Genomic DNA, 110,274 nt, shown 5'->3' with positions numbered 1-110,274 from the left:
CCTTCACTGATTCCCTAAAATCATCCTTGGCAGACTGGAATGGGGAAGACAAGAAGGAGATACCAAGTTGTAATTCATGTCTTTATACTGCTAGATTAGAACAGAGCCTAGTTGATTTGGCAAAAGGAAAGAAGCTAAGAATGACTCATCTTTTGGGGAAATTAAAATATGACAAAAAGTACCTTTTCCAGAGTTTTCTTTTTATTTAAAAACACGTTTATTAGAATGCTTTTTAAATGATGGTTCTCAATGAATTAAACCGTTGCACTGATCAGACCATTAATGGCCAATACATGGCAAGTGATTGAAGAGAAATCTTCCCATCTCTAAAGCAGTGTTGTCCAAAATAAAATCCTGGTATCAACCAAAGTATCAGTTCAAAGAATTCCCTATTTCATGCATTCTGTGCCTCACTCATGTATCCTTTGACAGGTCCTATTCCATGGATCTGAATTGTGTAAATAGTTCATTTTGCAGATTCTCTCCTCAAATACATAGCACAAAACACTATGCAGTAGCTGCCAGCACAGTATTCAAAATAAGCTATGTATTTCCCCACAAACATCTGCCAAATACAGGCTTACCTTCAGGAGATCTTGCAACAACCATAGGTCATAACTGAAGAGGCTTTGTACCTAACAGCCATCAGAGCAACAACCAACTTGTGGAAAACTGAGAAAGTCAAATTAAATCCTGTATTTATCCTGTAAAACTTAAATTTTCAAAGATAACGAATATCTTCTGGGGTTTATTTGTAGAATGGTTTTGTGTTTTTTACTGTATCTTAAATCAAAAGCTTTGGGAGGATTTTCACACAAAGCATTTGAACTGTACACCCTGATTCTCTACAAGAGACTGAAAGCTTTAAAACAGGAAAAGCCAGTATTCATTCTGTGCCTGAGCAGTTGCCATAGAGTGAATCCAAGACTGTGCCTTTGCCAAGGAGGAAGACATAGAAGTTTTCTGTATGATCATACTTACAAGTCTTTCATCATCATTCAGCTTCATGCCCTGCAAGAGAGGCAGACTAGGAAAGCAGATGAAGATGTTCAGAATAGTTAGATGCTACTATGTTTGCAAGGGCTCAAAGGGATACAGAATGCATATTTCCTTTTTAGTGAGCAACTGCTGCTTCAGGTTTGTATTGACACCTATCTTTACACTAGAATGCGAGATGATGTTCCAATTTCCAGAATGTACACTTCCACCAAAAGCTGTTAATTCCTAAAAATACTCCTGTTAGTTATTTTTTCAAGTTTAAACTCCCACCATCTTCTATTTGGGGCAAGTCAAGGAACCCTTTTCAAAATGATAATTGTATAGATTTTGCAGAAAACTCTACGCTTGGTATACATAACAGTAGTAAAAGTCACTATCTAGTGAGCTACCTTTTACATGCTGTCTTTTTTTCAGTTATCTAAGCCCAGCCCATCATTTTCTCAGCAGACCCTCATCTCTGAGCACAAAGGACAAGTAGTACTTTGTAGGACGCTTGTTTTAGACACTAAATCCTATGTCCTTGGTGGATGCTGCAACCTCCTAAGAAAGGTGGTTAGGTATTTCTATATACAGTTCAGGAGAGAAGATTGGCAGGAACAGCTATAAGGCTCTTTATTCTGGCCCAGAATTTCTCATGACATGGTCCTGAATAAGCAGGTCTAATCAGTCTGGAGATAAATTGGATTGGGACCCTTCATGCTGGCCAGGCTCATCCAGAAAGTTAAGGTACTTCAGTGAGGGCTTCAAATCTGTAAGATCAGAAGAGATGCACTGCTGGGGAAGAGGGTGCGGGTAGAAAAAAGCAGCAGCTCCTTAAAATCAAGTATTTGCATTAGAAAAGTAGTACAGACATTAAAATATTCTACTTAAATTTATGTAATACTTACTATGATCTGGATTATTCTAGAGCTCTGCAGAGGCTAGAACTACTAGCAGTAGAAATTGAACTTATCAGACCTTTGGAATCACTTTCCAACACTCAATATGCACAAGTTATCCTTTCACGAATATTTTATTTGCTTGCTTAATTCAAAACACATTGGAAAATTTGCTGTTATTCTAAGAAAGCCTCCAAGTATGTTATTTAATTTTTTTGGGGCTGCTTGTCCTTGCTACAGACCCCTGCATTTACCCACTCATTTAGCATTGACGCATTTGTCTCCATTATTCTCTCCAGACTACTCCATGATACAGTGTTTTCCTCTTCCTGTTAAGGCCAATGTAGAAAAAAATGAGTCCCCTTGTATTTTCAGCCCTCCTTCAGAGCCAAGATGAGGTATTGTCCTAACATATTCACAACTACACAGACATCCCACCCAGGAAACCACATTTGAAGCCACTCCAAATAGTAGTCAGTCTAGTTTATGTCTAAAGTCACTATTGCCCAACCATGACCTCTTAAAAGTGAATGAGTGAAATTGCAGCAAGAGCTGTTTTATAGAATTGGTTGGTGTGCATTTCAGGTTTAAATCAGTACTTTACTGACATTCAAGAATTTCAGTCCCCATACAGACTGAGATGAACAGCACTTTTATTTATTTCAGTTACAAGAAGAAAGACAAGTAAACCTTACAACCAGAAAGGCAGTGAAGGCCTCATGAGTTTAGTGAAAACCATTTCATAATCTAGGCAATGTTATGATTTCTTGAGATCACAAAGAAAGCATACCCCACCCCCTCTTAAACAACTCTTCCTTATTTCTGTAAGGAAGTTTCCTGTAATAACAGCACACTGATGTTAACAGAATCAAGAGGGACCAGCGATGTACAAAGCCTACATTCACCCTCCCACTCCCCACAAAAGGCTTAAGTGTAGATTTTATTCCAAAAAAGATAACATGCAGTCATGATCACACCTAGAGAAGAGGGGAAAATAAAGCCTGTTTTGAAATGAAGTCAAATCATTACTCATTAATGAAGTTAAACGAAGATACTTTTCCACATGGCAGTGTACTTCACAGGTAAAGAAAACTCCCTTTATTTTAAGCCAATGCTTATCTGACTTTTGTAGTAAAGAGAAAATAGCTTACATAAAAACTGATCCCCCCCCACCAAGCGCTCTAGTTAAGAACTATGATGTAAGAAAAGTGCTAGAAACATGTGGGAGAAATTACTATACAAAGTGTCAAGTGCAAACCCCCACCCTCAACCCCCTTGCCTAGAATTCAGTGTATTTACTGAAGTACAATAGAAAAGATGGAATTCAGGAGTGGTTGACAGTGGGATACAGTGCCACAGGTTGAACAATATCCACTAAAGGACAACCCCAAGCATGCATGTACCCCACCACAAAGGAAAGATGTGCTTGAGTTTCCCAACCTGCTCATTTCTTCAGTTAGCTGTAGTATTATTTCCTTCCTCATTAACAACTTAATTCATGCAGTCCTTTGAATAGACCACTTTAAAAATTGTCCATAATTCTGGATTACTTGACAAAAAACATTTGTTTGCTATTCTAAAGAATACAGAGCTGGAAAACAAAAATCTTACAACTCATGTCTTCTGTTGCTCTTTTAAGTGGTATTGGACCTAGAAAACATGAGCAAGTGCCAGACTAAGTACTGTTTCACCATCCTTCGCTGTCTGAAAAATACAGCAGAGGCAGACCATAACTTCTTTAATCTCTAGTCGATCAGTTCTGGTGCATTTCACCTGTGCTTTATGCCAGTTCTCAGACTCCCTCACTTAAGCAGTCAGAGATACATTCATTACATGGTACTCACAGTAAGTCTCACAATTTCAGGCAGATCTATGAATTCCCCAGAAGTAGCCTTTTGACTCAGTGAAGACTTTTGAGTACCTTAACTTACATTCATTCTGGAGGCAGCCACCATGATTCCATTTACCCAAAGAGCTATTTGGACTGGGGCTGTTACCATCTTGAAATTGCAGTTTAAAGGTAAGCAGTAACACAGAAGAGTACTTTCTGTATTTCCAGTCAAGGAGCTGAGAAAAAAAAATCTGTAAGAAACCATTGCTGCAATTTTATTTTAACAAAAGGGCAGATTTATTCATGTTTACAAACAAGTTTCAAAAACAAAAAGGAGAACATGTATGCTACCCACTAACAACCTTTCAAAATGCCAACAGCCCTCATGCTGCATGAAGGATTCTATAGATTAGAAAAAAAATCACAGTTCCACTCACAGTTCACCAAGACAGCACTAAACTAACATGATTAGACAAAAACAAAGGACTAAGATTCTGATGTATTTTGATTTAATCCATTTTGCCCGAGATAACAGAAATATTTCAAGCAAGTTCCATCACGTATTGATGTCCTGCATTAAACAATCCTACTAAGTTCTGAACAAAAGTTATTCATTAAGTTTCTCAAAATTTTTAAAAATTAAACAGTTGTTTCAAAACCATTAAGTAGTAAATGTATTTAAGAAACTAATTAGGACAGAGGCCATAACTTCATTAGAACACCACTGCTCATGTTTTTACAAAGCATTAGTGTTATCTATTTGGCTATTAGTAGTAGCAATTTATCTACAATATTTAACAAGGTAAATTGCAGGCAAAATTTAGTACAGTTTCAATAGAAACACCCTTTTCCTGAAAATACAGCAGTATTTGAAGGACTAGTTTTTTTGGTTTTTTTTTTTGTTTTGTTTTGTTTTGTTTTTTTGTCTTCTCTGCATCATTTATAAGGAAGCTTCCCATCTATGAACAGGAACAAAAAAGTATCTACAAACCTTGTAAACAGATCTGTATCATTTATAAACATAAATAATCCAAATTATTAACAGCCAACAGCAGAAATTAAAGTATCAATTCAATGATCCAGGGCCTCCTTGCCCTTCCCAGCTTTCCCCTCAGAAAAGGATCATGATAAACTAAAGCTCTGCTAACACACTCTTCAGGACCATTCTTAGTACAACAGATGATCCACAGGTCACTTATGCTGAGTTACTGTTTATCTGTCAGAGTTCATTATTACTCCCACCCCCAGAAAAGCACCCTCCAGTCTGGCAGAAAGCTTTTTTTAAAAAAATAAATCTACATTCGTACAAGTGTTTCTTCTGTTGAAGTCCAAGACAAGAATATCATCTTGTCCATCATAATGTGTGAAGAGACCCAGTTTCAATTTCTTTACAATGCAGCTAGTGTGTTAACATTCAGCTTACAATCAGAGTGATGTTTCCAAACTATGTAGTGGGCTCCCTGGGGATGAAGAGGTAGCAGACTTGTTCTTGTCTGTTGTAAGGTGAATTCCACTGTCAACCGCATTGTTATTTCTATTAGGAGAGGGAGGGGGACTAGAGTTGCGTTTTGTTGGAGCATCATCTTCAGCATCAGTATCATCAATAAGGGGAATATGAGGCTCGGAGTCTTCTATTCTAAACTCAGGATGCGTCATAAAATTGTGAATTGAACTTCGTGTCTCAGGTTTCTCTAGCCCCTCGTACAAGGAGCTACGAAATGCATTCACCACTCGGATCTGTAAACAAAGAAAAAATATTGTTAAAATACTGCAGGTTTATTGATAATGGCATGGTTCTTATGAGCTTGAATCCACAAACAGCTAGACATGAGTGAATCAAACTTGTATGATGCAGTGGAACTTGCAATAAACTGTAAAAAATGAAGAGCGTTTCAGTAGAGCACTGCCAGTCTACACAGTAGGAATAAAACTTGTGAAAGTAGTGCAAAAAGCTGAAGGGCCCTAAAATTCAGACATGGCACTAGAATTGTTTAATTACTTAACATGGGCTAAGCGTTTTTCAGAAGTGAAGCCAACAAATATTTACTTATTCAAAAAATTAAATAAATATCAATGAGTGTTTTCTTGAATATTTGGGTGAGATTGGAGGGAGGGAAGGAGGGGAGAGGCTGAAAATAAGTTAGGGGATAAAAGGGTCACTAATTCTCATGCTAGGAATTAGGATGTCAACTGACTATGAGAAAAAGCCAAGCAAGTGTAAGCCAATGTCACAATGAATGAACATTTACAAAGTCATGCAAAAAAGGATACCGCTGTAACAGCTGTAAATATTCGAGTATATAGCCATTTACCACGCTAAAGCTCCTTAGTGAACAGTGCTTTGGAAACTTAAGACCAGAACTAGGAAATTGGATACTGTATCGTACAGTTTAGTAGCCAGGACAGGTTGTAACTTTGAAGAGGCTACTTAAGTAGCATCAGGTATGAGAAAAAGCAGGATGATCAGCATTTGCGCGAGTCTTCAATTTACATTGAATTCATGGACACAATTTCCAGGCTGAGGACTGTTTTATGTCTTTTTGTTGTTTAATATTTTTTGACCCAGAAAGCTAAGCTAACAGAATTCATAAACTTTTCATAGTAAAATTAGATACAAAAGAAAGTACAGCTTTGTTTTGCAAACTGTGCATGTCCAAGCTGACTTGAATTTAAGCTTTCCGAACTATTTGAATGATGAAACCAGCTGCCCACACCCCCCTTCTCCCATGCCCCACGTTTCCCCGACCAACTAGAGAAAATCAGGATTCATTCTTGAACTGATAAAACAAGTAAGGTGAGGCAGAAGTTATTGACTCATTTATCCAACGCTTTTCCCTGAGATAGTTTCCCCTGGTGTTGACTCGATTCTGAACATCTCTACCCTGAGCAAGTCTCCAGCAAAGCAGTGTGAAATAGTGTTTAATAGTAAGCCGCAGAGCAACTCTACAGTAAATAAGAACTTGCTGTTACAAACAGCAAGTTAAATTTAAAGCTTTTTAAAGCGCATCCAAGATGACTTGTTTCAAGCTGAGAAATACATCATGACTAGTGCTTCCAGAGTTCTTCAGCAGGAAAAAATAAAGTGACTTCCAGGTGAAGGAATGAAGCTGGAAGGTCAAGCAGTACAAGAGCAGAGACTTCAAAACAGCTAAGATATACCAGGGAAGTTCACTGTAAACAGAGAAGAGCTCCCCAAAATGCAATGTGTTAAATCAAATTGGTTAGATAGAACCATTGCACATGAGAAAGTCTTATGTCTCAACTGTGTTCTTAGTATTGTTTCCCCACCTCTGCTCCCTTAGAGCATTTGCACAAAGAATTTTACTCCAAAGCGATCATGTCTCCATTTTTATACTACAGGTACATGCTGAGCCCAATTAACCATGGAGGCAAGGGAAGAGGGCACAGGGAATAAGGGGATAAGAGACAGGGATGGGGCACACAGTCAAGGGGGAGGATATAACTACCAGTAAGGGGAGGACAGAAAAGAGAGTGAATGTGCTAGAGCAAAGATTACAACCGGAGCTAGTACTTTACTGTTCATTGCTTGGAAAAAATTGTGGACGCTGTCAGGGAGTTGGCGTGTTATACAAGGTTTAAACAAGTCCAGCCAGCTGCCCCAACTGTCTTGGCACTTACCAAGAAAATTAGCAGTGACAATGCCAGACTGGAAGTTTGCAATGACTTTATTTGTCATGATGCATCCCACTGTGCCATTTATGTGGCAAAATAAAATATGAATGTCTCATGGGACTGTTTTTCATTACTTACAGATGAGAATTTAGAACATCAGCAGCAATGAAAAACAATTCTGGTTTAAGAGGACAGCTGCAATTATCACAGATTATATGCATACCCACAATAAAGGCTTGGTTCCCACGCAGAATGCATACGACACAACTGGACTAGACACTACAGCAAGCCCAGGACCCTTAGAATCCAGCCACAAAGACAGGAATCAAACTTTCAGCACTTTAAAAGGGAAAATCTAGTGTTTTGAAGGCTCTATTTTCAACCACTTAATTAAACTAGAGGGATAACTATAAATAAATCATGTAAGTGAGGTGCAAACAAGACAATTTGTTAAGTGTAATTCATACTGTCATCAGGCCTTCCTCGTATTAGTACCAGAATAGCAAGGAATGCAGTTGGCACTCCAAATCTTCCTAACCAGATGGCTGCTTAAGGGTTGCAACCTTGCTTCATAGGAATTATTTTTCAACAGGCTGCTCCAAAAAAGAGACAATAGCACATGTGCTTCCTATTAATCTACATTAGTTCTCAAAAGTTTTTCTTCTAGAGGGTGTAGCAGGAGGCTGTAATAGTTAGGATAAAGAACTAGCTCTCTGCAATGGTAGCTCTGTATCTGCATTGGTCATTTGATGCAATGAGATGCTGCAGTGCCCAGTAGATTCTGCTCAAATAGCAGCATGGAATGACATTGCTCTCTAGAGAATTCTGAATGTCTAATTAATGTTCTGGAGTGTAGTTAGGGATACAGGTTACTAATTAGCATTTTAACTAGGAGATGCAATCCTGTGCATCTTTAAGTGTTAAATCTACTTTTCATTTTGTGTTCTTGAGGCATGCAAATTTCTGCGCTGAGCTTCTCAGTACAACTGCAAGGTAGAGAAATACTTGTCTCGCCACTGGAGAACAAATACAGGGGTCAATACTTGTTCAAGCTCACACACGAATTCTGGCCAAGTCCAAAAATAAAAAATAATTTAATTAAAAAAAAAAATTCTGAAGAGACCATTTCACTTAAGACAGCTCCTGAAATTAAGGGTCTTCATCCATCTGGTAATCTGAAAGTTTAAGCAGGGAAGGGAAGGGGGAGAAGAAGCCCTCTCAGAGTTATTTAAAAAAAACAATTATTGAACCCGTCTCTAGGAAGTTAAAGAAAGTTAAACATGTTTTAAGATGTAAAACTCTGAACAAAAATATTTGCTATCACTATTTGACTACAACTACTATGCATCTTCTGGTGCCAGAGCTTAGGCCTAAATCCAAGAGTAAATACATCTCCAGCCTCTACAGAGAAGAAGGCTGAAACTGAAATGCCACTTAAGAGCATAATATAGAGAGGGTAGAATTGAGGTGAGACAAACTTCACTTTCACTGATGGCTTATTAACTGCTCACCGAAGAACCTAGAGAGGAAAAAAGAACCCTTCGGATTTGAATGAAAGATTTGCCATTTAATGCTTAAAACTTTTTTCCTTTTTATATTAGCTAATTCATATTCTTCTCACTTGTATGCATTTTAGAAGCCTTGTTTCGCCACCTGAATCCTGATGTTGAAAAAATTGTTATTCAGTAAATAACATCCAATGAAAGCGGAGATTCATAAAGTTCCTTACAGGCTACAAAGAAAATGTATTTAGTGCTCCATGTTCTAACTACATTCATATCTCCAACATACCGTTTGCTTCCAAATCAGTTTGCATACTTAAATACTGTTTGTGCTGAAGTGCAAGAGATCTGTTTTTGTTGTCCTGGGTCCATGATTATACAGTTAATTCACTTATTCAATGCAAGTCACCCTAAGAGGCATATACTCGAAAATTTACAACAGTTTTCCCTTTTTATCTTAAAATTCCTCTGTACACGAATGGATGAAGGCACAGGATGTGCAGGCTCACAGCTTTCGCAATAAAGTCTTTTGTTGAAACTGTTCCACCTGTTCTCAGCCCTCTAAGAAAAAAAAGTCTTGAGGACTCCACTTTGTGGAAGAGCTCTATAAAAGCCTGAACGATGATTTTTAAGTACTAAGGAGAAAATGAGAAACGTTAGGTACGTGAATTAGGAAATGTTAATTTCATGCACTTTAGGAACACACACTCACACCCCACAGTAGTAGAAGCAGTAGTAGAGGAAAACACTACATGTGTAGGGGTAGAAATATTTGTTACATCATGGTGCTGGCTGGCGATGGAGGGTTGCCGCCTTAGAGCCCCCTGAATGGTACTTCCACTCTGGAAAGCATTCACTACATCCATCTGCAAGGAATCAGAGATTGTGACAGCTTGCTCAGCAAGAGAGAGAGAGAACAAGAGAAAGGACCATCCCATCTACAACACACAAAAAGTAAAGAAAAAAAGGCACTTTTTAAAAACAGAGCAGATACACAGGCAAGAGTTGCATTTAAAGCTGAAGAAAATAAGAGGACCCTGAAGGATTACACATCCATCCATCCATACCCCCTTTTGATAGTCTCAGTCATACCAGTTAGAACAGCCACCTTAGTCAAAAATGGAGAGATTTCCCTCATAACACCCACTGCATCCTACCTTTTTCAAGACCATACCTGAGTTTGTATCCTGTTTAGGCCCCTAAACCACAAGATCTGACCACGACGCAATTCTCTCTCAGCATGATCAATTTCCTCTACATCTTCTGCTAGTTCTTCTTCGGGAATCTCTTCCTTTTGTGTTCCATGACCAGCTTCTTTGAGGAATTTCAGTCGGCTGGTTGGAATTGTTGAAATCAACTAACAGTGGATGAAATATATAAATCAGGATTATTCTTTTTTAAACAACAAAAATAGAGTAATAGCAGTCTTACGGTTTAACAGATATCCTGCATACAATTAGCAAAGCTGAAAAAACTAAATTACACAGACTGGATGAGCGCATTAATGCAAAACAATCACTCCAGCTGAATAGCTGCAAAGCTGTGAGTATACTTACTACCTCAACCAAGGTGCGAAAATAAACTTGGACTACAAAACAGCCTTGCCAGGGACAAAGAATTCCACATTAACATTACTTGACAATGCCAGGAAGAAGCAGTACTGAAGCTACAAAAGCCATTAATCCTGTAGATTGTACTTGTATCTAGATCTTTTAGAGTTTCATCAGTTTGATGAGCATGATGTGTCACCTCAAGTGGGATCTCCATCACCTAAAGTAACCAGAATTAATTCAGAAATACAGAAGACACATTCATTCATTTGTGACCTGGGAGATACCGATCCATTTGCAAGGTCAGTGACGTTTCTGAAATTGTATGTATCTCAAACTGTTACTTTGCTATTTGGTGTATAGCAGTTTATATATCTTAAATTAAACAAAAGCAACATGTGGTTAATGGGAGTCATCTTTTAGTACATTATATCTAGCAGATCCAGATCAATTCCAAGATTGCTTTCCTTGACCATCATAAACCTAGAAGACCATTTCTGCAGCTGCAGAGGAAAAAAGTCTGCTCCAAAAGCAAGATAAACAGCTCTTTATGCTGAAACTGCTACTATGAATGCTCCCAGCTCACACTTCAGTTTCTATTATTCTCAGAAAATTAAAGCTCTTTGACTTTAATGAGATGCTAGAACAGCATGAACTGCAGCAGGAAAGCTTTGCCCTTGCAAGACACATTGGGTCAAAGGTATTTCAACCCATCTCAATTCTCTTCTAGGATACTTTTAAACCTCAGAGTGACTCTATTTGATTTTTTTTTAAATAATTAATTTTCCAGAGAACCTTGTTAAAAAGCTTAGTCACTACCAGAATATATGTCTATGTATGTATTTGCAACTAAAATTCATCCTACCAATTTTATGGTGAAACATGAAGTGTCTTTTACTCTAATGGAAGGAAAGAAACTGTAATGGAAAACTCTTCATGTGGTATGAAAAGTTTAGACAACTATGTCATTAAATAATAGAAAACTCTGTAGCTCTAAAGTTTCACGTAAATAAGCTTGCTGCTTACAAGCACTGTTGTGCATGCAATAGTAATGACACTCTGGGGGGAGGGGAAAGGAAATAAAAGTCCAAATGTAATGGTTAAATAGGTAGGAAGACTTTTCAATTATGTCACAATTCTGCAAATGAAGATTAAAGAGAAAATTGGTTTGAGTTTTGCTGCATTTCTTGCTATTCCAGGAAGTTTTTAAAACAAGAAAATACTGTCAAGTTTAGCAATTCTGATTTTTCAAGAAAACTATTAAGCACCAAGTTAAATATATTTTAACATTAGCAGGTTCATTGCATCTTGTATTCTTACCAAATTTTCTGGTGCTCATATCTGGCTGAAGATATAATTTCATATTTAAAAGGTAACTACAGCTGCTTCTAGCTAAAAATTGCTAAAGAAATCAGCCACAGCATCTAGTTATGAAATGTAAATAATTGACCCACTCTGAGGAAGGAATATTCAACTAAGAACTTTCTAGCTACTGAACAAATAAATTTTAATTAATATTTATTTTTAGTCTCTATATATTCATATAGTCCACTTGAAAGATCTGAATGCTAAAGACAGTGGGTTCTTTTTTTTTTTTCCATTTAAAGTACACTGTTGCAAGTAGATATTTGGCATTTTGAAAATTCCTAGTTTACCTGGCCCCAAAGTAGTGTGCCCATGCCCAGGAAAATGGACCACAGCCACTGTTCAACTGAGAGTTCTGAGCAACTGAAAGGCTTTCCACCAAACTGCACAATAATTATCTGTGAAGGAAAACATAATTAAACATGTATCGGTGACCTGTTACTAGAAAATCCCTAATGCTTTAAGATCACAACAGACAGCTCTGCAAGAGAACATGGGATGTCCCATCTTATTAAGCATATTCTTTCACGGTCTCAGCAGTTTGAGCAAGTTTCCAAACTTAAGCCATATTCTTCTGCTTTTCAGTATTTCAAGAACTACCCATTTATTCTTCAAATGTCACACTCATAAAAACTTGTTGACTCCTCAAATTTGCTTGTAGTTTTTTTCCCCTAATTTCATGATTACAGCATGTATTTGATGCTACAAATGTACAGTGATTACTTTTGCTATGAACACACAACTTGGAACCAAGTCCAAGATTCATAAACTTGTATTAATAGAATTCATAGATCCGTAAGACATGAAATAATTCTACAGGCTATTACTATGTATCACATCAGTGTTAAATATCAGACAAATCACATGTAGTAAATCTTGGGGGAAGGGGGCAGAGATCTCAAAAGCTAAAGTAAATGAGCTCCTACTGCCTTAGCTGTTACAACAAGCTGTATGGGCCCTAATGAGCAAAGTATCTCTGCATAGGAATTATATACTTTAAAGTCTGCCCTGGACAATCAACAATTCAAAGTAGCAGGGCAGGCATGAAAAGGTGACAGTATTGACCATTAAGTAGGACTCCTGACAGCTGAAAAAGAAAAGTGTATCTTCTGTTATTAACTCAGAGTAAAATACTGAGATGACAAACCAGGAGTTGAGACGTCATTCAGTCTGCCAAATTTATAAAGGGAACAGCAGCAGTCAGGAGTAATTTTTAAATGTTTGGCTTTGTTGCACAACCGTCAACCTGCTGCATGTAACCCTAAAAATAAGAGCAGCTTTCTGAAAAAGTGTCATCTATAAAAATCTAAACCTAAGAAAGTAAGGTCCCTGACTTAACGTGAAGCAGAGGTGCATAAATTTCCAATGCTTGAACTGGTATGACTGCCATCAACTTCATGAATTATCAAGCCTAAGGAGAAGCTTAATATATAGGTTATATATCCCAAATAACCTGATCCAAAATGAAAATGGGTTCTGTAATTAAGTATTATACTGATTTGTTATTTCTTCTGACTAATTAAAGTGAAGGCTATTCAGAGGGTGAAAATATTTCTTGTAAATTCTTTTCTGTAGATTCAATTTTAAATTGGTTTTTCTCAACACCAGCATGTGAACCCAATCAACTGAAAATCATTTTATTTCCTTTGGTAGCATGTACTGAGTTAAATAATTAGCTTTTATGAATTCCCCTCTGTGCCCCAACAGAAGGCCCCTAAACATCAGTGTTTTTTCACTTAAAACAGCACCTCTACAATATATACCAGTAGGTTTATGTACGGATTCCTGCACTAGTAAGGTAAAAACTGATATTTAAATTTCTAAAGTTCATTCATGTCCTAATCTCATTAAGAAAATAAAAGAAGTTGTACCTTTTCTATAACTGTTTAAATGGACTCTGATTCAGATACACAGGCGGATATTATAAGATTTAGGGGCAAGGGGTGAATGGATAGATGACAGGTATAACTTCTTCATATTTTGCCAAGAGACTAGAACACTAAGATAAAACTGAAGAACTAGAAAATTCAAAAGGTAACTACAAATACACCATCCCAGCATTACCAATTTCAAAGAGGTCTTACCTGAAAACTCCATCACGCTGAACTAACAATTTACTATGTGCTTGACCCTGAAGGTTTTCCACATTACAGAAATTAGATTTGTAGCAGTAGTTGATTGGCATTTCCAAGGTAAGCAAGTACATCAGTGCACTAAATGCATTTCCCCATTCACCCTCCAAAAACCTACTTACCTGAACAACAAATGTCCCCAGCACAATAGAACAGAAGATAGCGTTGTTAAAGATTCCTTCAAAAACATTTCTTTCACCATGAATCTTTCGGGCATTAATTTCATTAAAAAGCTGCATCATCACAAATGTATTAAATACTATAGTGTAATGCTCTGAAGGAGGAGCATGCAGGGGTGCATTTCTTCCACTATCGATATCAAAAATTTTCTCACCTGTATATAAAAGGCATTTATGAACAGCTTAATTAGTGTCTTTACACACACACTACAGCAAAAAAAGTAGCTTTAAAAACACACATCTACACAACATTCAGAATAACTTTGTAAAGCCTCAGTATTCTTACCAGCAAACAGGAGAGTGAAGACCACTACAAGCTGGTAGAATGCATGACCCAAAATGTTCTTCATCATTGTACGAGAAATCAAAGGTTTGTTTCTACCATAAGGCTTCCGCAACAGAAGAGCTTCAGTGGGTGGTTCTGTTGCCAGGGCAAGAGAAGCTAATGTGTCCATTATGAGATTTACCCACAGCATCTGCACGGCTTTAAGTGGAGAATCCTATAAAGATAGATACATAAAGCCTCCAATTGAAGTGCAGAAATTACAGCTATTAAAGACATTTATCATATCAATATTGGCATGTTCTGAAGAGCATTATGTTCTTTGGACTACTATTTAAGTGAAAGTTTGAACTCAAGAATTGATCAATCATGACTTTTTCAATCTTTATTAGCTGAAACAATCCCCCACTGGTACCTACTTGTGTTATGCATGCTCCTGTAAAAGCAACAATTACTGCTACTACATTGACAGTAAGCTGGAACTGAAGAAATTTGGAGATGCTGTCATAGACATTTCGTCCCCACATAACTGCTTTAACAATACTGGTGAAGTTGTCGTCTGTAAGGATAATATCAGAAGCTTCTTTAGCTACGTCTGTTCCAGCAATACCCTGATAGAAAAAGAAAAACATTATTAAATATAACAGCATGCACTGACTTTTTATGACAAAAGCTATTATGTCTTTGGTCAGCATTCACTTGGATGCACTGTGTCTGAAGGACTCCTTTAATGTAAGCATCAAACGGCCTATTGGAACAAGTTCTACTTGAAAGTTCTGCTCAAGCTTGGGAAAATGAAAACCAAGTAATGCTCTCTTTAAAATAAAGACCTTAATATAAATTTGAGAGCTGACAGTAAAGACACGTTACATTCTCCAAAGAAATGTTACTGAACCCTGTTCAAGCCGAAGGCCACCAGATGGTGCACTGCTACAGTTCAAGCTCTGTTCTAGTTATTTTGTTGTATGGATTCCAGCAGCAAACAACACATGTGCTTGCGACACAGTAGGATGATAAACATTACCAAAAACCTTTTGCAGAAGGGCATTAGCATTGAACAGTAGAATATGCAATGTCATTGCATATGCATTGCAAAGCAACATGACATTCTTAAATTTTAAGCACCTCTAGTCTCCTACAGTACCCAAACAGCTGCATTTTGTGTAATGATGCCTGAGGACACCTACTGCAAAAACCTGTCTTTTTCTTTTGGCATTCCAAACCCATTAACTCAATAGCAAATTTAATGATCCTTATTCTTGATTTATTATTTTGTCAAGGAAATGAGTCACCTGCACAGCTATGTGTACACCTTACAAGGTACCTTCAGATATCATAGGATATATTTTAAGCACTATTTAGGAAGGCAGTTAGAAAAGAGAGATCCTTACACAGATGAACAGAGGAAGCAACTGCAGGAAATATTCAAAACAGATAAACAAATCTGCCCCTGACAGTGGCAACTACAGCAGCTGTACCATAGGAGAACAAAGATACTTGTTATGACAAGACTGTTACAGTCTAGAAAACATTTTAAACATAGCTGTCAAATTTTTAAGTTACATTTTTGAAAAAAGCTATTATGTGAAATCTCTCATTTTTTCTCTCAGGAGTAGAATCTCAGTGTTTCTTCTTCTGCATGTGATATAGGAAGAGTGTGGTCTTCATTTTTTTTCTTTCTCTTCAATAGTTTTAAGACCATAGTGATCTCCCATGATCAAAGCATACCTCTCACAATAAAGATTGAGGAGGAATTCTGTGGCAAAAGGAAGCTTGAGGACTCCGTCTTACTCTGTGTCTTGAAAGAAAGCTGAAACCCACATACTTAAGGTATGAGTCTATGCAGTATAAGCACTTAAAAGCCAAGACATTGTTTGGCAGGCACACAAAAGGGTAGCTGAGAAAGCCACGTAATCTAACAAATCATCCAGACAAGCGCAGATCCTACACTATCATAAAATGCTCTTGCTTCAGTTGTACTTCAGATGCACAAGATAAGGCCTCCAAATCCATTTTGCTCATCATCTGGCAGTCTCTTCCATTATAGTCTCCCAGTTACTATGTATCCGTGAATGGGAAACAGATGATTAACCTTGTTCCATATCACATATAAGCTTTACTCAAAATCAACAAATATTATGCTATTTACAGCTTAAAGTCACTTTATGTTGAAACGTTTCAGAAATCTTCAGTATTCTGTTCCAGTACTGTGCAACAAGCTTTGTGTAAAAGATTTTTAATTTGCAAGTAATTGGCAATTTGCATTTTTAAAGTTTTATTCAATGGTGAATGCCACAAGGACATTTTACATCAAATTAAAAAAGAAAACAAAACAAAAAAACCTACAGTTACGTTGGAATGTGAACTTCACTAACATAGTTGTACACTAGGCTCATAAAAGGAAGTTCTTTAATCTTAAGTGATTTGATAAGATATTGATAAAATACTGAAGAATTAAAAAAAATAAATCCTACCATAGCAAATCCAACATCTGCCTTCTTCAAAGCTGGACCATCGTTGGTACCATCACCAGTTACAGCTACAACTTGCCTCTGGTCAAAGACAGTGCTGTCAATTATACCTAAAATAAAATTACATACAAGTGTTACAGTTCTAAATTAACAAAACAGCAGAGACTTCACCTGAAAGAGAAACCCAGTTTTTGTCTTTATCAGTCATAAAACAAAAAAAAGAACAAACAAACAAAAAAGAGTCACCAAAAAAAGTTCTCATTGGCTCCATTTCTCAAGCAGAAAGGAAAAAAATCAGTTGGAAACAACTTCATAGATATTTCTCATTGGTCAGTCCTATTTTTTTTTCCTAGAAGCATGGGGGAAAAAAACGTCTAGCTTTACTTAGAAACTCAGAGAATTTTTACCTACCTTTTACTAGAGTGTGTTTGTCAGTAGGAGAAGATCTTGCGAGAACACGAAGCTTTGGCCAAATTTTATCTATTCGCTCTTGCTCTATCTGCAGAAAGAGCATTGGTTACATTTTACACACAGAGGAGACTTACAGTATCTGTTGATCTGCTTGATGAGCCAGTCAGTATACTTACCTCTCCTTTTTCATTGCGTATCCTCCTGTTAAAGTCTTTGCCCTCTAAACAGAGGAAGTCTTCACCGGGATTCAGAATACCACATTTCAATGCAATAGCACGAGCAGTGTTAATGTTATCACCAGTGACCATACGTACAGTTATGCCTGCACGTTGACACTTTTTTATTGCATCAGGTACCTGTAAGCCAGAAAAAAAACCCCACAGGCTCAGAGACTGTACATTAGTTAAATAAATCTAGACATGTGAATGAAAGGAATGTTTATGGCTCAGTATAAGATAACTGTTATTTTAAAATGAAGTCTATAGTCATGAAACATTAAAAAAATTAAGTAGGGTAACACAATTCTTTTTCTAAAAACCAAACAAATTGCAATTCTGGCAGGAGGCTTTGTGCCACTGCTATGTCTGTTCTCCCTCCTGCAATTTTTCAAATACTGCAGTATTCAAAAATACCACAAAAAATCTTGTGACATATTAGGCTGTACTGAGTACTAGCATTGTATTTATGATTATGGTAAATAAACTACAGCTCATACTCCACTACTTCAGCCATAACTTTTACGATGAAGTGACAATAGTGCACATCAGCTCAAATTTCCACATGCATGTGGCATAAAAGTTTTCACAATTGAAAAACCTTACAACCCAACCACAAGCCAGACTCCCTGCCTTCAGTTCTCAGGTGACAAGCTCACCTCTCTCCTTCATTCCCCATCAGAAGCTGGTAACAAGCGCAACAAATCTTACCCAAATCAAAAGTCCCAATACTCCAAGTGGTAAAAAAATAACAAGTTGTTCATTTGCTGAGATTCTGCACAGTAAGTACCTTAAGTTATTAGTTTGTGCAGAGCTTCAGTAGAGCACAGCGTAAGTGACATTAAGTAGTTTTAATCTGCTTTTATAGCTCCATTAACTTTCCCTTCAAGAAATTAGATTTTCATTTATTAACTATGCTTAAGGCATACAATAGCAGTTCAGTTTCTTGTACTCTGCATGATGAAAACCATGAATCCCGTGTAACAGAACCACTGCCGCTTAGCTGATAACCCTACCTCAGGTCTCACAGGATCTTCAATCCCAACAACAGCAATGCATGTCAGACCAGTAACGATATCATTTTCATTGTCCCATTCTGGCTCAGGCTCCCCTGCTGGGAAGTCTCTGAATGCCAGGCAGATGGTTCTGAGACCTTCAGAAGCCATTGGCTCAATCACAGTTTTCACAATATCATCGCGGTCCCTAGGTCTAAACACCTTTGGTTCTCCATTAGCACTCAGTATTTTGAAGCACCTGGAAAGAAAGGTTTAAATTTTAACCAGAAGTTCAATCCACTCTTTGGCTTATTAGTCAACTGCAATAAATTGTAATAGAGAAGTAAGCTCTGTTCTCGCTAGACTCACACACACCAGCAGAAAAAGCCAGTAGTTCTATCTCTAAGGTAATCTTCTCCCAATGCACTTTATTCCTTTGTTGCTAAACATATTTTCTGTAGAAAGTTAACTGAGCCAGTCATCCTAGGATGAAAGTACTGCCCGATGAATTTCCCATACAAACATCAGCTACCTCCCAGCAGTATCCATTTCTCCATTGTATGTAAACAGATTGGTATCTGCACTGGTTGAGTCAGCCAATCCAGTTTCAAGCTCAACAAAATAATCTCACCTTGTTAACAGCCATACAGTCTCAGAACTAAGTACACTTTCAGAACACGCATGTGCTGCTTGAAGAGCTGCAAGCACAAAACTTACAGCACTATGAGCAAATTCAAGTACTGCTACCCTTAAATACAAAGTTTGCAGCCCTTCCCCCCTAATCTAAATGTAAATGCAGAGAATTCAGAGAGTATCTGGTATGTAGGGCAATGTGAAACATTAAATTAAAAACAAATATTGAAACTGATTAAAATGTTTGTATAGGAGACTAGATTCACCACTATGCAGTCTAGCATTTCAATACATGCTCTCTTAGTTATATTTCTTCATGCCAAAGATACCACTACTTTCACAGACAGCATATAATTTACCAATACTGACGCCATGAACATAACATTACCAATGATTTTGAACAAGGAATTTAATCTTGCTCATTTGTTCAACACAAAGTTTTGCCATAAAGTAACACCATTATGCATTATTTTTACAAATTAGTATCAATACACCACCAGAAAAAATAAAGGAATTGACTACTTTGATTTAATATTAAGTTCAGACCTTGTAGACCTGCAAAGATGACAAGTGTTACAGTTAAGTGTATAGTCCAAGGCTTTAGGGAATTCCCTAAAAGTTTCCACTTCATACAGAAAATTAAAATGAAGCAGTCCCTTAGATCTTCAGAATTCGTATCATAATGAATTTGAAATTTGAAGTCTATGTGAATTTTCTGATTTTACTTATCTGTTCAAATGTCAGCAATCATTAAGGGTATCTAGTGTTAGCTGTAATCATAAGGCTGGTGACAAATTCAAACATTCTAAAATGACTAAATACACATAAGTTCTATGCAAACTGAAACTCACTTCAAATATTTGATTTAATGATAAGAAAAAAGTGCTCCACTTGCAAAAGTTTCTGCATTTCTACACTTACTAGTGACTCACTTGTGTCTTATAAATGTTCATGTTTAAGTTTCAGTATTCAAGTGCAGTTACATATGTTATAATATAGAAGGAGCAGCACAAGTGACAAACCAGATTACAAGTGCTGCATAGGAAGGAGTTTATGATGGCTAAATCTTTGTCCTATTCAGTGCATACTCTGAAGCAGTTTCCTTTTTGCACATTATTCCTATAATATCCAAATCAGTCTAAGTTTTCTTGGTCTTTGCCAAATGCCCTTATTATTTGTTTTCTTATTTCTGTTACTAAGCCAAGTGGACCACATGAATCTGGGACGACTGAGTTCTAGCGACTTCTACAGGTCAGTTGTGCAATATTATAAGCTACAAAATACTTCAGAAGACAGAAGTAATGTGAATATAGGCACATCTATCCATTGATAAGGTTTGGCTTTAAAATCTACGCAAAAAAAAGTGCCGATTTTAAGTTCCATATCAGGAGCAACAAGAGTCCTCCAAAGATTGACATTTTGTTCTCAGCACAAAAGTTGAGGAGAAGGAAGAGTTCATATTGGGGAATTATTAACAAGCAAAAAAAGTAAAATTAACTGATGAATATAATCTGTGTGCTATTCAGACTAGAAACAGTGTGACATTCGAACCAAAACTGGCCTGGCTACCAAGGGCTGTTCCTAGAGAACATGATGCATACATGTTTGACGTCTCTCCTCACCTAGTTAGGAGTTACCACAGCTGACTTCACACCTCTAAAGGTTTGTACCAGGGCTGCCTAATCACTCACTAAGTCTAATCTCATTCTAATAAATCCTTTATAGGTGGGCAGATGGAGAGGGAAACAACTGCTTTGTCACATTAAAACCCCTCAAGTTGCTCAAACATTCAAATTCAACCTCCTGCTAAAATGATCAGCTTGAACAGAAAGTTGCACAGTCTAAGCAGTAATATGCTGCTAAAAGAAATCACTTTTCAAAGGTACAAGCCCTTCCTGGAATTTAGGCATACCAATTGATGGGATTTTATTAGAAGGCAGGTGAGTATTTTGATCAACCACACCTAAAAGTAAAATAGTTTGCTAAATAACTAAAGCATGACAACCATCTCTTTCTTTTGATTTCTTGTTTTGAGGGGTAGGGCTGAGGTGCTTGATGCAAAGTAACCAAAGTGCTAATGGCCCGTCTTGCTGTGGAAAGTCAAACAAGTGAAGGAGACAAGCTGTGAAGCTGCAGTCACAAGGGTATAGGACTGTGATTAGAAAGACAAGTATTTCACAGACAATGTCACAATGTTGCTAGCATTTCAGTCTCCCCACCTATCACAACATTTAGCTAAACTTAAGTGCTGAATCGCAATAGTAGTTGCTCTTACTTTTTAAGAACTATCTCAGAGGCACCTTTACTGAATATCCGGAAACTGCCATCAGAATTTTTTAACACAGTACTCATCGATTTTCTAACAGAGTTGAAGGTGTACACTTTGTACAAATCCTCTTCTGGTATCTCATTTCTTACGTCCTGATAATCACGTTTTAAATCCAAGAGCAATCCCAGCAAGGCACATTCAGTTTTATTTCCAACATGGCGTGGTAGGCCACCTTCTTTTTCAGGAGGCTGCAAGAAGAACAAGGATCATCACTGATTAGGTTAACTTATAAACCACCGAAGCACAGCACTTAGAAGACAAGGAAGGACAAACTTAGTTCTCGGATGGGGAGGTTTCCTTTTTTCAGTAATTACTTTATAAATTCCTATTAGTCATGATCCAAAGACATACTGCTGCTTTTTTAAAGTAACTTCTGTACCTATTGAGGATCTTTTAATCCTTCAGAAATCACTCATTAAGTTTGTATCAATCCCAACATGACCTTTCTAAAAGACATTTTCCATTACTTGAAATATTTATCTGATCAACTGACTGTAGACCCTGAACAATTATTTTGGATTTTAAAAGTACAGATAAGTTCACATGTACTCACTTTAGCAAGCTAAATGGCATTATTTCTGCTAAATTCAAGTATCCTCCTCTGTAATAATTCTTCAATGACTTAGATGATGACCACATCACCTGTTAGCCTTCTTTTGAACAAACTAAGTCTTTAAGCTTCTTAAGTCTCACTACAAGTTCTTTTTTCCAGGCCGTGGCCTATTTAACTGAAAAGAGTTCAGAAACAAGTTTCCAATCCTTTAATACCAGAAAAAGTCTTATCTCAATAATGTGGGATATGCACATATTAGTCCCAAAAGTAAAGAAGTATTTCTCTTAAATATTTGAGCTTATATACCTATAACACTGCAATGTTTTTTGCAGCAAAACAGGGAGAAGCACGTACTCAATCTGACTGTCTCAGGTGGCTAGAGCTGAACTACATTAATCATAAGTTACTGGTCCATTTTCATTGTTCAGAGTTGCAAGATTTTGAATTTGACTGTACTGAATACTTGCACTTTCAAAACGTTCATTTGAATGTGCAGTTTAAGACATTGAGTTCTGGGTGCCCCAGTATGAGAGATACCAATATCCAGGAGTAAGTGCATCCATGGCACACACAGATAATACAGAGACTCAAGCACCTGACAGATGAGGATGAGCTGAAGGGGCTGGGACTGTTCAGTCAGAAGACGATGTTATAAATGAAATAGTTTGACTGATTATTAAAAATAAAATTTATTTCACGTAACAGCGATTTTGGAAAAGCTATAATAAATAGGACACCTCCGATCCTGGGATCGGAGCTGGGTGAACCTCAGACTGGCTTCTATCGCACCAGACCCGCCTTGTTTACAAATTTTGCCACTGAAGGTGCACTTTGTATATCGTTTATTTTCTCTAAGGTAGGGTTTCTTTGTATCCTTTTGTTTAGATGGCACATTCACGCATTTTATTTTGGGATTTTGTTTTTTTGAGATGGCTTTTTGGGCAGGGGCAAGGGATTGATTAGATGTTCAAGATGCTGGTATTGGGATGCACACTTTTGATGACTCTGGGCATTGTGTTTTAGATGTATATTTGGTAATAATCATTTAGGTGTAATTTGGCTCACTACGGCTGATGGCTTATTATTGTTGGCTGCAGCTTTTTTGTTGTTGTAAATTCGTAGCTCTTTTTTGGAGACGCCCATCCTCTTATAGTGGCAAATTAGATTTTTTTGCTAGTTGCTTGTGAGTTCTTAATTTTTTATTTTTTTAATTTCTAAGCATGAATTATTTTATATAGACATAACACATAATAGTCTCTCCCCTTCTATCTGAACATATTATTTCGTGCTTTGATTGATTAGTCTTTTGTGTCTTTTTTGAGCAAGATGTTCTTAGTGGATTATTGTAGATAGCTACTTTTACTCTGTAGTTGTTTTAGTTTTTTTCTTACACTCAGAGTGCTCCTCACACTTTTTAGTGACAAATTATTATTAAAATAGAACAACAAAAACAATTTAAAAAAAGAAAACATTTTTAGGAATTTTAAATTTTTTTATTAGTTTAAATTATTTTATTTTTTGGGGGGATATCTTATAGTACATTCAATAGGTTATGTTTTTGGGTGGTTTTTTTGTTTTGTTTTGTTTTACTGTTAATATTTTTGATGTTTTAGAGTTTTGGCCACCTCTTTTTATTGCAAGTTTTGGATTTGTGGGCAAGGTTGTTATTTGCATGCCTTGTACTACAGAATGTATTAATCGAATGAAGCAGGGTATTGGATAGTGTAAAAACATAACTCTAGCGATGGAGTACAGGATGAAGAATGGTACTTTTTTTTACTAAGCTCTTTTTCTAAATAATTGATTTTACTAGGAGGCTTGGAGGATAGAGTTTCACTTTTGCATTGGTATATATGGGCTACTTTTATTTTAGCTGCCAGACCTCTGATGGTTTCTCTATAATTATTAATTTTATGCAACACTTAGACTTGTTGAATTTTTTACATACACTTCTTTTTTTAGCTAATAGATAGTCTAAAGCTATGTGGTTTTGTTACACATAGGCTCACATTTGGGAATGTTGTTTGGCTAATAATTTAAGGGCATTTGGTGTGTGATTTGACACAATTTTTACTATAGTTTGAAGTTTAATTATAGATGGGAGTTTTGTATTTTTAACTTTCGTCATGGGCTCAAGTTCTTGGACTATAATTTATTTTTTTTTTTAAATTTTTTTTGGCTATTTTTTTCTCCCCCCCTTTGACTCTTTTTTCCTATGGGAAGAGTTTGTTTTGCTTTTTTTTTAATTTAATGTTTTATAAAGGGGTGCTTTTAATAAATTACTTTTTACTTGGGTAAGGTGAAGAAGAAAGGTTGGATTATTCCTAGAGTATAGGATCTTTTTTATCTTTGGGGTAACTTACTATAAGCTTTTTTACCACAGATTTAATATATTTTATTAGGAGTCTTTTATTTCATATTAATATTCTTGGGATTTTTTCAGTAATTTCTTAAGTTTTCCAAAGAGTTGGCTTTAGAACTTTTATGCTATTTTTGGTGTGTATTAAATGCCAGAATATGCAGGTGCTTGGAACAAGGGTAAGGACTCTTTAGCCAGACTTCCTAGTGGCACCCAGTGAGAGGACAACAGGCAATGCATACAAACTGAAGCTTTTGAAACTCCATTTTAAGATAAGGAAACATCTTTTACTCTAAGGGTGATCAAATACTTGATCAGGCTGCCCAAAGGTTGCAAAGTCTTCATCCTCTGCTCAGAGCACCCACTTAGGGTTTAAGGATCTCAATGTGCTCTGGCTGACCCTGCTTTGATCAGGAGTGGATCAGAGGTTCTCACAAGGCGTCTCCTTCAGCCCTCTCTGATTCTGTAAAGCAGACTAACTCTACTGCAGTGGATGTAATTCAGTTAAAACTGTAGTAATAAGGGACTTGGTCGGTTTACATACAGCTACTTTTTTCTTGATATAAAAAGAGATTTAGAAAACAGACTGTGAAAGTCCTTGCCTGCTGTAACTCATTATGGTATTTCCACCTTGCTTCAGAGAAATCAGTGCTGTCAAACTTTATGTGATGTCTCAAGTGAAATTTTGTAGACATACCATTTTTATTGGCTGATAAGTAGCTTTTGAACTGAGTTTTCACTGCGGTTTGTGTACAAAGCAGAAGCTTCTACAAAGTCTTGAAATGCTAATTCATTTACTAAATCCTACTCCTAAAGAATGGAAGTCATACAACATGTTGGAATACTTAAAGCAAGGAAGCTATATTTTAAGTTTTAGAAAATAATGTGCACAAAATCCTAAATAATCCACCATTTAAAATGTGTAACAGTCCATTAGTCTTTCGTTTTAAACAAGATTTTGGCAAATATGTTACAATTCTAAAGCTTACAAACTTATACAGCAGTATCTGGAATAAAAATCCATTAAATTCCTTACCTGTAGTAGTTAAATTTTTTCATTGTATTTTATTTAATGTACTACTCTTAAATATTAATTGTTTAATGTTTATTTTTAAGTAGTGCTAAAATCCAGCCAAGACACTCTTCAAGAGGGGTAAACAGCCCCACTTATAAAAGCAGAACAATTGTGAACTTGAAAGGAAAATATCTTGAGATTTTATCTCTGAATTATCAGTTCTAATTGAAATAAGCTAATTTTTTTCCCAGAGAGTTTCAAATGAATGATTGAGCAATTTACAGGAGGTGCAAAATACCTTACCCTGCACTGTGCCACACATTTACACTGGAACTGCCTTTGGCCATCAGACAATTTGCATGTTTTGAGGAAGTTATTAAGTTATCTTGATTGGAATGAAGAAATCCACTTACCAGTATTTTGGAAGTATAAGCACAATTAACAGAAATTCCTGTCACAAGATAAGCCATAGTTTTCTCTGGAATAGCTTCTGGTTCTGGAATTTTTTTATAATGTTTTTCATTGATGTAGGCTTGGACCACTGTCATTCTGTTCATAGTCAATGTTCCCGTCTTATCTGAGCAAATAGCTGTCGCATTGCCCATTGTTTCACATGCATCCAGATGTCTCACCAAATTATTATCTTTCATCATTTTCTAAGGAAATAAAAGCAGTTAACAGCAATCCACGACCATTACTTCACTACAGAAACATTTATGGGGTCCAGTCTTACACAGCACTTTCAGAAAACATTAAGTCATATTTCAGAGGAAGAACTTGCAGCTGCCACTTTCTGTACAGATTGCCCTAAGTCTATGATGTTACAGTAAACTTCATTTTGAACAAGGTACATAAATACAGTCTTAATTTCTTGTACCTGCTTGTCAGGGTTACTATTGATACTATTCAAACTGTTAGGAGCAAACAGTTCATGATGATATTTAGAAATAGAGAAGAGATAAGGTTTGAGCTTTACCAGATAAAATGTTTAAAAAGTGTTTCTGCTCACAAGAAAAGTCTAATACAGCTCATTTAATCTGTCTGAAAATCAGATAATACAGCCTTCAAAGATCCTAGATTCAGACTTATAATCAAATACAAAGTGAGAGTCTAATGTTTCAACTAAAACAGTGAGGGTTACATGAGTTCCATAGATTAAATATCACTTTAAATTCTTTCTTTAACAATATACTACACTTGTATAGTATTTTCACCTTTAAAAGGAAGATGGATCTCAAATGATACAATAAGGCCACAACTAGTAAGTGCTGTAAGTTATGAATTTAGAACACAGCCTAACCACTCATTGTCTTTACAATTAGATTTTAGATAAATAATCAGCATGATTATTTACTGTATCAGCTGATACAGTAAGAAAATTAAGAACAAAAAGAGTTCAAGTTAAAAAACCATACTGTATAATAAGCACAAAACAAAATGCTTTACACTATTCAGTCTTAAAAAAAAAATCAGTCTGGAAGTTTTCATAGCATTGTTTAACATATCAGCTAGGAAGAAGTTCAGATTTACAGAAAAGTTTGTTATTTACAAACTCTAGAACATCTGTTTATTGTAAGCAAATGCTACAACACTACATACTGAACCCATTTATCTTTAGCTGGTGACAACAGGCTGAGAATTCTCACTGTTCTTGTCAGTGTGTTCAAAGGTGAAGAAAAATACTGCAGAAGAATTCTTTTGCAGTTCAGAAAACAAGGAAAGATTCTTCCCAGTCTGATATATGTGTATGTATATATGTGATGCAGCATAACTCAGTTTACATTTAACAGCTGATGAATACACCCACCTATCTTAAAAAAATTTATTTGCTTTCTACTCACTTACCTTAACAGAGTAAGCCAGAGATATAGTGACTGCAAGTGGAAGACCTTCTGGCACTGCCACCACTAAGACTGTAACTCCAATAATGAAGAACTTCACAAAATACTGAATATAAATTGGGGTACATTCAGCAAGCCAAGGTCTCTTCTGAACCCAGAAGGTATCAATTACAAAATATAACACGAGGATAATGACTGTGATTGCAGACATCAACAAACCTTGTTAAAAAGAGAATAAACAGTTTTAAGAAATTATCTCAAATATTTGGCAATACAGACTGTGGATACATGCAAATACTTCTGCCTTTATACAAGCTAGTTTAGAAGTAAGGTTTCAAACAGGCAAGTCAAAACAGTGAGGTAGGTATCAGAGGCGTTCCAGCTTCCAATGCAAGTATTTCCTCATGCATTTCAGCTAGAAATCCCTAGAAATCTTTTTTTCTCCAATTTAATTTTGAAAAACATGGAGCTAATTAGTAACAGGACAGACCAATATGCAAAGTCAATTGACTAAGCAGAATAAGAAGGGAAAAAAATCAGGAGCCTTCACCAATTTGATGCCGACTGATTCAGCAGAGTGCTTCAGTGTGGACTCAGAGCAGGAGGACAGGAAAATCCATGCATGAAGCAGATGAGTATTAAGGGTGTGTGGGGAAGTACAATGGATCAAAAGGTACATAAAGGAAAACAAAATCTCCTGGATGACACAAAAAATTCCTCTGATGAGGATAGAAGTTTACAGTAAACATATAATGGAATTTGTTAATCTCATTGAAAAATTATTATTGCCATACACAACTGCAGAGTGTTACAGCTAAAAGTTTCATTTCAGACTGCAACTGTCTAATGACACAAATCAACTCTTCTTGAGCTGCGGGCTAGGCTACAAATCTTCTTGAAATTCCTTCCAGCCTGAACCTTCAACAATTCTACGTGGACCAAAATAAATCCTGAAATATTTGAATTAAACCACTACACACTAGATAATGCAGCCTAAATTTTATACTGAACTTCACTGATGTTTTAGTCTACTTCCAAGCAGCAATGATCTACCAAATATTTTGACAAGGCAGCTGAATATTAGCTGGTAGAAAAGTAGGAAGTCAAAAATTTTATGTATCAGCAAGGCACATGTTAAGTGGAAAATTCTAAACCTCTAAAAGTACTAGAGATAACCTTGTTGACTGTACCACATCAGACTTCACTCAACTTACAGTTCTCTTGGTACATCACTAGATGCTATAGCTAACCTAAAAAGACTTTTCGTAACAGCTGTCCAATGTTATGAAGCTGGAATTTTCCCTCCTAGAAGCTGGCACTTGAAAGCCTGATTCTATTTACATTAAAGAAAAATAAAAGCCATCCACATGCCATAGCCTGAGAGGCCATCAGCATACTCAGGCACAACAGCATACTTCCATGTATTAGAATTTTGCACTTAAGTAGCCAGCCTTGAGTGGTTTATCTCTTCGAAAACTATGCATGTTCCAACTTTTTTTAACATGACATCAACATAAGGAGAGTACTGAGACACTGTACCTGCTTTGCCAATCTGAACTGCGAGCTTTGTGAGTTTGCCTTGGAGAACTGACTTTTCTTTCTTTGGCAAGTTTGCTTTCTTCTTGTCTTTCTCATCTCCATCTCCACCGTCCTCGCTCTTCAAGGGTTGCATTTCCATGGCAGCACCATCCTGAGCTTTAGCTAGAAGATCAAAAAAAAAAAAAAAAAAGTTTAGACATTGGTGAGTCTCCCAAATCAAGGATATCTAAAAAGCTTAATACCCAGCTTCACTAAATACAATAGCACTGAGTATTATCTTGTATCCAGAGAGGCCATACTGGACATGAATGTTTAAAGAAGTGTATTGTGTATAGGTGATAGAATACCAGGTTCAGTGCAGCATTTGTTTTGGGCAGATTCACTTAAGCCATCTTTACCATAAGCACTTTGAATCTAAGGAAAGATTTTTCATTTTTATAGGAAAGTCTGTATTCATCATCTACACTTCTAGAAAACTGAGCCTTCCAAGAAAGAATCAGAGAACTTGCATTTACCTTTGTTACGGTTTTCAACAGCTCCATCTTGCTTTTTACCTGTCAGAGAGGGAAACAAGTTGTGTTTTAAGATAGCTTTGCAGAATTCATTTTTTCATTTATATTTTTATATAATAAATTACATTACTCTGCTAAAGCAAGAAACTGCATTAAAAAAAAAAAAAAAAAGCAAAAGTAAAACATGTAAGCCAGCTCACAGAAACAGCTCGTGGCACTTTTTGGACTTCACTTTTCACATACGAGACTGCTGCAGTGTTAATCTACCATGGTTAAGTTTGCACAAATTACTGGTACTGACACTTAGGGCTTGTGACAAAAGCTTTATAAAAGACTTCCTGACACGGTTTTCTAGGAAAGATATTTGTGACAATTTAAGCAATTCTGGTGGCCTCTGTCTTGCTGTGTTCTTCCAATACTTGCCACAAGTATCTGACTACCTCTGTAAATAAACTGTAGGGTGTCACTTTGAGAATCTGTGCTTTCGTTTTGCACAGCATTGCAGAAGCTTCTTCAGTATAAAATATTCATAAATCCACAGCAAAGCTTAGTGGAGGTATAGCACTGGATTACTAGATCTATGCTAACCCTATTTACACAAACATAAGCATAATTTGTAGGCAACCTACCACTGCGAAAATAGCTCAAGCTCATAATAAAATGTCACTCCTACCTGTGTTCAGAAATGGGGCTCAACCAGAGATGATAAAGACAGTGCAATACTTAAAGAATTTAACAAGTGAAATATTAAAGGTAATTGGAAGACCCACACATCATGTGTTATTTTGGGGGGCTTAGCAAGTGACAAAACTTATTTCGAAGTAGAGAAAACAAGGGTTATAATTACTATTTGTGATAACCTGAAATGAAAGCACAAAATTGAGGAACTTAAAACAAAACACAAACAATTTCAGTATTACTGGTAATTCACCAAGTCTTTGGCCTTAGGTTATATAGACCAAAATTTACAAGAGTATTCAGTTAGAAGAAAATCAAATTATCAAGCAGCCTGTCTGGCACGACACTTAATATCTCCACTATACCATTACTGTAGACAGTCTGATTTCTATATATAAGATTTTTCTCCCAATGTTCTCATAACAGCAGAACAAGGGAAAAAAAACCCATGTTCACTTTCTCCAGAAGATGCCACGTCAGACTTCTTAAGAATTCGTCATTGTTTCCCAATTTTGTACTTATCTCCCCTAGTTCTCCTCTTCCTCTTTCAAAAGTGAAGTTCTACATTTGAGTTACTTTTAACTCCTTCTTCATACATTTGCTTTCACTCTGAACCATGCCATACACGGCCAGCTAAATATAGTCTCTTTAATCTCCTTAACATTCACAGAGAAGTTAATTTAGTTTAACCTGAGTTTTATCAAGGAGAATCTTATTAGGCACCTAACTTAAGGGAAAGAGGAAGCTGTCTATCCTGGGAGACTAAAAAAACCCCACAAGCGTTCGGGTCCTAGGATACACCAAAACATTACTTGTCAAAGAGACTTCTGCTTTTAGAATAATAAACACTAGCAGAATATTAATAAAAGCTATAATCCTCTCAGTATCTCCTGTAGCAGCTGGCACTGTTGTTTCTTTCTCCTTCCTCTGTAAGGGGATGAGCACAGGATGGCAACTGTTTCACACTAATGACTGCAAGTGTTGCAGGTCAGCTTTTACTTTTTGCTATCATGCTTGAGCTTGAAACTAACTTAGAACTTTCAATTCGCCTCATAACAATTTTTCTAACTTGTAAAGAAACTCAGTTTTTTTTTTTTCAAGTTTCAAGAAGGGTCCAAATTTTAAAGTATTTGTGAGTTAGGACAAGACAAAAAAATTTCAATCCCAATTCTTGCACAGAACACACATTTTAGCAATTGCCCATTGCGTTTGAAGGTCTCTGAGAATCTTAAACACATTTCTGTGTGAATTTTCATTGTCTTGTATTCCTCTGATGAAATACAGTATACTTTGCTTTATAAATTAAGTTTTGGTTCTAGCGCCAAGAAGCCCTTGACTTAGTCCCATCCAGAAGACTTCATAATGGTTTCATGAAAAATTTTCACCGTGAAGCTCAGTGCTGAACATGCCTTGTGAACAGTACTATCGAAACATCACTGCTTAACATTTTTAAGCTTTGATTCTCAGGATAAAGACTAAAGTTAATAAGTGCCCTTATAAAAGGTCATTCTTCACAGAAGGACTCCAAAATATGCTCAGTTACAAGCCCCTCATCCTTCTGAAAACTAAGTTACAGGAAAGTGCCATGAGGAATTTGCATGTGTATATCCCTGAGTGTTGCCCTGATTTTCAGCCTTCTGATTTTGTTTATATATTTTGACTGGAGTTTCTCATGCATTTAACATAAACAAAGTAGATTGTTTTCATATTCCTCTCTGTGACAGACTACTAGGTAGACCACTGGGGTCAGAGAGGTGTTCCTCTCATCCCCCAATCCTTGACCAAATCCCAAAAATTATGTAAGTTGAAATTCCCAAAATAAAGTCCTTCTTTTCTCGCTTCTCAACCTGATGGGTGAGCGTTGTTCTTTTGTGTCTTGCTTGCGACATCTGAGCATTCAAAATTTCAGCTCTGAAGAAAAGGAGTGGTGGAAATGCCACTCAAAATGCCACAGAAAATATCTGCTCATTTTTTATCAAAATCAGTCATATATGTTTAAGTTATCCACAAGCTCAGCAGTATGAAAGACCTAAGCTTCTCTCCTTCAAGTGTTACAGAAGAACACCTTATAAAGGGCATTTTTTTATCTGTGAAATGCAGAACTAGATACTTACTAGGCTGAATTTCACAATAATTTGTTTTCCATAAACAAGTATTTGCCATTAGACATCAATGCACCTTGAAGTTACACAAGATGAGAGTTTAACTATTTATACATGGTATGTATGGCTGGTTAGGAACTGCAAACTTTCCGAACTCTGACTGATCAATGAGATCTGAAGTTTAACTAAACTCGATTTGCTAAGAGTTATTAGTAGTGGTACACTCTCAGGTAACTGGACCTAAGCTGTTTTCCAGTAAAATCTAGAGAAGTCACAAGTTTTTAAAAAAGCTTTCTGGCTTTGGGTGACTGAAACATGTTTTTATCCAATAATATTCAATAGTTCATCCCCACTCCCACTCCCCCACTAAGGTATTTAAGATTAATATGCCTACTTTTCTTTTCCTTCTTTTCTTTTTCCTTCTCCTTCTCCTCTTCATCTCCTCCAGCCCCAAGTAAGGTAAAGATGATTCCAGTCTGAGAGTTCACACCTACAGCAGTAACCACCATTCTTCCAGAGCCTTCCATCACATGTGTACCTGAAAGATTCAATCAGGTCTTCCACTGAGACATGAGCAGTTATATGCAGAGCACAAAAATACTTTGAGGAAATAATCTTTTAAACTTGACTTTGGAGAAACTGTGAGCTGTATATACGCATCACTGCGCTCTCCTAAAGCTTCAACTGACAAAGCTATTTGGAAAGTAAACCCATAAGCAATTACACAAAATGTTTGTCAGTTTTATAGGTCTGATCACTCCAACAAAGCTTTGTACTTGGAATGGTTTGGGACAGTTCTAGGAGTCAACCTAGATAAAAAACCAATTTGCTAGTTTTAACCTCAGAATTTTAAATTACCAGCTTACCACAGAAATAAACTACTTAATTCAAAAATTGCCAAATGCTACACACCTGACAGCAGCATGGGATCTCTGTCCAGAGATTTCTTAACATGATCAGATTCCCCAGTCAGCGAGCTTTCATCAATTTTGAGGTCATTTCCTTGAATGAGTACACCATCAGCCGGTAAAAGGTCACCTACGAGAGATCACTGGGTTTGTTGACTGCAGTTCCTTTTTTAAAAATAAAAGAAAGTCCAACTTTAAAAACATGTTTACCATATTTCACTTGTGCAATATCTCCAACAATTATGTCAGCTACTGGTATCTGGATGACTTGGCCACCTCTGATGACTGTGAATTTCTGTTCTTGTTCAATACGGCTCTGCAATCCCCGAAATTGTTTCTCTTTACTCCAGTCATTGAAAGCTGTTACTAATACCACACAAACTACAGATAGGAGGATTGCTGCTCCTTCAATCCAACCTGCTTCAGATTCCTCCTCTTCTTCACCAACATTTACTGATCCACATACTGCAGAAAACAGGTTTTAGATTTAAGAAAGTTCACAAAGATATTTCAACAATGAAAGTTTTGGCAAACAAAAACTTACAGTTGATAAACATTTTCCATGCTAGCCTTCTTTGCAATTTTATCCTTTATTTCCATAAGGGTAACACATAAAGAAGCTAAAGAACCTGAAGGCTAGGGCAACTTAAAGAAGTTAAACCACCTTGCTTACCTGAACACAAGAGAAGTTGATACAGAGAAAGTTACCTGTCTTTATTTTGTTAAATGATGGCATAAGAATGCCAGACTGGTAAACAACATTCTACTTTGTCAACATATCCCACTTTACATTTGTCTTAACAAACCAGATATCACTGCAAAAATTCAGTTTAATGAAGTCCTATTCCCTTTATTTTCTGTTTAAAAGTATAAATATAGCTTCAGTTCTTGAATTATAAAGTTATCAGTGTCATATCAAAAATCAAGGAAAATTCAAGACTTGTTGACTCCCCAAAGAAAGCCTATGACTGCAAATTACAAATTGCTTAAATATTTGAGGCAAAGCTGAAAAAAACCCACTTGCACAGAGACTAGATTTCAAATAAGTCCTTGCTCCTGCTGCTTGCAATTTACCTTTGGTCAGAATAATACCAGATCATGACCAAGGAAATCTCATGCTGCCCTTTTAAGGCAAGCTAGAGTTTTAGTAACGTGCTCTCAATAAGGAACAATAAGCTGCTTTTCCACTGACTTACTGTCTCCCATCAGATTTACAGTAGAGGCATGTAGAATCAGGAAAAGTCAATAGTATAATAAAAATAGATACCTGCTTTTTAAAAAGTTTACTTACATGATTCATTTCCTCCTGGAGGCTGGTAAAAAGAAAGGCCCAAGGATACTACGGCTGCAATTTCTAATATAATTAGTGTAACGTCCTGTAGTGCTTCCCATACTAACTGAAGAAATGTTTTTGGCTTTTTAGGAGGTATAAAGTTCTTCCCAAAAACTGCTTCTCTCCTTTCTATATCTGCTGGATTTCCACTTAAACCTATTTAACAATAAGACAAAGTTAGTGACACTGACACACATTTCACCCTCACATTAGAAGTGACTCAAGTTTGCCACTCATGGAACCAAGTCCCACTCCATATTTCAGTAACAATACCAAAAAAGCCACATCTCAAACATAATTACGTAAGTAATACTCTTAAATCAGAGTCACTATAGAAAGGCCAGCTATATTTTACAACTCTCACCTTGACAAAATAAAAGTTGATCGTCTACCTGCTTAATATGTCACTTAATATGACATAGGAACAGAGTAATAATAACACACATACCTTCGTTCAAAGTAAACAAGTTTGCAAGACAAGATCATTAGTAGAGTTACTACTATTGAGACTGAGTAGCACCAAAAAGCTTTAGCAAGACCACAGCCCGTGAAGGCAGCTCTGGTTCCCAGTGTAGGGATTCTGTATTCAGAGACAACATCCTAGGATCCTAAAAGTAATGTAACATTTATAATGAGATGTTTATTATAATTAAAAATGTAACTACTATAATTATTGTATTTCAATATTAATTATTATATAAAATACTATTAAAAGTTGTTGAAGCTCTGCAGGCATTGTGAAGAAAAGATTTATGATGCTGCTTCCACCTGAAGTGGTGGTAGTTATTTGCTCTTCTGAAGCTTCACTTTCTATCTCCTCTCACACAGAGAGAGCCCATGTTAGAACAATGCCAGGTCAGTCACCTGAGGTTTATACCCGTCTTCTTTCTTATATGGCATATTTGAGTCCTCCTCTGTCCCAATTCTTGTACCATCCGTAACGGACACTAGCAGACAAGAGTGAGGGCCCTACATAAAAGTCTACTGCATGCTTCAAGAGCTTGCCAAGATCTTAAAAATAAAAGAATACCAAGTATTTTCAGTGCAAGGTCATGCACTCAAGGTCTTCTGTGAGCACACCTCCTGGCTACTCCTCTAAAAGTTTCCAGCTGACTAACCCACCATCCAGAACTAAGCTACTAGCTCATCTTTCAAATCAAAATTGCCAAACTTCAAGGCATATTCAGAGTAAAGGTCTGGACACTTCAAACATATCAACTCCAAGGTTATGATCAGCACCAGCTTAAAGACAACTATTTTCTTAGTAGCAATTTTTTAGTAGCTAACCCAACTGCTTAGTGATAAAGGCATTGCAAACATACTAGGTAATAAATGAGAACAGTAGCCACTGCAGCTGGCTTTCATAATTAGGGGGTGTATTTAGCACCTCTAACAGACATTTCCTAGAATCATCACATATTTCAAGACATTTTGAAAAGGCTACTGAACTGCAAAGCTCAATTTTAAATGCTAACAGCTGCTATGGAATCACTTAACTGAACTGAATAGCAAACTATGTCCAGATCTTTTCAGAAGTGAAATGAATTAAATATACTCTGTGTATATGATAAATGACATTTATTCTAACAGTCCTTGATTCACTTTGAATTCATGTCTTTGAAGGAGCAATTGTACTCATTAGCCATAACCTCACACTTCTTGCAGTTCAAGCTTTAAGGTGCTTACTTTCACTCTCAACTCAAGGAGCACTGCAAGACTATTTTCAAAATCATTACAGGATCTACAGAAACTCAGGACAGCGTGGTCATTCCAAAAGGTTGGGCCATATTGCAATTTTGCAAAATCTACTACTTCTCTATTCCTTTAACATGGCAGAGTTTGGAAATTTATTCACATCACATTAGCAACATCATTCTCTTCCTCCCTTCACAAGGGTATTACAGTGCAGAACATCAGAAGTATACAGCAAAGTTCTTTGAAGAATGAAGTGTTTCCAAATGAGGGTCTATAAAGTCAAGCTACTACCAGAACTACTTAGTGAAGATTAGTAAATAAGCCTAGCAAGGAAAAACCATTTGTATTTTTAGTATACACTATAAAACACCATGCACCATTACTGAACTTGCCATTTACCACACAGCTGGCAATTTCACAGCTCACAATCTACAGTCCTGAGGTCAAAACAACTGCCATTATATTCTTCATTATGTGTCTTAACTAGGGTAGTTTATATTATTTGGGGTTAAGTTTAAAAAATATTAGCCAAGGGACTAGTTAATGCTTCATATTCAAATTTTATTAGAAATATCTAGGTCTGACCAGAATATAAGACAGATTTTTGCTACTAAAGATGTCGAACATTCATTTTGCACATTTGTATACGTACGTGTAAGCAGTAGAATCTGCTCAGTATCCTTTTTTAAAGTAATACTGGCAAAGGACTGTTCCCATTTCTCATTTTAAATCAGGTAAGTTTGGTCAAAATTTTGCCTGAAAACAGACATTGCCTTACATTATCAACAACTTGACAGCAGGAAATGGAACAAGTTGAACTCATCCACTGTGTACCATGTCAGAACTACCTGTACTTTTCCTGTGAAGCCACTGGTAATTATGTAGTGGTAAGAGTGTCATGTCATAAAGAAAGCATCTGATTAGGAAGAAGTGTCCTAGGGCCTTGCAGGTATACACATAAGGTTTTAGAGAGCTAGGAGCAGTGTAACACTTAACAGTTTTCTGCAAGAGTTTCCCCAGACTTTTTTCCATTAGTATTGTCTCCCTTTCTATACTTATGATTTGAATTTGACAAAAGTGGAGACCTAGTTCTACCTTTACAAGAGCTCTCCAGTACTACTTCCAGAAAGTTTATAGCAGGTTACCTGATGGAGCAGCTGATTCTCTAAAATTTCATGTTGTGGTTTAGAGCCAAAATGACACCTCTGTCAGATGCTGTTCTAACTCAATTAACCTTTTCTGAGCCTGTTAACATGTTCAACGGTGGAGTCTTTGGTGTGTTATGAGCTTCCCTCACACTTAAAAAAGGATGCTGCCCTTTTATTAAGTCAGTGACTGTATGTAACTGATTACAGTGTACAGCTAAATGTCAAATCCTTTTGAAAGCAAAAGGCCTTGATCACACAGCCTTCAGTATAGCACAATCAATCTTCAGGAAAGGGCAACCAACCCCTGAGTTTTAGTACACTGACACTCATCACTCCCATGTGTTAACCTGCATGTTTGTTACATTAAGAGACAAAGTGAATCCTTCAGTATACAAGGCATTTGGTGCTTAGTGCATCGAGGCTGTGTAAAATGGTATGCCCACTTTGCTTGCAGTAATAATGGACCTTTAGCCTTGCAGATCACTGTACAAAAGAATTCTACTCTCGGTTCAATTCCCAGTTGTAGAAAACTACATCCCTTTTCACTGAGAAAGGAAACTGCCTTTCAACACTACAGAACAGGTCAACAGGGTAACGAGAGCCTTCTGTTCCTGAGATGTGTTACACTGCTTATACACTACAGTGCTCCACACACATGCACTGTACTTTACAATTGCCAAGGAACAGAAGTTTGTACTCATCATTTACAAATGAAGTTTTACAAACTTCTTCATCCTGAAATTGGTCTACTCCCATTCACTAGGTCAGCCATGTCAGCTGGCTGTCTTCAGTTTGGTAAGAGGAACCCAGTTCATGTACTGATAATTTCAGGAATCTGGAGATCAGGAGTCTGGCTTCAAAAGCAGATCAAGCCAAAACATGCTAAATGCAGATGTACCCAGAGGTACCTTACGGCATTAGTAGGCTGTTCTTGGTCCAAGAAGACAAATCTTTCCATAGCATTTCTGAAGAACAGAAAGCAGCAGCTCTCCAGGATTAAGACAGCAGGTACTTTACTGCCACCAACATGACACCACATTGGTTAAAATCTATGTGAGTCCTTAAATGCAGAGACACGATGATTTGCCAAAATGTTGATTTTGGTAATTCTCAATTGCTCTCAACAGCAGGACTTCAATAAGTTTCAGTTAATGTTTTTACAGTTTTTTTAAGTACATTTTACTGCAAGTACTACAGTATGTAGATAGATATATTCACAAATACAGGTAATAGTTTTCATTTACATTGGAATAAAGCAGTAAGAAAAGCCAGGTCTTAAGGAGAACTTCTGGAAGGTTTTTAACAGGGGCACGTTAAAAATTTACTTAGTTATTTCTTCACATTGGTACAGTCTGTCTTGCAGTAATACCTCTAGATAGCAATAACAACGTGTAGCCACACTTTACAGAATGCCACTAAGTCTGACATGATAAAGACTCCATAAGAGATGCTTATTTCTAGGGAATAAGATCATGTAATCACTTTGCAAACCTTCCACTAAGAGTACACGTTAATGCTTCAAGTTGTATTGATAGTTATTTTGCATGACTCAAATGAAATCTATAGAAATATGGCAGATTTAAAAACTAGATCCTGCAATTAAGAATTCAATGTAGCACAAACAGAAAACATGTAATCAGTTTTAAAAATTGCTGCATTAGCAAATCCAAGAACTAGGTAGCCACACAGAAGCATTAATAAGCCCTGCATTAGATGATCAAAACCTTGGACTCTACCAACAGCATGATGTGAATTGTGAACTATAGGTCATATGAACTATTCAGAAAAATGATACTTTCACAGTGAGCTGAACACTGCTATTTCATATGTGGATGTCTACATCAATGAACTTTGTTCCAAGTGCAACTTCATTAATACAACATCTCACATGCAGTTAGACCAATTGAAAAGAACTCTTGCTTACTTATTACCATGGAATACTTCTTTCTCAAAAGAACAAGAAGCAATATTTTGTTATGGCAACTAAAATGCTTTTACAAACTTTGTTCTATTAAAAAAAACAGTTTGCTGACTAAGGCTTTTCCTAAATGGAGCTTCTTCAATAAGTGTTAAAATTTACTTACCTTCATTTGGTGAAGTTTTCAACTTTGTACAGATGCCATGTACATCACCATAGCATTCCTGTATTTTATGCAGTGCATCTGCAGCTCGAAGTTCCATAAGAGAACGGAGTTCTGCAAGAGTAACTCCAAAATCTCCATGATTAGCTTCTTTTACAGCGTTTTTGACGCTGCTATATGCAACCGAGTTGTTTGCCATGTCACCCATGATGCATGCAGTCCTTAGCGTAGATGGTTTCCAGTAAGGAACAAAATTTCAACTTAAAATATTTCCAAAAGGAAAATAAATCCTTTGGGTATGAAGACAGTCAGGAAAGCAGACACATCACCCAAGCAAGAGAGCCCGTCTGGAGAAGTATCTTTGAGGTTGTTCCATGGTGCGTTCTGTTCCCCAAAGCCAAAAGGCATGTACAGTCTGGGGAGAGAATAAATACACGTTCAGTTACATAACAGCTATACTGAAATGCATTGTAAGACAACACTTATTCTTCTACTGAGGTTACAGAACAATTTTCTTGCTAAATTTCCTATAATATTTTTAGTTTGCATTCCATGGGCAAGAGTGACAAGGAAGAAAAGGGATGCTTCCCATCCCCAAACAACCTTGCACTATTGGATTTCCTTAAATCATTAACTTCATAACAACTGTTCCCTTTAACACTGGCATTTTCCTTCATATGTCCATATGGTTTATCATCAAGCAGCAACCTTTAAAAATACCTAAAATTAAATCTGTTTCCAGGGAAATGCAGCTTGCAGTATCCACAAGTGATGTCACATGGGGAAAGAACATGCTCAAGTTAAAAATCCCCACTTTCCAATGATGCTCTCATGTCAGAGTTTTGGAAGAGCAAGCATTTTTTTGTTCCCTGAATTCATTTGTGCAAACCTCAAGAAAAACAACTTCAACACTAAGCTAGCCCACATATGAAGTACTTTTGTATTCTAAGTAGGATTATATCTTCAGGCAGACCTAGCTCTTAATTTTTCATGTCCATAGTTTTAGCCCTGCTTCAGCCCACTTCATCACAACTCAAGCCTCACACAGTATTTCTGTTTAATTCTTTGAAGAGAGGGAAAAATTGCACAATACCACCTTTCTACAGAAGGGATGGGGAGACTGAGAGCAGTTCCCCAGAGCAGTCTGATGATCAATGCATTGTAGCTGAGAAATTATCATCTAGCCACAGGACTCTGAACTTGCACAGGCATTCTATAATCCCTGCTCAACTGACACATCTTGCACACACACATGTAGCTACACAACAGTGCAGTGCACACACAAACTCCTCATGCCTGTGTGAAGATACGCTGTGTGCCAAAACCAGACGTCTGATCATGTAAGTCAGCTTTATAGGCATGATGGAGTGCAATGAGCATGTGTAACAACATATTCTCCCACAAAACATGACTGCCAGGCTCAGATCAAAAATAACTTGGACACTTCCAGGTCAACAAGACCCTTAGGTGTCACATGCCTAGCAAAGACAAAAATAAGAAGGCAAAGCATCAGCAAACAGAAGATTTCTAGCTACTTCCCTGCCAGGTTAGAGGACTGCTCAGCTGAACTGCTGAGTCTATGCTGAAGTAAAAGGTATAACCACCAATTCCCAGAAATTTAAGATCTTGATTCCAGGAAAGACTAAGATTTCTGCTCTGGAAATAATCAGTTGCAGCTATACTAAATTTAAAGCACCATGTCACAGTACTTTGTTTGCACTGTAAGCCCCTGAACTGATATCACCTGATAACAAGTGACAGGCCCATCTCTGGCAGAACTACAACTTCTACAACTGCAACTGCTCCTCTCTTCCTGTCACAGGAGATTCTGAGAAAACCCCTGTCCATGGCTGCTTTCCAGAGAGTGACAAAAAGTATAATGCAATCAATATACACATTCATAAAACTTCCAACATTCTATAACATCAAAAAAGTTCTTAATTTAAAAAATAATTTTAAATCTTTATGTTTTCTCTGTTACTTCCAAGAAAATACTGCAACAGTTGAAGAGTTCATGTTGGTGGTGTTAGCCTGCATGTAAGGATGCAGTTTTGATTAAGACTCTAATGAGTTCTGTTGGAGTATCCTGCAGTTGAGGAATTACAAGCAAACCATGTATGAAAGAGTTTTCTTTAAAGACACACCACATTGTTATCTAATGCCCAAAAGCTGGATGTTGTCCAGCTGGTAGCCTAGGAGGATTTATCAGCTGGCATCTGATCATAAGCTATGACAGTGTAACAAGAAGCAGATCAGGCAAATGAGTTTGTATAGCTATGGAGAAGATGCTGCAGCTGCTAATTAGGCAAAAATAGACCAAGCAGAAGGCCCCACAACCAATTACATCAAACTTGATTCAATTTTAATTAAGAAAAGCTCTGTTCAAGCCTCTAGCAGGAGCCCTGTGCTTAATGCCGAAATACATCCAGATCCAAAAGAAAATAGGAAAAGCTACAGCTCTAGTCACTGTTCACTTCTCATCAAAAGGTTTTAAGACTTTCATTCTCCATATATATGCATAGAGTGGACAAATCTTGCTTTCATATGCAACTAAACCTTAGAGCAGTAACTCTGCTTAGCCATAACTCAGTGTGCTTTGCACTCCAGTTTCTAGCCTCTCTACGCATCTATATCAATTTTTACTAATAAATAATAATCCAGATTAGTTATTAGTAAGTTTATACTGAAAGGGGTCCTCATATGCTCTAATTACAATCCTAACATACCAGTGGACCCTTAGGGTTCACAGGCAAATTCAATAAGCATGCATTAACTACAAAAACAGTGCAGTTCTACATATCAGCTCTAGTGATACAAACTATTTGGTATATTATCCATGTTAACAAAGAACTGTGGAAATTTGAAAGGAACAGTGTGAAGACTTCAAATTCTGACCACTGAGCAAGTGCAAAGTTGCTCCCAATAATAAAAACTTGATTGAACATTATCAATTTTACACAAAATCAGGATCTGCTTCAGTAGTCCATTCTTACCAGACATTTCAACAGAGAACATAATAGCTTCTTGTTTTACAGATACAGGATGGACTTAGTTTAACACAGATTTTTCTGTAGAAATCAGCAAAGAAACTTTCTTTAAGAAATGCCCTTAATGCAGTTTCAATGTAAAACCTTGTAACATTCAATCAGTTCCTGTTAAGCAAGTTCCAAGAGTCCACTTTTTTAACATTAGTGGTGATGCATAATGAAACTATTAAGATTGATATTCAGTAGCATAAAAGGAAGTGCATTTTAAAGCTACAAAGATCATCTAATAGTATTTATCTTCTCAACTAATGAAATATTTTATTTGTTTTGACCAGTATTTCATTTCTCGCTTATTGCCTCAGCCATTTGAAATAACTGAATAGCAGGAGCTCTGAAGCACTACATTTTAAAGCAACTCACCTCAATAATATCTCAAATTTTAAATTTAAGAAACAGTTATAAATCTAAAACACATTTATATACTACTGCTGAAGTTCCAGCCTGTTTAAAGTTTAATTCAGTTGAAGTCTTATGTTAGTGTCCAGCTTAAACAACCTGCATACAAAATGATTAAGATGTCTATCTTTTATTAGACACATCAACTTTTGGATAATCCTTTATCACTGACACTCTGTTTATCCCTTTATATCTTTAAAAGCTATTCTGTCACATCGAAGTGACTAAAAAACTTGAACTGCAAAGGCACATTTTAATAGCAGCACATACTCTCATAGGTAGGATTCAGGTACTTATGTAAATCCCTCCAGGAAGACCTTGCTGCTTTTTGGCTGTAGTAACCTCACTGACACATCATAGCATTGTAGCTGCTTATGAGTAACTTCCTTACCCAAATCAAATTACTATTTATTGCTAAGGGACTGTGTTTTGTTACCAGACAAAGACACTAATTCAAACCCATAACCCATTAAAAAAAGGTTAGACAACTTTACCAGTGTTAGAAGTTCAACAACATCATAAGCTTCTGTAGCTGGACTGGAGAAAGGAAAAGCTCCAAACAGAAGTCTACATGTAGAGATGCTCACCAAAGTAGGAAGAGACTATAGATTACTTGTCTATTTAGTACTACCAAAACATTCTGTGCTGACCAAATTAGAAGCTGCAACATTTTTTTTTTAACATTTCCCAGATGCACAGGACCTATCACACCTTAGACCCCTATTCAAGGTTTTCCTATGATTACATTTACATTCAATACTTGCTTCACTAACCTACGAGAAAACACAATTTCCTTAATCAATAGTAAAATACTTAAGCACACTCATAACTCAAGAGTCTAAGCTTCAGCAATTATAAATTTTGTGTCATTCAATTTAATTTATACATCTGCTTGAACAGTATGCATTCAGATATGGAGCACTAACTGGTAGCATTTGACCTTCAGCAACACACTAAAACTGGGCCCTGTAATATAGGAAAGGGCTTGCAAAGTGATTATCTCAGGAAAGCCTTTGTTTAATCTAATTAGTTCAATGAATACCAGACAGATCTGCATACCAAGAAGCTGTTGTGATAAAAACTGTCCCCATACATTTTAGCTGTCATGCCTTTTAAAATGCCTATAGCTTCAAAGATACTGAAAAAATTTAATATGCTTTTGTATACTTTAGTTTGGGTGTGATCCACAGCTTCAAGCCATTACATAACACTGCAGGAGTAGGGGGAAGAAAAAAGGGAAGTTGTCTGCAATATTATTATAATGGAATATTATTACAATGTAAAGTAACTGTAACTGAGAAAGTAACCTGGAAATCGCACTGAAACAGATGAGGTCTTGTGCTCTGAAGGGTCAAACTTCTTACTGTAAGAGAGATCCTCCCACCTACTCCACAGGCTACAGAAACTCACCAGCTGTTTCACAAGGAATATGAATGAATGCTAATGAAGCAAAACGTTAATACAGAACAGTATGCATTTGCAAGTCTCTATTCTATAAGTTAAAATATGCCTGAGCAAATAGGAGCTAAATAATTTCAGTGCCATGCTATTGCTTTAGAGCAAACATCTCAGCCTGGTTTATGAAGAGAGAAGTACAAGCAGACAGAAGAACTGAGAGGCAAAGGGCACAAACTAAGTTTTTAGAATACCATCTTCACCCTTAAATATGCCCAACAGTGTTGTAATGACAAGTTTCAGTTATTACAGCCTGTGTGCTATAAATGGTAAATTCATCAAAGGTCACGACTTTTGCTTAGTTTTCAAAGAGAAATCTGATTTAATTCTGAAGCTTAATCTCCTGGGAAGCAGATGTACTTACCTATCTGAAATAAAAACTGGCCTAGATTCTGCATTGGATCTAAACACTGGTATTGTCCCTGCTCATTGCAGGGAGGTTGGACAAGATGACATTTAAAGGTCCTTTCCAACACAAATTATTCTGTGATTCTGTGATTTATGGCACTTAATGTAAGGGATTTCTGCTACCTACTGCGATTGACACTTGTAGAAACCATTTTATACATTGGTGGTTTCTTTCCTTTAAAATCCCAAATTTATTTCTTATTGAACTGATAGCAAACAAATAAGGATTTCAGTAGTCTGAAGTCAGTTTGGTAGTAGTACAAATTAACAGCGTTCACACACAGGTTCTATAATAATTTTCCTCCTATTTTGTTAGCAGCAAGGAAAAATTGTGCAAGTCTTGAAGGTGAGTTATTATGGCATGAAGGACATAAGCTTCTCTTACAAAGCAGCTTGGTCCACAGCCTCTGCCAGGAGCCCAGCAAGCAAGCAGACATTTTGTTATGCCATCAACCATCTGCACAGGCCTGTATTGCCCTGCCTTGTCCAAGCCATGGCCTCTCCCCACTCACAAAACAACTCGGCTCCAGCTGAAGTGACACCTGGATTAAGAAACAAGATCAGAAAGTGCTATACAGAACAGTCTGAGTAGGAAACTATTTTATCAAGAGTTTAAACTAATCATTATGTAACCAAGTAAAGGTAACCAAATAGACATTACTGATCCAAAAATAGACAATCTGATACAACAAGGGTTTCAGAAAAACCTATGACCAATTTCAAGGAAGATCAGACTTTGAGACATACTGGAAAATCCCAGAGGACAAAACCATTGTGATCCTCATTAAAGAAAGCATCAAGTGCTTCATGTGTTTGAAATACTAGGCTTTCATAGTCACCTACTTCATATTATATTGTTGGCTTGTGCACAAGATGACAAACACTTAAGACAAAACCGTGCAAAAGCATCAAGTTCTAAACCACTTAAACCACTTTCCTACAGTCCACAGCTCTGATCAACATTCAGGCAGCTTCTCTCTTCTACACTCACAGGCCCTGAAGCTTCCTTCTCTGTACTTCCTTTTCCTAGGTTCATCTACTTTCTGCTCTGCGATGACACTACAAACTAAAGGCTACATTCGAGCGGTCTGTTTGCAATACAAGGCTACTCCAGTTTAAGATTATAATCCCAGTGGAAAAAAAAAAAAAAAAAAAGTCTTTTTCTGTCCCATCCAGAATAATTTTGAGTGTGTTCAAGTGCCTAAAATGCATTTACTGCATGTGTCAGCTTCTTCATTTAACTTGAGGTGAGTAAAGCTGCCAAAATTTGGACTAAGGCAGCTAATAGCTGAAGGCAAATCTACAGGTGTTTAAAATGCAAGAAAAAAATGTTTGCTTAAAGCCCATCAATATTTTCCTTTCCTTCACATCCACTGAGTCTTAAATAAGATGAAGGCTTTCAAGTCTCTTAACCCTGCACAGTTTAGGATAATTATGCTGTAAATGAAGTTCTTTAAACAGATCTGTCATATTAATAGCTAAATATATAAATCTAAATGTGCATTAAAAAAAAAAAAAAAAAGCAGTAAAGTCATCCATTAAAAAATATCGCATTACTAGGTTCATGAACAACTTTCCACACTTTTCTCATCAACATTTGTCAAAACCATATAGACAAAAATGACAAGACAAAGCTGAACTTTTTCAAAAAGATAGGGTGGTAGTATGGCAACCAGCTCACTGAAATTATGCATCATAAGGCTACAACAGAGTTGACTGGCATTCCCAATGTGCAAAATGTGTTCCTGTCAGAAACCCTGACAGGTGTGTGTTAAATGAGGCATATGACATCACTATGTGCAACTAAGTTTCAAGTAAAGGTAAAGTGAGATGGTACCAAATTTCATCCAACAGAGATGGAGTTGGATCCCCAGATTTCAGTCACTTGTGTTCAAAGCTCAGAGCAATGCATCCAGCTGGTCAGTTCTGACAATGTCAGCAAACCAGCAGCTGACTTCATCAGTTATTTCTACTGGTCTTGAGAAATCTTTTCACCTTTTTTCACAGAACTTATATTTACCATTTCATCCTGATTTGAACACTCCCATTTATTTTTTTTTTCCTTTCAGAAAGTAGTCTTTTATGCTAGTATCCATTTATACAGAGCAGGAGGCTTTTGACTGTGATCATGGTTCATGACATCAAAGAAATGCAAAAAGCTCTTTAGATTTATGAGCCTTTAGGCAAAAGGCAAAAGTCCATTCTCTTACCTGATTTTTCTTGTATTCAGGAAACTTCAAAAGAAATTTAAAATTAGTCTTAAAGCTACTAGGAAATACTTATGCCTGTGATATTAAGCCTAATTACTTCCATAAAGTCAGTCTGTATATAACCAATTCCTTTCTATTAGAGCATTAAAATTAACTTAGGTAAAGTTTTAAGGCTTTTCTTGCTATTTTGGACTATCTTACTGCTGTATATAAACAGTACCACAAAATAGTCTATATGCTCATTGAACCATAAACAGGTACTATACAAATCGTGATATTACTGTGGTAAAGGATACATTTATAATCCTCAAAATCATCATCCCAACCAAGCAAGGGTCTGGAATGTAAGAAAAAATAAAACAAAAGCCTCAGGTCTGGTCATCCATCTCAATGAGCCCACATTATAATGCTAAATTGGATATATGTTTTGTCCTCTCATGGCCAAAGTTTAAGAAGCTTCCCTCTTGGCCTGTAACAAGCCAGTCTGAGAACTCTCATATTCAGATTTTTCACAAGCCTTCTGGAAATACCAGACCACAGTATACCCTTATCCTTAAACCCTCAAAGAGCCTTACTTCTTCAGAAATCTATATTTTGACAGCTATGCTAGCTTCTCCTGAATGTCATTAATTCCTGCCTGCCAGAAATACACCAAATAAACTGAATAAAAGAGTCATTCTGAGAAAATCCCTTTCAAAAGCTGCAATTACATTTGTCGTCTTCTCTTCCTAAGGAGACAGAAGGGTTTTTAATTCAAATATCATAATTAGTCCATACTTGAGCAGCACTTTGAGAAATACTTCACAACTTCACTGCATCTGCTGGTTATGGCAAGAGGTTCAGGGGTCCTTTTAGTTTTGTGGGGTTTTTTTGTTTGGTATGGGGTGGTTTTTTACCTCAATATTTGAATTTGAGAATCCAGTGTACAGCTTTGCAGAAATACAAAAGTGAAATCTATTGCAAAATTCTTTATTATGATTATATTTGTCATACCTTTAGCTCTTTTTGAAAAGCTTTTAAAGCTTAGGTCACTAATCCATTCTACTGGGCCTCCAGTACAGTGTAAGAAGCATGTTCAGTAGGTTTCACCTCAGGGTATTTTCTGACATATTTTACAATTTAGTAAGGCTATATGCTGCTTTATCCTTCAGGGACATCTCCAGTTTCAAAACTAGTCTTTCCCCATGATAATACTTTTCCATCTCTCTGAAGTCTGACACCCACTTAAAGGCTAGGTTGTCATGCTGCCTGCACTGTCACACACTTCTGGCTACTCCAAACTTTCTCATTTATGCAGGGTTGGTTGCTGGTCTGGGATTGTTTTACACACACTGAAGCATTACTGCATATAGCCATTGGCACCTGTCTGTAGAATGATGGTAAATTAACTGCTCTGCGATCAGAACACACACGACAATCCCATGTCCACTATCCAATATAAGATAATAAAGACTTCTCTCAGGAGTTTACTTCTTTAACATAGACAGGGAATATATAAGCAGTGTTAGTAGACAGAATGCACAAAGCTGAGATTTCCATCACAGCATTTTGTAACTAACAAAGCAGCATGTCTGTCACATCCTCAGGTGACCAAAGGTATGGCTGTGCTACAGTGACATGGTGTAACACTCTCCCTCACAGAGGTCCTGAAGCAGTTCATTATTTGACACTAACAACACTGCAACTTACACCTGCCACCCTTATCCTTTTGCATTGGGAAAAGCCATCAACTCTGCCAGCTGCATTAATGAAGTAATAGAGTATGGGAGGTCTGCTGTTCCAATAGCCACACAGGCAACCCCAGGCCCAGACCACACACTTCTTGTGTGCTTTTCTACTCTTCTTTACAGCACCTCGGCCACTGAGAGAAGGTATTTCAGTTTGGGTCCTGCTCTAAGTCCATCTCTCATGAGATATACAGAACTCCAAATAGTTTTGGCACTTCTCCCTTTACTAACATCTTTTTCTTCTTTTCTCTGCTCTTGCTTTCTCCATGTACTTCTATGACCTTTAAAAACAATTTTCTTTCCTAGCCATGAAATCTGCCCCTCTCCAGGATCCAAGGAGAAAGAAAGCACAATGCCACGTTGCCAAGCCTCCTCTCTCCCACTAACTGTGATGGTAGCCATGCATTTCAAGGCTCTCCATCTCTGAGTGGGCTACTTGTAGCTGTGTGATGCAGACAGCTGTAATCCAAAAAGGATCTCCCTCACCTCAGTGAAAAAAAATAAACAGCAGCATTTCTACTGTCTGAACAAGTTTCCCCACAAGACACCAGGAGGAGCTTCTTTATTTGTAGAAGTCATACAAGCAATGTGGATAAGCCAACTTAAGGGACAAGATATACATACAGCTAATGCTAGAAGCATCTTTATCATGGAACTCCATGGCTGCAACCTTTAAGATAGCATTAAATCTCCCTTCACGGAAAGGTTCCTCTTCTCTCTGTTATTTCAAGTTGTAGTGGGTTGAGCAAACCCAAGAGAGAAGTCAAGTGACACGCCACTAAACAAATAGCATGGTACATCACTTTCCAGTGAAGGGCAGACACTGTTAGTTTGGACTGAACAGCAAGTTCACCTGACTGTCTGCTCAAGCAGATTAAGTAAATTTAATTAATTTCTCCATTTTGATAGGCTATATAAAATTGTTATACAAACTGGCTACATGCAATTAATAATCACAGCTTCATTTCTGAAGTATTCAGTTATGAAGAACTTCATTGTGCATAACTCTTTAGATTTCTGAGATTACAAAGACATTAGTGCTAGATTAATTAATTAGAAAAAAGAAAGCAACTCAGGAAAAATGCAAATAAAACCATGCTCCATGATAATATTTATAGTTCCTATGCCACACAGTAAAGGAAATCCTGTCTCCAGTTTCCCATAAACCAAAGGCTTTAAGTCTTCACTACCATCAGTGGATCCTAATGCACTTTGCAGACAGTTATGCTTCCAGTCTAATAAACAATCATTCAAATTATGAGGGAGCTAGGTGTCTAATTTAGCTCTGGCACAAGTGCCCCAGGTAGGGAAAGCCCATGCTTTGAAGAACTACACTGCAACCAGCCAAACCTACTCAGTGCTGAGGATGAGCTGTTAGATTCTCTTCACTCCCTGCCCTATGAAAGCACAAGGCTAGAGAACTGAAGTGGCAAACACTCAGGCACTCAGACCCCTGGAGCATAACTACCTTTGGCATACCCAGCGAGGTGTCAGTCTTCTGATGAGGCAGCTCTGAATCCTCAGTGGCAATTGCTAGTTTAACAAGCTTAATATTTGTCCTTCCAAAATATGGTATCTGGATTGAGAGCCTAATGCATTTGGTGCATCTAAATGCTCATAGTTCAGCTGCAGCTGACCCTCAGGGCCAAGAGCCTACCCACCCATGAAGACTACAGGTCATCATTCTTACACAGCACAGTCAGACATATTTTGTTCCTTCTACACAAAGCTACTTCCCACAAGTGTTTGTTTTACAGTGGCACATTGTAACAGTGTGCAACTTGGCAATCATTCTGTTTCTAGTGATAACAAAAGCATACAGTATCTCTGAAGAAAGGGAATTGGGAAAGGCAGTATCAGCTTCTCCACTCAAGTGACAGATTTCCAGCATCTTGCTGAACTTGTCCATGTTATTACTGCTGATGGCACAAACTCCTTAAATAACCAAGATTTGTATGTTCAGCTCATGGCTTCCAACAGACTTCCTCAAAGGCCCAGCACCATTGCACATCTGACTGTATCACACCTTGGCTCAGCATGAGATTCCTTCACTATACAGCTGAGTAAGGGCTCACAAACCAACTCTTGTTAAGTCAGAAGCCAACTATATTTCTAATCTAAAGCCTGCAACTCACAAATTTCTCTTATGCTGCATGCAGGTAAAGCAGAGTAAGGAAGACAAGAGCTTCCTCTAGCCTGAGGCGAGTAAAACTCAGTGAAATGCCTTTTTCCCCAGTGAAGAGAAGTGACTGGGAAGATCAAGTATCATGAAACAAACAAAAAATGACATAGCACCATGAAGCAAAATATAACATGAATTACCCAAACTCCCACAGTTAGGAGCTCAGTCTTTCTGAAGGTAATTTTGGGAGATTCTCTGTTCCTATTGCTCCACTTTCCTAAGCAAACTCCTGTATCTCTGTTTCCCTCAAAGGATGCTATCAGCTCGTTCCTCAGCATTTTTAATAGATCCTTAAGCTTGAATGACACAACATTTGGAGAAGAGAATGCAGACTACTAGGAAGCAGCTGTGCTAGGACTGCTCTCCAAAAACCTGCTTTTCAGTCCCATTAAGGATGATTTATTTTAATTAGTTTTTCAAGGGAAATATAGAAAGAAGCCATCTGAAAACCTATATAATTAAGCATTATTTTAGTAGCCTTTCAAAAAAAACCCCTCCAACCTTACTTGATGTAGACAAGACTTATAAAAATCTAGTGCAAGCACGAAATCTGCTAGTAACAAGTAGCAGACTTGTTATTCACACTTTCAGACCTGAGGTAAGGAAAACACTGGTAAGGAAGATGAAGTGACACTTAATGAAGAGTCCTACACAGTGAAAACAAACCATACACCTCATTTCAAAGTTATTATGAATTTGGCTTAACCAGCACAGGAATTCAAATCTGTACAACATGACAAGCAGATTGACACCCAAGTTCCACAATGGTCTCTAACCTATTAACTTCTTAGTTTCATTTTACTTCCATTATTTGTTTTCCATTTTCTCCTTTTCTCAAGGAAAGGGATGTTTTAAGAGAGACCAAAATTTATACCAATGAACTCCTAAATCTCCTTCATGGTAATTGAGACATAGCAGCACAGCTTCTAAACAATGTTCCCAGTTCACCTTCAGAAGAAACAAGACAAAAAAAAAAAAAAAAATTATACTGAGTTTATATGTAGTTTTTCATGTTGCACTCAGTTGCTACCAGTAGCTAGCAGCTTGCTCTAGATTACTAATAGCAAGTTGCTACTTAGTGTGTCATACCCCTGCTACAGGAGTCAGATTTTTGTATGCATCCATTGCCTTTGAAATCTTCTGCACTAACCAATACAGCATGAAATTAGGGAACAGGTTGGTTTGTTTTTTGGTGGTGTCTTTTTTTTTTTTTTTGGGGGGGGGGGGTGGGGGAAGCTAGGATTGGGGTGGTGGTGGTGGAAAAACTAATTTTGTTGGTATTTGAACAGTTGAGAGCAGTTATCTAATAAAGGAAGTCAGCAATATGATCAAAGAATATACAGTCAGAATCCAGAATCAAACTAAGTGTGAAAGAACAAACAATTTTAGGCAGTTACATAGCTGTCTGTCAAAGTCACAATCTAGTTTGATGTGTGATGCTTCAGGCACACAATTAAGCTAAACAGCTTTCAAGACAGCTTTCTTCCTTAAAACTGAAAAAGTAGGTAGTTACTAAAACATTACCTTGTTGTTGAGCAATTATTATTGAAATAAGCCATCAGCTGTCACAAAGTATTTTTCACAGAGCAAATATTTTTAAGTATTTAAGCAATTACATCATGGCAAAATTGCCCACAGGAAGCCTAAAACAAGCTATTATACTATTTTAGGATACTTTAAGATCAGGATTCTCCAACTCCTTAATTTGGAGATTTCTGAAACATATTATTAGACATTAGTAAAAAATTGATGCATTTCCCTGTGCATAGAGAATTCTCTATTGTTCTTGTTTAGGAAGACCAGGGTTGAAGGCAGACATTGCTAAGCTAAATTTAATAGCCTATATTATGGACATATATGAGTTGTGGTTTGATTGTCAACTTACATGATTATTAAAATAGAACTTTGGACATAAAAAAATATTGAGCATGGCAGTAAAACTGAATTCTGATTGTCCAAGTCACAGGGATAAACTTCAAGAACTTAATCCACAATAGCAGAGGAAGAAGAGAATATTTGGTAGAGGGAATGCACTTGCTGTGAGAAGACAACTTGTTCTAACCCCTGTGTGAAGCTGTGGGCAACTGTCTGGTTTTTTGCAGCCAAAGAGTCCCTTCTCATAGAGCAAAGCCTGAAGACATCTGCAAACAGCCACAGGTACACCCAAAGAGAAATTCAACAGAAGGAACTACAGTGGCTGCACTGAATTCTTAACTGAGTTTAAGCAGTAGTTTTACTGTTCTGGAATATTTTACAGTTAGGAATTGTACAAGTGAAGTGTCAGGACAAAAGACTATTTTCCAAGAGATGAATCTTGCAGGGTCAAAAATCCAGAAAATCTCCTCAGACTTCGCAACCAGGAGCCAGGCTCCACATCCCAAGGCTCAAAGGTTCTTGTTCAGAGACATTTTGAATTAGCAAATGGTAAAAAGGCTGTTTGTTTTATTATTCCACTTATCTGGCTACAGACCAGGGAGGGTTACTCTTCTAGTTCTCTGAAACTGTTAAATTGTCAGTGAATTCCACAGACTGAAAGTGACCAGAGCAGTAGTACAATAGAATAATAATATCAGAAAACAAGATAACAGAATGAACTACATTGGCATGTTAAGACGTCTATTGACATCCAAGTACAAATGTTTTGATTATGTTCATTTTATATATATATATATATATACATATATATACACACACGCCAAGACTTTTTTCAAGCCCAAACTTCTTCCATTCTGGCTGGGAATTTTTATATTGACTATAGAAAGAAATAGTATCAGAATAAGCAAATAAAGGTATTTGGCACTCTGTGGAAGTAGTTAAGTTTTCTTCCCCCATGTGAGGCTTCTCATCATAGCTCCTCATGTACATATAGAGCACAATACCTATAAAAGTGGAGCTTAGATGTATACTTAGATGCATAACTAGATGTACAAGTATTTTAATGGATAGCCCCATGCAATTGTTGATACACAAAAACAGATCAGACTACAATTACAAAGGTATATACAACACCAGTGTTTACCATTATAGCAGGAGATAGCATCTGAGACACCTGATTAGCTTTCAGCAACTATTTGTTGACCCATTTTTCAGGAAAATCCCTCTTCTATTCATTAAAACGTTCTTAACACAGAATTACACACAGGCATATTTGTAAGAGGTGCTACTCAGCTATTTAAGCTTATGAAAGCTACTTTTGCAGAGCCAGCAGAGGGAGTACAGACATCATTTTACTTATCAGCTGTGAAAAAGATATCTTGTAAGAAAGCACTAAAAGAGCTGTGCCTGCAAATCTAATGCACTTAGTTTAAAGCATGCCAAGAACTTCCTCGGTCTTTCATAGACATGTATGTCAATGGGCAGTAGAGTTGGTGTTTTGTTTCTAATCCTCAACCAGCCGTCACATCTTAAAAGTCTCATACCTGATGAATGGCAGAGCAACTCTAACAGTACTAACAAGTACCATAAGGTCTGATGCTTCACATGCATAAAAAGAAAAAACAAACAAACGACAACAAAAAAACTATCAAAAAACCTCAACAACCAAAACCATCATATAGCTGCAATTCAAGTTTTTATTCCTATGGATTCTGCTGTTTCTCGGTTTCTGAAAAACCTAACCCTTTTAGTTGTCCATTTCTTAGAAAACAACTTCACCTGGAAGACAAGCTGAAAAACTCAACCCTTCGAGACAACTTCAAGCAAAGGAGCCAGGAAGTCACATAGGAGCACTGGACTAGAAGGCAACAAACAGTAAACTTTTCTGCTGATATTCACAGGCACACAGCTCCTGGCAAATCTGGTTTTCCACAGCCTCTGAGGCAAGAGCCCTGCTGCTTTATTTAGCATTTCCATTGATCAGCCTGCTTTGGAGTTGACAATCACGACTGAACAGTGTTGATACAGTGGTGGCTGTGGGAACAGTTTTGGAAAGGGAAAGAGGCTCAGAGCAGACAGATTGATAGCTTGTTGCCATCTCATGGAGGTGAACCCAAAACTCTAGGCCAACATGAGACAAAACACCTTCCTAGCAAAAACTCCACAAATGGACACCCACATTTTTTAGTCTACAAAATTGACTGGATTTTAATTTTTTTCTTAAATAAAGTCCACATTTCTTAACTTGTTGGTATGAGGCTAAGCTCATTAAAAATTCTTTCCAATCTTAAGCATTTATCCAATAATTTTTTGGGGTGGCTATTTCTAAGTTTCACTATTTAGAAATCCATATATGAGAAACTCATACAAGCGCAATAAACACCTTTGTCTCAAGGTTTCCTCTAGAAGAACAGCAAAACACTCCTCCTCCCAAAGAAAAGATAAATTTCCATCATCTTAAACTTCACATGAACTTTAAAAAGCTTTGACAGCTTGAATCATTAGATTTTGATTACTACCTACCAAAGAAGAATGTGCCTGTAGCTACATAATTTAGCCTTCACTTGTTTCAGGTTTTAAAAATAGAAGAACCACCCTTCAGCAAATTACATGGCTGTTTCTTCTCCCCATCTACATGAAAGTGGCGTTCACTTCTCAGCTTTGTTTTCACGTGGCAGATTCACAAAATTAGTAAGTCAGAGTGGGCTGAACTGGTTCCCCTCTTACAGAGCTTACATGATATTTTATAGCTGACTAAAAAGTTTTACCCCTATCATGCAACAAAGCCACCTCACAGTTTTGCTGCTGAAACTCAGAGCTCCTGCAGTGTTCTCCATTTGTGTGCTATGCCTGGGTGGTTCCCAGGACTCCAGCTGCTCAATACATTCTATGCAGAGCAACCATAGCAAGGAAAGCCATGCCATGCTTCTTCCATCACAAGCATGGTAACGATCAAGTATCAGGATGCATACCAACCACTCCAATCACCCCTTCCTTCCCCAAGTCACTGCAGTCTCTTGTGACAACAGTGAAGTTCCTGCAGGTACACAAAAAGCTTATACAGATAGTAAAAATGCTTTTTTGATCAGGAAGAATGGTTATCTAACCAGACTCACTACACAGATAATCCAATGCCAGTGGCAACTCAAAATACGGCACAGAACTCCAGTGAACCTGCTTGAGTGAAGTAAATATGAAACCATACTCACAGGAAACATACCACAAATTCTAATTCATCCGGCAACTGGAGCCTTGCTAAGCTCCCAACTAACCATGTTTGTAACACACTTCACATTTGAGAGGCTGACATTAGGCTTCTAATCAGCAAGTTAAGACACAGAATCCATTTATATAAAGTAAGTAGGGTGTGGTGGAAAGGGCTGAAAAGCCCCTTGAAACATGAGCACTTCCTCTTGGTGAAGTTTCTACAGCAAATTCTACAGAATTTTATACTTTAGAATCACTACAGCTGCCTTCAAGAATCTACAGAGGCTTGTTGTTATCTCAGTTTTTAACCTGAAACCCTTCCATTTAGTACACAGCTGAACAACCACTGATTCTAACATTAATCATTCCCCAAGATTTAGTACTTCAATAATTGGTAATAGCATGCAGCAGATGCAAGAGCTTTTTAAAAAGTCAGTGTTGAAATTGTGCTCTTCCCCATCACCTGTTTTCACCCTCTGAAGGGTCTATCTCAAGTTCTGAAGCCTGTGCACATTTCATGGGTTAAAATTTTACACTCCCTCCATTATATGCAAGATTCACCTGACCAAATGGGAACACCTACCTCTAAGGTAGGCACTTCAGGTGGTTTTTGTAAATAAGCAATGGAAAAATGAAAACATATATATCAAAATATTAAATTCAGGCACGTAGGACATGATCTAAAATAGTCACATGAATCTCATCTTGGATGCGCTTGTGTCGCTTGAGCAACAGAAGCAGCCCAGAGTGACTAGTTTCAGTTTTTTAAGACGCTTATGTAAGTGGCCAGGATTGCTCTGCCAAAGTTAAGCACAGTCGGCTGGGCTGAACTCGCATATCAAGCAGCTGCACTACCATGTCAGAGCAAGAGGAAGGATGTGGCTTCACAGTTAGTTTAGGACTACCCAAGCCTGTGCTACTGCCAGAAGGTACAGCCCTGAGCCAGCACTGCCGTTCACCTCACCTCAAGGTCAGGGGACAGCCCCAGATGAGAGCCAGTGACAAGGAAGACAGCAACAACACCAGCGGTTCCTCCTGAAGGTCACACAGTGACAGGGACTGCCCCTTCCAGCCAGCACCGGCCTCATCAGCTCAAGTCAATCATGGAAGCTCTTCTCCACACCCCCACTCTCACCCTGGGAAAAAGGTGACCCTAGGTGCACCTGCCCTCCAAGGGCCCACTACAGACCATCACCAGGGTCCCTCTTCAGCCTTCCCCTTTCCAGGTCAAGCAAAGCCACCTCACTGTACTTCTCCCCACACACCACAGGACAGCCCCTCATCGACTGCCAGGAGAGGTGCAAAACAAGGCACCATTTTTGGATGTGGCTTCACAAGCACGACTAAAGGCAAAAGCCACTTGGTCACACTCCTGCTCATGCTACCCAACATGGGCCAGTATCTCCTGCAGAGGAGAGCCCTGCAGCTGGCTCAAGGCTCCCTGTCCTGCAGGGTGGCCAAGACCCTTCCTACAGGCATCCTCCTCCCTGTGGCAGGGTACAGATGCCAGCCAGCCTCAGCTCTCCTGTTCATCCTCCCTCCAGGAATCTAGGCCATGGAGTAGCCCTACTACCACGTCACCATTTTCAGCTACTGTCAACTGAGATAGTGAGAGGAAAGCCCATTAGAAGTGTTTTACTTTGTCAGCTCAGCAATGCTCAGGAGGGGCCTCTGTCATCTCCTCACCAGGAGCCTGAAATTGGCCTGTTTTACAATTGCTGCTTTAAATAACATGCATTAACTTTGCCCAGTTCAAAGCATTTTGCCCAGGGTTATATATACAACTTCATTCTCCATATTAATTTCTGTAGCCTTAGATTTGACTATCAACAGAAGGCAAATATAAAGCTTTGAGCCTATGCAAATTTAGTGTTGAAGTTTTGGAATGAGAGGTTCATCTATCAAGAATGTTACAACTATCTTCCCAGAAAATATGAAGTAGTCCCCTCAAGCATACATCCCTTTTATTTTTCTATCTGGTAGACCAATTTCCTGAAGGTAGTACAACACAGTTTTAGGTGTCAGACTTCACACAACCAAGACAACTTTTTCTAAACCATTTTGCTAATATGGTTTGAGGAGCTGCTGTCTTGTGCACGGTAACACCAGGATCAACAAGAAAAAAAGAAAGCCATGCACAAATTACTCACTCACAAGCAAGACTTAGCATGTACCACTGTTTCATATGCTGGTATTTAATTTTGGATGTAAGTGTTTTTACCAAAGTTCTTTCAAAAGCTTCCTATAACCTGGTATGCATTGCAGAGTGGGTGATTCTGTATGAAGGATAACTCCACTCTAAGTGCCTCCACTACCAGTAAACAACGCACATACACACAAATCCAGAATAAAGGACCATGCTTTTCTCAAATCCCGGAGAATTTAGTCCTTTATTCCCAAATCTCTTTCAAATCACTTTAGAAATACAGCTCTAGTTTAGGAACAAATCCTTAGATCTGCTGTCACCACAACAAGATCCACCTATTATCAAAATGCATCTGAAAGCAGACTCTGCGTAGATGTCAAGATGTTTCACTATGCAAAGCTAGCTCATTGCAGAATAAGAAAAATCACTGTCAATGTTAACTACATGGATTTGAGAGCAGAAATAGGTGAACACGAGCCGAAATGATTTGCGTTATTAATAAAGCAGAAGTAAAGCAGTTGTGCTAGCAGTGGTAAAGCACCTTCCTTACTCTCTTCTCCAGCTGTCAGTCTCAACTATGCATATTTGAAAGCCATCTGGCACAAACTCTGACAGCCAGTTTAAATCATTTCATGTTTCATACAGCCTCAACTGAGTGAGGCTGGTAGATACTGCTCTAATTAAAGTATTGATTTGCACTATGTTCCATAGGCTTCATGAAGTTCTGCACCAGCTTCATTCCCAAGTGAAGAAAAAATGGCAGATCTAAGCAATGTAAAGCACTTTGAAGTGCAATATCAACACTGATAGCAGTAGCACCTGGATGAAAGCAAAGAAACTCCTGTTCAATACATATATTAAGATCCTGATCTACTATCTACTAGATCTAAATAACTAGAAGAAATTCAAAAATACCACTCTTTCTTAAACAGTTTAAGGATCAACCACACCTGCCACATTTTCTACCCATTTATTGTTACTATCTATTCGTAAATAGAGTTCTCTATGTAAAATCATCAGAAAGCAAGTCTGGATGCTCAACACAACAAGCACAATTTCTCTTCCTCCACTGTAGTATCAGAAACCACCCAGCCATATAGTTCTTCTGTTTTAACAAATATACTTTCATGGAACATTATTAGTTGAAAACTGGCACTCAAACCACTCTCCCTTCTACTGTCAAAACAATAACTTCAAGTTCTCCCATGTGAAAAGGTTAACACTCTCCAGAGAATGGCTTCACACAACTACTGCACAAGGGGGAACATTCCCAACCACCAATCCAAAGATTCGTGTTGCTTTTCTCACATGATCCTCACTTCTCAACTTGGAGAGACCAGCTTGTGCACAAAGATTGTGTAACAAAATGTCTAGTGGTGCACTGAGTACACTGAAAGGGGCAGAGATGGCACAAAGGAGGAGGGAATTACTGCAGTTAGCCTAGGATGGAAATTAAAGTAGCCATGAGGCCACCTCAGCCAGCCCATGAAACTTTGCACTCACAGTCACAAGCTAAAGAGGCAATTAAAAATGATGCTCTCTCTGTTCTCAGTCTCTTGGATTATGCTGATCAACAAGCAGCTTCAGAAGGCCACCATAAAAGTCTGACAAAGTTTTGGAATATTAAAAAAGCATCAAACATTAACAGAAGTGACTAACAAATCTTTTGATGGCGACTTAAAAGACTCTTATCTCCTGAAACACCTACCATATAAACCAAATGTTTTTTAAGCTTCTGGAGAGTCACAGTGACCACCTTCAACTTTTTAGGACATTCTACAAATATTCTTTTTAAAAAGCGTGCTGTAGCTACAAGACTTCTTTATTGTTAGTGGCCTAAGCTCCTTATTTCAATAAAGACCATAGCACTAAGGTTATTTCTTTCTACAGGGCAAAAACTCCATCAAATACAGCTAATGACTCTTCCTCCTCTCCCCATTTGGAGTCAGCAGTTGTTTTATTTAAAATCTAGACAGAAGCCAAAATACGCAACACATCCTTGTATTTGCAGAGACACAGGGGCAATCCTGAAAGAGCCATGCAGACAAGCCACCAGTCACTGGTCAAATAACAAGTGAAAAAAGTTATGTGATTTCTACATAAAGGCACATCTGTAACGCTCCAGCAAGGAGTGTTTGATTTTTCTTTCACTGCTGTACATGATGTAAAGGTGATTAAGTTCATCTTTGACTCAAAAATCTTAAAATGGATATTAAAGTTTTAATGAAGACATAAGCAGAAAAAGAGCACACCACTATAACCCTTGGGGTGCACATCCCAGAAGCTGCTTAAAGCAGAGTGAGATGAATCATCTTTCCTGCCTTGAGTTGGGGTTTGTTGCTATCAACTATGCAGAATATGGTACATCCTGGGCCGCCTCTGACCAGACACTGTACACCAAATGGTGAGAAAGCAATAGCGTTGTTTTCCCTGCTGCTACCTTATCTTTCTGTGAATATAAGGGCACAAGTAAGGGTAGCAGATTACAAGTGATAGGCTCCCAGAAGTGTGTTTTAAGAACATGGTGTTTCCTGTGCTCACTGGGAATTAACACAACATCCAGCTCATGCACAATATTAAAAAGAAAAGAGACATTCAAACCACTGAAGTCCACTGTAAATTTGAGGCCATGCAGAAACTTACCTAACTCTCTTCTACAAAGCAGCATCAGATTATAGCCAACAAGAAGCCAGGGCAACACCTAGTGCTGAGACTGGTCATGCTGTAAGTGGCAGAACCAGCCAGGCTTAGTGGCCAGCACCAAAGTTTATCAAATGTCATCCTCAAAATGCATCTCTGCACTCTTTAACTGCACAGTACAGTTGCTAACACCAGTAAGGAGGAATAGATTTTCTTTCTCAGTCCATTCCCCTTCAAAGGCAAGGCAGATGTTATTTGTCTGCTTTGTAATAGCAATTACATATTATCTCTTACTGGACAAAAAAAAGTTATATTTATTTTCAGATCTATTTCTGATTTCTTTTTAAATGCCTCCTACATTTTCCTTAAATTTCTTCTCCCACAAGACCTTTGAAAAACCAATGGAAAAAGCCTCATACCTACTTTGCAATTCACCAAAATTAAACTAATAACACCTCCTGCTGTCATCTGTCAGTTAGAGTAAGATTTATAAGTGGCAGCAAAAATAATCTTCATAACGTTTACTGGAATATCAATAGCTTGAACAGACAGATCCTTCAAAGACACTGCTCATATCAAGTGAAATCTGTCATGAAAACTAAAAATTCATTTTAATTAACTGTATTTGAAAGCCTGATAATTTAAAAATAAAACACAAACTGGACAATATCATGTGTTTGTGCAGAAATTACATTCTGTGTGAGTAGGTGCAACTGTTCCAAGATGGGTTAATCTAATATTTTGCCTGTTGATTTCATTGTACATGCCACCTCCTGGAAATCCTCCTTCTATACTGCTCATTATCATTGCTCACATCTTTTGTGTGAAACTGCTGAACACATTTTTATTTTTTACATGCATTAACAGATGTTTGGAGGACTTAATGAGCAAAAAATTCTTACTTACTTTTTTATCACTCTGCTGTTCAATTAATGAATATGTTCTTTTCAGCTAACTGAAGCCCAAGTTAGGAGAACACAAATACTAGATACTGAAAAGTGAAGGAATCCAGTCTTTATGAAGGCAAGCTATTTTGAATTAAATTACTAAATCTTAATGCTTGTGAGAAATACCCATCCTCTACATAAAGCATCATAGGTTCACTTCTCTTTTTCAAACCAGCAACAGTATCACCTCATCTCTCCTGCCTCCCTGGTTCTTCGATCTGTTAAAACTTTGCAAGAAGAAATAAAAATGTCTTCAGAGAAAATTTAACAGGTTTGAATAAAAGAGCAAAAAAAAAATCTGCTTGAGACTATTGCACACACTCTAGAAAGCCAGTAGGCAGAGCCAATCCTAGCTTTTTGAACACAATTCTGCAACTCCTAGATTTTATCTAGTTTTTAATTAAAATACTCTATAGAGAAAGATCCTTATCTCCTTAACTGCAACTTTTAACAACTCTCATTATTATTACTTATTTTAAGACAAGTAGAAAATACTAGAGAATACAAATTTAAGACTATTACTGCAATTTTATTGATTCTTTTGTAATAAAGTAAGCATGCATTTCTATAACAGGGATCTCTTATATATTCGAGCAGTCTTCCTTATTTCTCGAAAGATATTTAGTTTTAAATGCCCAGGACTAAACATAGCTGTTTGTTATTCTGCATTAAATTTTGTTAACTGACACCTGACTTCACCTTTCAATAAAACACGAATCCCTTTTTGCACTAGTATTATTTTCCCTTTAATAACAGAAGAGAACATATATAAAAATAAAGAGTTCAAACACTGAAAGACATTACTGAGGTCACATTTCAGTGGTAAAGAATGCCATTAATATTTAGTCTACCTTAATGGAAGAAATTCGAGTTAGAAGATACTTTAGGTTATCTTGTCCACCCTCAAGTCAAGGGAGACTTGCTTGCTATGGCATGTTATTGATTGTTTTGCAGGTTCATTATGAACTTGTCAGTTAATAGTAAGTTCCCAACTCTAAAATCTTAAATGTCGATAAAGTTAATTCTTCAAAAGCATCTGGTTTTGAGGTACAGATGAAGCCTATGTTTCCTCCTTCTTGGTATCATCTCATTATTACCTCTCATTTATCACATTCTTCTTTCCAAATAAATTCAAACCGTTTGAAATAAAGATAATAGTAGTAATTACTAGACCTTTGTGCCTTTGCTACAGGACACTTTCAAGCGTCTCAATTTCCTTTGAAGCTTTCTACAACACAGTTTAGAGGTTTGCAATTTTAACAGCTGACAGAAGTTCTCTATATTGTGGTCCACAAAAGAGTGACTTTCTAAATGAGACTCTACCTTTAGACTACACTGGATTTTAATTTGCAGGATCACCCCCAGATTATTAGCTGAATATGTATTACATGAATGGGGATCTCTTCCTTGTGCATTATCTGTATGTAATGCAACTTTGTGTAAGAAACTGATACACAGTTTACTCAATGCTAATGGGACAGAAGTCTTGTTTTCTCCTTTAAAGTCCCAAAAACATTTGCTTAATATGCAGAAGTCACAGTATGTGTGCTTACAAATAGTACATCCAAAATTGCCTTTAAAATTTGTTTTGACTTACATAATTTTAATAATACACATGGTTTTCCATGCGTTTTTCTTTGAGTGGATAGAAGTAGTAATGCTGCAATTTAGCACTGACATAGGAACATCGATTGGGAAAACCTGCAAGTATCTGTACACAATACAGGATCCATGTTTCCTTCAGCTAACTGAGCCTGGGTCGGTTACCACAATCATCAGTAGGAGCAGCAATAAATTGAACCACACAACGATGCTCTTCCAGACTGAATATTTCACATTGAAGTGTATGAGTTTTTTTCCTCACTGAATTCAGTGACCACTTTTTCCACTGACACCGAGAGTTTCCATTCATTATGCCATAAGTATTAAAGTCCTAGTACACTGGAAGTTATTCCTGCCAGAAGAGCCAATGGTTTAAAGATACACAAGTTTACTTCTATTGGAATTAACGATTCGTGATGTTTGGAAGAAATACTTGAAAAGCACCAACAAACAGCCGGAAAAAAAAGTAGCCCTGGCTATAGCTACAGCTACCACCGTCTGAACACACAGTATCATGAACCAAGGAATTGGCAAGTTATCTAGCCAACACCTTTCCAAGCACTTAAACACATTATTTTAACCCAAATTCATTGGGACCCAGGAATGTTTTAGAGATGCTGCAGCTTTTCTACAGGCGGTGGTTTTCCAAAGGCGCACTCACTTCACTCCCCGGGAAGTCAAGACTGGCAACCACTAATGATGGAAGATATTTCACAACCACAGTGGGCTTGGAACTTGACTTTTAAGAAGGGACATGATTCGAACAGTCACCTAGCCAGTCACCTTTGGAGCACTGTGAGGCGAGATACCCGCGGACGTTCTCTAAATGACGGTTTCAGACACAGCATTAAGGTACAATCTCCAGTTCCTTCTGAACAGACCTTGAGAAGAAAGCCTCAGCAACTGAAGTTACAAATTTACAAATGCCATATAGAACAGGTATTTAAAGATTTCTGAAACGTGGATCTTAAAACGACATGAAAAAAAGCCCCCAAAATTTTATTACTGTTCATGTCTGTCGTCACCAGCCGCTACAGTTTAAAAAATCAAATGTAAAATATATTTCTGTGCAGTATGGATCACGCACAGCACTACACAAACGCCTATTACAGCTGAACTAATACACTGCCCCTCGGGCTGCAAACCCTGGGGCAGACTCAAGCACAGCTCTCCCTTTCTTAAACGCTTCCCCGGGCTCAGAGTGAGCCCCTTCCTGCCCCTCGTGAACACCGCTCGCCCGGGCGCTCTAAAGGAAACGCTCTCGGGGACCACAGACCGCTTTTCACCAGATCTTCCTCTCAAAACCTTTAAGTCCTTCCGACCTCAGCCGTTACGGGCTGCCCGAGGGGCCGGGCAGGAGGGCAGGGCAGACGCGGACACCCGCCCGCCCCACTGCGCCCCATGGCGAGCGCTGCCCCGCCAGGCCAGGCCATCCCCGGCGGCGGCTGCAGCCCGCTCCCAACTCACGTGGTGCGCAGCCAAAGGTTACCCGCAGGGCCGGGACGAGGATGACACCGCCGTTAGAGGCGCTTCCCACCGCGGAGCGGCCGCGGGCGGGGACGGGCTCAGCCGCGGCGAGACGCCCCCGAGGGCTTCGCTCTCCCGGGGCCCGGAGCGGCGCCGCATCCCCTCCTCGTCCGCGCCCGTCGATGAGCAGCCCGGCCAGGCATCGATAAATCAAACCGGCCCGTCCGCTCCGACGGAAAGCCGCGTACGACTCGGCCGCGGCCAAAAACACCGCCCCGGGGGCGCGGGGGGCGGGCGAGGGAGGCAGGAGGCGGCGGGCGAGGCTGCGCGGGTGCCGGGCTCCCAGCCCCCGCGGGGCGGCCAGGCGCCCGGGATGTCGGTGTCGTGCTGCCGCAGCGGGCTAATCCCGGCTACTTAACCCGGCGGGCGGCGGGGGCTGAGCACCACCTTAATCCGCGGCGTGTGCGCGCCCGCCCGCCGGGAGCTCGCAGGGCCGTGCCGTGCCCGCCCGCGGGGTCCCCGACGGCGCGGCGGCTCAGCCCCACATCTGCCGCCCTCAAGGTCACGCCGCGCCCCGGCTCACACGGCGGCGGCCAGGTGCGCGCTCCGGTTACCTGCGGGGAGCGCCGCCGAAAGCCCGGGAGCGCGGCACCCGGTCCCCCCGGCCCCGCCGCCCCCCGAGCGAGCCCGGCGCGGCTCGCAGCCCCGCGGCGGGAGGGGAGCGGAGCGGCGCTGCACCTGCCGCCGCGCTGCCGCCCGCCCCGGCCCCGTTCGGCCGGCCGGAGGAGAACCGCCCGAGCCGCCGCCGCCGCCGCGCTTACCTCCGCGCCGTGGGCCGACACGGCCGCCAGCCGGGGCCGGGACGGGGCGCCCGTGAACCTGACGCCGCCCGCCCGCCCGTTCGCTCGTTCTCTCGCTCGCCGAGCGCACAAGGTCCCCGCGCTCCCCGCCCTGCCCACGGCCGGCCCCGCCGCGCCGCCCCCGCCCTGCGGCCGCGGGGAGGGCGGGAGAGGGGGCGGGGGGGAACCAGCCACCGAATTGGGGAGGGAGGGAAGGAGGGAGGGAGGGGGCACCGGCGCGGGGAGAGCCGGGGGAGGAGAAGGGAGGAGGGAGGGGGGTGCGGACCGCCCACCCCGCCCCCGTGGCCTCACCGGCAGGAATCGGCGATTCGCCCTCCTGGCGGGCGCTCCCGCCGCCGCCGCTCCCGGGGCCCGCCCGCCTCCTTTCCCCCGCATGCAGCGGGCAGCGCCGAGCCGCGCCGAGCCCCTGCGCCGCAGAGCCACCGCTACGGGCGCCGGGCGCCACCGGGCAGGGCGGGGCGGGCCGGGGCGGAGCGCCGCGATCCTCCCGCCCCCCGCCTCCGCCCGCCGCGGTCACTCACTCACCGCCCGCCGCCCCCTCCGCTCCCGCCGCCGCCGGTCCCGCCGCCTCCCTCGCCGCCTGCGGAGCGCGGCCACGTGACGGGCCCTGGCTCGGCCCGGGAAGGGGGTCCCGACGCGCGGAGCCTTCAATGGGGGCGGCGGAGGCGGGGCCCCGGTGGGCACGGCGCCCGCGGGGCGGAGCCCCGTCCCCTGCCCGCCCCCCGCCGCCGCCGCCACTGGCGGGAGGGAGCCTGACGCGCTTGTTTCCATGACGTCGGCGGGCGGGGCCGCGGCGTTTGATGGAGCCCGGCGGGCTTCGGGGGTCGGTGACTTTGCCACGAGCGGCTCCCGCGGGGCGGGCCGGGGGCGGGGCCAGGCGGGCCGGGCCGGGCCCTCGCGTCCCTCCGCCCGCGGGGACGGGGCCTCCTGAGGGGCGGGGATCCCCCGGCGGCGGGAGAGGCCGCGCTCCGCCCGGGGCGAGCCGATTGCCCCGGTGGGCGGGGGCCGTGCGTGGGGCCGGGGCCGAGCCGGGGCCGGGGGCGGTGCCGGCGGGGGAGGCGCCCTAAGGGAGCCCGGGGCGCGGCTCTCCCCGGGGGCCGCGGGGCCGCCCTGCCCTGCCGGGACCGCCGGGGCCGGGGCCGGGGCGGGGTCTCCCCACGGACCTCCCCGCCCGAGAGGGGCCGGTGGAGCCGCGTTGGGGCCCCTGAGCCCGGGGCGGCCCGGGCGGGGCTCGCTGTGTCTCGGGGCGCTGGGCAGGGGGTCCCTGTGGCGGGTCCGGGGCGGCGGGAACCAGCGGGCCCCTCATGGCCACGGTGCGGATTGGGGAGCTCCGGCTCCAGCTCCCGCCAGGCGTGCCCCGCCCTCGGGGAGCCCTGCAGCCCCCTCAAGAGAACGGGGAAGGTGTGGGGGCCGCAGGTGTTCGGCGCTCCCCAGTCTCCAGCCGAAGGCCCTTCGATTGGAGAAAGAAAAACAAGTGGGGTTATCAATGCTTGAGCCCGAGTGAGTTGTCCGGGGAGACGTTGGAAGTGAATAACAGGACTGGGATTTAAACTGGAAATGTAAACTCTGATTTCAGATCTCCCAATGCAGTACATCTCCCACCGCCCCCTCCCCCCAAGGAAAAATACCCATCAGTAAATTCTGTCATTCTATAACCCATTCGTGTGGGGTTTGAGCTGTGCTTTGGCATCCTCCGCTCTCCTCTGTTGGACACCTCGCACGAGTGCCTGGCCAGCTGCATCCCGGGCTCTCGGGTTCTTTGAGCCTGCCATGAATACCCTGTTTCACCTTCGTTATCATTCAAATCCTAATGCTGCAAAGGAAATGAATGGAGAAGCTGATGCAGCTCCACAGTCGCAGAGCCGAGATGATGCAGAGCCTAGAGGGTTAAAGCAACAGGATGAAGTCAGCACAAAGCAGCCCACAAGGACTGGCAAATAAATAAATCATCCTAACTACGCTATTATTATGGCTTGCCTGAGGTTCATTGTCTCTTTCTTTTTTACCTGAATGTCTGTTACATTTTTCTCCTTGCTCAAGAGAAGCAATCAAGAGACTGTGTATGAGAGGTAAATGGCTCCTGCCCATTTTGAATGTTGCTAAAAATACTACCTTACCTCTCCATATCTAGAGGTCAATTGAAAAATCAAAATAATGAGGTAAACAATCCTACAGACTATTCTGTTGAGATGTCTTGCATTTCTTCCCAGAAGGATGCTATAAAACTATCTGAACATACATAAAACAAATTCTCTTGCATTCTGCTTGCAGTTCGGCATCCTCCTCTGCACTTATGTCTGTAGCTCAGTGAGGCTTCCTTCCCCAGGCACTTGGAAATTACATTTCTCAATACAGCTTTATAAGACTGGCAGATGTGTTCTGCACAGTTCTGTCATATCTCCTAGCTCTTGGGCAGATAAAATTAGCTTTGGTACAGCTAAGAGGGAGATGATGTGTTTAAAGCACTGCAGTTTGGGTACATGTCTGTACCTGTTTCCGTTTGTCTTGAGGGAAGTTAGGTAGGTTGTGCTTCACTACTTTTTCTATGAAATGCAAAAAATGTCCTATTTTCTTCACAGGAAAGAAGCAAAGGTGGGAGGGGTACATATAATTTTCTTTTATGGTAGAATTCTCTAAGTGGATACATTTCTCAAGGCACACAATTGTCATTTAATGTTCCTCTTGCATTGATATACAGAGATAGCATAAAAACATGCAACACATGACTGAAAATAAGGATAAATTTCTTATATCTCCGCCGAATCTTGTCCCTAAGGATTTAAAAATTTCCAAATTAATCCTCAGTATCCAACATGCTTCATGATTTTTTAATTTATATTTTTTTTCTTTTTGTGAAAAAATAGCTCCTGCTGTTTCTCAAGATTAGGACATATAATTGACTAACAGAAAACGTTCCCTATAATGTAGGTCACCAACAGTATAAAGCAAGTAAAACCAAGATGTAGAAAGGAATATTTCTGGAGATCTTTCATTTAGCTTTGAAGGAAACATTACCATTTCAGGAAAATTCAGAGTGGTTTGCAGACCGTTTGGAAAGGCCGGATTTGACGAATCAGAGGCAGTACTTCAGTCCATTCCATGGCCAATATGTTAATGACTCAAGCATCACACATTTCAATAGACACAGAAAACGTGTCACAGCAAATTCAAGTCGATTGCCTCTATCTAATCCAGTTACTGTGAGACTTTTAACACAAGAGTAAGACTTAGAGTATTTGGATCATTACAGTGTTTGGTCAAAAATTAAGGTGACCAAGATCTGAGTACTCACCTCACTATCTTGTATCAACTAGGGGATTTTTGGCAAAGTCTCATGGGCTCGATCTGAGAAGAGAGAAAATAGGCTTTTCATCGTTTGTGTATAGATCTTAACTTTCTTGAAACTGTTTTATTGACTGCTCTGCTGGTGCTGATCCTATTCAAACTCAGTTTATTAAATTGGATGGAAGTGGAGGTCACAGACAGAACATGAGAAGTTAGGGGAATATTTGTGTGTGAGTACGAAGACATGAGTGTCTAAAACTTCCACGGGTTTTGCAGGACCAAATGTTCCTGTACCAGGTACACGTCTCCCAGTTGTCTTTCTCAGCTCAGTACTACTGTTTGACCAATCTTTTTAGTTCACCGTGGAGAAGATTCTTGTTTTCCATATTCCTGGCTAATGCCCTGAGCTCGTTCCTGACAGGCCCTGGAGGCTTCATCTCGTGATTGTTCCAGTGTCCTGCACCCTAAAACATCAATCTGTTGCCTAAAGCACTAAACAGCCATCTAGATAGGCAAACAATAGACCACTCACTCACCTTGTAGATAGCGCGATGCCCAAATTGCTCATCATTCACCCACGCAGCCTAGAAATGACTTTGTGTAGCGAAACAGTATCACCATTTCATCCTGAAATCCTCCACCCCGCCCTTAGGAAAGAGGCCTATCTGTAAACATTTGCATTTTTATCAGCTCAAAATTCTTTCTCTTGACTGTTCGGGAACTAAGGATTTGTGCATAATGTGCTTCTCCTCGAGAATGCATGTGATAATTTCAAATAGTCGATTTTATTTTCTCTATTCAATTTCCCTCTCAACAGTTTTGGATAATTTGTTCTCTGGTTTGTTGTCTTTTTTGCACTCATTTTGTTTTATGTTTTACTGTGGTACTGCAGGATCGGGAGGGTGAAAGATTAAAAGAATAAACAAAGAAATGTGAGGAGGAACGGTTATTGCACAGACCAGTTTTCATGTATATTGTATATGAAATGTATCAGAAAAATATAGACTGGACTTAATATGTCAATTGTTTCTTCTTTACTCGTTCTTCGCAAGCGCCTCTGCAGCTCAGCAATATTACAGTTCCAAAGCAGATGAAAGAGTGGAAAGGTATTTCCTGAGCAAGGGCAGGATGTCAACATACAAATAGAAATAAATAAATAAATAAATGAATGAAAGAAAAACCACCCAAAGCATAAATCCTGGAATTGATGGAGATTTTGACCAGTTAAAGGAATTCGAGCAGGCACGAGAGAGAAGGGGGAAATAGATCAGGGTGGGAGAGCAATAATTTACACATCTATAAAGAGCAGGGAAAAAGCCCCAACCATTCGTGAAGCCTTTCATGATAAAACATAAATCCTTAGAACCAGGTATGGATGGTGATGATGTAGTATGACCATGGGTGCCTCTTAGAAAGTGAGAAATGACTGGTGAATGGATGTGTGCTATCACTCAGTAAATAACTACTAAAAATGCATCCAGTGAGCATCCAGCTACTTCCACGAAGTGTCTCTTCCTATGTAACACTTCCCCAGTTTGGAGCTGATACTTTCTCCCCCATGGTAAATTCATTCTTGAATTCCTGAAGGATGGCCAAAGTTTCAAGCAAGGCTGTGCTGGAGGCAGTTTTGTCCAGATGGCTAGAAGGGTTTGTTTAAAATAAGCTACTGTTTTCATTTCCCAGGAGCTGCTTTAACACATCAGCTCACAATGCCTGTCCTTGGTATGGACAGGCATTGCTTTTGCAGCTCACCTATCATTCCAAGACTCAAAATGCTAGGAGTGTCCATTATACTTAACAAATTACAGAAGTCCTTTTGGGGATTTGTGGTATGTACAACTCTGGATTAAAATGAAAATGTTTGTTCATTAGGTTGATGATACTGCGGGTGCTTTTAGATATGATGCTTTTTATGGCTTCTTACTTCTGATGAAGTTGTGGCCTTATCTTTGAGAGCCTCCTTTCAGCTGATGCTAGTTTGTGAGGCTTCATTGATTTCGCTCCTTTTTTGTGACATGCTCATGCTGACTGAATATCTTCTTTGTAAACTGTAATGTCGTGTTTCTCTCCTCTGTGATCAAGTGACAAGAGACTTATTTTTCCTCCTCTCCCCAAGATAAGAAGCAAAAGGAGTAACCAAGCTATCTCCCTCCGATCAGCATCACTGACCAGTCTGAGTCACACTCCTGACTCACAAAAATTTATTTTATGAAGAATAAATGTAGCCCCTCCCTGATCTCATCAGTGCTGGCTAATTTTCTTAAGGAAAGAAATAAATTGTCTCTTAGCGATGCTAGTTCAAAGTCCTTTGGATAAGAAAATAGATAATTCAGTTAAGGTCTAGGTTCCTTCAGCGAACATTAGCATTTCTGCCCCTTGGCAATTGTTCAAGTTGGGTTTGAAGCATTCAAGAGTCATTAGAGCTAACAGTTCCCATTCTGCATTTCTTTCAAGGAGGAGTAACAGAGAAGATGCACTACCTTATTTCTATTAAGTCAAGAATTAGTTGTTCCAATGATAAGTGATTACCAGAACATAGCCAAATAAATTATTTGTTTACTTTGTTGATCACATACAGCTCTAAATCATCTTGTCCGGTTTCAAGATACTAAGGAAATTATCCCACCTACAAAATTGCTTTTGAAGAATATTATTAACGACTTACTTCACATGCATTTTTTAATAGTTTAAACCTCTAGTCTCAGCCTTGCAAGATTTATTCAAGAATAATATTTTTCAGATTAAAAATATAGTTTTGAAGATTATCATGATCGAAATTTTGATATCTATGAAAAGGTGTGGATATAAAATATCTAGGATCAAAGCTTCAAAAGAAATTACCCTTCACAGTAGTATAAATTATAGCAAAAGTATTTTAAAAATGTTTATATTTGTGTATATATAGAATCAAGTATGCTTACAGTGTTTAAATGTAGACTATGGGCAGTCAAAAGAAGAGAGAAAGTCCTGCCTTGAATGTTGTTTCTATTGCCAGGTAATAATAGAATCATATATATAAAGGTAAATAGAATCAAACTTTTAAAAATAATTCAAAATGTTGCTTGTTAACTCATAAAAATTAACTAAGTTCTTGTAACACAAACTATATTTCTATTATGTACTAGTAGAAAAGATCAATAGGATTTTCCTCAAAGTTCCCTTTTGTCAATAAAATGACATGGGCCTTGTCCTGAGCTAGCAGAGCTTGAATATATCATGTTATGGGTACATTTAGTAATAGTATTGCTGTAGGTTATCTTCAGGCTACATGTTAGGCAGCAGTAAAGATAGTTTGTTTTACAAGAAAAGTGGATTAAAAGATAAAAAAATATTTTATATGTGACAACAGTCCAAACATTGACAATTTTGTTATCTTCAGTTCTGACTGGACTCAGTGAGAGCTGCACATGCTTATTAATTAATAAAGCTGATGTGTATTTTAGTAAAATATTTTGGATTACTAAAAGGTATTTTAAAATAAATAAATGTAGAAATCTTTTATATCTATTCAATATTAGATCAACAATAAAACTTAAATTTGTTTATTTATTGTGTTTCACTCAGCTTGATGTAAAAACAACCAGGCCATGTTCAACCACTTCTCAGTGCCTTTTATGTTCATGTATGAAGCTATACCCTCAGAATGGTCCACCAGGACAGCAGAAAGGGCCCACAGCTGCTCTGTGAAATTAGTTAGGAATAATTGTATGAGATGTCCTTGACAGCATATGCAGTGGCCTTTAAAAGTGTTGCAAGACCAGCTGGCCCTAGGAAGAAAATTACTCTGGGTCCATTAACAGATGTGGTTCATGAAGTTTCTTAAGAATAAGCTTTGAGTTGTGGGGTCAAAGTGCCAGAACTATCACAATCTGTTTTAGAAATGTCAAAACCTTTGAACTTTCTAGCCACTATATGTTTATCTGCCTTCCACCTTTATGTGGTTCCACTGAAGTTCATGGTGCTCTGTCAAAGTACAGGGAAATGTAAGCACTTGGGAAAGGGACAAGAATCCTCCTCAAAGATAGTGTTGGTATGTATAAATAAGTGAAAAAAAATGTATATACATATAGAGATCTTGCTTTAGAAGGAAACTCTAATCTAAAAAGATGTCCAGATAAAACTCTAGAAAAGTATTATAATTAGCAAAACAAATAAAAATTTTAAAATTGTACGACAACAGTAAAATGACCATAAATTCTGTCAGTATTAGAAAATCCACCTTGCTACCTAAGCCAAATTTGTTCCTTTCCTAATTACTATTTCTTTCCCCATACATATCCCGATCCATTTCAGTTTCCTGTGAAGACAAACAAAAACATTCATTTTAGAAAAAAAGTTAGGAGATCTGATGGTTTTAGATGGGAATCATACAAAATGTTGTTGGATTTTGTTTATTTGTTTATTTGTTGTTTCATTTGTTTATTTTTTTTAAGGAACCAGAACTCTTATGGTAAACCATGGAAGTTAACCACAAGAAATTAAATCAGCAGGAGTTAATTAAGACCTCTGTAGCCAGAAAAAAGATAGTGTTGTACAGATAAGATTTGTTTGGCTTTTCTCCCTTTTCCTCTGATCTATTCCTCTTTTCTAAATTAGATTAAAAACTCCATGAAACATTAAATTGGCAGGCAAGTAAAGCTAAGATAAAGCACCTCTCTTAAACCCATAATGCCAGGAAATTCAGAGATGTAGCTATGACAATACTATTGCCCTATACTGCATTACTTTTAGAGTGTGGAGTTTCTCATTGTTGATTGAGATAGATAAAAATTACATACTTTTTTGCCTCCCTTCAAAAATTTTTATTTTAAGGTTGAGGAGTAGAGTTTTTAAATTGTTTACTACAATATTTCTGCTTTCCCCTGCAATGTGTTCTGCACATTGGGATGTATTCTTATAATATTTTTGGGTTTATGGTCGACAAAAATAAATACAATTATGTGAGAAAAATCAATGAATATAATATATACCTCATACTTGTATTAGATGGGGCTATTTTTTTTAGTCATTCTGTTGCAAGCTCCAAACAGAACAGGTACATAGATTAACTTGAACTTGTACATGCCTTTGCAGGTTTAGGACATAAACTGCCTAAAGGAACTCACAAAATTATATTACCTGTGTTGCATCAGGGAGTTTCTGTATCTCTCTCAGTACAGACATTGTCTTCCATGTGCAATATTTAAAAACAATTTCCAGAACTGCTGCCTGTCTTTTGAAAAATTTAAAGAAGTATACTTATATGCCATCCTTACAAGAAAAAGGAATGTTCATTGGAGTTTTTCTCTTGAAATATTTCAACTTTATTGCAGGCTTGAAATACATCAAAGAAGCATGTATTTGAAGATTTGAAGATCTGAAGCCTCATAGTGTGTGTCATTTTTATCAGGGTTAAAAGGATCAGCAAGTGCTTTAAAAAATGAAAATCACCAGGCAGATCCAACTTATTTTGTTGTTCAGCTTCCCCACTTTTTACCTATGGCCCACTGGATGGAAAGAATGAACAACTTTGCTGAGTGCTCACTTCTTTCACAAAGTGGTTGGAAGGAGGGAGGAAGGAAGAAAATTAAATTATGAAATCCTGGTTCCACACCCCGTTACTCAGCTAGCCCTTTGTATATGTTGACCTATTGGAGTATAGAGATGTAGAAACACATTTATTAATTTTTAAGAGTAAGGAAAAGTTAGAGAGGTAATGGATCTCCTGAGTCATTATATCTTAGATATTCATTAGTGGACTGGTGCAATCCCTCCATTTCCTATTTTTCAGGGCTGTCTTTAAAGGACCTTTATCAGTCTACAGGAATTAAAAAGTAATTGAGCAAGAAAGTACAAATAATTAATCATATAAAATGCATTAACCTGTGTTCCAAATACTTTAGTTTGTATTTTGAACCATCAGTGAAATAAGTGGTGTGATACATTCAAATGCATCTAAATTATATATGAAAAATAATTTATTAATGTTCAAGACAAATATTTCATTTGTACACCATAATCTGTATGGTATGGTATGTTTCCACTTGGCTTTAGTGACACAATTTTTGGGGTATTATTATGATTATGATGATGATGAAGAAGATGATGATGATTTGTTTTTAAACATGACTCATGGGGTTTCTATATGCTCATTATATAATGCTTCTTCCTTCCTAATAGTGACTATGTGTTCTCTAATTTTTGCTTGCTTTTCTATTGTTATTTCTAAATTGTGTATATTTAGTTGCTGACTGGAGGATCTGTTCAATTAATTAAATAATTAAAGAATAGTTGTCATATTTACTGTATATTAAATGTCTTAGGAGAAATAATTTTTAGTATCTGGTGCTTTCATTTTATTATTCTATAGTGTTCTTATACTCTGATATCTGTTATGCAGAATCTGATTACAAAGCAAAGCAAAGCAAAGCAAAAAAAAATCAGATCCTGAAGAAGGAAGAGCTTTATGTTGTCAAAATCAAATGCACGAAGGAGTAAAAGGTGATATTTGTGAGAATTGTGGAAGACAGATAAAAGATTCATGAGATTTCAGATGAGCTTAAATAATGTTTATGGTCATTGATAAGATAATATATTTATTTTTCAATGTGGTTAAAAAGGCAAGAGCCTTCTAATGGATTGTCAGTGCAAGAGCTTTTTAAAAAGCTAATCCTCTAAGTGCCAGATAGTACTAGTTTATGTGGTAAATAAATGAAGTAATATTCACCGGAATGAGCATGGCAAAGTCAAGCTTCTTACAGTCTTCTTACAAGCTTCTTACATTACACAAAGAAATGCTGGGGGGAAAATATCCACATTTTATATTGTGTCCTCTGATATTTGCTGTTCATCATAGTTAATATTTATCCTAACTATGGGTTTAATACTGCTTTGATGAAGAGAAGGTATAATGAAAGAAAATATGCATCAGTCATTAATATTAGTTAATTCTCTAATTTATAAAATTCCATCATCCTTAATAAAGTTTACAATCCTTATTTTTAAAGATAAAATCTAATCTACAAAGAGATGTTTGTTATTTTCTGTTACACTTTAAGTTTCATATATTGTTCACTCATTACATTTAATTTTACAAGTTAATATCAGGGTTGTACTTTTATTAATATAGTTTGATATAATTGCTACTCTCTATTAAATTATAGTATAACTTTGCAAATAAACAACTTGCTTTACCTACAAAAAGTTTCTGTGATACAGACTTTTTTTTTTTTTAAGTCCACTGAATTGCTGCTGATTTCTTGGTGAAACTATTTGCTTTTTCATCACACTCTCTCATCCTTTTATTTAATACCCACATGAGTGTTCTCCTGAACTTTGGATATTTGATTACAGGTTTGCAAGGTTCAAAACATTTGATTTTTTGGGCACTGCTCTTTGGAAATGGAAAATACATAAGAAAAAATAATGTCCCTGAAGACTTGAATCAAAAATAAGTTGTTTCTCATAGCCAGTATAAACATATGAGGGCTATGCCTCTGCAGGATAATGATGAGATGTTTTATAGAACAATAATTCAAGTTTCTATTTTTGATGATGGATCATTGTCTTCCTTTAATTGTACCTCTCTTATAAAATAAATTATGTGGTATTTTACTACGCAGTTTTGTAATCTCTCTCTACTAACTTACACAGTCATTCAAATGTCCTGCCTGTAGTGCAGTGTCCACCCATCAAATCTGTAATCAGCATCACTTGTACAATGGTTTGGAGCACTGTCACATAGCCTTACAGCCTATCTGACAGAGACCACTGCACATTTCTGAGCTTTTTCAGAGACATTGTCTCCTTGTATGTTGTCAAAGCTGCTTTATCCATGAAAAACCTTTTTCTACCAGCTTTTCTAGCAGCCTGAAAATCTTTAGAGTATTCCCCTTAGGAGACCAGACTTGTACAGTGTGATGACAACATCCATCAGCTCCTCTTCAGAAAAAAACCCAACAAACCCCATAGTGTAGGTAAAATAGCACTGAAGAGCTTTCAGGGAATTCTTTACTAAAAATTATCTGCCAGATTGTTTATGCCATGAGGAAGATGGCATAAACATCTAGGCAAAGAATAAGGCAAGAACTGATAAAGCACAAAGACCTAAATCTTTAAAACATAAATCCCGTGTCTATCAGAGCTGTATGAGGGTAGCAAACCACATTCTGTTATACCCTTACCTCTCCTGAAAACATCCTCTGCTAAAGCTGAGAAGGAAAACTTGCCTATATATTTATCAGACCGCAAAATTTGGTTATTTATGAATTCATTACTATTTTACTTGTTCATATTCGTAGTTCTTCGGTAGCCAACAAGCAGTAACCAGAACACATACATGTCAGCACAGTGGAACTACTCCAACTTGAAATGTTTGCTAATGGCTAGGATAGGTTCTTAACTTAGTTCTTCTGCCTTTTGCCCAGTTTTTATATCAAGTACTGCATGTTACATCCAAATTTTGATAATGTAAGGCACTACTTTAGGAAAATTGCCTCTATGGGTAAGGCAGAAACCTTTTTTTTTTATTTTCTAGAGCAATTAATTAGACTTCTACAATGTCACTCCCACACTTAAATTAATCTCCATATGTTCAGTTATCATGGGGGAAAGAAAAGAAAGAAAAAATTGAAATGAAAACTCATAGCTACAATTCTGCAATGTATTTTTCAGACACCTAAATGTCTGTCAGCTTGCTGGGAATTCATAACCTCTTTATTACATGCTTAGCTAATCAGCACATATCATAATTTCTACACAACAAACAATGGCTCTGTCACTTTTCATCATATTTTTAAAATAGAGGGGGGAAAAAAGGAGAAGTGTAACTGAAGAGATTTTAGTACTTATATTCCATTCAATTTAGGATAGTTACTATTTACCTGTAAAATACTACTTTTGGTTTTAACAGTACTTCACAAGTTACTTGTCTTGTGATATATGGTCTTTGGTTCATTTAACTTCTTGTTTCATTTCCTTAGTAATTTGGAAAACAAAATCCATACTTGCTTGGTTATTTTTCTGAGTTGCCAAAGTTTTAATAGGTCTTTTTGGAGACTCTTTAAGCTTTTTTAATTAAATATCTTGCATGATGGGCAGACTCAGGAGAAAAAAGAAATAGGGAAAGCACATCAGAACTACTGAAACACTTTATCACAGGAAATGTTAAGAACTTGCAACTAGTGAAATGAATCAATATTAATCTGTACTTATGTATCATTGGCCTGATACATTTGTTTTCTTTATGCAACATCCCTGTATTTTAAGATATTAAAAGTCTTCCCAGCCAAAAGTTCCCACCCTTGTCTGCAGTGTTTCAGTTGCACTCAGTCTGGGTGATCAGTAGGTGTGAGTGGGACAGGACTTACTGTCGCATGGGGTCAGGCTGGGATGGAGTTACTTTTCCCCATGGTAGCTCCCCTGGTGCTGTGGCACACGTTGCTGTTGGAAAGGTGTTGATAACACACCAGTGTTTGGCAGCTGCTGAGCAGTGCTGGCACAGCACCAAGGCTGCCTCTCTAACATTCTCCCCTCACCAGCAGGCTGAGGTGGGGCCTGATTTTGGGAGGGGACACAGCCAGGACAGCTGACCCAAGCTGACCAAAGGATATTCTATAACATGTGGCATCTGCTCAGCAATGAAAGCTAAGGAAAAGGGGATGGAGGCACTTATTATGAGGTTTGGTCTTTTGGAGGAACCACTTACACATATGAGGCCCCACTTCCCGGGAAGTGACTGGACATCTGCTGATAGGAAGTAGAGAAGAAATATTTTCTTTCCCCTTGCTTCTGTTCATGGCCTTTACTTTTTCTTTATCAACCCTGAGGTTAGCTAAATTGTTTAGGGCATGGTGATAATAATGTTAAAGTTGTTGATTTGGTCCCTTTGGTCCCTATATGGACTGAGACTTTCTTTTTTGGGGCCATTCCAACTCTTTTTTTTTTTTTTTTTTTTTTTTTTTTTTTTTTTTTTTTTAATCCTCACCCTGCCTTGATGAGGAAAGGGAGTGATAGAATGGTGGGCACTTCTCATCCAGCTGATCCAGCCGGGATCATTTCACCACAACCATACAGGCACAAATCTTGCCCAGCTAGCAATTCACAGACTCAGCCCTCCTTCTAGGCTGGTGCACACACGTGTTTGGGATGTTTACTGTACAAGTCTGGTTGCAATAAGAAGTTTTCTTCTCCCAGCTTTTTGAAAGGAGCATGACAAACAAGTCCTAATCATCTACAGAGGCAGTTGAACCGTGCTGCTACTATCATTCTTTGCTCTACAGCACTCATAGTTTCAAGTACCCTGTATGAACCCTATATGAACTTGCTAACCTGGATTTTATAGTTTCAGTAAACAGAACCACACTAAGGAGCAAAGAGTCCAAGGCTTTATGTAAAGTTCTGCTTGATATGCCTTATCTGTGGCAGGAAAGTTCTGTGACTTTCCCATCTTTCAGGTCTCATTTTTAATTTCTGCATTTCCTTAGGTCTTGTGTTCTTATTTTTTATTTGGTTTAATGTTTTCTTCAAGATACTATCTGCTTTCTTGTAGTTTTTTTCCAATTGGGTCATTCATCAAGCGTGACAATAGGACCATTAGGACAGAGAAGATAGTTTAGTTGTAGCCACACCTGTGCTTTTTTTTTTTCTTTTCATTTGTAGAGATTGAAGAAGGATGTTGGAATTTAATTAGTCTAAAAGCAGCTCTTCCTCCTTCCCTTTCTCCCTTCTTCTTCTTCTTCTTCTTCTTCTTCTTCTCCTCCTCCTCCTTCTTCTTTTCCTTCTCCTCTTTTTCCTTCTTCTCTTCTTCCTTCTCTTTCTTCTTCAGTCTTCCTCCCTTTAGTCTCACCCTTCCCACCTTCCTCTTTTTTTTTTTCTTTTTTTTTTTTCTTCTTCCCTGTCTGTAGAATCACTAAAGAATTCAGTAAGACTTCTGAATTGATTTTAACTATATAACTAGACCTTAATAGAATTGTTCTTCTGTGTAAGGGCAAATAAAAGAGACATTGAGTGAGAAGATTTCCATGGAAACTATATTTCAGTAGCAATGAAACATATTTCTCACCACAACATCCTAAAAATAACTTCACAAATAACTTCATAAAATTGGAGGGGTTTTTGTTTTCTTTTTTTTTAATAGAATGGCAGAAAAAACCACAGTACTTCTCATCTGGAGGACAGTATGCCTCATTCTGAGTCCTGCATCACTAATTCTTTAATAGGATAACTTTTTGTTTCCCAACCTGCTTTTTAAAGCCTGTTCTGATGTTAGTTATCCCTGTTCATCTAGACAGAGGGATTACAAAGCAAAATGGGGTACAAAGTGTTCTTGGTTGCTTGCCACTTCTCAAATTCTGCATTTTCGTTCTTTCACAGCAATCTTAAGATCAATTTCCCTGTAAAAGAGCAAGAAGCTTGTATCTGCACATTCTTTGCTCTTGCAAGGAAGCTATGTCTTCTTTTACCTTACTTACAATTTTTATGGAAAGGTTGATTGACGGTTCCTCTACAAGGTACAATAGAGCAGTTAAATTGGATAAGCAGTCCTTTTTGAGAACTCTCATTGTACCATATATTCTGCTTCTACTGTCATTGGGCTTAGGAAATTCCTTTTGAGATCTCAGTTTTATGTTTGTATCTCCAATAGTCATGTACATCCTTGGTTTTTGGTTTATATTTCTTCATTTAATTTTCAAGTACAAATATAAAATCATATATCTATGATGATTTGTGTCACTAATACTGCAAGGTGTACACAACTGGGCTGCAGACTGCAACTTTGTTTTGGCTGTAAGCACTGTATGGTCATACTTGTTTTCCCACTGTGCTTCATTATTTCGGTGAAGTAAAATTTCAGTGGAACCATCTGTATAGTTGGTTTGTGTGGTTAACTGAAACACTGTAGTCATAGAGGAAGGAGTTTGTTTCTGTGGATTAAAGTAGAACTGTAAAGATTACTTGGTCAACAGATTTGTGCAGCAGGGCTTTGTGATCTGATGGGTCTTGTCTGACAGACTGGAAGGCTTAGAACAGAAGGAGCTAAAGTAGATACAAACACCTTCTCATTTTTTCTCAGCCTATTTAAGCAGAAATTTTCTGCAAGAGCAGTTTGAAGAGAGAGGAAATGTTCCTGTCCTGTTGCTGACTGCTGGGCCTTCAGGCCTTTCAGGATGTATGGACTTGGAAGTCCTGTATGTAGACCTGCTACTTATACAGCAATCTCTGACTATGTTTCTTTTCTCCTTTGAGCAGGTGAAATTGTGAGTTTGTAAGGGTCATGCAGAAGGGCAATTGTTCATAATCATTTTCTGGTTGTTTTTTTTTTCTGAGAATAAGCTTATGATGGTAGTTGGAACTGGATTGTATGTAGACATGTCTGGGTTTTGTCTCTTAGAGGAAATGTTAGATAATTGGTCTATGTTCTTAACTGGAAAAGAAGCACTTGGATTCCACACAGATGATGGAGGTCTCAAAATGGGAGTCACTAACTGTATCTCCTCAGCTGCATGAGAGTGTCCACAGCTGGGCACTTTATTGGGAGCTGTAGTGGAGAACAATACAGATTATGCTTTTGTGGTATTTCCTCTCCCAAGGACCTGCTCCTCTGTGACTGTTGAGAGCCATTCCCAAGAAGAAGTATGTTACCAGCTTAAGAAAGGATCTGCAGAAAATTAGGGAAACTATCACAATTCAAATGTGTAAATACTTAAGCACGAACAAAGCCTTTAGGAAGTTAGAGTTAATAGACCAACACTCCATGGTCTTCTCCAGTCATATAATGGTGAAGCAAATTTAATGTTCTTTTAAACATGAAATTATGGAAAAAATAGTTTGAGATGTAAGATGGGACATGCGATAATGAAATAATGATAACTTTGTCATATTGATAAAAAAATTATCCTACAGATCAATATATCTTTCTTCAATGTTTTGTCCACCTATATAGTAACACTTACTTTTAGATCAGTGCAACTGAAAGTTGAATATTTGTGACATATTCATGTGCTGGTTGGAAAGAAAAGACCTAAAATTTGTATCCTGAAGAAGAAATTGAACTCTGAAATTAAAATTTGACTGAAATGACAGATCGGAGGTGGAGTACATACTCTTATTTACAACTTTCAGACAGAATGAAGTGAACACAAGAGCTGAGATCATTGAAAAGGGCCAATAGAGAAGTGAAAAGAAAATTGAACCAGTTTTAAATGGAATTTTTAGGTTAGGTAAGGACAGCCTGAAACCTTGTTAGCCATACTGCACAGGGTTTTGTGGCTGACAAAATAGATAGGGTCAGGACCCATCCATCTTGACAGTCTGAAATGCCTTTAGTCTACGGTGGCCTTTTCTGGAAGAGTCAATTATTTTTTAAAATAGTCTTAATATGCAGGTGCGTTTGATGTAAATATATTCTAACTAGGTATATCTGCATTGATTAAATGACTAATTTCTTTGTGCTTTGAAGTTTTGTGGCAATCTCATTGGTGATCATGCTTAAAAACACTTGCTTTGTGTAGACCATCTTCTCTGCACAGTGGATAAAAAACTACCATGAGCTTCAGCATTTGCAGTCAGAACTCCTTTTAAACAGATTTTGGAATGTCAGATTGAACATACCCTCCTGCCTGTAATCCAAAGCAGTCACCCGTGTGAAAGGTTTTCAGCCTCTATTTGTTTGTGCTCTTGGCTCCACCGGCAGTGTAGGTTTTGCACAGTTGATTTAAGCTGACTGTCAATAAGCAGTTTGTTACTGTTAAAGATGCTGGTAGCAGCTTAAGCAGAATATGTAGACCATAACTTGGAAACCTTCAATTTAAGAGACTGTTACATGACAGTTACGTTATACAACCTATTAAGTGGTATGTAGCATGACAGACTTGAAATGGGCTTGTAGTAATGAGCATTTTATGCAATAATTATCTTAACTAGATCCCTTTCTTTGTGTTACCTGAGTCTAGATACAGAAAAGCATATATTTATGTGTCTTCACTCATAGTTCACTTGACCCCACTGGTGACCTCCAGCCAAGATCTCGTAGCCATTTACGTTGCACATACCTAAGGTTTACTCTAGCAGAGTCTAGCTTCATTCTCTAAGTTGTGAATGTCCTCCCCAGGGGCTAACCCTGTTCCTGTGGAGTTTGGAAAGTGGATCAGTGCTGAAGTGCTATTCATGAGTGGCAAGTGTAGGTAGTTAATCCTAAAATATGGAAATTCAAACTTTCCACTGCCTGTCAGCTGTGTTGGCTGTTCTTACCAGCAGAGTTCTGCAAGTGGGCATGGGTCTGAACTGAGTATCCTCAGAGATACTGACAAGCTCACAAGAGTGAAAGGGTCACTGGAATGCATAAATTAGAAATTGGCTCCCCAGTCATCTAATCCACTGCATGTATTCAGAGAATGCTACTGAAGAAAACCTACTCTAAACCCCAATTATGATGATGAAAGAGTCTCCTTTAACTGCTAACCTGATGGCGAAACCTCTCACCTGTTAGATAGGACACATGACTCTGGTTTCCTTTTTTAGGAGATATCAACCTTCTATTTCCTGATGAAATATCAACCACTCAGATATTAGGTATTGGGTTCTTGTAGCCTCCTCTGATGAAAAATAAGAAAGAAAAGTCATTCTGTGGAAACACAGTGTTCACCTAGGCGAGGCCACATCCAGGGTGCTAGCAGCCCTGGTGGGTGCCTGAACATAAATTGTCACTCTCCTCCCAGTCTGATAAGGAGGGCTCCTTCTACTTGAGCTGCTTCAGTTTTTCAACTCAACCATTCTTCTCACAAAGGATATGGGGCTTTCCTTGTTCTGTGTTTCCCAGAAGTGGCTTTCTTCTGTTCTTGCAATGATAAGAGGATTTTAATTTTTTTTAAAAAAATATTATGGAATATTACTATTATTTGGGATAGGTTGGTTGTTTTCCTTGCATTTATATATATGAGTGATCAATGTTTCATTCAAAGCCAAAATAAAGCTGAGAAGACAGTCCAATCTAAAAGAAAGGATTGCAGACACTATTAACTCTCCTCCAGTGTGGTAACAGATGTTGCTTAGGAGAGGTGGGTCAAACACTGTTAGAGATCTAGCTCTCCTCAGCACAGGGAAATGCTGCAAACTGGTCCCAGTGCTGCTAACAATTGTTTTGGTCCTCAGGTGCTGGCAGCATTTAAAGCCTTGGGGTAAACAAAGCTGCCAGCATTTTCAACACTGTTATCTACTTAGAGCAGACCTAATCAACACTACTTAAAATGCTAAAGGCCTTCTGTGCTCTGTGCTATAGCTCCCAGCTTTACTGAGTAGACAAATCAGTCAAGACTTTAGGTTTCGACATGGTTTAGAGCCTTTGCAGCTTACAGAGTGTAGTAATACATTTAATTACTCCTTAAGAGCTGGGATGATGGTGAGAGCCATAGGAGGTTTGGAAGGAATGCAAGGGGTGAAAAAAACCTGATCATAGTCTTTATCCAGGTTACTATTTGAGAATTGCCATCAATCATCATCAATTATATAACAGAAATCTTCTGTTCCAGGAAAATAAAAATGATTATATATATTTTCCCAATTAAAAGTTAATAAATGAACTGCTCTTCCTAACTTTAAGGTAGCTAATGAACCAGACTGCATACAGCATACATATAGTCTTGTGGATTTCAGTTGTATCAGAACACACTGGCATAGTTTTAAACTATAGATGATTCTATTAAAATTTTTATTTGCGTTTCCTGTGTCAAAGTCTTGACTTCCGTGACATAAGTCTTAGTTTGATCTGTAAATTCTCGCATATGGTGCTTTGCACTGTAAACCACAGGGTTTTTTTCAATATGTGTTGTACTGCAAAGTAGAAAAAAATCTTTTTAATAACCAGAGATAAATAAAAATGTGTTATAAAGCACAACTAGAAAATTGTATGATACCTTCTATTGTGCCTTACATGACATAAAAATATATTTTAACATAGGATAAGGAGGACGTAAAGCTTGGTGAAGGACCTTGGATATTTTGGTAATACCTCAACTGTGTGATTTGCTGTGTTTGCTTTGGTATTATCTTACTTTTATTGAAAAATTACTATTTTTTAGTATTAATGTATTAATCAATTTGATTTTAAGCTATGGTTTCCTTTATGTTATCTGTGTATCTTTCACACTATATTTTGTTATAGTATTATCAGAGTGTAAACTTTAAAGGTTTGATTGGAATTTTTTAGCTTCTTAAGTGAGATTCTTGGAGAAACTCATTTCACTTCATCTGGCATTTCTCTTTCAAGTTTAGGATAACATTCCTAAAAATGGAGATTTAGTCTACACAGGAATTACTTGTCACTGACCTTTTGTATTGCTACTCTGCCAAGTACTTTGAACTTGAGGCAGAGTTGCCTCCTTTTTTTCTTCAACTTTAATTTGTTGCTAAATTCCCACCACCATATATGGTGTCATTGTTTCATTTATTCCTTGTACTTTTGTTTTCTGACTAGATTTAGTGCAAAGATTGAAAACAGAAAAGTTCTAAGCATGCTTTGTGGGGTACTAAAGAAGTATTTAATTTCTGGCAACATATTGTAGGTATTATCTCAGCTGTGTTGCAAAAATACTTAATATGGGTAGGAGGAAGGAAGATGAGAAAGAGGCAATCTTGCTCTCCCTTACATGGTTGTAGAAGACAGACAAGGGTGTGGAAAGAGCAAATAACATTTTTTTCATAGCCTGTGCAAAGGTTTTTGTAAGACCACAGGGTAGCTACTGTCAATTTGCTCATCCTGAAATAGATGTTGGAAAACAATGGAGAAGTGGGAAAAAAGGTCATTAGCTGGTCTGCTGAATGAATATTTTACCTGCAAAAATGTGCACCAGTTGACTTCCTCTTCTTTATTGACACAGCAGCTTATCTCAGGAAGATGCTGTGAGCGGCGGAATGCTTCCACAAAAAGCCTTGAGCACCCAGAAGTTTAAGTAATTGGTTTGTTCTTCCATGCTTTGCAGAAAATACAAATTAAAAAACCCCCACAAACAGCTAAGCATGGCTCCAAGCATGGAGATATTCCAAAGATAAGCTTTGGACAGTACAGGTGATGGAAAAAGTTCAGGAAGAGGAAGGCATGAACAAAAACTGGGTAGGGTGGTAAAGTTGCAGTGAGGTATTGAGCTTTAGATACGGCTTGAAAGCAAAGACAGATGCTGTCATTGGCTGACTATGAGTGAGGTAGGAAACAGCTTTAAAGAAAGTGAAAGTTGAAAGAGGCAGAAAGATAAAAGAAATTAAGAAAGAAACCAAATCTAAGTGTAGCGACACAAAGGGTTACTTGAAGTTTTACTGTTCTGTTACACTTATCATTTATTACACCTATTGTTTTTTACCCTGTCAGAATATCCATCTCTTCAGTTATCTAACTTTTCACTGTCTTTCTGCATTTTTATTTCCTTTTAGAATTAGTTACATACTAAATATTAATTTCAATATATTTGTGTTTAAAGCCACTAGACAGTATGAATTCTAGTCCCTCTTTTCCCTCTTCTGATAATGGAAGAGAAGTTAAAGCGATTTTTTTCTGTTTGTTCATGAAGCCAAAATGAACAAGGTTGAGATTTGAGACTTATGACTCAGAACGTGAATAGCGACTACATTTTAGCTGGGGAAAAAAAAAATTGATCTGAGACTTGGCTTGGCAGGTTTTACATCTTCATTAAATATTGATACTCAAACATCATCTTTGTTTACACTGCATGTTGCTTCCTCTACGTTTTAAACAAGGTGGATATTTTTTCTGATATTACTGAAGTCAGAAGTTCATAACAACTTATTTATATGTGATAGGAGTTTGTCAGTGTCTTTTGAACAATATGTATATATTCTGGTATTGTTAATGATGCTTAAAAGCTGTTTTTTGACATCAGATTTTTGACTCCAGTCACCTTAGAGATGCTTCTAATTAAATCATGGTCCAATAAAAAATTAGCGTAAATGTCATGCTATGTGTGGTCAATGCACAGGGTGTGAATACTAAGGACATCAACAGTTGAAATGGATTTAATCTGCAGTATAGTTCTAGATGTTTGCACTGTGTTTGCTTTCCAGTGAAACATATTCTGGTGATTTAAATGAAAAAAAGTTGATTGTGTGTATAGTTCTTAGGTTTGATTTTCCTGTTTTCAATAAATTAATAAATTTGCTTTTGTATTTGTATCAGAGTCTAGGGACAGGCAGAAGGAAGGCTGAAAGGAAACAATTTTAAGGTGTTCAATGGAACCATTTTTAGCTATTGTGAAGATAAGCAAGGTCTTGCTTGTGGCTTTAGGTTCCCAAAACAGGGCCAGATCCTGCCTTACCACAAGTAAGTTGGCTGCTGTTGGCTGTTGGTGCACCATGGATGGATGTGCAGGAACTGCACAACTGAAGTCACTTGTAACATGACCGAAAGCGGATTTCACTCGGGGTGCAGTGGAAAGGGGAAGAGCTACCTCCATTTTACTTCCCCATGTTTCTTCTAATAATCACAAGAGAGAGAATTAAATCAGCACTTTTTCACTTCTCAGTGATATCAGTACCCTGTGAGTTCATGGGAATGTAAAGTTCAGGATACCTACACAGTCAGCAATTCAAGAGCTCTGGTGCATGTGTCATGGTGATAGGGTTTACATGTTGCTAAATCAGTGTATATTTGTGTGGTTCTGACTGCCACAGAGATGAGAGCATGGAGCTGTGTCATGAATATCTGCTTCAAGGGTATGACACCAAAAGCATGATAGAAGGCATAGGCATATGACTATACATCTTCTCATAGCCACCCACTCGGAGCTCTTCTTGCTTCCACTGTGTGCATACAATAATTTTGGCTTACCCTACTGTCATCTGCAGCATTAGGGACACCTACGTCATATCACATATAACCACTTCTTATATACAGAGGATCCTGGCAGATGTTATCTGCTTACTAAAAGGAAGCTGGTTGAATTTGCTGCAGTTTCCAGTTAACTGAGTAACACCCAGATTATACAACTGAGTAACACCCAGATTATACAACCACAGCCTCCTACCACCCTCCTTTCAGAAAGCACTCAAATTGCTCCAGCCATCATCCACTTTCTGCACTCTACTGGACTGGATCCACTACTTTTCCCTAAGAGGGCGAAACTAGTCCAAGATACAGAGATACCTGTCAGGCAAGCTTGATGGACTATTAGAATAATTTATCAAAGGAGACAGTGGATTTTCTGTTCAGCTCTTACAGACTGTTTCTTTATTTCATAGAGATACTGTAGTTCAACCAGGAGTTCTATCCAGAAATTAGTTGGATTAAAATTGATGACCTAGATTATCACTGTGAATATATTTGTTTTGTAAACAGAGTCCATCCAATAATCTGCTTACATCTAGCTGCAAAAATAGGTAGACATCAATATAATTTAAATAAAATAAATCTAAGCACAAGTGCAAACCACAAAAATCATCCCTGAAGTCAGTACACCTATTCAGCTGTAAACTGGAACAGGTTTGCAGTGAATCACAAGCAAGACATAAATACTGTTCCAAAATGAAAGAAGTCACATGGAATATTGATATCAAAAGCAAGGAGTAAAGGTGAGCTACTATTACCTGCTTGTTTTGTTTACCACAGCAATCGCTGGCTATGGAGGGAAAAAATTACTTGATAGTTTCTCATGAGTAAGTTTTTCCATTGAATTTTTTATGCCCACACACAGCAATCGAAGATGCAATGAGTTGTAAAATGGTTTCTGAGATTGCATGCCACTGCAGGCTCAGGGCAGGGGTACGTGTGTACCTGCTGCTGCCTGGGGCTGCCATGCAAGGGAGGTGCCAGGACAGCCCACTGTACCAGGACCTTAGAACCCATCAACAGCACCAAATCTATTTATCAGTGCTATCAGAAGCCTAACATTTGAATGCAAATTGTGTCAGTCAGCAGATCTGAGAAAATCAGGAGAAAGAAGCTGAGTGAAGCCTGGATATTCTGTACTAGGAAAAAATGGGCAATAAATGAATTATCTTGCACAGGAGTCACAGAAATCTTGGCATGCGAACAAAGGGGGAATGGGTTGTTGAGTCAGTCTTTCCACTGGACAAAATAACTGGTACAGTTAAAGAACCACCACCATCCCTTCCACTTGTTGATATGTGTCTGACAGGGGGACGGGGAAAGGCAGGGTGAGAGCTGGGGTATCATTCAAAGAGCAGACAAATCTAGCTTGTCTGTCATCAATTCCATGTGCTTGGTTTATTTGCATATTAGCCTTCAGCGCTAGGTTCATTAATTAGTTGTTTGTTTGGGGTTTTTTTTCTGCCATTTTGTTTGACACTGCTGAGATGTATCTTGCATCTGTTTCTTAAGTTGAATGTTTTATGGTGAGAGAATCCTCTCTGACTGCATGTAACATGCAAACTCAGCAGCTCAGCTTTTCTTCTTCTCATGCTTTCCTGAAATGTCAGACAGCAGCATTCAGATCTGTACAATGACAGGGCAGGAGTCAGCCTGAATAGAGATGAAGTTCTAGTTTCTTTTCAGCTGAGCGATCATGTTTTTGGTCACTTTTAACAGTGAGTTAAACCATGTTTCTGTAAGGGTATGAGAATTGTGCCACCCTGACAGAAGTAAGGTATGGAAATTAATGTACAAAGCCAGCTTGACAACTACTCTTCAACAGTGCAAAACTGGTTGATTAATCTGAGTTTACACTGCTTCATACTGCCAAATAAAATAAAGCTAGATTTGATAAAAACTATTATATCAGATAATAATTTAAAAGTTGTAACAGGGCATATTTTCCTGTATGATCTGATTGCATATTTCTCTATTCTTAGAAATACATCCTAAGACATGTGATAGCAATGGGAATTTCAGTTACATGCCTTACTGAAGAGATCACACAATTTTGTTTAGATTTGAGAGAAAAGAGTGGTCAGAATGCAGTGCTAGATTCAAGAGATTATGAAAAATATATTTATAGCAGTTATGTTTTACTGGAATAAACTGTGTGATCAATGTCCAAGAGGAACACTCCTCTTTTCTGGCATGATTTACCTGTTATAGTAGGAGCCATGAAGAAAGAAGTGAGATTTGAGCTGACACAGAAATGTGAGTTTGAGTGACCTCTGAATGCTCAGTATGACTTTGTCTACAACAGTATACAGTAAGTCATTAATTTCTTGATTGCAAAAAGTTCTGTGATGTCTACCCTCACATATAAAATGCACAGTTTGTGGCCTCTGCAGGGTAGCATGGAGGAGAGGAGAGGGAGCTGGGTATAAAATAAGACTGCAGTGCATGCTCATAAGCAAAAAAATTCAAGTTACTAAGACTTCAATGGCTTTAATGGTTTCTTTAGTCCTGAATGCTGCTGCTAGGAAGAATAGAGAAAACGTGCATTGACTGAGAATTCATTTTGCAGATGTGTGAACTCTTTTCTGCAAAATGCTGTTTGATCAGTTTTGACCGCACCTTTCCTGTCTTCTAAAAAAAGCTGAAAATATAAACGAGGAATTGTGGTTAGAAACTGACAATACTTATTTGGTTGCATGGTTACAGGCTGTGAGTATATAATGTCTGTTAGGGTAAATGGATTTACATTATTATCAGCTCTCAGTGTTTTGTGAGGTTGTTTCTATGTACAGTTTCTAGAAACTGTTGTGTAGGTGAACAGAGACTTAAACTACAATTAGTGTTTTGTGAACACCTGCTGAGTTTGATGAAAAAGGAATGACTGAAATAGTAAGTAAAGTTCTATATGTTGGAAATGAGAATGATGTTTACATCTTACTGTAATTTTATTGGGGCATTAATGAGATTGGCTCTGCATTTTTGAAGGGGAAAGAGAATTAAAGATGTCTTAAAATAGCAATTGCAGAACATAAACTGTGCACAACTGTCCGTGAATATTCTTCATATCTTGAACCTTGATAACAGGCAGAGTTACCATATCTTCAGTTCATACCTGGCCTTTAGTTTAACCTGGTTTGGATGTGCTTAGCATTCAGTCAGTATACATGATATAGATTCTTCCACTTACAAGCATTTCATGATCTGAAAATAAAATATAGTACCTTCAAAAAAATGGACACAAAGAGCAATGACAGAAGCTTGGCATTTGAAATCCAGTGTCAGCTCAGGAATCTACACTAAACAGAATAAATTAAAATCAATAATATAGAAATAGAACTGTATGACCTGAACAGGGTCCTCAAATTATTAATGAACCTAAGTTTCCTGGAAAAAGTCCCATGCAGGGACAGGCAGTTTGGTAGTTAACATAATATCCTGTGAGAGGGAAGAGGCTACTCAGCTTCAGCTCCCCATTGGGTACATTGCAGGAATAAAAAGTAATGTAAAATTCAGAAGGTTTCCTGGAAACAGATGATATAGTAATCCTTCAAACAATATGCTGTTGATTTAGAAACAAAATGGAGCAGCAGCTGAAATGAAAGTGAGGCAACAGGACAAAATGTCACAGAAACTGTTGTGCAAATCCTAATGGTATTTCCAGATTGTTCTTACCCTCATTGCAGTCACTGATAAGTTTGTTGGTTGCTCCCAGAAGGATGTATAGAAGCAGTCTGGCTGTGTGTAAGTACTGAACCTGTCTAGCAGAACTTTACGTCTACAGTGGCTTTGATTTATGAGGGTTAGAACTATACAAAGCCCCACTAGATACCTAAAATTTGCTTGCTAGCAGGGAAAATGTTGACTTATCCAGCTGTCATGATATGTTCAACCATACAGCTACCAGGCTTGGGATGAAGGCATTTATCTATTCAATCTGTCTGTAGAGAGATGGTAATAACATGGCAGTACTCTAGAACTGTCCTCTCATTCTTACTAGCACAATAAATTAAGTATAAGGCTTTTCTCAGACAGTCCTAAAAGGGCATTTTTGCAGCAGGCCATTATACTGTGCAAACTGGTACAACACTCATTGACTGAAATAGAAATAGGCTGATTTATGCAGAAGGTGTCATTTGAAAAAGAAAATCTTCTTGCAGAAGTCCAGACTACTGCAAAACTCTTGGGAAAAAATGCAAGCAGGCCAATAGAAAAAAAAAAAGCCAAAACATTTTAAGATTATTACATTAATTTTGCAAAGTATCAATGTACATACTACTAAACTGAGTTGTAAAAGATGGGCTAATGATAAAATGATGTATTAGATGATGGAATTAAAACCAGGTGCTTGCTACATTAAAAACACTTGATAATTCAGCATCATCATCTATATATTTATCAGCATAGTGACTGAGATGGCATGTAATTTGCTTCTGAAAGTGCTCTCCTGCAATCCTTGTGTCTTCAAAAGCCATTAAAGCAAATTAGCCACAAAAATCTAGAGATCAAAAATAGGCTGCCAAATAGCTGGGCATGGATTTTAAAACCCATAGGTACAGTAAAACCAGATAAAAATCTTAATGTGTCCCTGTAGTTGTAATCTATGGCAAACATCAGATCTGGCAATGGTTGTATTATAATTGAAATCTATGCAAAAAATCTATACCTTTAATAGACATTACACATTAGGTTCACTAAAAGTTAATGTTTTCATTTTTTAAAAAAGTGGCAAAAGACTTTTGTTTATTTGGTTGTTTTTTTAAGGCAATCCAGCTGTTACTGCAACTCATCAGAAAATAGATGTAGTTTAGAAAAGTTTGTCTACTTCATCTAGCTCTGGTATATATAAGCATGCATGTCTGTAGAGTCTGCAGTATAAAAGAAAAACATTTGGCAGAGAGGAGTTATCTGAAAGGGAGGTTACAGACTGCATAATGTTGGTAAAGAAAGCTCACACTGTTTATGTCTGCACCATATGGCCCATGTGTTTATGAAGTAGTTCAATACTTATCTCATTCCTACCCAACATTCTCTTCCTCTTATTCTCATCTTCACTTCCTTGTTTATTTTTTCTGTTAACATCAACAACGTTGTTCATGGATGAGACAGGCATGAGAACTGGAGTTTCATATGAAGTTGTAATTTCCCTTACTTTTTTTTTTTAGTTACTTTTGCAATAGTCAGCATCTTAACTACTCAGAAGTGTATACAATCTTTAAACATGTGAACAGAAATTCCTCAAGCCCAGCTGGTAACTGAGTTCATTGGAATTATGCTAAAGGGGAATAGGACTACTTGTGCCTAAAGAGTGAATCCAGAGGAATAAAAAATGTTGTGCTAGATTATCACTGAATTGGGTTGACAATGAACAGTTGGATGTTAAATGGTCAACAGTGAAGTTTAACAAAACTATCATCCAACAGAAGATGGACAATGATTCAACCAAATCATGTTTGATTTATTTGCTGCTAGCTTGGCTGATGATACCAGTAGCCAGCCAAAGGAATCTTGAAATCCTGTTGCTGCTGCAACTGTCCTTGCCTAAGAACAGCTGATTATGTTTATTATCTCTATCTTGTCTTATATCAAATAGTTATGATATACAAGCAGAAACTGTTTCATATTATCCTTGTGTAATCCCATAGGCCTCCACTGGCACTACTAATGCTGCTGAGAGAGGCAGTATTGAAGTACCAGAAAGATGGAAACCTGTGCTTTTAAATCTACGTACATACATACCTGTTTTCCCATTTGCATATATATTCTGGCATATATGAGAAGATGTATCAAGATGACAGATGAAAACACATTTAGCAGCATCAAACTGTTAAGGATGACCAGCCAGCAGGATGACCTGATTCCAAGGAAGGCCATGAGCATCCTGGATTGTGCTAACTGGTGCACAGGCAGTAGATGGAATTGATTCTTCCCTTCTACTTGTGAGACCATATCTAGATAATTCGTCCAGTTTTAGGCCTCCCAGTGCAGGAAAGTCATAATGAGCCATAATGAGTCATAAAGTTTAGCAGAGGACCACCAAGTGGTTGGGTCTGGAGCACCTGACCTGTGAGGAGAGACTAGGGAGCCAAGGCCAGTTCAGGCTATTCGAAAGAGGGTTTCAGGGAGACCCAAAATTTGCCCTCCACTCCAACAATGCTCAGTATCTACAAGGTATCGAGAAGACAGAGCTAGGCTCTATGTGGTGGTGCATGGTGGGTGGACAAAAAGCAGTGGTGATTTATCAAGGGTTTCTACCTAATAAATATATTTTTCTTTTACCAAGAGAACAGTCAAGCAGTTCAGTCAACCTATAGAGGTTGTACAGCCCCCATCCTTTGATGTTTCCAAGGCCTGACTGGATATAAGGCTCTGAGTAATGCAGTCTGATCTCAAAGGTGAATCCATTTTGAGTGAGAGTTTGGATTACAGACTTCCTGAGATCCCAGTCAACTGGAATTATTCAGTGATTTAGGATTCTTTGATTCTACATGGATGAACATATTTCCTACACTTAATTTATAGTTATAAATTAAACCCTACCTAATCAAACAAAAAATGGGAGACTATTCTGCCACTACTTGTGCTCTGGCTGTGATTGCAAAGGTAAGATGCTTCTCAGAGGAAATTTCTCTGAAGAAACATCTATGCCTGTGTGCTTCTTGCATCACTAAACAGGTAAGAGTGATCTTAAGTGCTCAAGGTGGCTCAACGAATCTGGCAGAGGGAGTTAGCTCAGATCTCTTCGGCCCCGCTCTATTTTGAATTTAATTGTGAAGACATGGTCCTCACAGGTTTTCAATTCTCTTATTCTACAATATACACACTTGTGCTCAAAATGCCCCATTGAAAGCAATCATCTTTAACTAAACCTGTTGTTTTAATAGAAAATAAAAATACGTAGACTGATTTAGCAATAGGATCAAATCATCTTCTATTTTAGAGAAGGGCTAACTTGTGCCAATCATTTATATGCCCTCATCTGTGATAGCCATATAATCAAAAACTTGCTTTCAATTTATTCTAGCTCTAGGTGAGAATCACATTTATTTATGGTTAGTAATTAGAATAGTGTATGCGCTCCAAACAGGACTGGTGACTCATTCATTGTCAGTGCAAACATGTAGAAAGGATAGTTCTGTCTGTGGAGAGTTTTCATGATTAGCTAGATGGCTGGTTATGACCTCCATATTTCAACTAAGCTGAATCTTTAAATTCATCAGCTGACATTCTTTAGAGGTGTCTCTACACAGAGGTGTTTGGGTTCATACATGCTAACCTCTGTTTAATTTTAAAACCCACTGAGAGCCATATGTAAAAAACTAAACAGAAGTGCAATTGTTCCTTGTTTGTTAACCAAGTCCTCTTCAACGATGTGAACCATCTGTCTCCTCACTGGATCTCCAGTAATACTCTAAGTCTTGAAATTTACCCATTCTATGGAATTAGTTTATTCCTTCAGCTATCCTTATGTCAGCGCCTGATTACCTGACAACTATCCCTGTCCATTTTACTTTCACCAGGGAAATAACAGATAGCATTGACAGCATTTTGACCATTTCTATTCTGCCTGGAATCTGTAGAACCTCTTCCTCTTAAATGGTTGGCCTGCTGAGATGAAGAAAACCATAGTCTGTCATTGTTTCTTTTTCTTCTCATTACAGCTGATCCAGTAACACCTTCTATTCTATTGTCTTTTCCATTTCCACGGAATGAGTTTTCTTCTATTTACCTCATCAGGTATTTGCTCCTATTCTTTTAAAACCTATAACAGAAGCACAGAGCTCAGAATAATCTAATTACCTTATCAAGTGTCCCATGTTGAGCCCCATGCTACTCTATTGAAGTGACTACTGTCAACTAAAATAGGTAGTAGGTTAATGCTGGCTTAAACACAAGTTTTTACAGTGCAATAGAGGTGCTCAGCTAATATATGTTATGTCATTCACCTTCCAAAATAACTGATCTTTCTTTTCTTTTTCAATTTGAAGGCTGGCTACCCAAACTGAAGAGAACTGTGATAATAATTACTTTTATGGTTTTATGACTTCTGTCTTAGAGATTTACACAGTCATTATGGAGAGCTATGCTAAAGAATTTCACCATATACTTTGCTTTAGGTGCAAAATAAGTTGAATTTGCAGTTTCATATACAAACTGGTTGATTAAATTAACCACTCATGCAATAAGTATTTAAGCAAAATAAAACTTGCTATTTAGAAGTGCTTTTTTTGTGTGTATATGGAGTTTTTAATGACAGGACTTTTTCATGACAGGAGTGATATTGTTGTCTTGACTATGTAATTGAAGACCTCCATTTGAAATTCAAATTAATTAAAGATAATATGTAACAGAATCATACTGTGTTTAAAGAGCAAGAAAAGTAAGAAATAATTAGAATGGTCCTGGAGATTGCTTTGATAACCTGGGTGGAGGGAGGGGAGGGATGGAGAAGAGGCAGAGGGGGCTTTTTTTACACGGAATTATGGGCATTGAGGATGAGTCCCCTTTGAGACAGTGTAGCTAAAATCTCTGGTGTGGCTCTTAACAGTAGAAATAGACCCCATTGCCATGGAGGCTCTGTCACCTTGGTGCTCTTGCAAGAGACTTTTACTAGAAAAGTGTATCCGTTTCATGTGTCCAGAAGTCAAGAAGGGTATTGGAAACTGAGAACAAGTGAAAGGAAGAGTAATTAAGAGGATAATAAATATGCTAGCAAAGAAGTTTTCAGCAGACACCATGTCTGCATTTGAAGTAGAACATGTGCTCAATTCTGAATTAATGAACATGTCAGGTTTTTGTTTTTTTTTTTTTTTTTTTTTTTTTTTTTTTTTTTTTTTTTTTTTGTTTTTTTTTGTTTTTTTTTGTTTTTTTGTTTTTTTGTTTTGTTTTGTTTTATTTTGTTTTGTTCAGAGAAGATAATTAGATATCAGAATTATTTACCAAGGTAGATCTTTCATTGCTAAATTTTAAATAGAAAATAGTTTTTGAGACGGTTTGTTTGGTCTAGTTTGGTTTTGGTTTTGTTTTTAAACATGCTGTAATTAAAGCAGGAACAATTTGGGAAAAGTCCTGTAGCCTAGCAGGGATCAGAAATATCAGTCACTATGCTTGGCGGACTGCTAGACAATTCCTAGCCTGCATAACTTATTATAGTTATAGGAAGGAGAAATGTGGGAGAAGAGAGGGATGCTAATCCTGTTCCAACTCAGTTCACAGGGATGATAGAACTGAAGAATAAGAAGAGACATCAGCCACTAATTTCTATTGCTACAAAAGCAATGGCAAATATTAATATTTCATCATGGGTCTGAGTGACATTGTGTGTATATTTCTCAGAAGCAAAATTCTTGAAAACCAATGACTGGAACTTTCAACTTTTCTTAGAACATAAAAACTAATATCTTACTGACCTTCTCCTTTCAAAGAAACCCTTGAAAACAATGCAGATTTTCACCCTGAAGGCTCAAAAGTGATAGATAAAAGTATGCACATATATAATTAGAAAAAAATAGTTGGTTTTATTTTTTTCAAGAGAAGTGATTCATAGATTTTACATGCTTGAAGTTGGTAGGGCTGTCACTAACACACTTGATTAATACACTGATCTGGGTACTCTAGACACGTGGTTCTTCATCTTTAGAGAATGCAGAAAAGAACAGATGTCACCCAGCTCAGATCACACGAGCAGGACGTTGCTGTGGCTCAACAAAATAGTATTTAATCCTGAAATCACTTCAGATTCTTGGTAGGGTTTTTTTGGGGGGAGTTGTTTTTTTTTTGTTTTTTTTTTTTTTTTTTTTGGTTGTTTTATTTTAATGCCTGTGAAAGTCATTCAATTATGAATTACAGTAAAAGGCTCCAAAAAAGTTTCTAAATCTTGTTGAGGCTACAAACAGCCAACCAGAGAAGGAGGCAAAGGACGGATTCTCACAGAAGGCGTAGGCTCCTTCCAGCACTGCCTGCTGCCTTACACCACCTTCTGTTCCTCGTGGTGTTGACTTCACCAAGAGCTTGCAATAAAAACTTACATGACAGCACTCATTATGTCTGACTGGGTCCAAAAATTTTCACTGCTTGTTTGCTCCTTATGCTCCAACCTGGACTCATAAACTAAGGCAATGTCTTCCTAAAGCTGCTTGGTTACTTAACAAGGAGCCAGTTCTTAGGAATGTAGGCTCTTCCGATGAGTTAAGGACCTATGAGGTGTACATGTCCTTAATTAATAGTTATGATAAACTAATGATGAGACTTGAACCACAAGTACTCTATTTGATCCTTTGCAATCATTCTTAGAGATGATATTCTGTATCTTAACTCACTGAGGTGACAATGCACTGGGTTTTAATGCCGTATAACTCATAATAATAATTTCATATGCTGCTGTTCCTTTTTTATTTCTCTGTATTATCTTTGGATATTGAATATGTAATTTAAAAAATTGAAGACATTTCAAACATTTTTTTATACAAAGTAACAGCAATATAATTAAATTTTACTTCTCTGACTCCATAATTTCCAAATGTTTTCCTGAATGTTTTGGAATTATGTGCATGCTTGTTTTATTTGAGCAGACATTTTTAATTCTTATCCATTGTGGGTAGTAGGCTCTGTCTTGATATACTCAGAGTTGTATACAGTTGTATGGTCAGAGCTAGCAAAGGCTGAACAATTTATTTTGTACCATTACTTTCATATCTATCTGTCTATCTATCTATCTCATATATTATACATATATATATATATATATATATATATATATACATATATATATATAAATCATTAGTTAGTAATTGTAAACTGGTTTATACTACAACTGGACACATGTGATTCCTAAAAAGCAGTCCAGCTAGAAGATAGCTTGGGACCTGCAAATTGATAATATGAACATGAGTTAGTCAAATCAACTTCTGTGTAAGATACAATACAATATTTTTAAAATATATTCAATCTCTAAGTAGATCCTTAGTCAGGCAAGCTTGTGAAAAAGCTGGGAAGAGAGAAGCAGTGGGCTTACACAGAGCGGTAATTATACAATATTCCATTTTGCTTAAAGGTCAGATCCCTGGTCTCATGTCCAGTCACCCCAAGGTTTTCAAGCAGAGCAAGACAATGAGGAATCTGCTCTTAGTACAATCTAACCCCTGTTGTTACATACTCCAGTTCCCTTCTCCTTACAGCCACAAAATACTAAATTGGGAATAGATAGCTTTTACAGCACTCATATCCATGATTCTGACTAAGAGAACTGTCTTGACTGGAGATTTGGATTACGACGAGATCTGAACCCTGGTCTTATGGATTCATCCTATTCTGGGCTGATGGATCTGCTGTAGTCTTGGGCAGCCAGAGAAACCCTTTCCCCAAAGTTTCTCTGGGAAACCCAAGGCGATCCCAGACTGAAGAAGATAAAAAAGGAGATTTAAGAACCTGTTCTTGTGTAAACCACAATCACAAATAGCTCAAAGTTCTTCAGAGATGTGGAAATATCTGAATTGCATCCCCTGGAAGCATTCAAACTTGGACAATACTTCCATGTAAAGGCAAGATGCCAGAGGAGAGCTTTGAAGTCAGTGTACTTTTTTAAATGCAAGGAGTATTATAAAGTATCAGTTTTGTCAGTGTCTGCTTTTGCCTGGAAATGGTGCCACTAGCATTTCTGTTCCTAATCCCAGGTTCTCCCATCCTTTAATAATTGCAGCCACAGCTGACCAGCATACTCTAATGCTTCTTTCTTAGCAACACCTGCAGACCTGGCTTTCTATGACTTTAACACCCATTTGTTGTCCCTGACTCTACTACTGTGGACAACTTACTCCTTTAGCTTTATGTAGAACTCGCCTCAAATATAGTGCCATTGAATATATTCTAATTCTTTAAATAATTCTAGATCAGTTGAGAAAGAAGTCAACATCTCCCTAGAATGCCATATTCCATTGCTACTGTTTTTCCAGCCTTTTTCTCATGAGGTTTTTTAATATTATGGAAGCAGAAATTGAATGCTTTTGGTACCAACTGACCTTGATATTACCTAGACTAATGTTGCGTCATTCCTTTTGTTTCTATGGTTTTCTTCACGTAATTGAAATTAAGGGTCTGTGCTTATTATTGCTGACAAACAAAGATCACCTCTTCCTCTATTCATGATATGAAGGTTAGCCTAATGACTTCATGAGAGAGAGAGAATTCAGGTAACTGTGTGGGAAGAATTGGTTCAGAGTGAGAAATCTCAGTATCCTGGAGACGAAAAGGATTCCTCATATTCTATACTGCATAGGATTCTTCTTTTAAGATCTCTTCCAAGGCAGGATCTCACTTCATCACATATAGTGCTCCCAGGAATATATGATTAAATTGCCTATGTAATTGTACTCTGATCACAGAAAATACGTTAAATGACTGTGAGAAACCCTTCTTTAACCTTGTATGTTAACATGGCACAAAGGCAGCTCTTTAATGGAGAAGACACATGAGCTTCTATTCAGAAATGTCAAATCTTTATTTTGAAATATGTATTTCTTTCCTATACTGGTGTCTTAATTGCTGGTTTTGGAATTCATACTGCCAGAATTGTTTGTAAATGTGTGTATGTGTATATTAAGATATTCACATGTTTCTGAGTAGTGGTGGAATTATAAACCTTGATACAACGGAGGCTAAAACAGGATTTCGATGTATCTAAGTAACTACTGGAATGTTAAATTCAGAGTTTAAATTCTCCAATACTAGCCTAGTTTTTAAAATTAAGTTCTTTGTGACAGTATTGGTCAGTCATTTATATGGAGCTAAAGTACTAAGAACAAACAAAATTTTAAAATTGGAAGAAGGATGCTTTTTGTAATTTTGAGGTAACTACTTTCAGATCCTTAAATAGACCTATTTTTTGAGAGTAGATCTTCATCACTTTATGGAAAACTAACATTTTTCAGTGTGGATATCAAAACATTGAGGTGTATGAAAGCATTAAGTTCTGCTTGATTACAACTAGTGCCCAGAAAATTATTGCAAATTAGACTGAATAACAATCTTGCTTTTGCAGCATTGCATTTTGTAGTAATGGCAAACATTTCTAAATCATGTTATTTGTGTTCTGCTGTTTTACAGACTTCTGGTAAGATTTTGTATTGATTCTAGTCTGCCAATTGGATTTAGATCACTTTATTCTTATACCTTTGTTAGAAAGTATATGCACATTCACAAAGACATAAAGCTATATCTGTACTGAAATATTTGCAGAACACCTGAGGGAATTAATTATCCCACCACACTGAACTCAACTGACTCAGGTGAAGCAAATGGAAAATCCCTACATCTGGAAAGTTTAAAGAATCAGAAATTTAAATGCTTGGGTTTATTTGCACTTGACCCATGCTTAGAATTTGCCGCTGTAATTGATAGCCATGGAGTGTGCTAGCTGACTTCTGTGTGTTGGTGCTATAATAAGCACTGTTCTGTTTCATGGCCAAATTCTCTTCATCAACAGAACATTTTAAAAAGTTTCAACTGAAAAATTGCAGCAGCTTTCATGTTGGAAAAAATTTAGTAAGATGCTGGTTTTAGACAGCTTCATATTTCCTGGCAAGCAAGTAAAGCAGGTTGAAAAATTTTCCTCTTGGAAAATGTGGCTTTGCTGAAATAAGAACTTTCTGTGAGAAAATGTCAATTTCAATGCTTATTTTTTATATTATAATTTGAGTAATCAAAACAGAGCTCTCCAAGTTTCAAAGTGACAGTTTGAAACAAAGATACTTTTTAGTTCCAAGTAATTGCTTGAATTAAAACCAAACAAACAAAACAACAGGTCAAGTTGCTCAGCAGCTTTTATTCCAATCAGAGGTCTGGTAACTTTTCACTTTGACTTTTTTATTTTGAAACTTCTTATAGTTTTTCATCCTAGTTCTTTTTTTTTTTTTTTTTTTTTTTTTTTTTTTTTTTTTTTTTTTTTTTGGATACTCCAATTTTTCATTCTGTGTTGAAATTGAAACTAATTTCCTATGGAACAGAATTTTGTTTCCCAACCAGTTCTGCAAGAGATCCATCAGTCTAAGATTTTCCATAAGAATAAGGGAGGAATACTTCATAAACATATGAATGTCAGTTACAGTTACCTGACTGATGTCCCAAGCTGTTTTGAAATAGCTCAGGAGAAAACAATGTCATTATCAGATGTGATGTACCTCAGAGTTTGTGCTCATCAGACTACCCTTACAAGCAACACTACACATGGGAAACTGTTTTAGATTTTCCTTTGTCTGGTTACACAGACAAGTTCTTCAGAAAATATCTGGTTTTGAATCACTTCAGAACTCAGGTCAGTAATGTTTCTGAGAACTGGGAACAATCTGTCCATGTGAGAAAGATGTAAAGACTTTACCAACCATTTTTGCTACCCAGCTAATGCCATCTTCCATGACTGGGGCCCATTAGTCTGATTTCTTTTGCTTGCCTTATGAAATTATATTTGTTAGCATATGTAGTCAAGGATCTAACAATCTGAAAAATATCTGAGGAATGACCTCTCTCTTGATTTCCACTTTGCTTAGGAAATAACTTGTTTACTACAAGACCTTCCCAACCACCCTCTGTCATCTATTATCAGAATGATCTATTCAACAAAAAACTGTAAACCGTACCTGAAGAACTTTGCAGGTGGCTAGTTGGATTACTATTATAGCTAGTGAAGATTTCTGTAGGAAAAAAAAGATTCTCTAAACATGGATTTTGCTTGTCGTGATCACTGCTATCTAGGCTTCACTATCTGACTCCAAGAAACATGGGATTATTTTTCACTTAAGTTTTAGTCTCGGATGTTCTGAACATCTAGATATGCTGAAAAGTGTTTCTCTAAAAATAATACATCCATCTCACATATTTTGGGAAGATTAATCAGCAAAACTTGTGAATCCAACTAATTATGTCATAGTTTATGATTTTGACTGTGGTGGTAGCAAATCAGCACCATTTTCTCTAGGAAATAATGTCTAACAAATGTATTTTCCAGTGCAGAAGTGGTGGTAGAAACAGTATCAGTAAGCCTGGAATTCACCCAGTGATGTGGAGTGCTGGATGTTATTGGAGAAGAAAATAAATCTGTGTTTGTTTCTGAAGGTCATACAGTTAAAAAGATGTATAATGTTATAAACAGCTTGTTTCAGAACAAGAATTTTCATTGCAGAAGATATGTGGTATTTTCCTCATTCTTTCCTGATTCATTCCGAGGGTAGACTTTACTGCATCATCTAAAAAGGCTGTTATTAGGCATAAATAACAAGAGACTGCTTCCTTAATAACATAATAAAAATCTACAGTTTGATTAGCCAATGTGTGTTTCACAGAATGAATCAGAAAGCAAGATGATTCCTTGCAGATAGAACACGCTCTTAAGAAAGGATTTTTGGAACAGCTTGTGGAACTAAGATTAAATGTCTTATACACACATACATGCCCATGCATCTTGGATATATCCCAAGATTTAGGATGTAATCACTGGAAAAGATTCAGCTTTCACAAAGTGTTATATATGGGAAGAAGTTAAGTGCCCTGATGGTCAAGGGAAGGTAGCTTTGCATGAGCTTTGCACTTTACAGCACTGTGGCTATCAGTGCATGGCTAGGCAATAATTAGCATAGCTGTCTTAGTGATAGGATTCATACCTGAGCCCAACCCTCCACACAGTTCATGGATGTTTTGTTTCAGTTCCATCAAGGCTGATGATAGTCGTGTTTCAAATGGTGTCTCAGACTGGGACGGTCAAGAGACTTTTTGAGCTGAGATGTTTCAGAAAACTGAATCTGCAGAAAGCAAGATGTAGAACAGAGACCTTTATGAGACTTTATTCCTAAATCATATATCTACTATGATTCTGTGAGGATTTTTGTGCTACTGCTGGCATAAAGAATCGCTCAGTTTCTTATAACATTGGAATGTTTGGATCGGCTTCAATTCATTAGCATTACATGAGGAGGGGAGGAAGCTGAAACTCAGGTTTTGTTCTGCTTGGATGCACTCTTTCATGGTTTCCAAGAGGTGCCAAAGTTCAAAGCAGAAAAGTTTTCTTATTTTGTTTTTCAGTAAATCTTAGAAAGAAACTATCTGTACGGAGTAAACCTAATCTATCAATATGAGCTCTAAGACAGTACATAGTTGACATGTCTTTTTCTGTCACAGGGGTGACACTATTCAGCAAGCAGTTAAACACATTTGGGGGAAAAAACCAGTTCCTTGCCATAATGCAGTAGGTTACTATCCAATTAAAAATGATCTGATAAAAACACTTTTTAACATTTGTCACATTTTTTGCCTGTTTGTGATCCAGCCAAAGAATTTCTATCATTTTGCGACTGCAACCAAGATATAACTAACTGTTGCCATACCAATAACTAGGAAGAAAAAGAACCTCCTCCACATGTACTACCCACACAGATCTGATGGGCACAGTTTGTGAAATGCCTTGGGAATAAAATGGAGCGGCGACTGATGGCGTGCACATGGCTGCTGCAGTTGGAGCTGGCCTGGGCCTTACATGCTCGGTGTGTGTACGTGCATATGGAGGACGTGTGAATCACTGAGGCATTGTGTCTGTGCCCACAAACACAGCTCCCATTTAGCTCACTTGCTACTTCTTTTCCTCAGTCTGTCAAATTCTGCCAGAGGAGCTGTGGGCCTGAATCTGGCCGTAGCTGTCTAACAGTTCAACTTGCACAATCCCCACAGCAGAATAGAGAGATTATTCTTATTTTCCTTTGCTCTAACTTAAAGGCAGTTTGCCTGTGTAACATCTTGACGTGTTTGATGTCTACATGTTCAGTGATACCTTTTCACTGGCGCTAGATGCTTTTACCTTCATATCTAAAGTGAGGAAGTCTTCATATAATGCAATTTATATTTTCACTTTTAATATGTCCACTAATTTTCCTTTTAAAGTAGCATTTCTTTTTCCCATCCTTCTCTCTGTCTTCTTGGCTGTTAGATTTGGAACATCTTGGAATAGCATTCAACTGTTTCTGGATAATGGCAGTGGGCTTAGCAGATCATGAAAACTAATACATACATATTTTAAAATGGATAAGGTTTTGAAGAATTGTCTGAGCTACTTATTTCTCACTTATGTTATAAAACAGCAAATAAACCAAAAGGCAAATCTCTGTAGTCCAAGGAAAACACTCAGTAGAAAAGAGAATGAAGAACATGTAGTTCCTTAATCTTTAGACTCTCAAAGATATTACATTTACTACTCAGTTGCAGTTGTCTTGTAACGCTAATGTTGTGATATGAGTTACTGTTATGAATAAATACAGTCATTGAACCCTCAACACTGAAAAAATTAAGCCAGTTCAAGTCAAAATAAATTTTGCAAAATAAGGGAGGATTTCTGCAAAACGAAAGGAAATCCCATGCTGCTTCAATTTCATATCAGTCAAAAAAAAAATAATATAAAATAAAATATCCTTTGGTTGTGGGCTATTTAAGACTTTTAACCCTTTCTTCCTCATTTTAATGAAATTCTTCTGTTTTGAAAGCATAGAAAGCAAAGAAAAAATCTGACCCTTCCAAAATAAAAATTTCAAAAATATTTTGGCTTTTATAAGAGTTTTATTGATTTTTTTATCTAACATTTTTCATCAGGTTCTACTCACACTTGTAGATAGCTTCTGCAATATGTGCCCCTTTTTTTCACCAAAAATGCCATTAAAAATATATTTAAAATTCCATTAAAAAGTAACCGATGACAGTAACTGGTCATCAGTAGCATAGTACCTCCATTTTAACAATGAAGTCATACTTTTATATACACTTAACTGTGTGCAAGGTTTTAAAAATTATGTTCCAATGTAAAATATGTGGTCATTTTAAATGTGTCTAATGCACTCTGTATTGAATTCAAGCTTTCAGCACTCAAAAATATGTGTTCTCACATTTATGCAGAACCGTTTTTACATATGTTTGCTAATAAAGGTATCTTCTAAGATATTTGATGGGAAAAAATTTAGGATAGATCTCCCTCTCTGGGCAACCTGTTCCAGTGTTTCATTTTCCTCATAAAATAAAATTTCTTCCTGATATCTAGTCTGCATCAACTCTCCTTAGTTTAAAACCATTATCCCTTGTCCTATTGCTACAGGCCCTACTAAAATCTCTGCACCCACCCTTCTTATGTGTCCCATTTAAGTACTGACAGGGCTGTAATGAAGTCTCCCTGGAATCTCCTCATCTCCAGGATGCGCAACCCAAACTCTATCAGATTTCACTCATAGGAGATGTGTTCCATCCCTCTCATAATTTCCGTGAATCCAACAGGTCCACTGCTTTCTTGTGCTTAGCACCACAGAGTTGGTTGCAATAGTCCAGGTGGGATCTGAGAAGAGCAGAATAGAGGGGCATAATCACCTTCCTTGACTGGCTGGCCGTGCACCTTTTGATGCAGCCAGAATGTGGAAACAATCTTCTAATCTGACTAGACATCATAGGCTTCACCCACTTAGAGCAGCACTGGCTCCAGCAGCTCATGATGAAGAAAACTGCTCAGGGCGTTTATGTCAGATTTGATAAAACTTCTACTAAAGCATCCATTCAAATAGGTCAGAAGTTTTAATGGTGAATCTATCAGACATTTTTTCTGAGGTCATGAACTGTGAAGAATTTGTTCCTTCTGGCTGTCAGTAGGTCTGCTATTCTGGAAAATAAAAGCAGTATTTAGCTAAGGATACAGCTTTCCTCTGGGACACACACATGCCACTTCATCTGATTTCAGTGGGGCTTACTGAGGAACTAAATGAGTCCTCTAATAATTAATTGTAAGGATTTTTAGGTTAACTTTAACTGTTCCAGTTAAAAGTTCAGCTGCAGAACCATTTATAATAACAGACCAAGCAGCAGAAAGGCATCAGTCTCTTTTATCACCTGGTGTCACAGATAGACACATGGAAACTCTCTGCTGAGGTTAAGGGGGAAAAGATATTAAACATAACTACCCTATCTCCTCACTTCTGTGCTTGTGAGAATGTTGGCTTTTGTGTTCCATCAGAAATTTCAGCTCTAGTCAAGTCAGCATCTTGTGTCTTTATACGACCTTCTAAGTTACACAGGCATTAATAACAGGGGCCAAGAGTAAAGGGAAAACCTGTCCCACACTATACAAGAGTGAACTGGGATTACTGAATGCACAACTTGTCCTGCTATTTCCTACATCACAGATGAGTAGGAAACATTTGTGTGCCTGTTCTAATTGTGCACACAATTGTATAGGTTAGATTATATTTTAATATTAACCTAACTTGGCACATTTAATAAAAAAATCATATTTTTCTAGATATGATAAGAGAATTTTATTGCCAATACACAAGTATTTCCCTTCAAGAAGCTGACTTCATAAAAGATTCAGAATTTTGCAAATAATGCCTCAAGTTCTGATCTTGGTGTTGTATACTGCACTTTTATATATACTCCTTCATATTGACTTTCTGTTTACTTAATAGAATGATACTTAGGTTTTGGAATTTTACAGGTTTTGGCACACTAAAATAAGCCAACTTGCTTTATTAAATTCATGATTGAAGGAAATCACTCTAAGCCTAATAAGATTTATGTGTTTCCATTCAATGTCAGCAGGGAGTCAGATTAAATCAAGGCTGAAGGTCTCAGCTGCATTCAAACCCTTGATCAAGCTACTAATGCTTCAGTTTGAAAAGTATGACAAGATGATTAGATGATTTAAATAGCCCTGTGCTTTTTGAGATTGCTGATATCATGATAGAAATTATTTTTGCAGCAAAAGTATGTATTTCTTATAATCATATTAATAAAATGTGATGTCATGGCTTAACTCCAGCTGAAAACTAAGTACTGCACAGCTATTTGCTCATTCTCCTACGTCACAGTGGGCTGGGGAGGAGAACTGGGAAAAGGTAAAATCCGTGAGTTAAGAACAGCTTAAAAAATTACTTAAAATAGTATATATAAAAATAATACTAATACTGATAATAATGAAAATAACAACTAACAAAAATAATACTAGTAATACTAGTAATAGTAGTAATGAAAAGGAAGATAACAAAAAAAGGAATAAACCCCAAGAAAAACAAATGATGCACAGTGCAATTTGTCACTGCCTGCTGACTGACACCCAGCCAGTCCCTGAGCAGTTCGGCTCCTCCTGCCAACTTCCTGCAGTTCATATGCTGAGTATGATGTTCTCTGGCTGGTTCAGGCCAGCTGTCCTGACCATGCTCTCTCCTGGCATCTTATGCACCTGCTCATTGTCAGGGCATGGGAAACTGAAAAGTCCTTGACTTAGAGTGAGTACTACTGGGCAACAACTAAAACATCAGTGTGCCATCAACCTGTGGATTGTCAAGTGTTTCAATGAGGTAGTCTAATGAAAAGAATAATTTATTTTGTTTCATATGGTTATCCATTATACAGGTCATCTATTACTAAAAAATAATATGTAATGCTTACAAAAAGTTGTCCTCAAAAAATTTTACGAAAGAGGTCTATGTGACCCTTTTCTAGAAATATGGATTGTAATATATTTAATGTTGTAGTTATTGAATGATATGCTGGGATTTCAACACCTGTGCTGATATAGCATGACTAATGAATAGTCACCTACCTTTTGAGGTCTTATTCCCCAAATAAAGTTTAAGTACAGATAAAAGGAAAGAGCCATTTAACCAACACTGAGCATTTGGAAGAAATTTTGTTGTACCATTTGAAGATTAGATAGCATTAATTGGTATGCTTTCATGAGGAATGGTCCAAAAGCTGCCTGTGAAGACTTACAAACTGACATATCCACTTTTCCTTCCAAGGTAAGACAGTGGTGCACCAGTGTTTTAATACCTGGTGCATACATGATACTTATGGTCAAGGATGGATGTCAGACGGATGCTGGATTTAGAAACACGTCTTTTACAATTTTATTGCAATTAAATGTATCTTCATTTTACTGCAGTTTATGCAAATCAGACTTGGGTTCTGGGCCACTAAAAGCTTACTGAAGAAGTCTAGGGAAATGGGGTGAAATCTTGGGAATCTTATTTTCACGAGTTTGTGTGATGACAGTATTGAAACCAGTCAATCAAACTATGTTTCTGATAAAGCACATACTTTCAAAGCCAAAATTATTAATATACCTTTTGCCTCAGTGTCTGCAAAACAAAACTGCAATCCCTGACAGTCAGTCTGGGAGCTAAACTCTGTAGATAAAGGATCCATTTGTAATTAAGTCAAAAGGTAAGCTAAGCATTAAGGAGGATGGTAGATATGGAAGGTTGCAAACTTTCCTAAACTTTATCCAGACTAAGCTCCTTTCTAAACCACGTTTTTCTTCCTTCATTAGCTGAGAGATGTTTGCCGGCTTTGTCAGTTTGCAATGATGTGCAGCTTGTTCCAAAAGATGGGCACTGTTACAAAATGAATGAACAAATCAAACCCAGTTTTGTCAACAAGGTATTTCCTAGTCCTCACTATGACTAAATCATAACTGTGACACTGAAAGCTGGCAGTAGATTTTAGATATTTACTATGTGTCTTACTGAAATTTTAACCTGTATCCTATACTGGACTTTGTGTACAGGCATCAAGCACTTGGAGTAGCAAATAATCAAGGTGGAACCACGTGGTGCTAGAATTTTTCTGTAGTGAAAGAGGTAGTAGAAAACTACTTTTGGGATTCTCACATGGAGTACGAGTAACCCTAACACTCTTCCAGACAAGATGGATGTGGAGGATAGGGAAGATCAGGGATTGACACTTCATTGGGGTAGATCTCTTTGCAAAGTAAAGGCCTTCTAGATACAGAGACACCATTGTTGATAATGTCATGGAATTGTCTGAACTGTGATCACACTGCTCCTGCCTGGGATAGCCTGGGATCACCTGGGGGATAAACACTTTCCCTTTGCTATTAGCAAAGTGATAGCTGAGAACTCTCCTTATAATGTTTCAGGTCACTGAAAGCTATTTCCCCCTCATTGAACACCTTAAAAAAAGGTGATGAACAGATGGATAAAATGATTCTTCAAAATATATCACTCAGGACTGTGTAGTCAAGGGTCCTTTAATGAATCACAATGTTGTGGGTTGATATAAATTGTCAATCTTCTCCTTTACTGCTACTTGCCAGTTTGTTGTGGCTGTATAATATTGTCAGTCTACTGGAGAACGTTGATATATAGAGATAAAAAGTTTCCATAGTTTATCTCAATCAGATAAAATAATGGCAGTCCTAAATACAATTCCCCCTTTAATTTCAAACTGTATGGGTACACAGTTATGTTTGACTAATGTGGGCTGTAAAAATTGCAAATAATGCAATGGCTGAAGCAAGAAATCACAAACAAATTAGATTCTAGATGCAGTCGAGTGAGTACTGACTGACCATTTACAGGTCCCTGGTAATAAATTCTGTGTGGTTCAGGAGTCTTAACTACAGAAGTGTCTTAAAACTGTCCCTTAGGAAGTACAAACATACAGGAATAATTTATTCTATATGTAGGAAGCAAGAAATTATATATTTTAGATATGTATAAAATGTTCATCATTACAGAAAAAGTGGCAAGGGTTAAAGGGATGGAAGTTGAAAATAAATTCTCCCTTTCTTTTGTGAGCAAATCAATGAGTGTTTTGCAAAACCATCCAGTGAACTGATTGAGCTTTCCAACACTACTTCAGGCTACCGACCACAAAACAAAATACTATGCATCTACTTTGTTACAGGCCACGAAATGTCATGTTTGCATAGAACTTGTTTAATGATGAAGGTCTGCTAAAAGAATTTAATTTCTTCCTGCATGAATATCCTATTAAGATGAATGCCTTTTCTGAAGCAGCAGTCTTGGCCAAGAC

The 110,274-nt window shown here is 38.1% G+C and overlaps 1 protein-coding gene across 3 annotated transcripts; it reads right to left on the bottom strand.

The window, feature by feature from the left end:
* Nucleotides 1-2,513: 2,513 nt before the first annotated feature.
* Nucleotides 2,514-65,714, bottom strand: ATP2B1 (ATPase plasma membrane Ca2+ transporting 1). 3 transcript variants are annotated; one of them, XM_083859936.1, is made up of 22 exons: nucleotides 65,631-65,714; nucleotides 39,174-39,585; nucleotides 34,205-34,402; nucleotides 33,124-33,378; nucleotides 32,918-33,043; nucleotides 32,400-32,543; nucleotides 29,229-29,267; nucleotides 28,714-28,875; nucleotides 27,179-27,393; nucleotides 25,747-25,989; nucleotides 21,353-21,594; nucleotides 18,466-18,703; nucleotides 17,411-17,590; nucleotides 17,235-17,322; nucleotides 16,827-16,933; nucleotides 14,772-14,963; nucleotides 14,356-14,569; nucleotides 14,013-14,224; nucleotides 12,049-12,156; nucleotides 10,018-10,200; nucleotides 9,623-9,709; nucleotides 2,514-5,445 (listed from the first exon to the last, which is right to left on the bottom strand). In XM_083859936.1, the coding sequence occupies exons 2-22, from the start codon at nucleotides 39,376-39,378 to the stop codon at nucleotides 5,134-5,136; spliced, it is 3,750 nt and encodes a 1,249-aa protein (XP_083716062.1). In that variant the 5' UTR covers nucleotides 39,379-39,585; nucleotides 65,631-65,714; the 3' UTR covers nucleotides 2,514-5,133. The 3 variants fall into 3 exon arrangements, with proteins under 3 accessions (XP_083716062.1, XP_083716061.1, XP_083716063.1); XM_083859935.1 differs by lacking the exon at nucleotides 65,631-65,714 and adding an exon at nucleotides 65,301-65,375; XM_083859937.1 differs by lacking the exons at nucleotides 9,623-9,709; nucleotides 65,631-65,714 and adding an exon at nucleotides 65,301-65,375.
* Between the last annotated feature and the right edge of the window lie 44,560 nt (nucleotides 65,715-110,274).

Source organism: Zosterops lateralis (genome assembly GCF_965231275.1).
Source record: "Zosterops lateralis genome assembly, chromosome: 4".
In the NCBI taxonomy this organism is placed as follows: Eukaryota; Metazoa; Chordata; class Aves; order Passeriformes; family Zosteropidae; genus Zosterops; species Zosterops lateralis.
The sequence above is the reverse complement of the archived record's forward strand: the minus strand, read 5'-3'. Positions and strand labels throughout refer to the sequence as shown.

Bases quoted from the DNA above. Each gene is read 5' to 3' on its own strand.
- ATP2B1 (XM_083859936.1), bottom strand. From the start codon at position 39,378: ATGGGTGACATGGCAAACAACTCGGTTGCATATAGCAGCGTCAAAAAC. The intron at 33,044-33,123 runs GTAAACATGTTT...GATCTCTCGTAG, and splicing joins TATTGCACAAGTGAAATATG to GTGACCTTTTACCGGCTGAT. The intron at 29,268-32,399 runs GTAGGCATATTA...CCTCTCTGACAG, and splicing joins AGAAAAGAAGGAAAAGAAAA to GTAAAAAGCAAGATGGAGCT.